Source organism: Brachionichthys hirsutus, chromosome 2 (genome assembly GCF_040956055.1).
Source record: "Brachionichthys hirsutus isolate HB-005 chromosome 2, CSIRO-AGI_Bhir_v1, whole genome shotgun sequence".
Taxonomy (NCBI): domain Eukaryota; kingdom Metazoa; phylum Chordata; class Actinopteri; order Lophiiformes; family Brachionichthyidae; genus Brachionichthys; species Brachionichthys hirsutus.
Window position 1 is genome coordinate 6,513,375 of NC_090898.1, and position 144,179 is coordinate 6,657,553.

General features: G+C 41.5%; 6 protein-coding genes across 7 annotated transcripts; 3 read left to right on the forward strand and 3 right to left on the reverse strand.

Moving 5' to 3' along the window:
- The first annotated feature begins 20,590 nt into the window (after positions 1 to 20,590).
- Positions 20,591 to 21,346, forward strand: wfdc2 (WAP four-disulfide core domain 2). Its single transcript, XM_068751974.1, has 4 exons — positions 20,591 to 20,690; positions 20,848 to 20,988; positions 21,112 to 21,233; positions 21,272 to 21,346. Exons 1-4 carry the CDS (start codon positions 20,591 to 20,593, stop codon positions 21,344 to 21,346), a joined length of 438 nt encoding a protein of 145 aa, XP_068608075.1.
- A 1,851-nt stretch (positions 21,347 to 23,197) lies between these two features.
- On the reverse strand, positions 23,198 to 30,253 carry pigt (phosphatidylinositol glycan anchor biosynthesis, class T). The gene is made up of 11 exons (XM_068751996.1): positions 29,896 to 30,253; positions 29,122 to 29,299; positions 28,271 to 28,398; positions 28,054 to 28,154; positions 27,691 to 27,865; positions 27,103 to 27,200; positions 26,856 to 27,012; positions 25,904 to 26,104; positions 24,687 to 24,852; positions 24,431 to 24,514; positions 23,198 to 24,309 (listed from the first exon to the last, which is right to left on the reverse strand). The coding sequence occupies exons 1-11, from the start codon at positions 30,251 to 30,253 to the stop codon at positions 24,060 to 24,062; spliced, it is 1,896 nt and encodes a 631-aa protein (XP_068608097.1). The 3' UTR covers positions 23,198 to 24,059.
- Positions 30,254 to 31,199: 946 nt separating this feature from the next.
- phactr3a (phosphatase and actin regulator 3a) lies at positions 31,200 to 56,575 on the forward strand. The gene is made up of 12 exons (XM_068752020.1): positions 31,200 to 31,302; positions 44,871 to 45,035; positions 45,816 to 45,983; positions 46,926 to 47,138; positions 47,380 to 47,608; positions 47,743 to 47,993; positions 49,052 to 49,205; positions 55,063 to 55,118; positions 55,494 to 55,555; positions 55,679 to 55,819; positions 56,022 to 56,098; positions 56,560 to 56,575. The coding sequence occupies exons 1-12, from the start codon at positions 31,200 to 31,202 to the stop codon at positions 56,573 to 56,575; spliced, it is 1,635 nt and encodes a 544-aa protein (XP_068608121.1).
- Positions 56,576 to 57,261: 686 nt separating this feature from the next.
- Positions 57,262 to 70,928, reverse strand: sycp2 (synaptonemal complex protein 2). The gene is made up of 40 exons (XM_068752042.1): positions 70,905 to 70,928; positions 70,665 to 70,805; positions 70,492 to 70,590; positions 70,293 to 70,397; positions 70,165 to 70,189; positions 69,662 to 69,747; positions 69,468 to 69,562; positions 69,341 to 69,375; positions 69,113 to 69,255; positions 68,919 to 68,971; positions 68,637 to 68,682; positions 68,361 to 68,465; positions 68,182 to 68,233; positions 67,954 to 68,102; positions 67,801 to 67,875; positions 66,940 to 67,045; positions 66,521 to 66,630; positions 66,361 to 66,429; positions 65,963 to 66,014; positions 65,158 to 65,522; positions 64,994 to 65,085; positions 64,545 to 64,605; positions 64,415 to 64,458; positions 64,247 to 64,307; positions 63,679 to 63,844; positions 63,510 to 63,574; positions 63,248 to 63,433; positions 62,878 to 63,045; positions 62,030 to 62,183; positions 61,466 to 61,746; positions 60,810 to 61,061; positions 60,657 to 60,673; positions 60,400 to 60,536; positions 59,295 to 59,485; positions 58,972 to 59,060; positions 58,709 to 58,808; positions 58,495 to 58,553; positions 58,075 to 58,153; positions 57,794 to 57,850; positions 57,262 to 57,693 (listed from the first exon to the last, which is right to left on the reverse strand). Exons 1-40 carry the CDS (start codon positions 70,926 to 70,928, stop codon positions 57,637 to 57,639), a joined length of 4,251 nt encoding a protein of 1,416 aa, XP_068608143.1. The 3' UTR covers positions 57,262 to 57,636.
- A 931-nt stretch (positions 70,929 to 71,859) lies between these two features.
- ppp1r3da (protein phosphatase 1, regulatory subunit 3Da) lies at positions 71,860 to 74,071 on the reverse strand. Of its 2 annotated transcripts, none has more exons than XM_068749603.1 (2): positions 73,938 to 74,071; positions 71,860 to 73,641 (listed from the first exon to the last, which is right to left on the reverse strand). In XM_068749603.1, exon 2 carries the CDS (start codon positions 73,624 to 73,626, stop codon positions 72,679 to 72,681), a length of 948 nt encoding a protein of 315 aa, XP_068605704.1. In that variant the 5' UTR covers positions 73,627 to 73,641; positions 73,938 to 74,071; the 3' UTR covers positions 71,860 to 72,678. The 2 variants fall into 2 exon arrangements, with proteins under 2 accessions (XP_068605704.1, XP_068605712.1); XM_068749611.1 differs by having other exon boundaries at positions 71,860 to 73,630; positions 73,938 to 74,029.
- A 5,543-nt stretch (positions 74,072 to 79,614) lies between these two features.
- On the forward strand, positions 79,615 to 82,046 carry LOC137904160 (tubulin alpha-1C chain-like). Its single transcript, XM_068748319.1, has 4 exons — positions 79,615 to 79,697; positions 80,416 to 80,638; positions 80,735 to 80,883; positions 80,972 to 82,046. The coding sequence occupies exons 1-4, from the start codon at positions 79,695 to 79,697 to the stop codon at positions 81,941 to 81,943; spliced, it is 1,347 nt and encodes a 448-aa protein (XP_068604420.1). The 5' UTR covers positions 79,615 to 79,694; the 3' UTR covers positions 81,944 to 82,046.
- The last annotated feature ends 62,133 nt before the right edge of the window (positions 82,047 to 144,179 follow it).

The following is a 144,179-nucleotide window of genomic DNA, read 5'->3' on the forward strand; positions in this document are numbered from 1 at the left end:
TTTAATGAGGGTAAGAAACTGTTCAGATCCAAAATAAACATTGATGTCTTTTATGTCCTTTATTTAGATTGCCCAATTATTTGTATTTTGACTCCCTCTGAATAGCTATTTTGACACAGAGACCCAGGTGTGAGTAGAGGAGGAACCTTTTCTCCCTTGTCCTTGTCACTGTTCTCATGTCATCTCTTTGACAAACACACCAAAAATGAGCTCCAGAAGGTTTACAGTTGATGCTACTTTGGCTTTAGTGATGCAGAGGAAGAGATTTCAGAGACCGGGGACAATGTTATTGATGATCCAGATTGTCAATTTTCCTCCAATGAGGAGGATTCAGAGGACGAGTCTGCCATTGCCTCTCCATCAGATGAAAACCAAGGAATGCAGCAATAATCATCCACAGAGGGGACATGGGCATCTAAAGTTGGTAATATAAAATGGTCAACAGCACCACACCAAAGCCGAGGTGGACTGTCATCTTCCAATGTCATCAAAAGGACTCCCGGTCCTACAAGATTTGCTGTCACACGAGTCGATGATATTCAATCAGCATTTCAGCTCTTCATATCCCCACCAATAGAGAAGATTATACTGGACATGACCAATTTGGAGGGAAGGTGTGTATTTCAAGAGAAATGGAAGCCACTGGATCAGACTGACTAGCATGCTTACATCGGAATTCTGGTATTAGCTGGAGTCTACAGGTCAAAGGGAGAAGCAACTGCAATTCTGTGGAATCAAGAGAATGGAAGGCCAATCCTTCGAGCAACAATGTCTCTGGAGACATTTCACATGATATCTCATGTGATCCGATTTGACAACCGCGACACCAGAGCTGTTGAACATTGAAAATCTGAGGAAATGGAGCAAGTCGAATGAAAAAAAAAAAGTGTTCATGAAGGGGAAAAAACTTCAAATAGTTCTTAAATATAGTGTTGGAATTAAAATGTATTTTATGTCTCTTTTCTAAATGTTCATATAATCTAAAATGAAGATGTTATTGGTTTAACGCGGGTTTTTTTTACTGTTTTGAGTGGATTTACACAGTGCGGGTCAAAATGACCCTAACATAAACAACGTAATTATTTTTCAACATAATACAAGGGTTAAAGGTACAAATATACAGACTCACATTTCAAGGGTGGAAGAATGTGATATTGCCATTACCAGTGAACACAGAGGCTAGGGGGAAGAGAAAAGGGAGGGGGGGGGGGGATGGGATAAAATCTATCCGATTTGATGGCATGGTGATGTAGATAATGTTTTCTCTATTTCAGCTCTGCTCAGAGAAAAGAAGGCAAAACACAACCACTTTCACTCTCTCACACCCTTCATTTTGAAAGAAAGGGGACACAATGTCTCCACTTTGTGTGTGTGTGTGGGGGTTTTTTTTGTGCATGAACACCACACTCATTTACCTATCTGAATGATTGTCCCACCATTCTGTGATTTAATGGTAAAACACACAAACTCTTAATCTGACTACACCACTCTGGCGGACAAACTAGGTTTATAATCTGTGTGGAGAAAAAACACAATTATCCTTTTTTTTTTGTCTGTTTGCTGCAAATACATTGGAAACCCCCTAAAGAAAAAAAATGCAATTCTACGGTAATTTGCCATGCAGAAACATTGGAAAACAAATGTGTTCAGGAAATGTAGATGGGTTTTTGAGGTCTGAAAGCCACAGCTGCTTGGCAAGCAGAAGCTGGCTCCTTTTGTCTTTTATCTTCTTGTGTAATGTGCACAGGTGCTGCTTAATTCAATTGGAGAACGTTGCCATGGTTTTACATTAATATATTTCCATGTTACCATTACGACTGTTGTCATGGAGATGATAGGACCTATTTGAACTGAAAGCAGAGATGGTTTTTATGGGGTATTGCTCTCTCTCTTTTTTTTGTTTGCAATCTCTCTCTCTCTCTCTCTGTCTCAGTTTTTTTTCTCTTTCTATCTCCCTCTTTCATTTGCTTGCTCAATGTCAAGTCACATGGTATGCAGCCAGATTTAAGGCATGACTCTTTTGTTTCTTTGTTTTTTTGCTGGTTCTAACTCAGTATATTTGGAACAGAATATGCAGATAAAATGTACCTGGCAAAGAATACATTCAGGGGAGAGAAAAAGGCCCAGTTTTTATTTGTTAATCACGGGGCTCTTTGTGCATGATGCACAAAACAAGACTCATTGAAATATATGACATTGAAAAGAACATTCACTAATGCCATTGACTTTTTTTTTTTTTTTACAGGTGATTAAATATCTTCTGAATCACCAGAGAAAATGTTTACATAGAAAATAAACAGACTGATCAGGAACAAAGGTTTGGTTGCACAGGAAATAGAATCAGCTCAAAACTACAACAACTGTAAAATAGCAAAAAGAAAAATAACATAGCCTACTTGAAAATATAATCGAGACGAGGTTATCCCAATTAAAGTAATTGCACACTTTCATAAAATCAATACCTTTCCCTGCTACCGTAATTGCTTCTTTCAATCAATTTGATGCATTTTCTAGAACAAAAGGCAAAGCAGGGGTATTTAATTTACTCAAGCATACCAAAGTTGATGGAATGCTTGTATTGGCTATTAAGCCATCGGTTGTTTTCCTCTTCTTAAGGATGCCAGTGGAATATCTTCAGAGGATATTTCAAAGTGACCTTGTTATCTCTAAATTTTGTCTTGGCTATCACTAGAACTCATCATATCTGCACACACCAGAGAAGAAATGTATTATTACCCAGGTACCGGTACCTTACTGAAATGAGATGCCAAAAGTATCACAATAAGCAGTAACGTTGTTGAAATCGACCTCAGCTTTGACTAATGAATGTGCTAACACAGAGACACAAACACACACATCTTGGTTGAATGTCCAAGCAAATGGACTTTTGAGAATCTGGGCTGTTCTGACAGCATTGATCCATCAGCAAATATAACGATGCAAAGCCAAGTAAAATGAATCCTACTTTTCCATGCAATAACTGCATTCCAAAGATTTCTAAATCTTCACACCTACTGTATTTTAGGCCACTCTCCCCTGAGCACTGTTATGATATTAGAAATGGGTTACGGTCTTCCGTCTTCTGACTCTATCTCAGTCACACATGTTCCGTAGTGCGACACACGAACGCATGTTCAAGCCACCTTCATTTGACCCTTTTTCCTATTTCATTTCTTTTTTTTTTATGATATGAAACTCTTGACTTTCAGTGTAGCGCCCAGTTTTCTGCTATTCCTATACAAACAGAAAGTGACAAGATGGTTACTCTCTCTGCACACTGACAGTTCATTATGGACTAGGAAAAATGTCAAAAATGTTTAGTCACAGCTGAGTGGACTTAATTACCGTCCTCTAGGCTCCCTCAGAACTCAGCGCCACTAATGGTCCCGAGCTACAGATAAAATTCCATTTACAAGAATGTTTCAGTCACATGATCCGATTTGGGCAATATGAAATATTTATGTTGATGTAATTATAGTGATAAAAGCTTATCACCCACCCTTGCACCGCAAAAAGGAATTGCCCTGTTTAGATTAAAAAATAATAATAATATAATAATGATCCTTGGTGTTTTGAATCCCGATGGAGCATTAATGTTGGTATTTACTGTGTATATAGATATTTGCAGAAATACAGAGCATGTCGTTTCTTCCATGGTTACATGCAGCAGGTAAACAGGTAAAGCTATGAGGCTTTTTAGGAACTGAACTAAAAGTAGTAAACAACAACACATTTAATTTATGCTTCAAATCTAAAGCACAGTGGAAAATTAAACAATTAAGTTATTTTGTCTTTTTGTGAGGTAGCTGGGCAAAATATAAATGAATGTTGTTGTTGTTGTTTTTCTAAATAACACTTGCAGATGTCAAATGTATTGTAAACGACAAACTAAGTGTTCAGAGTAAATTTTTAAAATCAATAATTGAGCTAAATAAATTATGAATGACAAAGGATATGTTACCTTAATATAGCACGTTTGCTCAATAAGTAGGATTAACTGGTAATAAATGTATAATAGAGGATATCTTGAAGTCTGAAAAACAACAACAAGGCTTAGCAATGAGTCAGTTAAACTTAGTATTTAGTCACATTTTCGACTGGTTTATTATGCTGCGTGTGTTAAACCTGTCGATCAACTGGAAACCATAGCAGTGATGATTGCTCTGCTTTCTAGTGCAAGGGTGGCCTTCAGATTCAGATCATGTATTGTACCCTGAAATAAAAAAAGATGTTTATGTGGCCAAAGAAAAACTGCAAATGTGGCTTCTTCTTGAAGTTTATTGTAATTAGATAATAGTCTTGTGGGGATGAAACATAAACAACAACAACAAAAATACTTTTTACAGGCATAACTTACCTCATATAGTTCTTGAATGAACATTATTTTTCAAGGCAATAACATCAAATTTACGCACCATTTGGTACAGCAGCATGTCGGAGAAGTCTTACTGACCCATCAGACATTGGGCATTCCAATGAAAGGAGCCATTTAAAAAGCTGATCCCATGTCTTCCTTTAAGTATTTGCTGCTTAAACTTTAGAGGGAGACCTTTGAAGTGTGTCTGCCTTGAGCAGCAGCAAGATAGATCCTTCGATGGAGTACAGACATTGGTGGTGGTGGCTGATGACTCTGCTGAGACTGATGACATGATGCGTTCGGTGAATCTGCAAAGACTGGGCGGTGATGGCGAAGTGGAGGGCAGGCATAACAACAGGATGAACTAGAGATACAGAGAGAATCATATTTAAAAAAGATAGCACCAACATGATAAGCTAATAATGAGGGTGCATCGCTGTGCTGATGGAAAGATGTGATCAGCTGATGCATCTGCTATCTCTACTGACAGCTCCAGACAATAACAGCAGGAAATTAAGACTGAGCATGCGTGAGAGGTGAGACGGACAGGAGAATAAACAATCGCCCAAGAGTCCAGCGTATTAGTGTTTCTGTCTGAGCCTTCGCTGCAGCTTTATTACAAGGAAAGTAATATAAAGCATTAGCCTTACAATGATGTAGTTTCCCTTCTTAATGAAAAACCATGAGGAAAGAACATCAAGTGCATGGAAATGGAATGAAAATAGCCCACGCCATCAGCCGACATCCACTATTAATAAATAATGTTTTTCTCCCTCTTAGCCTTTGCTTCTGCTAGTTCTAAATGATATACATTTTCATAAATGTCAGCGGGTTCTTCTTTATTATGCCATTCTGCATGTTAGGTGAGCCTGTCTCTCAGCTCTTAAGGCCATTACGCTCGCAGTGACGCATACAAACGTATTTTTAAATGATTAATGTGAAAGGTGGGAGAGAAACTTAATGACCTCCAGCAACAGGTCAACTACGGGTGAAAACAAAAGCTTAACGTGCGTTTCACCACGAAACATCCCATCACGCATGCATATATGTGCATCCTCTACTGGAAAGAGTTTTGATAATATGTTTGGATTGTTGTTTTTTTCCCTTGAAGTGTGTGATGTATGAACTTTTAACTAAGCTGTTAAACTGTTAAACATTGTTTTACAAAAGAAATTAAGTGTCTCCAAATTATAGATTTAAATATGTATTTGTGTTTCAGGACTGGACAAGTACCCTGACTACAAGAATCAAGTGAAGAAGAATTTCTGAGAGATGAATGATCATTTTGGAGAGCAATGGAAGCACTCTTCAGGGTTTGTTTGATTTTATGAGATATACATTACTCTAAAGACAGATTTAGAAACAAGTTGATTCTTGTAACTGCAGTGAGAAATATTGTTTTCTATATCTGCAAAACAAGAACCCGTGTCTTGCTGTTTTACAACCTATTCCTCCTCAGCCTGAGTTTTCCAGGTCCATATTTACCTCAGTGAGACTAACACACAAATGCCCCACTGTGTACTGTCTTCATCCCCCCCGCCCGCCCCCGCCGCCCCCCATCCCTTTCCCCTGCTCTCCCTTTCCCCTCATCTCCCTCAGACTGTAACCTGAATTCAGTTGCACAGTGGACCAATCGATCACAGGGAGTCCTTTTTTTTTATTCCGACAATTTTCTCCTGAGGAAAAGGGGAATCATGTGAGCTAACAGTGTGGAAAATCAATGCTCCACTGGCGCAGAATAACTTGCAGACTGGCTGGCCGAGCGCATTGGGCTCCATGAGGCCAGTTTAAGTGATAAAGCCGCCCCATGTCCCGTCTGTCATCCTGCATGATATGCAGCCACCCCTGTTGAGCCACACTCAGTCGCAACAGTGGGCTAATAGTTTTATTCACCAAATCCTGTGGATTCATAAGAAGCATGCTCAAGCTATGAGGCGCTTTGCGCTGCTGTCACTGCTGGATGCGTGATTGTGTACTGTATATTTCAGTTTTTGTAAATGTACTATATATACAGTATGTTTCCACCACAGGGGTGTACCGTATACTGAAAACATCTAATTTATTAAACCCTCTGTACACCCTGTGGTCTAGTTATTTAAAACGTACGATGTGCAGTCAATCGTTCAAAACCAGAGAACTTCATTTTAAATTCTACTTGTGAAAGATACAAAATAGGTCAGGCTGAATGTTGAGGTGCAAAATGTATGAATATTTACATTTGATGGAAGAGTTGAACATTAAAAAGGGAAAATCTACTGGGTAAAAGTTGATTTAAAAGATCCCAATGTGATTTATTGTTAATATATATTGTAATAATTCAACACAGTTGAATATATATATATAGTTACATGTATGTAACATGGCATGTAACTACCTCAGAGTCCACTATAAAGGGTCAGGAGTGAAACCTAGACATTGTTTCTCAGCAAGTAGTTAAGTGAGAGGGTGAGGTTGTGTATCTACGAGATTATTGCATGTGCAACACTGCAGGGAAACAGAGCTTCAGGTTTCATAATCAACAAGAAACTGGCTGACACACTGTCATCCTTCATAACAGTACTGCCATAGGTACACCACAAGTATGCTTGTCTGCAAGTTTGTGTGTGTATGTGTGTGTAGGTGTGTGTGCGTGTGTGTGTGTGTGTGTGTGTGTGTGTGTGTGTGTGCCCTTAATGGGATGTCATCCCTTCTTCAGCAACACCCACACTGACCCAGACAGTTGGTGGTTTCAGACAAGTTTCTTCTTACAGATCTACTCAGAGGGAGAAAAAGATGAAACCAGAGAGAGAGAGAGAGAGAGAGGGAGGGATGGTGGAATGGATAGATGATAGATAGATAGATAGATAGATAGATAGATAGATAGATAGATAGTCAGACCACTGGCCTCTTCATTAAGAACTCCTGCTGTAACAAAGCATGGATCCACTAGGGAGGCTGCACTCACATCCTGTCTTGCCAATTACACGTTCCCCGATTCCTCCCCCAAATTAGGATGCGCCAAGATGGAAAATGATTCTTGGCATGTCGTGGGCCCTAATTATCTATTGAACAAATGGAAATGTCATTGATGTTGCGTTCTTAATCCAGCCGTAGAAAGAGAGCAACAAAGCATGCAGACAGCTTTTTGGCTGGTGAAATAGAACTTGAGCGAACCCAACAGCATGTTGTCGTGATGAGCAGCCCGAGTACTTAAACGCATACCTGTTCATTAAAAGTTTATAGTGAATGCAGATCTCTAACTTTACCGCGTTGTTCTGATCAGATAACATGGAGTGTATCTAATGGATAACATGATGCAAAGACATTATAAGTGCTAAACTCCTCGGGGCTGGGGAGCGACAAACAGTGTGGGAAGTTTCCGATTGTGTTGTTGTCTTTGAGGAGCACAACACAAGAACGCACTCACAGTGAACGCAGGAAACATACAACTTCTCAAACACAGATTGGAGGCAGAAAATATCACCCATCCACTTTTCAAGCATCTCTTCCACACAGAGAGAGAGACAGAGAGATCTCAGCAGCTGCCTCCACACACTTTGCTTGTTATTCACAAATACGTACCACATCGAGACAAATATTGTTTTAAAAAGAATCTTTAGATACGTTGTGCATCTGCAAATTCTACTTTATAGGAATAGCAGTAAAATAGCATTACCATAAGATTGGTGCAATGCATGCATAATAGATTGTTGTTTTCACTCTGCATATGGTAGGAGCTGGATTCGCTTCAAAGTGCACCAAATTTGCATGATTCAATGTGAGGGATTCTGGGATTATAGAACACCCCCCCCCCCCCCCCACCCCTCTTTCACTCAGCTGTAGAAAGGTATCACATTCCCACAGATGGTGGGGAACAGTGTGAAAATATATCCATTAAAAACACAAACGAGTAGGTACAGGAAACTGAGGAGATAAACACAACAGCATTTTGTCTTTGTGTTCTTTGATTCAACAGTTTAATTCTGATACAGGCTTTTAATTAAATACAAATTATTATACTGAACACTAGAATTCCTGCCTCTTGTATTTCACACTGAAATACAGATTTTGCGATTATGTGGAAACACAACGACTCTTAAATGTGTCAGGACACAGCAGCATCAAAGACGACACACTTTCGCCCTGGCCCTCGCCGTTCTAAAGAAAGAGGAGAAATCCCGTTTGACTGTAGACTAACCCCAGAGGCTGTTAACCAAATGTTGTTCGACAAACAAGAACAAACTGATACAAACATATTAACACAGGTCAGAGCTGCAATATTAATGAGAGAATACAATCCTGCTTGATGAATAATCTTGAACCGCTGTCATCCTATCAGAGTTGGGCCCTCTGCATTCCTAGATCATGTGAATTGAAGACAGGCAATGGGTTTTTTTTATGCAAATTGCATGACCATCAAAGATAAACTGTTCATTTTCTCATTGGATAACCTGATTAGAATTTAGATCAGGTCATCCATCTGTTGGGTGAACGCCCACGTGCAGCATTGTGCATATAGAAGGAATCAAACCTCATGCTTTCCCCATTTGTTATTGCATCTTACACTAGAGCGTATGCATGCTAGCGTTGGCGAGTAATCCCGAGAGTGCAGGTGAGGTCGAATGAAATTATTATTTGGTATTTATTTACTGATAATAAAAAAAAAATAAGGTTAAGGGAACACAAATAATTCATCCTTAAGAGATCACAAATGTTGGAACTAAATTTTACGACACATTTCCCACTGAATCAAAGTAATAGCTCCATGTCATGTGCATGGCTAACGCAGACAGCACCCAGAGAGCACGTATCCCTCTGCTAAGGGAATGTGATGTGCTCCTCATGTTAGCACGTCAATGAAACAACTTCAATAGAATGGAAAATACCTGCAGGTATGAAGGAGAGAATATTTTTTTCATTTTTTAAGCAAAAGAAGCTTCATAAAGTGAATGCTTCTTCCTGCTCAGGAGACAGACAATCTTCATAGCGGTTATTAGGTGTACTCACACTTTGGATTAGAAATATTTTGTACAAATCCACAGGTGACAAATCTTCCATCTTTTGCACCGATGATATATCTCTGCAAAAATGATTTCCTCCATGTAGGTGAAACAGAGAAGCTGACAGAGAATGAGACGAGCTACTGATGTGTGTCTTTAAGATGATGGAGGATCAGGTCTTGTGATGTTCCTGACCCAATATGGCCAGGTCTGCACTATCAGCTGAGAATCAGGTGCTTGCTAAATATTTAGGAGGATGAGGACTTCCTGCAGGGCTGAGGAACTCATCATACGGCTCAGATCAAAGGCTGATGTCTTGCTGTAGTTGATGCAACTACATACTTTTACTTCACTGTGTATTCACTTGTTCTTGATCATTACTTCATTATTTACATTTTGTGGTATTTATTCATTTACTCCACGAGATTTTAGAAAGATTGTTAATATTAAGATGACAAGCTTAAATAAAGCATATTTTGAAAAAGTCAAATATGATGCACGGTTAAGGTTGAAATAGCCAAACATACATTATTTGATGTTGTTAAAATCAGCCTTGACAACATTTGATGTTTTTGTGCATAAATCAATGCATCAATAAAACAGTCAAATGTTGTGTTTAATAATCCATCCATCTATAAATACACATTCGTGTTTTTGGAGCTTCTCACGGCTGTTCCATCCTTTCCTACAAATAGTTTATATAGAAATTATTCGGTATCTTAAATGCTTCACTCGTGAGGCGTCTTGAACTTTTGCACATTTGCAAGTTTTTATTGGACAGCTGTTTCTTTACTTTCTGAGCTGATTGCTTTAGTTCACTTGTGTAAAGTCAGGAATTATGTGCTATGAACATAACTTTTAACCTTAGATTTACCGCTGATGAGACCTCGCCCGTGTTCATTGAATGCTTTGCTTCAAACAGTCTGCGCGGCGCACTGCTAAATCCTCACTGATTAAATTCCAACACCAATGATTATACTTAATGAAAAGCAAGCAATTAAAGTAAAAGCCTGATCAAATGGTGGCTGACAGTCAGGAATATGCTGACATGTAATTGAAAATGTCCCCCTTATTCATGCTCTCTGCTGTCCCTGTAATATGAATCCATTTTACACAGATCATGTTCCTGGAGAAAACAGAGGAGATGATACTTAATCAACTAATTGACACAACATAGACCTTTTTGAATGTGTGTGTGATCAGTAACAGCCCGGCCCTTCTCATGTTTAAAGCTGAATAATTCACCAGGATGGCATCTTTGGATCCAAATTTGCTGTGACTATATTACAGCCACTGGTGAAACACCCTGGGTGGCAAAAGTTTAAAGGTTCAATAAAGGTAAAGTGTCTTAAAGTAAATTAAGAACCTTATATCACAACCTCTCTTTGTCAATGCAACAACAAACAGAGTGAACTGGGAAAAGCATGCGTCAGTTTCATTGATCAGCCATAGCATTAAATGTTATTACTCGTCAGGCTTTTTAGATCAAAAGCAATTATTCATAATTCACCTTTTCAAAATCCCGTGGTGTCGTGCTGTACTACAAAAGCAACAGAGAGCATGGAATACAATTTAATGGATTATCATTTTTCCGTGCGCATTATGACACAATGACACAATTACCTCGAAGCTTATTTTCAAAGCGGAAAAAGGAGGATTGTGTGACAGAAAAATAAGGCGGATAATATGCTCTCTTGTGCTTAACTTTAACAAACTTACAGGCTCAAGGCGTGACCGCTTCCCAGTCTCTCCTGTCATGGTTCACAGAGTGGGAAGGGCCCAGCGTACTGTCGCTACAGGTCATTGTTACCATGCAGATGAACTAAGTGACAATAATTGAGTTAAGAGGGGTAACAAATAATGTCATGAGTGCATGAAGTGGAAAGAGTCGACTGATTTATTTTTTAAAACAATACATGCCAGACCAAATCAGTTTTATTGGGAGTTGTTGCGGGGCTGAGGAAGGAGTGGAGGTAAGGGCTCAAACTGCAGCAAACAGTGCCACAGAGGGCGTCAGCAAGTGATGGTGCAAGGATGCAGATGTGTTACTCGGGATAAGGACAGGCATCAATATGCTAATATATTCTCCTATATGTGTACTGCAAGGAGAAAAAAGTATGATACGTATACGTAAAGGTAACACATACATGTATGTTTGCATACTATGAATTTAAATAATCCACTATTTCTTCACAGTTTTTCAGATTATTTATTTCCCTCTAATAAAAAAGAGTAGCTGTCCCAGTTTTAGTCAAGACATGCTGAGACAGCTACGTCTGTAGGTGTGTGGTGAAGCTTGGGCTGTAGAAGCAGACTGTGACTCATAATCCAAGACGATGGGGCCCTGAAGTCGTACTGAGTTTTCTCAGTGTACCCTGGTTCTCATGCTTATACAGGACGGGCACAGTGTTGACACCATCCTCTTTTTTGTTCCACTTTTTTTTGGGGGGGTGGAAGGTGGTAGAAGTTCTTAAACTGTCCTCTAAACCGTCTCGGAAAAGCTCAATATGAATAACTCTGCAGGAGACACTTGAGAGCCTGTTAAATATGCACTTAACTACAGCAAGAAATACGCCCAGTGAAACGAGCCTGGAGGGATATGGTAGCTTAAGATATCACAACAAATGATGTGCTGTGAACATAGTCATTGCCCGGGGCCATCACAGTGACTAATACGTTTAGCTGTGATTAAACATTCTGCATATTTAATGTGAAAGCTGGTCATGTTTTATGAGAAAGAAAAGGTACTGCATCATACTTGTGTTGTTCAAGAAAATGGTTATAGTACCTAATATGAGCAGTCAGTATTTTTAATGTCCCTTTAGATTATTTTGTGCTTTCAGCAGAGGGCACTGCATGCACTAATTTGTAGATTATATTTATAGCACATTTATTTTTTTCCCCATTCAGTCGTTCAGCAGAACAAAAGGAAGCCTGCTGAAGGAGGTTGGAGCAAAAGGACATGTGTGGCAACTTTTGGAACTGAGGTTAGTGTTAGGGTCAGTGTGCTTCTCATCTTACATACAGACATTCATCTTCTCTTACAATTAAAATTAATGTAGCTACATAATGGTTAATTTTTTTTCCACTTCCCAGACTTTGGTTTCTGGGTCATAACATGGAAAAGAAAAGCCAAAGAAATGCTTTTAATGCACTTGACTTTCCTGCACTGCACGGACACATGCATTGTGTATTACACCTGATATTTCCATTCATCTATTGCCTGTCGCTGTTTTTCCTGTATGTGGTTACAAAGGAGCTGGAGCCCATCCCAGCTGGTTGAGAAGCAGGATGCACAAGTCAGCCGTTAAACAAAGATTTCAAGTAGAAAGAAAAACTTTTATACACAGTATTATTTCATTGTCACATTAGCTGTGCAACATGCTCTACGTTGATGACTCTGAGGTAGCAATCCTACATTCAAATGCATGGAAATCAAATCCTCATGCTGATAAACAGAAATGGCATGAGAGGCCAGCGTTGGCATTCACTCACTTATTGATGTTTGTAGGCAACATGCACAAGACAGACGCACACAATGTTAACACCACACTTGGAGGAGTTCATTCCCGCTGTCCTTTCAGGTCAGTGGTTTCATGAGCTGTAATGGGGGGGGGGTCTTAAATTATGAATGAAGAACCACTCTGTGGAAGATGTGGATGATGCAGATTATTCATCCCTGCTTCCTTCAAAGCAACTTCTCAGAAAAAGGATTTCACAGCAAAAGGATGAGCGCCGTATTACTTAGAAATGTAAAGTAGCTTACAGGCTGCAGCCAGCAACTGGTCTCTCCATCTGGATATTAGCCTGGATCACGGCCTTCAAGGTTTTTAATTCTGTGGGCTTCCGTATGGATATGGATCGTGTGGTAAAAATTGTATCTAAAATGAATTTTGCATTGTTGCAAATCCTATCCTTCAAATGTAATTGTGTTGCTTGAAAGGTTGGAAATAATGATCAAATATTTAAAATGGTTTTTTTTCCTCTCGCTTTTCATGAGAAGGATTTAAGCTCTTGAGACATTTCCCCTCAGACGTGTTCAGTGAATAGTTTAAACCTGTGTTGGTCAGTGTTTGCTGTTCATTGACACGATCCATCCTGGAGGATATCAGGATGATGATTGAACAACATGACAGTTGCTCAGGTGTGCTCACTATGAATGGCCACTCTACAATATCGATTTTACGGGGAGGGGAGACTTTTAAATGTCTCTCATCTCACATGACTGGGACAGATAAAGATACAGCTCCTTTTTTTTACAGTCAGATGAAGCAACGTGAGGGAGAGGAGCATGCAGGTGAGCAACAGCTAGACTGATGAACTACCAAAATGGAAAACGAATGACAAAAGGACTGCATACAACACTGATTCCCAAAAAAAGTTTAAATGTGCAAAAACGTAACTACAAGCAGTTTGCAACCATTTGCAAATAAGCTCTGATCAAATGGAGTCCAATATATTTCAAGTTCAATGTGAAGAGACGGGGGGGGGGAGCCTTTCATCCTCTGAATGTTCAAAAATGTGCTGATAAGCGCAAATTTCAAATTGGTTCTAGAACTCCTGATGCCCTGTTCAAAAACCATGCAGCATCTGTGATGTTATGGGGGACAACATATGCCTCCATTCAGATGCATTACTTTTCTGCAGGGTCATTCCTGTTTATTCCAGCAAAACAACATCAACGACAGCAACATCAAGGCACTTTCTAAGCAAGAGCCATTTGTTACTTGTAGTCGACGTTTGGGCCTGTTCCCCACTGAAAGTCACAGTATGAAGTACAAATTAGAATAACTGACACTCTGCATCTAAAAACAGATATCAAGCCAGGACAGGAAATATTTGCACTTCAAAACTTCAGCAATTCCATATTGCAATTGATAGAATTTCCCATTCGCTAAACGCTCAGTGTTGTCAAAAGAAAACGTGGTTTGACAGTGGCAAACATGCCCATCCTCAATAGTTACCAAAAATTACTTTGAAAGTGACAGTTACCTTACAGGATATAATAATTTTATGTATCTTCAACACAGGATCCAATTTGGAGTTTTTAATAACAGATGATGACAGTATGATATATTTACTCTCAGAATATGATTTTTTTTTAAAAAGATAAATTAAGATGTGCCTCCTTTTATGGAAGCCTTATTGTTCAAAGCATAGTGTAATTTCACTTGAGTGTGAATTACACTCAACATTAAATCTGCAAAAATATATAAATAACTAGTGATGATGATGGTGATGCGAGATGAAGAGCAGGTTGAGCAGCGATCATAATCAATCACCTCGAAATGAGAAAGCCAGAACTTAATCCTACACCCTCATTCCATTTGTTTGTCTTGCCGACAAGCAAGCTATTTAGCAGCAAAATAAAAAAATAGAAAAATCATTTTAAAACTGAGCCATGTCTGTGGGCCTGAGGTTAAACACCAGCAACATCAGGGGAGGGAAGACTGCTGATGACTTCATCGGAACAGATCAAGTTATGGGTGATTAATTTAGACACCGAATCAATGCGTGCCTTCGGCTTCATCGCAGTCCTGCAGACGTCAGAGGCCTTCATTAACCTGGTGTAAAAGTGGCATGTCTAAAAGACTCCCCTGCTTTTCCAATGGTTATTTCTTCAGGAGAAATAAAGATTCACTCTAATCATAATCTTTAAATCTCGCTCAAATCCCTGTTTATTCCCATTTCTACACTTGTTTCTATTCTACTTCCCTCGTGTCAGCCAATATTAAATCAGCGAGAAGCAGGTTAGTCAGTCTTTGCTCTTAACTTTTATAAAGAGGAAGAGAGGGGGGGAAAGAGGACGCGGATAGGATACGGAGGAAGGGGGTAGGTACTAAGAGAATGGGAGGAACAAGAAGAGAGAAAGGAGAGATAGGGAGGTAGCGAAAGGGTGCTGAGAGGGGTCTGACTCTGGCATAAAAGTAAATTCAAATGCATTATTCATGGTTCTGTGTGTCAAAATATCATTTACGTGTGCTGTGTTGACTCATGGCTCGTAAAATGAGAAGGACATGAAAGAGAGTAAGGATGGAGGAAATAAACAACTCAGAAGGCTTTCGCTATTCTTTGGCCAAAAATAAAAAAAATGGAGCCCCAGCGTGCTCCCTCTCAACTTATTAGGCATCAATTATTTATTGTATTCTCTGTTCACTATTCTTTATCTGCGTAATAAGCAGCCACCTTGTCAGAGAAAGTCTCAAATCCATCTTCAAAGTTTGCAGGGTTGAAAGGGATTTAAAAAGTGTATTTCATAATGGTAATACAAAAAGAAAAAAAAATCACCTCTTCTTACTGACCTCAAAACCTGAAGCTCCACGCGTATATGAGGATCATATATTTTTTTTTTAATCAAGCCCAATCATATATCAATAAATGACTGACTCTTCATGCTTCAAATCTAGGCCATGGCTTTTCCTTTTCCATTTTAATATTTTGGATTTTCTGTATAATGAGTGCTGCCACTAATGTACCTCCAGCAAGCCTGCTGTCTGTTTTCGACCACTGGCTTCATACAGTCAGTACATTGACACTACAGCGTCCCCTATAGGAGGAGGGAGGTAGTGCCACCAGCTTCAGTTTTTAATAGGGCAAACTAGGATTTTCTTTCCCCCCCAATTGGGGCCAGAATGTCACACAGACCTCTGGGAAAAATCTAAGGGACTCGGAAAAGGAAAGGGGAAAGATGTCACAAATGTTTGTCTTTTATTCAAATAAGTGAAATATCTTTACTCTTTCATAGTATACTAATATGTAAGGTGTATATATATATTGGAAACATTCCCTCATAAATTGAATTGATCAAAGATGTATGGAGCATAAACTATAGTAGCATCTGTTGTAAAATGTTATGCTTATATATTAAAGCATGTAAATGGATAATAGAGGGTACATACGTTTCATTCTTATCTTCCCTGCATTCATTTTCTTCTTCCCTCAATCCTGTATTAGCTTGCAGGTGTGTGTGTATATATATATATACATTGATATGTAGGTGTGTGTGCCACGTGAGGGTGTGGGCACATTTGACCTGCTCCAGTTTTATTTTGATTTATAAGGCTGGTGGAGAGCATCATCGCAGAATCGCTTCATCTTCTCTCCTTTATTACACCACATTTGTTTTCATTTTACTCCCAAGGACTGGCTGAATACATTACAGATTTCCCAAGGGGCCATGGGGGGGACCTCCTCCGCCGCTGGGGACAATGGGATGACTGGGAGGGATTTCTTAGCATGCTTCATCATTAGGAGTATTAGCATTATTACGTATTCAAAACATTATCATGGGATTATGATCATTTTCTGTATCAGCTGGTTAAGTAGGGGGAGCGCTGGTCAGGTGTATTCGGCCGTAATAGCAGACATAATTGCTGAGACCAGTAAGGCAATTAGCGACATTACAAGGGTCAGAGGGGACTTTGCAAAAGAGCCAAATGTTAATATAAAAACAAAATACACAGGAAAAATAAAACATGATATGGCAATTGGATTTAGCATGCAGAGGTCAATGGCAGGTTAATGCACAATACAATATATGATTGATAATGGGAGCCCAGTGGGGAGGAGCCTTGGGGGTTAAAGGGTGGTGTTGAATTGGTGTTGGTCATTCCAGAAACAATATGAGCACAAGGTGGGGAATTAAGCCCATTTATCTTGTTTGTCATGTAATTTTAGCACAGAGATTTATGTAATACACTGTAATTTGTTTCCAAACTTGATGTTTTCCACACATTTAATATCTCTCAAATATGTCTGCAGACACATTCTCATATCCTCAAAAAGAATAATTGCCTTTAATATTTGCTGTTATCTATAAGAGGTAGCTATTGAATTTTCCAGATCATGTCATGCTGGAAAAACTGCAGTCAAATATTAATATTTGCTGACACAACTTCATTTTAGTTCACGTCAGCCGTATTTTCCCTTTCCTCATGCAAGCATATCAGTTTGCTGTTCTTTATCTCCGTCTTCCATCCACTGGCTTACTGTGGAAACAATAGAAAAGGCACAGGCAGTCCACAACTCATCATCACCACATGTGCTCTAACTTTTACTTACAGTCATACTGAACCATCTTTCCTCCACCTCATTCACATGTTCAGCATTCACAGCCGGCAGTGAAACTGATAGCATCTACATCATTTCAAGGACACACAATAACACCCAGTAGCCCAGCCTTGTTGCATGAATACATAGAGGAAAGGTTTCCAGTAACATTATTCTATGATTGAATTCCCAAGGACATGAGGAGAAAAATGAGAAAACAGAAAGGGAGGGGAAAGGAGGTGTCTGTAAGGTTTATTGTGGCAGGACTGCATTATAAAATCACCAAACTATGAAAACACAGTAGCCGCTTTTACAACACACAAGTTCTGAACATACATGCTTATGGAAATATACAAGCATATGACAACCTTGAAAGTGATAGATATATCTGATAGTGTGTGAATGTAGCAGATATTTCATTAAACTTGATTAAAAACAAAATCTAATGAGATTTCTGTAAGGAAGCGGTTGGACATGTAAATTGAATGGCCTTTCCACTCCTGGGGTAAAATCACTTCCCACTGCTCACTTCACCCTGTATAATAACCCGCGGGATTCTCCCCATTAGAGTTTAGAGGATGGCTGTCAGTCACACCAAACCCAGACAGAATATATTGACCCAGCAATGCAAACACAGGAGATACATCAAAAAGGCATATTTCTGTAAAATGATCAGAATCAAACCAAATAATCTTTTGATATCATCCAATTCATGCATTTTGATTTTGAACAGACATAATATTGGATGGGATGTTGTTAGGAAGTAAACTGTATTGCTATAATCCTATTCTATAGTAGGATTTATTATACTTCACTAATAATGTTCAGATTGGTGGAATATAAAATGCAAAAACACAATGCCTCAGATTTTCAAGTAGACAGCCCCACCCAGAGGTTAGGGGTGGTACATCTCCTACAGCAGGGAGTGCCACTTTAAAATATACTCAAGCCCAGAGTGCAAACGCTTACTTTTTTAATAAAATAATTTGTAAATGATGTTTTTACAGTGTTTTGCAGTATTTAAACATGTTAACTTAACTACTAAGTGCTTAGTTGACCGTTATGCATAATAGTGTAACATATATGAATCAGTGTTGTGTCGGACACACAAAACTTACCGCAGTCAATAGGACAGCCTCCTTCATGTATTCTCCATCAGTGAAGGGTTTTCCTTGTTTCACTATGAGAAAACTGAGCTAAACATGGTGAGAGCAGTAAACTACGGTGTCCTACGAAGGACAAAACATATATTACTTGGCTCAGCAGAATAATATGTCATGTCAATGATTTATGTACTAAGGACTTTCAACGGAAACAAGACCGCAAGGGCTTTTTTGAAATGCTCCTCTTAGACAGGATGTTTGACTGTACTTGTACTGTAATACATACTACTGTTTGACTGTACTTGTAACTGCTCTAACATTCTATCTAATAAATATATTCATCATCATCATATGCAGTGCTACATCACCACCTAGCGGTGTGTTTTAGTTATTGCCATAACGTTTTCATTAAATACTATATTTTATGACTCTCCGCGTGTCAACATAAATACCCTCTGAGGTCATTTCTTAGGTTGCCGACCCCCGTCCTACGCTAACATCATACAAGACGGTATGGTCCAGAGACATGCTAATAAAACACATGAGCCTAATTACTGTGGTGCTTCACTTTATACTGATTTCTACTATAGAATGTATTTAATATGTTTATTCAAATACTACACTCATAAATCTCGAGTTATGTCACATTATGTTGAAGAGCATTTTTTATGTACCTCTTTGTTTCCACTCAAGTTAAAGTGTTAGTCCTTAAAAGTCAGTCCACATTCAGTGTCCTATACTTCTCTGCTCACTCCAAAATCAGCATTATGAGCAATCAGTGGAAATATTTCTAACTGAGTCAAAAGTGATGATAAAAACCTTTGCTGGATTCTTAATGAATTTGTTGTTCTATGCTGGTACACGATGACCCGGGGCATCAGATAACACGCACTGACACCAGTAAACTGGTCACAGTAAACTCGACATTTCTCCTCAGGTTAGCAGACGTGGCTCTTGTTCTATCAAGAGGCTGACTGAGACAGTTTTGTTGCCTAAAAGCATCAACAAGAGCAAGACAAAAATAATTTCATGACTTTTTTATTTCATGCAAAAACAAAATCCTGTAGTAATTCTGTAGTTATGACAATCATGAAGGGAGGAGAAGGAGTAGAATATGAGATTATATAAATAACAGTTTACCTTCTATGACTATACTGGCAGATATTTAAAGCTCCAGCACAAGAACATCTAAATCTGCCCTTTTATCTGGATTGACTCCCAAAGTTAATAAATTCTTCTTATGTGTACAATCCTCCCACGAAGGGCCGTAGTCAAGCTATAAACGAACAGAAAACTGAAATATTTTCCAACCTCCACCAAGGTGGCGCAATTCCTCCCGGATGTCAATAAATCTAAAATAAATACTTCATTGTGATTTAACCTGGATGTGATGACATTCCCCTATGATTTGAAACCACATGGGTATTATTATTATTAGTCTGATAATTCACTGAGCTCTAATCTAATTTAATCCAAGGGATTTTTGGAGATCCATCAAAATTGACTGCTATCAGTTTCAGCTACAAGTGCATGTTCGCTGTAAGTTTTGTAGAATTATTACTTCACATTCAAGATCACCACATCTGGAGTATTACTTGGGTCCAGATCAGGTTCAGATGTGGACATCATGCTGTAAACTATTTAGTAAACTTCAAGCTTTGTAGGCATCAAAGAATTTGGAATTTGGAACAATGAACGCTCTAAAGTGATTGTGGATCTGGAATGAATGAATAAATTATTGAGTGAATTTTATTTTGGTTCACTTTTTTATGAAACAGTACAGAAGCGTAGAAGTGCCAGTGTTTTGGCTAATACTACTAACAATAGTTTTGTTGTTTGAACAAAAGGTTGTCTCGTTTGAATGTAAATTGAAAATCAAAACACGAAATACATTTTTGTCATTATGTTCTAAGCAAACGTTCTGTCAAAGCAGCTCATGTGAAAAAGGTATCTGCTGTCAGTCCATCAGAAGGCTTGGGATGAGGGGGATGAAGTCGACGGGCCCCGGGACCCAGCCTCCTCTGACTGGGCGTTCAGCCTCCAGGTCCTGTGCTGCTATATTTATCCCAACAGGAGCACATTCTTGTGTGCGAGAAGTGAACATGGAGAAACACTGCTCTACTGTCTGTGCACTGATCACACTCAGCGTAATTGTGCACATCAACATAGTTTTACCTGTGGAAGCTGAATGTATTTTAATAGGTAAGGGGTTTTTTTTAGACTTTGTTTGATGTGTGATCTTCTAATTAGTGTTTATGCTGAAATTAGTGCAAGTTTGTTTGTTTCCTGACTCAACCAACCAGATGCTTTCATTTTTGTAATCATTTTCCCTTGTCTCCTTCGCTGCCTTCATTCTCAGGTAGTCTAGAAAGACCAGGCCACTGCCCACCTGTCCCGTGCGATGTCTCATCTGAGGGCTGCGTCTGCGATGCAGACTGTAAAGAAGACCACAAGTGCTGTGTCTTTAGCGGCAAAGCTGTCTGCGTCCCTCCTGATTTCTGTACGAGCCACAATCTTCTCAGAAACGTGCAGAAGATTTTAAATGTCACTTTTGTTTTTCATTAATTGTGTTAGTTCTTTGTACGTAATAATCGTGTGTGACTAATATCGATTGTTGTTTCAGCAAAGCCAGGAGAGTGTCCTGACAGGAGCTCGAACATAGGGCTTTGCGCTGAACTTTGCTCTAACGACAGCAAATGCCCCGGTGAGGAGAAGTGCTGCTTCAATGGATGTGGACATGACTGTGTTGCGGCGGCACAATGACATGGCGTGAGGTGAGATAGCTGTCGCCTCACAGCAAGAAGGTACCGGGTTTGAATCCTATCTGTGCAGAGGTTGCATGCTCTCCCCGTGCCTGAATGTTTGTCTGTCTCTGTGTGGCCCCATAACAAGCTGGCGACGCATTCGGGGTGTACCCCGCCTCTCACCCATAGCCAGGGCTCCAGCAACACCCGTGACCCGCAAAGCGGGAAAAGTGGCTGTTTATCTATAAGTGGATGGATGGATGGATGGATGGAGGGAGGGCTGGATGGAGGGATGGATGTTGCTCCATACTGTATCCAACAATATTGGATGTTTAATTTGTTTTCTCTCTGTATTAATCTTAGCATAATCAACTCAACCATGTAGCCAACATGTGCTATCTGTGTGACCTTGATGTGAACCACATTGGGAGTACAACTTGTGATAAGCAGGAGAACAGAATGTGAAGTTAGAGTTTTCCTTATATATCACAGTGTGGGGAAATGCGCGTCTTCTCGTCTTGTGCAGGACAAATCTTGTTAAAAGCCTTTTATACTGTGTTTTGTGGCTTTCTTTTCTAGCTGAGGAAGAGTCCAGATCCATTTCCGACTGTACGTGAGATCATTATTCAATAAATATTTGACTCTGAGACCAACTTGAGCGTTGTCTGGTTGTTCACTCGGAGCCGTCAGTAAAAGATCGGAAGAGGGCGAGGAGAAAAATGCCTTCCTTTAACAGTACAAAGATGTCAATCCCCACCAAACACTAAATCCAGCAGTGTCTGTGTGATTTATAACATCACATGCATTAGCTTTTTCCACCCATGTTTTTCTCATTGACAATCAGTGAGGTCAGGCCGCTGCCCTCTGCTCCAGGGAACGTCTATGCCGAGTTCTGATATCATGATGTCCAGTGCTCTCTGAGCAGCATAAGTGTTGCAAGACAACCTGCGTTCAGATTGGCCCAATATTTGGGCATCAATTTGCACAAAATCTAATCTTCAACGAAAGCAAAATGCTCTCCTTCTTGTAGTTAATCATTTATATTCTTCCACCTTAAGGAAATACAAAGATTTATTTGTTTAGTTTTTTTGTCCATGTTTTATGGACAGGAGAAAAATTGCTATTTGTGTGTGAAAAACCAGGATTATGTTTGTTTATGAGTGTGTGTGTACTTCAATAATGAAGTTCTACAAATTATACTTCATATTATAATTTATTTAAAAAAAATGTAGGCCATCTGATTTCATATGTCCATGTTATAAATTTTTTGAGGGAAAAGCTTGGATGACAAAACTAATTCTGAAATATGCCGACGAGCATGCAAAGTGCTTACAGGCAGAAAACGACTACAGGTTTCCCTAAGATCTTACACATGAAAGCCTTTTACATCTACAGTCGATGCCTCGTTAATCGCTAATATTAACTAGACAAAACAAGCTGAAGGCTGCTGATGGATGTGAAATGCAGACAGAAGGCCTGAGCCAGCAGAGCGATGGCACAGTGTGAACGGATTAGAACAGCATTTATGTGGAATGCTGCTTGTTCCCTTTGATTCTGTTCCATGCCGTTACCAAACATGTAGACTAGAGTGAAGAAGCGCCGACTGGCTAAATGCAGTTTGTCTTTGTTCTCCCTGCCTGCCAGAAATGGGTTTGTTGACAAAGTGTGAGCATGGAAGAGTTTTAGTGATATTTCTGGGTCCTCCTCAGGAACATTCTTAGTTTCATATCCCACCATCTCACCAAGGACAGATGCAGGAAATACACCCATATCGGACCTCCGCCGTGATTCCCATTGGCAGAGAGGCATTCTAGGAAGAATTCATCACCTGATCTATGAGCACAGCAATCTGGAGAAAATCATTTTCATATAAACTCTACTGAACAATTTAAGAAAAAAATGTTTTCTTTCCAAAATAAACTAAATAAAATTTTAAACACACTTAGACGGACACATATCAACGGTATTTCTTTTTATTGTCACACAATTTGCTTCTTTAAAACAATAACTGCACAAAAAGTAGAAATAGAAGTTACCTCATTTTTTCCTTTTTGCCATGGAGTGTACAGCTAACAAACATTCCCACTCACATCCAAGTGCGAACACAGTAAGTTGGAAACAAGGCATTTCATTCGTCATATTTACTTCCAACATTCAAAATTCTTTTTTTTATTAATGTTTTGGTAAATTTCTATATATTAGAAACATTAGAAATATATCAGATAACACAAATGAGTCAGAAAACAATAAATAAAGAGAAGAAGTTTGTTTCATAGTTAAAGTTCGATGCAGTGTTAATTTGGGGTTGGATGTGTAAAACTTGGAGGCTATAGTATCCTGCTATAACGGAGGTTTGAGGGAAAAGGATGTTCGTTTATGTCTCCTGGCAGGGAGATGGCTCTCAACAGGCAAGGAAGCTGGATGGATTTGAGCAATCCTCCTCCTTCCATCTTAGCTCTGAGGCTTTAGGACATCAAGTGAAGCCATCAGGCACAAATCTGTGGACGCTTTACCTCGGTTTCCTCCTCAACACCACAATACGTCAGGAAACCTAGGTCTTTATTATGATGGATTAGAGTCCTGGCCTAAAAACTAAAAACCAAACCAAACCAAACACATGCTGATGTAGTTACAAATACAGTGCATACAACATCCTGGGCCAGCAGGAACTCATCCTGAAGACAAGCCGAGGCACAAACCTTTAGGTTGCTCATTTTCAACATTCACACGGATGCTCGTTTCAAATTCTCCCTGAATATGTCACATGTCAGTGCCTTCCCCGAAAAGGAAACTTTCCTTTGTAAAAGTAGAACTAGCTTTTCCAGAATCACAGCGGCGGTACTCCCCTCATCTTTCGGATGACGTTGGCTATCCTTTTGGCCAACCCTTGGCTGGGCTCCTCTACCTGGAAACTCCGGGTGAGCAGGTTATAGAGGGAGCCGTATCCCACTGCCACCACAGTGCAGGTCAAGCAGATGACGTTATAAGGCATGCTGAAATCTGGAGTAGGCAGGTTTACCAGTAGAGGCTCCGTGTAGACGCGCACAAAGTAGCTGGACTCCTCTCTACAGGGGAAACTGAGGAAACATCCGACCGTTAGCCTTTACAGACAATATTTTGATGCTGGAGGTCAATGACCAAACGAGCAGGTGGCAACAACTAGCATCTTCCAAAGAAAAGAAGCGAGCCAATACTCACAAGTTGCTGAAAAGCGGGCGTTCCTCCGTGATGTTTGTATTCATGGCGACTACACTCGGCACGAGAGAGCTGATCACTGAGGATCTAAATGTTAACGAGATATATAGTTTTGAGTTTTGGAAAAAAAAAAAAGACTACAAATATTTTCATCTGCTGCCACGCCCCTCAATCTCATTCATCATCAAACAATTTTTGATCTGACAGGAGAAGCAACACGTGTGCAACTTCTCGTCTGAAAACAATCTGCAAAGCTTACCCGACATAGAAGCCATGGCTGGCGTCAGCGGGGTATTCGGTCCACTTGAGCAGAGCCCTCTCAAACTGAACGGTGACCTCTGTGACGGAGTTTGGAGGCAGCTGGATCAGCATTTCCAGCAGATGGGGCCTCAGGCGGTCCTTAGATGGCTGGTAGTGGATATAGCCTGGACAAAGAAGACAAAGGAATGATAAATGATCAAGAATTATAATATTTAGCCAAAGTTCTTTGCAGTTTTATCTTATTTTATTTACTTTCTTTAACCAGGAAGGTCAAATTGAGACAGACACAAGATGTCTTGTGCCAGAGTCTACGGTTAAAATGGCACCAGCTCGAATGCACAAAGCAAAAACAAACCAAGTTATGAACTATCACTCATCTGCGCCTCCTTGTGGTGAAAAGAAGAAATAGCATAAAAATACATGAAAATGAATCCTGAAGGAAAACTGGGAAAGCAAAATATATATTACTCATCAAATTAAAATAGCAATTTACATACACTACCAGACAAGATTGGACTCACCTTCTTATGTAATGGTTTTTCTTTATTTGTATTACTTTCCACGTCGTAGATACTTACTGAAGACATCAAAACTATAAAGATGCATCAACTGTCCAGCAACTACGTGAGTCAAGGCATTCAAATGTTCAAATAGCTGCTTAGAAAGCACTAAAAAGAAAAGGCCAAGCCTGACTTAAACCCAATCAAGATGGTTTAGGAAGAGAGAAACTGCAGAGTGAAGGGAAAAGGGCCAACAAGTGCTCGGACCATCTGGGAACTCCTTCAAGCTGTTGGAAAACCATTTCAGGTGACAACCTCGTCAAGCTCACTGCACTAAGACTGTGCAAAGCAGTAATCAAAGTAAAGGGTGAAGAATCTAAAATATGAAACGTGTTTGGAGTTAGGGTTAGATTTACATTTTCGTTTACTCCATAATTCCATGTGTTCATTCATAGTTTTGATATCTTCAGTGAGAATCAACAACGTAAACCAGTCATGAAAATAATGACAAGGCATTAAATGATTCGGCGTGTCCACAAACGTTTGACTGGTAGTGTATAAAAAGTATAATCAAGAAGTACAGTAGTAACCCTGCCTTTTCCTTAAAGCAAATATTATTTTTACATACAGGATCACTTTAAAGTTCAAATGTTAAAACAGAATCCTTTTTAGTGGCGCACATGCATCCCATCTCTGCTTTCCTGGAGCGACTCACTGGGCTTGTTGTCCTTTGCTTTGCTGGTGACGGTGAGGGTGTGAATGTAGAGACGAAGATACCAAGGCACCATTTCCAGCAGCAGCACCGGGAACGACCTGTAGGGGTGGTTGTTGAACATCAGTGTGTGGATCTCTCCGGTGTGCAGCCCATAGCCAGCCACATAACGCTCAGCGTGGAGCAGGGGCCGCAGCATGTCACCTGCAGGCGAGCGAGGAAAGAACCGTCTTTGCAAAGTAGAACTCCAGTCTGTTACTTCCTGTCTGGACTAAACAATCTATAGATTACAACAGGACAGGTAGCACAGAAACCAACAGTAGAACTATTGGCATAGAAAAGCACTCAGAGAGCCCAGACCTCATCACAAGGTTCTAAATTGTTCCTGGTATCTTTATACACCAACCATGAAAAGTAACAGTGAATCATAGTTGATTTTTTTAACTGATTTTGAATCCGTAAATGGAGTTTTCAATGTTACAATTTTATATTTTTTCCTAATCTCGTTCTGGATCCGATCCAGATTACATTTGGTGGTGAGATAGAGGCCCCCACCCTACATGAGTGTGCCAAATTCCACAAATATCAGTCAATAATCAAACAAAATATTGAGGAACAAATTTTGAAGCTCCATTGACTACGATGTTACCAAAAATCTGGATGATCACAAAAATTAAATCGTCTGTTCCTGGTAACATTCCCAACATTTCCTGAAAATGCCTTTAAGAACTGTCTGTAACTTTTTGGGTTATGGTTCTAAAAGACAGACAAATAGACAAACAAACCAACACCTGCGGTTACATAGCCCCCGTCTCGGCGGAGGTAATAATTTAAAGGGGCTCTTGAATTATGATTAAAAGGTAGAAACACTGAGAACACAAGAACAGCGGTTATAAGAGATACAAATAAATAAATAAGACAAACAGATGCAGCTGAAGCCTCTTTTTTTACTAACCTTCGTTGGACTTCCAGCGGATCAGCAGGTTGAGGGAGCGCAAGGTGCCGAAGGTGACCTGTTGGGTCAGATCGTAGACGGAAAAGGTTCTTCGGTCTCCGAGCACCACATTCTGACTCAGCAGAGGAGTGGCCGGGCTCACCTCAATCTGCTCCCCCTGAATGAATGAAAGAAAGAAAGTTGTGGTACCCACGTTACAAATACAACAACACAACGAGAGTGGGCCTTCGAACAGTAGAAATCACACCTCAGCGTTGCTGATGACGTCGACATAGATTTTACTGGAGGAGGCCAGAGGACAAGCTTCTGTGAGGGTCCGGGAAAACATCTTAAACAGAGACCACTCTGAAGAAACAAGCAGAACGTTTCCTCACACAACAAACCCGAACACTAAACTGAAATTCAGGATGAACGACAGCAAAAAAAAAGAAACAATAAAATGATACAGCAATTTACTGTGGGTGACATCCCTAAATTTTAGATTCATCAGTTATTCACTTTTATTGCGCTAATGGATGATGAGCGTTGTTGTTACTGACTTCAGTCCACTGTTTATGAGTGGGGAGCAGCTCTTCAAAAGCAAAATGAATGAATGAAACGCCTTTTTGTTTTTCTTTTTCCAGAAGTCATCCATCCTATTTTGTTCACAAGAAGCTTTGCTTTGTTATAGAAAATGCACAAGCACTTTGACAAACAAGCCAAAAGCTGAAGAATTCAACGAGACGGGCTGTTGCACTTTCAATATCGTATTCAATGTGCATTGTTGATTTCGTATCAAGATCCTTTTATTGCCCAGACCTTCGATGAATGCAGGAAGAGAGCACTTTTCGCTCACCGCGCTTTCCTTGTGCAGAGGTGTACATATCAAAGACCACGTTCAGCGTCTGCCTCAGCTCCCAAGATGGAGTTTTGCATTCTTGGTCCTGACACGTGGGTCTGATGTGAACTGCCTGGGAATGAAAACTGCTGTGGAAGAGTTTCTCTGACTTCAGCAAGACAGCAAGACCAGCCTGCAGGGGGCAAACATGGACACGGAAAGGAAGAGAAGGAGAACGAGGACTTGGTTGTGGTTACTAATCACCAAATAGCTGATGCGTGAGACCATACAGACTACATGCTCCCTTCCTTTACAGGTTCGATTTATTGTGTTTATCAAAAACAGAGCTGTAAACAAACAAACAAACTAACGGAGGCTCACCTTGGACCCACATGGCAGGAGTTTCTTCCAGGGTGTCAGATTCTCAGTGCAAACAATCTCCCGTGGGAGAGTGGCATAGCGGAGGAAGCGGTGGTCCGTGACTTCAAGAAACAAAAAAACAACAACCAATCAGTCCACATTTACTCAACAGCATATTTACATTTGCATCTATACAAGTTCATAAAAAGAGACGAGCAGGGCAGGCGCCTGGCCGCACCGTTGACGACCCCCAGTGGTTTGAACGATGCGCTGGGCTGCACCGTGTTGGTGGAGTCAATGAAGTTCAGCGAAGCACAGAAGATCCCTGATAACGCATTGGTCAGCTCCTTCCATGCGCCGTCCACACTGGAATAACAGTAGGACAGCGTGAGAAAATAATTTATTACAGTTATACTGTTTGAGACGGCAGAATAACAGAGGAAGTATTTCTGTCAGTTTCCATTGAGATGCGGATCAGAAATGTGTCAACCTAAAATATAATGATTAGGATTATTTTCTATTTGTAATGGAGACATAATCCAGAGCATCTCAAATCTTTTCCTCGTTATATACTTTCAAGCATATACATATGCTTGTATATAACGTTATATAAGTTAGCATATGTTGAGCTAATTGGATTGATATGACATTTTAAACACTCGCTCTTTTTATTTCGCTGACTGATTCATTTTGTCAGGGCAATTCTCCACCAAGAAAGTTCTTTACAGGGTGGAAACATTCAAGTTAAAAAAACTGCGTTATTATAAACGTGCAAACATTGCTTCTTTCTATGTGGATCAAACGGATTCACGTTAACAGAAAAGGAAAGACTTTGGTGATCATGATATTATGCTGCACATGTGCAGTGACTATAACGTTCAACCTAACCTAGCCTGTCTTTGTTTGATGGTGCAGACCGGTGTCCAAAAACGGAATTGATATTTACGCATGACTAACACAATGCCCTGACGACCACCTTTGACACCAGTTATACATTAAACTTTCTACAATCAATTTGACATAATCAATTTATGTAGAATATTAGCATCACGTGACCCTGTTTTTTGTTAGAACTCATGCTGTACTCACTCCGTCACAGAGTCCTGGAACCAGACCCACAGTTCCGCCCCAGGTGGGGATGGCTGATACGGCTGCCCCCACTGCATGGTCCTCCAGTAGCCCTGGGTGAAGGAGATGTGCAGCTCTCGCACCGAGAACTTGGAGATGACCTGGCCCAGAGACTTGGGAAAGAGCCGGTAGTGGGAAACTGAGAAACATAATAAGTGTACAAACAGAGTTTTGAGTGAACTTGAGCCAAACCATTGAATATTATAATATATTGCATATAATTTATTAACTTAATATTCAGTGACGCTTCAATAGTTTCTCACTGTTTACGAGTGACGGATCTAAAGCTGTTGGGACAACAACAAAAAAACAAAAAATAAAAGCTTTTCATTTCACATTGGAGCCTTGATTTACAAATGAAAGTTAAAATGTATTTCCCCCGGAAAAGAGGTTTTTGGACCGCTGAGCAGTGGTTCAGCTCTTCTCCTTAGCCAGGTAAGAAGCTTCGATCATCTCTGGTCCAGGAGTGGCAACTGGAAAGCGGCAACTGCGATATTTCCACACAAGGTGTTCCAAAATCCTTTACGAGCTCTGTTAAACTCGTGGTGTTACATATTGATCTCAATAGTTTTATTGCATCTTCATGTCCCTGTTGTGAGGCTATCAAAAAGTCCAATCTTTTGTTATTGCCAACACGATTTGATCACAAGTGTTCGAATATTTCACTGAGGGCTTGAAACTATATATTTAGATGATGAACATAAAACCTGCATGTCGTGCTAACAGTTAGCTTACCTTTGTTTCTGGTCATGAAGTCGCTTTCCCACAGAGTGCGGAAATGAAAGCTTGCATAGATATCTCCTGAGTGCAGCGGTCTGATGACCAACTCCTCCTGAAAGTCGTCTTTAGCCTGTGGTGCTAGTGGGGCTGCCCCGGCTCCCCGGGCTGAGGCGCCCTCCTTGTGGAGAGCCGCTCGTCGAGCCTCCGTTTCTTCCGCTGCTGCGGCTCCTTCGGTATCTTTGCCTGAATTATGAGCCGCTGCGACATTGTTAGCGTTAATTGGCGTCGTTTCTTGACTGTGTGCGACATTAACTACTGAAAAACTCAAAAGAATAAGAAACACAGTTGAAAAGCTACACCTGCGAGCTGCCATTTTCCGCTTCCGGTTAATTACTTCCGCATTTACGCGTCATACACGAAATCAGCAAATCGGCGGCTTCCAAATTAATAAACAAAATGTATTGATAATTGTTATCATATTTTACGAGTACGCACTTACGGGTACAGCACGGCCTTTATTTAAACTATCATTTTTTGCAACAATCCTTTTTTAAAGGGTTGAAATATTCGCATATCGTAGTAATGATTAAAATGTAAATTTATTATTTCTCGTTTTCACGCTGGGACAAATTTAGTCATTGATTAAGAAATAAAATAAACAGATTTGCGAACTCCTCTTAGACATAGTGCGCTTTGCAAAGACCTGGATCGAGATAAAGGGAAATAAACAATACTGAAATATATTCAAATATTCTCAATATTCATTGTAATTGTTGTTATTAATATGTCTATGGTTACATTAAAATCCATGAGCACAGTAGATTAATTTAATTTCCATGTAAATTGTAGATCGATTCGGTCCGTTGCTATTCACAGCTTTCACTGCTTAAGGAGCCATAATAAAATTACAGACCCTAAAATAAACGATCGCTGTGTATGAAGGCGGACCGTCGTGTTTCACACGAATAGAATCCGAATGTAACGTATGCAGCATTCTAGTGCTGAATATACGGTCGTGTTTCTGGACAAGGATGGGCATCATCGGGGGCATAACACCCCTCCCACGTTCACACATCATCACGCACACGACCCACACGCACACACATTCTCACACACACACACACGCGCACACACACACACACACACACACACACACACACACACACAGAAGACGCACACAGATTTTTTGCTCAGCCATGGCTCCATGCTAGATGCTGAAAGCGGCTGTTGTCAGAGCGCATTGAATCTGCTTTCTCCTGACCTTCCCTGCCTCGGTTGGGTTTTAGGTATTTTATTCCGGATTCCCGTGCACGCTCCCGATGGCTACATCGGATGCACTAGACGGCTGTCTGCACAGAGGCAGATCTCAAAGTGACCCGAACATACTGACCGAACCGGGTATCGATTTGGCTCACGACACAGGTAAGATAGAAGCGGCATTGTATTTGTTTTATTTTTTTCATATGGGCATTTGTATTTGATGTTTTACTGTTTTTATTGCTTCTCTGAAGACGAAGCGGGTTTCAAAAGGCATTGCTTTGCCCTGTGGGATGTGAGAACGCGGCGTAATTGGCGCATGTGGTTCCAACCTTGTATCACCAAATTGTGGAGCTGCACATTGAAAATGAATGTACCATATCGGTCTGTTGATGTTTGCACGCCTCTCTAGATTTACGAGTTGTAAAATAAATAAATAAAATAAATAAATAAAAAAGCCTGTAGCTCAATGGATGTCGCTATTATGGCTGCCGGTAAGATACTATTTAATAATCAGTGTGTAGGCCCTTTAAATCTTTTGCCGCCACAGTAATTACAATAAAATATTCAGTTTTGATATGACTTTTTTTTTAAAAGGTTGTAACTTAAAAATTGTTAGAGATAAAGCCATATACTGTAAATGAGAAAAATCATCAGTATATGAACCAAAGTTCAAAACCAAAAATATGGCGACAGCAGAGAAAGGCAAGAGAATCTTTTTATGCCTGATGTTACAAATGGGCCGGTCGGCTTCCTCTGGCCAATAAACATTTTGGCCCTCCAACAAGCAAGCCGGTCAGAGCGACCACCAGAGACAGGCCTGATGGACGAGACAAGACTTGTAGAATGTAGAGAGTGCGATCAGAGAAAAAAACATTGAGGCATCCCTCGATGTGAAAACAAAAAAAAAGCTATGTCATTGACTCTTTGTTAATTGTTAATTAACAAAGAGTTATTATTGTGAACTGATGTAATATGACTTTGAGGAGTGCTTTAATATGAATTTAACGTGTGCAGCAATTACAGTCCAGCCTGCTGCACCATGCCAGCCTCCCTATACTCATCAGATCTATGACGGGAGCCTGAATGCAACATATTTAGTTTGTTTGTTTTCTTCTGTAAGTCAAGGTGATAGTTTGAGGAGCAACAGCTTTGCATTAAGGCTATAGCTCTGACACTGCTTATTAGCAGCTCTGTGAATTCCCCTCTCTACCAATCGCCATCGTCTCCATACTGAACTGATCACTGTTGTAATCAATGTGTAGCCTGTTGGTGGAAATACTCCCCTGTTCAGCACAGCGGCGTTCTCACAATGGATTGATCCTGCTATTTATGGATGCTGCAGGTGCTCTTTGCAACATGGAGCCCTTGTTTATCTCTGACGTATTATATTAGTCGTCCCCATGCATGTGGAATAATTTGGTGATATCTGAAAAAACATCAACAGAAGTCAGTTTCAGCACTTCTCCAAGTAATTCCTGCAAAAGACGATTGTACTGTATATTTTATTTTTACTAAGGCTATTGGTGTGTTTGCTCTCAGGGCTGCTTTCATTTCAGTAACCGGTGTATTGGTAACTCAGGCTATTTATGGTTATGCTGTGTGGGCTTGGAAAGTCATTGCTTACCCCCCCATGTGTGCATGGTGAGTTTTACGCAAATGAAGAATGCCCAACTGAATGATTCAGGACTTATCAATTGAGCATATATTTTTAATGATCACGGCTGAACTCAGACCTCCAATGGATGATTTCACCCACTGATGAAGTGGATTGTAATGATGTCATACTGGGACTCTAACACATCTGAATCAACAGAATACCAGCCTGACTGGTCAGCCATGCTAGTAATGAGAGCTAAAGCCACTAAAGAGCATTCTTACTCGGGAAAATATACAACTGCATTTCAGTGTCATGTAAATATACTATGCATTTCAACGACACAATGTATACAGTGACTGCAGCACACAACATGGGGGGGGGGGGGGGGGGGGGGGGGGTGCACCCCTTCTGTCTGTTGATTATCACTGCACCAGCATCTGGGACGCCAGTCATTGCCAAAGAAGTACTTTTGCAGAGACAGACTTTTACCCTCAACACAGTGGCTCTTGCAGCTGTAGTGGCTGACACTGAATTTATCCACTCAACTCAACACAGTGGACGTGGAACAGTCGATACAGGCAGCAGTTACAGTCGGGCATAGATCCAGCACAAGGTTCTCTAGAATGAAGCTACATTAAGAGCATCTCAGAGAAGGACAGGTCAATGCAGAATTCAGTCCAATCCTATTAGTTATTCACTATGAAATATAAAAAATAAAACAAAATTGTGATTAGCATTTTTCTTTAAAAAAAAAAAAAACACAATTGAAATTATTTACTCTTGACTCTGATAATGTGTTCTCAAATTTTGATTTCATTCTTGTTCAGTTTTGAATGGAGGCATTGTGTTTGATCTGCTGATTTACATTTATATTTGAGTTTCTGGATACCTAAGTCAAGTCATGGAAGTATTGTTAGTGACTTTGTTCAGACAAGGCGTTTTTAGATTTGCCCCTTAATGAAATGTCACTTTCGCTCAAATTTCCACTTAGTCATTGCTGTGTCAACCAAGGTAATGTTGTGAAGAGGACACCTTGAAGCGCTGCAGACAGGGAGTGTGTCCAAAGCTGGGCTGTCTGTGTGTGTGGCTTCATTCCATAAAGCAATTCCTCTTCCCCCGGGGAGATCACAGCTAGACAAGCACAGGTGAGAAAGATTTGGGAAGGATGTTCATTCACATACTATCAGGACAGAGTACAAAAAAAAATCAGTACTAGTGATATCCACCAAGGAATTGTTTTGTTTTCATCTGTCTCTGTTTGTCACTTGGTTGGTTGTCAGCAGGATTATGTGAAAACTATTGATATGGTTTCCATGAAACCTGGTGATGGCGTCTCGGCTCAGAATACACCCCATAAATGTTGCTGTGGATCAAGGTGGAGGGACAGACAGAATGTAATTTTTTTTAAACAGTGACTTTGTCATAATTTCTCCCGTAATATGACGTAGATCATGCTGGAAGTAAGTGACTCATTCAGGGGATTAGTTCGTGCAGTTTGGTACCGATCCAAATAAAGACAGAAGCTACACTTGACAATCCAAGAAGAGCAAAACTGAGCAAAAATAAAAATGAAAAAAAGAATCAACTCTTCTCGCTTAAGTTTGATTGAAGATGTTTCATCGCTCATCCAAAAGGCTTCTTCAGTTCTAAATGACTGGTAGGGAGTCCAGGTACTTATACTCCCGTTGGAGCAGAAAACAAACGACTAAAACCACAGAGACAAAGAGGTCTTCTTAGGAGTCATTTATCATTTAATAATTCTGTATTTGGGAAAATGTTTGCCAAATGAGACATATTTTATTGTTCTTTCAGTTCACAAAATACCACAAAAAAAATTGTAAAAATAACTTCATAATTTACTAGAGCCAAAGGACAGTTCATGAAAATGCTTTTATATTTCAAAATGTCAAATTTGGCATTTGTGAATTAGAGAAAAGCAGGTCATTCCGTAGCTTGAGATGGAAGAACTGGCAAATGTCTTTGCACTGTTGTTTGTTCATTAAACTGATCAGTATGTTCTTTAGGTCTCGTCCTCTGCTATTGGTCACACTGATACTTGGATAATCCTCTCAGATCTAACATCAGAGGAATCTCTAAGGATTGCAGGTGCTCATGTAGCCCCCCCCCCCCCCCCCCAATCAACAAGACCCTGCGAAAACTGATATCAAGCCGCGACTATGACTCACCCCAAACCAGGGCAATGCCTTATACATTATACACAATACCTCCCTCTGGCCATGATGAGTAAATACGGGAAATTGTGAGTCAGTTCTTCTTGTGTAATGCAACCCCCCCCCCCCCCCCCTATTTAGCAAAATGACGAGGGAATAATTTACACAAAATGTATTAGGAGTGTTGGGTCCTGATTCTTATCTGTCAGAAGTTCCTGCTTCATGCAAAGATGATTTAAAAAAAAGTAAACCTCCAGCTCCAGTACCCTTCTTCTTTTTCTTATTGTTCACTAACTGTCATCAAGAACAGATCTCCTCACTCACACACACACACACATAATTAAGCTTTTACCTGAGTAACAGAGCTGCAGTTCACGCTATAGTCATGACTCATCCTTCATTGTGTTAAGGGACTGTCAAGACCGCCTGCTACTAGTAGCAACTGGAGAGCTATTCATTTCTCTCCTCCATAATGCTTAGAGGCTGAACGGAGGCCAAGGAGTCACAGGCAGCCATCTAGCAGCTAATAGTGAGTAATGAAGATGGTCTTGGTCAAACTTAGATTCCATTAAATTTTATGTTACAAATGATACAAAACAAATCTGGATTTTCTTAATTTACTATAATTTACTTATGAACTTATAACGGAGGCTTAAAAAAATAAGCAAACATGTCTTGTAAAATATGCTTTTAATTCACTCATCAAAAATCACAGTCGTAAAGGGGTCCGATATGCACTACCATGTAAAATGTGTTCTGGATCTGATCCATAATGAGGTCAGGAAAAAACATCAAACTTTGACATTGAAAACTCCATTTACTCAAGTACACATCAACTCTGATTCACTTTTTCTTTTAATGATTGGTGTATAAAGACACCAAGAACAATTTAGAAACTTTTGGTGATGATCCAGATCACCGTGTGGACAGTGTAAATCCAATTAGGAGGGGAATGAGCTGCTTGGCGGAGGTCTGCTCTCTCAGTGTGCTTTTCTATGGGCATGTAATTGGAAAATTATTTTAACAGTGAAAATAAAAAAATTGGGAAGGTGATATTTTAATCATAAGTGTAATTACTTAACATTTGAAGTTCTTCACCACATAAATAAGTAGATGCCATTACATGACCCAATTACACCATAGATATGAAAATGTATCACTACTGGATAAAACAAAATTACTTCACATATCCAGACACTCATTTATTTCAACTCATTTTTCAGTTTGTCACATGTCCTAAAATTTGAAAAGTATGATAGCCGTTGTCAAAATTTCATCAGAACAGAAAATTCATGTTTCTTAGTTCAACTCTTAAAAACCAAAGCAAGATAAAGTTACATTCAACAGTCTCATTCAAATGTTTGGGATTGGTTTTAATCTTTTCTTTCACTCTGAGTAGTGAATGGGTGCTCAGCTGCATCTGGAAGACTGCTGAGTTGTACCCTCTTTCACTGTCTTTCAGCTGTCTGTGAAAGTGGAGCACAAAAATGATGGCATCAACAAACCTGAAGATGGGGGGGGGGGCAGATTAGGCCTTCAACAGTGTTTGAGCCATGTGTTGCTGCTTGCATGTATACGTACACCTGTGTGCTTGCATGATTTTTGGCATGTGCATCCATGTATGCACTGATCTGCAGAAAAACCAGCAGGTTGGTGGAGACTAGCACAATAAAAGACTAACTCAAAATCACAGCAGGAATATGCTACAAGACAATCAGACCGATGAACAGAGAGCCCTGAGAGAACTGCGAATGAAGGCTTATTATCAGATTGAACAGGTCACATGTTTTCTAAGGGTCAGCTTGAAAATTAGGAGATCCATCTGAGACTGGTGTGCTGTAGAATAAACTGTATATGATTTATGCTACATGTGTTGGAACATGCTGAACCAGCATGCATTATCCTGTAAACCACTGTAAATCAGGAAGATTATTTAAGAGCAGCAGAAAGAAGCTGTGGACACAATACTGACATATTCAAATGAATTGCATTATTTTGACAGAGTCATATTTCACTTCATGCAAGCAATGTAGGTCAGATTTACTGTTTAATGGTCTCCAAAATCATCTGAGGAAATGTCTGGGGCTAGTAATTGCTGTTTGGTGTTTTGTGGGTCGCATACAGTGACTATGAGGAGAGTGAACCAAAGTAGAAATGTTTCAAGCTATGAAACCAAAACAATGAGCTGAAAAGTATTATAAATCCTCATTCATGGGATTGGTTCCCAAAAAGTATTGATTATTAAAGCTCCCACTGCAAAATCATGAACGTCCTTAACATCCATCGAGCAGTCAGTCTTCCAGCTCTCTTGCAGAGGCAATCTTAAATAGACGTGTTGTAGCCACGCTTCCCTCTCCTCCCAGCAAACCTGTCGGTTTCAGTCAGAGATGGAGGAAAAGGGAAAGAAGTGCAGATTAACACTCCAGTCGGGGAAGCAGAAACGCAGCAGACAGGCAAGAGGGAGGAGGTGAAATCGAAAGAAGGCTAATTTACCCACTGCAGGGCAGGCACGATGGGGCGGACTGACAGACTTTAAACCACGACAGAGATGAAAGTGGTTTGAGGCCCTGCGTAGAGTGACTGTTTGATAGGCACTTAAACTCCAGCATTATTGAGAATCTCCACTGGGGCCGCTCTGGAGATGCTAAATTAAATACATGGACAGATCAGATAACTGCACTAGACGGTATGCCATCACGAAAAGGAAATGAATAGAAGCTTTTCATTCTGTTGTTGGACTGACTGTGAGGTAAAGAGGATATGTGAATGAACAATATTTTCCTCACTTCAGAATCTCTTCATTCAATATTCCAAACATCACAAGTCCTAACAAGCTATCTATGTTTTTAAATGTTAGCGTCTAAGTACCATATCATTTAATGTTCCTCACGTCACCTGGCAATAGGTCCATGGACATAATGAGGGACAAGCCGAAAGAAGAAGAAGATTCAAGAAACACTTTGAAGACTTGGCATGTTGCTTTTTTTATTATTGTTTTATTTTTTTACTATTTCCAAAAGATTATTAAACTAAACGATTAATGGACTGATCAAGGAAATCAGACGATAATGAAAATCATTAAATGCGCCAATGCGTAAATGAGAGCTGTTTCTGAAAGCCTCATCATGTTGTAACGGAAGTGTATTTCAGTAAGGTGCATTGAGAGTGAGTTTGCTCTTGTGGAGCGGTGGGCTTCAGCACCATCTGCCTTTCAGCACCATGGACAGCACCGGCATCCGCCTTTCAGCACCATGGACAGCACCGGCATCCGCCTTTCAGCACCATGGACAGCACCAGCCGCTGCCTTTCAGCACCATGGACAGCACCAGCCGCTGCCTTTCAGCACCATGGACAGCACCAGCCGCTGCCTTTCAGCACCATGGACAGCACCGGCATCCGCCTTTCAGCACCATGGACAGCACCAGCCTCCGCCTTTCAGCACCATGGACAGCACCAGCCGCTGCCTTTCAGCACCATGGACAGCACCAGCCCCCGCCTTTCAGCACCATGGACAGCACCAGCCTCCGCCTTTCAGCACCATGGACAGCACCAGCCCCCGCCTTTCAGCACCATGGACAGCACCAGCACCCGCCTTTCAGCACCATGGACAGCACCAGACTCGGCCGCTCAGCACCATGGACAGCACCAGCCTCCGCCTTTCAGCACCATGGACAGCACCAACCTCTGCCTTTCAGCACCATGGACAGCACCAGCACCCGCCTTTCAGCACCATGGACAGCACCAGCCTCTGCCTTTCAGTTCAGTTTCGGGAAAGAGATACAGAATCCCTTTTCTTTCGTTACTCGAGATATAATTTTGGTATTTTTAAATTACATAATACTACAAACATCACTTTTCCAGTATCTCAATTCACCCAGCGGGCTGCATGTTTGTTTGACTCCTCCGTATATCTTGTATGAAATGTATGAAATAATTACAGAGACATTTATTACATGACAAATATGAGCAAGCATGTAACGCCTGGACTGTTTATGTCCAGGCATGACAAATTAAATTATTGCAGAGTGCACCAATGTGTCCATTCTGTCCTGCATCACAGAATGATCCACTGGCCATGATTCAACCCAGTGTCTCTCTGATGTCCAGCATGAAGGATGAACACAGCTTTTTTGTATTAAAATAAAATCAACCTTGGCTGAATTTTACTCTTTTAGTTCCATTGAAAAGTTCAAGCTTTAGCACACACTGCGACTCCATTTTCTACTGTGGTTGTATCGAGTTATTTTTACTCTTTCAATGCCTTTTGACGTCGATCTAAACCCCAAACATCCGCTGCCAATCCTGATATTGAATTCTGCCTCTCTTCAACGGCCAATAACTCCAGAACGAAAAATGTTAGGAACACGCTTTTTTTTCTTGATGACAGAAGAGAATATAATCTTTCATTTGGTAGGTTTGGTGTTTGTGTATAAATAGAGAAAAATAAGTGAAAACTGGGGAACTCAGCGTATAGCTGGAGCTGAAAATGGCTGGCACTGAAATAGTTAATTGGCTCAAACCATCCCATGTTTATATTAATGCACAATTGAGAGAATCAAAATGTGAATGACAGCTGTGTTTTGTGAAAATGTATGCAGATTAGTGCGCTAACAGCCGTGTTTTGTACTGTTGCTTTGTGCACCTCCCATTGTTTTCCCTGCCTGGAGACCATTGTGCAGTGTTCTCCCTGCAGAGCGATGGAAGCCCATTGGAACCCAGCTAGCAGGTTCTGTACCAAGTGTAGACACAAAAACATGTCCACAAACACTTGAGCAGTCGGTGAATATTTATTGAATATTTGCTCTCATAAGCTCTGCTTCTGTAAACCTTGTGTAAATGTTTCAGAGACTGATCTGAAGCAGCGGTAGAAGCTAGAACGAAAAATAAAACACACCCCGTTGCTCACCCTCCTGACTTCTGGTACTGGAATCTATTACCAGCCTCATTTACTGAGAACACCCACATGCTTTTTGAGGACACACAGCTATCTCACCTGTGCATACTACTTTAATAGTAGCAGCTGTGGATGCCTGCGTTGACTGTTATGTGGAGCAACTGAAAAATACTGAGTTAGAGGATGCTGTTCAAGGACCCTTTTAAAAATGCCAATATAAGTATTGGCTGCTGCAGGACTGAAGCTGTGACCTTTTTGTTGGCTGGTTTTTGTATAGAGAATCCCGCCCGCCACTTTCTAGACAACAGTGTAGTTTGATAATGAAGCCCCTTTCATGAAGACATACATTATTAATGCTCTTTGTCAGTCTTTTAGGTTAAAATAATTAGCCTCTAATGTGAATAGATCATGTGTGTGTGCTTGTTTATGATATTTGTGTGAAAAGAAATAACCTTTCATTTCTGGTAATATATAATCACCCCTCCATGAACAAAGTACACAGGCATGACATCTGTCTGGCATAACTCAAAAACTACGTTTTTTATATATAAAGACACTTGTCACACGTGAAAACATGCAGCTTCTCACCATAACCTGAGAATGAAATATGTGCTTCTCTTGATGTTGCAACAGCAGATTACATGTAAATGCCATTAGTTCACCTTTGTGATGGCAGAATCCCACATGCAGACGTTTCACACTTGGGCTGCATTTCTTTGATGAGATGGAGGCCTGACCTTTCCAGATCATTCTCCCCCTTTTTCATTCCCTAACATGTTAACAGTACACAAGATACAGTACATGGAAGAATAACTCATTCCTTTACACAAATTGTTTACTTTTCACGGTTACTACGGTGTGCTCTTGTTTTTTATTGGATATTTGATTAAGAGTAGGCTGTGAAATGAGATGCAGATTGGCCTTTTATTGGTGACACATCTATTCTTTCCCCTCATGAAGGACATTGTGGTCTGAGAAATGTAAATGAGCAAAGATGAAGAACATGAAAACAAGCCCATGACCCTGGTGTACACAGTCGTGGTTACAGTCCTCTGCTTAATGGATTTACAATGGCAGAATTGTACAAAATGCATTTACCTAATACAATTGTACGATAGAGAAAAAATATTTTTGGGGTTTTTTTAGTATTTTTTTCAAGTGGTACAATTTTGAATTTTAGTTTAAGGGGGCTGATTATCGTCAGGTATGAGGTTTGACGTCGAGAAAGAAGGAAGAATCTATTCTGAAAAGAGGTTGTCAGACATTAATAATGTCAGTGCTGAATAAACTTTGCTCCTTTCAGAGCCTGAACGGAGTGATCGTGGGTCAAAGTTCATTATTCTCCCTACTGTTCATTTAATAAATCACTCTATACTTAGCTTCTACCATGCTTCAGTCCAGACATTTGTTTCTTGTTTACTCTATTCTTATTTTACGTGCTCTTAGCTCTTGCGAGCCGCGCTCTTTCCCTGTGAGTCAGTGGAAGTGTGGCCGGACGGCAGCCATGCCCCCAGGGCAACAGGGCTACAAACAGATGGCAGCACAGTAGTCAAGCCAAGGGGGTAAAGTTATGAGGTTCACTGACATGGCAGCGGGTAAGTAGGGGGGGTCCATTCATTGTCAGCAGGACGGGTGTGAGGAGCAGGGAGGAGATGTATATGTATTTATATGGACCATGGAGGGCTAAGATAATACAGAATTATAGTAGCCCAGAGAGGACAAACAAAAATCAAAATCTCTGTAGAGCTGTTATTTAGCATTTTGGTCCATAGTTTAAGAATTTTGATATTGTCAAACGTAAACAAATAGAACAACAGAAATAAAACTGTACTGTAACTTGTTGTTTTCTATACTGTAAATGTTGTACTGTACTTGATTAGATAGTGTTTGAGAGGTTTCAGCACTTGCTTGTAAAACAGCGCGTTACATGTGCTGGTGAACTCGAGACAATGCTGGAGTGAAGTCAGGAAAGCCATGCTTTGTCTACTGCAGCCTCCTAGTGAAACTAATCATTGATATCCCAGCACTTAATGTGAAAATGTCAAAGGCTGACTTTGTTGTATTCATTGCTCGTTCACACTCACGGTCTTGCTTTGGTACATATTGTCTCAGCAAGCACGTCCTCCTTGACACAGCAGTCTTGTAAAAAAAAAAAGTAGCTTTTTCATTCTTAGACTTCTCTGACTTTAATTTATTCCTGCTGGCTCTTTCAGTTGGCTCTGATCTTGGGAAGGGGAATGTGAGGAGAGATCTTGATGCTCCTGAATTTGCTGACAAGGTGGCTCGTTGTGGGGTGTGGTTCCTGGTGGAGCAGCAACACATTTACTTTTCTGACATTTCACGTGATCACATTGCCCTCTTGATTTCACTCTTCTATAACTTTTGTGCGTAGCATCCAGAATTCATTGTTTCGATGCATTTGTGCGTTTAATGTTTTCTGTTGGAGCTGTGATGTCTCATCATGTGTAAAGCCGTGAGGCAACACCCCATTTGAGCCAAAATGATCTTGAATTTATCTTGCAGAGTACTATGGACAGGGTGCATGCTATTGGTCCGCTGCATCAGCATGATACGGGGATTTAGCAAATCCCATTTAGAACATGCATATTAATTAGAATCATATATCATCACCATATGGTGCTTGTCGTCCATTCACGCTTCTCTGACGCACATTTCGATACAGCCGCGTCCGACGGATGAAAGAAAGCTCCATGTGCATCCCTAACGTTCTCCCCGTTCCTGTGTTCTACCCAAACGCTGTCATTTCCTCTGAACAACCACCTCTTAGATGAAAAATGCAGAGTTACTTGATATGCATTAAAAATAGCTGCTTTGTGATTGGACAAAACCCGATTCGCCTGCATCCTCTTCCGTATAGCAACAGCCCCCTCCCAGTTCTCCTTCTTGTCTCTTCTCCCTGGAATCCCCCATCCCCCCCCCCCCCACCCCCCATTCCTATCTCCTTCCCTCTTTCAAAATGCAGACGGATTTTATCCTCCACGTGGCTTTGACTCCTTACCCACAATACACTTGGTGCTGCCACTGGCTTTAGATGTGGCAGACACTGTCTGTGCAAGGGGGGGGGGGGGGGGGGGGGGTCCTCTGTACTCGTCTCTCCTCTAAGCCACAGACCTACCCGCTCCTCCTGCTGGCTCCCACTGCTGCGGCAGCATCTGGATGTGGTCACCATGGCAACAGCAACGGGCCTGACCCCACCTCCTCTCCCCTTCTGTTTTCTCTCCGTACACTCACTCTCTCTCTCTCTCACTCACTCTCACACAGCATTGCTACCCCTCCTTCTCCTTCTCCTTCTCCTTCTCCCCCTCTCCTTCTCTTCAGCTTTTTTTTCTTCTCTCTGTGTGATTGGGAGCGTTTCCTTCAAGCTTGACCTGGATTCAGCATCCAGCGCCATGGCTGCTACAGTGCCATGTGTGACAGTAGTAATGATTACACGCTTAAGTGGATATTCACGGTCAACTGACCGGTTTCCTTGAACTTCCTTTACAAAGCAAAAAACTAAAAAATACCTCCATTGTTTTCATAATTGTCCTTTTCGTCTTGCATTCTTTTTCTTTCCTTTTTGCAAATACCTTTCCTGTTTCCGCTCCTCCTCTTCGGCCTTGAATCTTATTTCCTTGTTTCTCACTCCATTTTGTTTTTGCCCCACATCTTTGTTTATTCTTTCCTCTCCACGTTCTCCTTCTCTCATTATTTGCCCACTCATTTCCCGATTTATCCTCTCCTCCTCTCTGCTCGTCAATGCGCTTCTTCCGAAATCATTGCTACAGTTCTCTTTCCTCTCCCAAACTCACGTACCTGCATAAAAGATACAAGAGGCGGTTCTCCCTCCTCCGTCACTCGACTCATACATACTGAGCCACTCTGCAGCCCCTCCAAACCACTTCCATCACAGATCCTTGCCTCCTCAGATGAATATTTGAACAAACCGATCAGTCTCCTGAAGGAAGAGGTTGCTGTGTATTTGTCACGTTGACGTATGCAGCTCTTTAATATATGACATCTACTCTTTCTCAGGTCTTTCGTGCATCTGCAGTCCCACACTTTGATATGAGTCACAGTTGGCATTCATAGTAATACAAGTTTTGACAGGGGAGTAGAGGGAACTGCTTAGTTATTACTATAGACAAATAATAATTTAAAAAAAACATGATTTTACACTGAAATTGATACATATTTTTATGCTCTTTTACAGTTTTCTCAGTATTTGTGGCACTTCCACTCTTTTCTTCTGTGGACTGTATGGTTGTTTACTTTGGTCTTTTTTGTTTTTGTTTGTTTTTTTAATCTGACCTCTCCGAAATCACTGATCATTTTGCAAGTTGTATTTTATTTTATTTTTTTAACAAAAAACGTTACACTTTTACACAAACAAATCATCAACTTTGTTGGAGGAAATCAGAAATGTACACTTTTCTCATGCTCATGTTTGCCACCTGTTTTGTTTTGTAGCATCTTGCAATGATGCTAAACATTGGTTGCATAGATGGCCTTTAGTCAGCTCTGAAAGAGAGTACAATAATCTTGAAAATATAGTTGTGACCCTGTTTATCCAGGTAGTCCAGCAGAGAGCAGCTTCTGAGAAAGCAGTGAGGCTGGCCTCTGAGGAAATGCCTCGTCTGTAGTCTTGTGAGATCTGTTGTGTCTCTGCGCTCTTATGTATCCTCCATATTTGGTCAGAGAGAATTATTTATTTTGAAACGTGACGCACGGCTCATGGGAAGGGATTCACAGGGAAATAACAGCCATGAGGGAGTGTGGCTTCATCAGATTACTCTTTATAATTCAATCTGTTCACAGCAATTGGACTCCATCACGGTTTATTCAGTAAGGGGAGAGTACTAATTGTGCTCTGGTTTCTGTCTCTCGCTATTTCTCTGTCCCACCCCACCAACTTTAACACATTTTTCTTTGCTGCTCCACTTCCACCTTCATATTGCAACACACACTTTTCTTTACTTCCCTTCCTTCTCTTCCTCCCCTCTTCTTTATCTCATTTCACCTTCCTGTCTCAATTTTCTCTTTTTTGGGTTTTTACTTTTCACTGTAGTGGAGTTGGTGGACCAGCAGAGGGTGCTGAGGACTGGTTGCCTGGTTACCGGGGTCCACACTCCACCCATCCGACGTAACAGCAAGCTGGCCAGCTTAGGGCGCATCTTCAAGCCCTGGAAGTGGAGGAAAAAGAAAAATGATAAGCTCAAGCAGAGTTCCACAGGTATGCTGCCAGATGGGTGGGTAAGTGGAGGGTGAGAAGATGGTGTGTGTGTGGGGGGGGGTTACAGTAGATCAGTTCCCATCCATATACAGAAGTACACACATTCAAATGCTTGCATTTCTCTTCATCTCTAAATCACACTCCAATGCAATTCATCCATTTATAATATGACTGAGGAGAGTTGTATTTTTTTTACATTGCTAAAGTCATGACACATCTACAACTTTAAACAACCAAGAGGAAATAAGCTGCGTTGCCTTAGCAACATCCCTCACAAATTGCACAAGGTATGTTCCATCCAGAAGGTCAGATATGACATACACCGTGCTGCATTTGTTCAACCCATTACAAATTGGATGGCATTATTCTGCATTAAATTACAGAAGCCAATAAAGAAACACTAACAGCAACAAATGGAAAATGCTTTAAAATTGGTTGAGATACAGATTTGCACAACATATTACTTTTGGCTCAGGTGTCATGGGTGAATTTATTTACTAGCAAGAGACGAAGAAAAAAATCTCATTTTGAGCAGTAAACAGAAGTTTTCTTTTCGTCCGGATCCAGCCTCTAATATTGTCCGAAATTGCCTCCAAAACAACAGGAAGTGTTGTTAACTGGCATTCTGAGGGTTTTTCGAACGTTCCTGGCTCAGCTCCATCGCTCACTGGTAACACAGGAGAGCTTCTTGAGATGTGTAAATCAACAGCTCTATCATTCCCTTTTTCAATCCCACCTCAATCCCAGTTTTGTTTTCCTCTACTTCTCATCCTCTCACAGATGTAGCATTATCCAGCAGCCTTCTATGCCACGACTCAAGCTCCCCCATCCAGGGCTGCTGTTCAGATGGAACAGTTCTGATTGGAGGATTCGGGGGACCTTTAAACCCACACCTCACAGTCAGCAGTGTGGAATACCTTGGTCCCGATGAGGAGCATCCCTCTGCAAGTAGGAAAACTGTCCTCAGCTACAGGAAGTGTTTTCACTTTATAGTAGATCAAACTAAAAGTCTGTCAAATGTGATCAAAATCAAACAAACCTGAATGGAGAGAGAACAAAAGTTTAATTGATTTATTTAAAGGTCCCATATTATGAAAAACTCACTTTTCCCATGTTTCTACACTATTGGGTCACTACCAACCCAAAAACAGCAAAATAAACCATCAAGTGAATCCTGCATAGCTCTGTAATCACCTCCTGAAATGTGATGTCACAGAGGGCGAACGTGCACAAGATGTGCGTGCACATGCATGCAATGAACTTTCAGAGGCTTTTCTGACAGAGCTGTTTGAGACAGAAAAGAAGGGTGCTTTCCTGCAGCATCTGTTTGCTGTTTTGACAAAAACCTTTACAGATATTTCATATAATTGTCTGGGAACTGCGATACCTTGTGGGAAAAGAGTATAATAGTGATCTTTAATTATATGATTTAATTAGTAAAGAGGGATATGGACTTCTTCTTTTTTCACACAGTCAATAAAGATGAGACGGAAAAAAGAAAAGAAAATGTGTGTAAATCGATCCCCAGCTCATGAACCATTAGAGGGCAGCAAAGACAACTTAGTGATGTATTCAGTTTTACAGCGCCGAACTGTAAGCAGGAATCCAATACAACATCCATAGTATTTACACAGTACTGGTGTAGTTGATCGTTATAAAAGCTCAGTATTACGTCACAAAGTGTACTTGATTTCAAAGTTATCTGTAATTTTAGCGAACGATACCCAAACATTTGTATCTCACGTGTCAATCATCACCAGCAGTGATCAACAACGGACAGTGGACTGCGATGCAGGACAACACCCCGAATCTTCAGAACATTGTTTTATGGGCCGTTTTTATCAGCTTTTATCCTAACGTTAGTGTACAATCATTTGTGTCTCCCTTTAGCTGCCCCTCTCCAGGACTGTGATCGGCTGGAGAACAATGTCCCGCTACCAGAGGAGGTTGGAAGTGAGGAGGCGCACGCTACCGGGGATTTACCTGAGGGACTGCAAGATCCGGGAGAGCAGATGCAGGACCGATCAGAAGAGGATATTCCCCTAGCAACATCTCCACCTCAAGTACCTCTGAAACCTTTGCCCCAACTGAGCCCTGGAGATGGTGAGTAATATTCAGCAACTGCATTCCCATGGTGTCTGCGTCAAGCTGCTTCCGCTCGTGTTTTGACGTGTGCTTGAAAAGCGGAACGCTCGGCTCTCTCGTTTGCACTTCTTTGCTGCTTCCCTTGCATCTGACTTCGCGCCCAGGGTCATTGTCCTCATTGGACCAGCTGTGAATCCTGCTGTGTCTGGCGCCAATCTGCTGCATGTCTATTCTTCTGCTCACGCCTCCTCCCTTCCAGATTCAGGCCCTGTGTCACTCCCTGCTCACCTGACCAACTCCTACCTCCCCAAGGAGCCTCCTCCCAGAGCCACGGATAGCCTATCCTCTTTGACGCTGCCGCTTCGAGGTCTGCTGGCCAACTCGTCAGGGTCTCCGCATCTTGGAAATATGATGCACCCACCCATGCCACCTAGCTGCATTATGGAGGAACTACAGAGAGCCTTTGCATCAAAGAATAGACAGGAGAGGTGAGTCCTCAGGCTACCCTCTGAATAGTTTAATTCATTGCTTATGGAATAACATTCATATTTAAATTCCATATATTCTCTTCATCTCTTCTCAGTGCTGTTAACATTAATTCCTCCTCCCGATGTCCCCTCAGCGTCCACGAGGGGTGTGAGCAGGGCTCGCCCCCGCGGCCGTGGTGTACCGACATCAGGCTCTCTCGCTCCTGCAGCTCAGAAAACCAACGCTCATCATCGTTGGGGGTCAGCTTTGTGGGAGGTGGAGGGTCCGACTGGCCCAAGAAGGAGGCAGAGGAGAATAAGGAGAACGTGCGGCTGGACCAGTGCTTCTCCAACACCTCCGGACTTCCGAACGATTTAGACGGCTGGAATGATTCCGTCATCTCTGGTGGGCTGAAGAGATATTAGGAATTGCTGAATTGACGATTTCTTGCTGTTGTGTGAATTAGTTTGGGATATTTGGGTGAAATTATTAGCACTACAAAAGAAATACATTTCTTGTACCGATGGACACCCAGCTGTGGCCTGCAGCTCATTCAGTGTCTTTGGGAACATTGTTCTGCGCGGTAGCTTGTTATTTTCTTAACATAATCTCGGTTCAATCTTACTGCCTCTGCTTGCGTCACTTCCAAGCAGAATTTAGTTGTCACCAAAAGAAAGCTCTGACAAGAGCTACATATTTCCCTCAGGACCTGAAATTAGAGCAAATACACACGACTCCAGGTTCAATTTTGCCTTAATTCCAAATCTGGTTTTGCTCTTTGAGTATTCTATAGATAATTAAGATAATTAACAAATACAGCAAAGTGGAACAGTTCAGTAATTAAACAGATAAAAAAAAAAGGTCACTGTCATCGGTAACCGATTATACATTATGACAATCTATACGCAACAGATCTAGCTGCGCAGTTCATACTATTTAGTGTGTGCTTCTTTTAGTGATATTCTCTGTAAAGGAGGTTTTTCTTTGCCCAGAATTGTGGCATTCCCTACATTTGCACAAAAATGATCTGTCCAGTCGAGTAGAAATCACAATTGGAGAGTGTCCAATTGGATTGGAGAGTGTTCTTTGATTCAATTATGTTACTTTATGCAAACTGTGTGTGTGTGTGTATGTGTGTGTTTTGTATCATCTCCAAATAGTGTGTCCATGCGCTCATCCAAAGCATGATGCATATCATTGATAAATACTGAGAATAGAAACCTCCTAAGGCGCGTTCTGCACCCTAAGCAATGAGAAATGACCATTATAAGAAACCACAGACTGCGTCCTCCCAGAGAAACAATTCTTTATCCTGTTTATTGCCATCAAACTACATGTTTGATCTAGTTTGTAATATGTAATACGCAATGCTGTTGAGAGCGTCTACACTGGATGATATAATGTGCAACACTGATGCTTCTGTAATATTTGCACTGGGTTAAAGATTGCATTCATGCTTGCAGGCACACTTCCTCGCAGGCTAAGGAAGGAGTTGCTGGCGGTGAAATTACGAAACAGGCCAAGCAAGCAGGACTTGGAGGATAGGAATATCTTCCCAGTAAGGAGCGACCAGGAACGCCAGGAAATTCGCCAGCAGATTGAAATGAAACTGGCCAAGTAAGAAACAAACTCAATGTCTTCATTATTATCAGTCTGCTTTTCTGGAGTATTAGTAATGTGTAAGTAAGTAGAACGAACGAAAGCCACCGCCTCAGGCTTGTTGAGGCAACACGCACAAACTCTTCCTTCTCCTAATGGAATGGAAGCCTTACTCTTCAATCAGGTCCATAAATACTGGAGAAACCGCATTATTTAAGTTCCCCAGGCAGTTTCACTGCCATGCATTTTGAACAGCAGGTGGCGATGACCTCACAGGAGGATAAATACCTGTCAGTTGGATCCGATGGGCCCTTTTCAATGAGAAGTGAAATATCATCAACCTTAACATTAAGACTACGTGCTTCTATTTAACCCGCCTGTGTTTGCTGTGACCTGGACTAATGAGGATCTGCACAGAGATCTTCAGTCAGACCTGATCCCATTGGCTGCTGAGTCTGAGAGGATGTCCACACTGTCGCACTCACCTGCTCACCTAACCCCACAGGTTTAGCCCAGGGCTCAGCATCAATTAAATAGCTTTGCCACATATAAGATTGCTAAGGGTGCAGTGGTTGATTGGAACCCGGTGCTACGGTGTAGTGGGGAGCTCTGCTGATCCGGCTCCTGGTTTATGACGTGCTCAGCCAGGGTGCAGGAGAGATCATTTGGATGGAAGATTAGAATTGTAAAGTGTGGCTATAGTTTTCTAGACATTGACAGCTAGACTAGTCAGAAAAATCTGTCAAACATGACCCAATTCTTGCATTTCGAGAATTTTCACAGAACCTTTCCTACATAAAGATGCACAAGATATTTAAAGCTAGAGAAAAGCGTTCCTCGAACTGGGCAAAAGAGGAAACCACCACCCGGTGGATAATATAGGTAGTGTATGGTTGAGTCACTATGAAGTAAGATATGATGTAACACAAGAACATTTGTATTTATGTGCAGCTCGTCACGCTGAATATGTACAGAAAAAGAGAGAGAAGGGTAGAAGTATTTCTTGTCCTGCTGGGCAGACTCATCCCAAATATAATCGCCTGTCCCCACATGCCCAACTCTTTATTTTGAGTTAAATGTCTGCAGCCATTTCCTAATGACTGATTAAACAAAGAGTAAAATATCATACCCACCCTTTTGTTAAGTGGTTCTATCTATCTATCTATCTATCTATCTATCTATCTATCTATCTATCTATCTATCTGTCTATCTATCTATCTATCTATGATAGGTAATTGGAAGATAATTGTGGCTAGTTTTTAGACATATCTATCTATAATGATAGGAAGGATATTCCATAATTTCCTTTAATAATTATCCATGAAATAGTTTCTGCTCAGTACACATATGAGTAATGGATGCCCTCCATGTTTACAGTAATAACAGTAGGAGATGAGCTTAAAACCACATCAAGAGGCTACTGTATTTTGGTAATGGTAAGCCTCTCTGCCAGGGGTCGGGAACCTTTTTGGCTGAGAGAACCATGAACACCACATATTTTTACATGTAATTCCGTGGGAGCCGTACAATATGTTTAAAAGTAAATACAAGTAAATGTGTGCATTTTATGTAATAACACTTTTAAAGTACAATAAGTCTATGAATTATTTATTTGTAATAACATTGCTATGCTGTTGCTATGATGGATATGTCTTACCATTAATGCGGCTTCTGGTGCTGCACGGTTTTGCTGATGGCTTTGTGACTACAAAGTGAAAAGTACGATACTCCTCGTACTCCAGCCATCTTCTAAAATTAGCTCGCTGACAACGAGCAATTAAAACGAGGGAAGTTTACTTCCTGATCTCACAACAGGGAACCCCACTTGAACAGTGTCTCTGCCTCATCTGCGTTGCCTAGGCGATAGATAGATAGATCGGTGACCGTCGCCGGTTCGCGCATGCGCAAAGGAGTGTGACAAAACTATTTTCTTTTTGTAATTAAAGATTTGTCTGCGAGCCAGATGCAGCCATCAAAAGAGCCACATCGGTTCCAGACCCCTGCTCTTATATGCTATATTCAAAGCTGAGACATCTTTTGGCACAATAAATATTAATTTCTTGTGCCAATATTAAATTCATTCTTTGATGCATTCAAAAGCGCTATCAGTTTGTTAGAGTGCAACAACAAGTGCAGACAGACGTTGCTTTAACATTCATTCATTCCATTTAGCAGGTTGCGGGCCAAGCTGGATCTTACGTCAGCAGTCAATGGGCGAGAGGCGGGGTACACCCTGGACCAGCCGCCAGTTCATCACACACAGACAATCATTCACACACACTCACACCGATGGGCAAATCAGTGTCACCAATCCACCTGAGCTGCATGTTTATGATTCAAGATTCAAGATACTTTATTGTCATTATGCGAGCATAATAAAATCGTGAGAAGGCCCACGGCTTAAGGCACACATCATAACATAAACTAAACTCTATCTCTTAAGAAACAATATATATACACACAGAGAGAGTGAGAATCACAGGCAGTAGTGCAAAATAGCAACAGCAGCAACAGGGCCGGCATAAAGTGTCCCAGATTGCTACAAGGGAACGACTGCTTTCACAGCTCGGGGGAAGAAGCTGTTCCTGAGCCTCGTAGTGCTGTTTCTTATTGTCCTGAACTGCTTCCCTGATGGAAGCGGGACAAACAGTCTCCGCTTCCATCAGTGGTGGGAGGAAGCCGGAGAACCCGGGGAGAACATGCAAACTCCTCACGGAAAGGCCGTAAGTCGGATTCAAACCTGCGACCTCCTTGCTATAAGGCGACAGCGCTTACCACTGCGCCACCAGGCCGCCTTGCTTGAACAGTAATGGAGCAATCCTTCTTTTCTAATACTGCGAAACGTAATGCCCAAATGCCGACAGCAACAGTCACAACTGAGTCTAGTTTTCAAACACTATGAAACACCAGAGCAATTACACAACCGGCAGTGCAAAAAAACACAGCCAAGAACAAAGTACCACCCACACGCTCTCGTGATCAAGCGGCTATGGTCTGTCTGTGATACAGCTAAGAATATCGCTTTCAAGATCTATTCAAAGCTTTACTGGAAGGATAAGGCGCATTTGAGGAACGATGTAGTGCTGAACACTAGTTCACCTTCGTGTGCAGGTGATGCTGGAGCGTGTCTGACGCCTGCATGAGAGCCAGCGGGCTCCGCGTCTGAAAGGTTCTCCTCGAGGCACAGCAAAGAGAGCGGCTGCGTGTTTTGATCCAGTGTTAGACTAACACCGTGTCCAAGTGATTTTACTCCTTAAGAATGTCTCTGAAGTTAGATTCAATGATTTTGTGCAACCGCTTGACATAATGTAATCAAAGCAATTCAGCGAAGCCTTTTTGTCATTATAGCCGTTTAGATTTTGTTGCAAGTTCATGACAAATTGATCATATCAGGAGGATCCTTGAAGCAGCTTTATTTCTATTTATTTTAATTCATGCTGCTGGAACACACACTACCCGAGAAATGATTTGAAAAGCTTCACAAAAAGGCAACGGTTAAATTTGCTGTTTGTTTGTCTGCAGTTATTATCACTGCCAGCCGTATTTCTACACTCTCTCAACACGTATGTTCATGAACATGCATCTTCATCCTATGGTACACTATGTGCATAAATTGAAGACACACTGCACCATTTTGAAAGGAAACCCCAGCTAAATATAGCTCAGAATGAGTAAGAGGAGGGGGGGTGGGATGCAAATTTCCCCTGGGAACTCTGATTGAAACAATCTATCACACACTCCTCGTTTAGATGGATGGATCTCTGCTGGTAGATTCAATCTGCCCCCCCCATTTATCTGCAGCTCTATTTGGAACCCTACGGTTGCATGTGCAGCAGCTCAAGCAGAAACCAATACTGTTCAATTATGTATCTCCTCTTCTCTCCACAAGTTTGTTGTGAGGAGTTATATCAGCAGGATTAATAAGGTGGGCGTGGGGGATCCACTAATGTATTCAAAACAGAGAGAGAGAGAGAGCTTGGAATGGCCAGTAATTTTGTGTCCTTCTACACTTGGAGGCTTACGTAAAGTAAAGTGTTAAAGCTTCTGTCACCTCGCTTGTTATTGATATATTGTTATTGTTTGGATTTTTATTTATATATTTTTTGTTCCTAACTGATTTTATTACAGAATGTAAGAAACCCTCGTACTAACAGCTATTTGTGGCCAGTTACCTTGAATTAGTGAGGGAAGAAGTACTCACATCCATAACATACTTCAAAATAACAACTCTACTATGTGAAAATACTACATTGCATCATATTCTGCACGATCATCTTCTGTTTTGTAGTGCGGTCATACATCACATATGCTGCTCTGTCACCAATAACACACTATTTTCCTTTAGTTAGAGTCTCCTCATCCCATAAAAAGCAACAACACGAATATCCAGAATCCGTAGCTTACTAAAGTAAAAAAAAAAAAGAAAAGGCAGTCTGTTTCTAAAAATAGCCACTGCTTCTCTCTGAAGAGCCGTGTGGAAGTGAAATCCACGGCAGGGTGTTGCTAGGCAGACTTGAGAATTTCCGAAAGAGGATTCTATTGTATCAAAGATACCAAGTGTTGTTGCAAAGCAACTCTGAGACGCGGTCAATCAAAACGATGGGAAATCGTGTTCATCGGGGCTCTGGAGTGATTTATCTGTTTCATCATTATGTTACAGCGCTGGGAACATTTTGTCTCCGTGTGTTTATAAAGCACCGTTAAAGCAAATTGTGGTTATAGATGTGTTTGGAGAGAAACTGATCATACTGCTACATATGTGCAACATCAGAGAAACTGTTCCTGATTGCTCAGCTAATAAAACCAGGTGTCGGATTATCCCTCTTGGTATTATTATTATTGGATGTTAGGCTGTGTTAGAATTGAGTTGGACTTTTCTCTGCGATTAGAGGCATTCATTTTGACACTGATTTGGTTTCATCGTGAGCCTGATATTAAGTTTAAAAGATGAGATGCTCTTTGTGAGCTATTATGCCATCGACACTCATGGCTGCCGGCTGTGCATCTGTCCCTCATGGTCTCAACGCGTGTGACCTACCTTTGATGCCCTACACAGGACAGGACTATAAAGTGTCCAGGGGCTAAAGTGTCCTGCAGAATAGTGCCGTTCTGTCCTCTCTGTCCTTTCTACCTCCGGAGGCGTGCTGCGCCGCATGCTGTCCCAAGCTGAGCCCTGTTGTGCAGCTCACATTTATTATTTACTTGCAACAGTTCAGATGACCCCAGCGACCTTTTAGATGCTTTGATGATGAAACACCTGCAATCATATTATATCTAATACTTATATTAGATCACATACTTTGAATCCATCCATTATTTTATTGTTTGTTGGAAAATTGTCTCCTTTTTTAAAAAGAAAAAAGAAAGAGAAATCAAAAAGATGTCTTGTATACGTGACTAAAAATAAAATGTGCTGGTTCCACAGCGTGTCAGTAGGAGGAGGATGGGGATGCCGTGAGTGGTAGCCCGTTAAGCTCCGCCCACTGAACATTATGCATGCAGTTACCAGGGAAACTCCGGGAGTCGAGCCTCAGTGGTCCATCACGACGCACTTCAGACGCGCCGTGGCGTCCCTCCGTATAGTACGGAGAGTTTCCAGGCTGGTTCCAGGCTGCCTCGGTGTCAACGCAACGCGACCGCTGCAGAGATGGGAAAAATAATTTGAGAACTCGCTAGCAGGGGGGGGGGATTGGTCTTCTGGTATTTCCAGATGTGGGGCGCGCCTCTGCCAAAGCACCACAGCCGCGGTTTGGATGCGAGATGGAGACATAAGGGGGATTCCGCACGAGAACGCGCACAGTCAAGAAGCTACAGCCGCTTTAGAGGCGCTTTAAATCACAATGGTTCAAAACGTGGTTTTGGTGTTTCTCCGCAGGAGGCTGAGCCAGAGGCCGAACGTGGAGGAGCTGGAAAGTCGGAACATCTTGAAACGTAAGTTAAAAAATAGTTCCACTCATTTTTAACATTACAGGTAAATTGTATGTGTCAAAGCTCTGAACCAAAGTACTGAATTAGTAATGGCACAGATCTCCATTATTCAGTAACCAAAGGACGCATGAGTGCTTCTTCTTTCTCTTCATCTTCTTCAATTTAAACCCTGTTCAACCTAGTGGAAAGGGAATTCATAGATTTAAAACATGACAAACCTGCCATGAGTCACGCATTTGGATTTTTAAATCATTTTTATTACATGATCAATTGTAATTCATGCTAATTGGTAAAAATAAAAAAAATAAAAAAATATTATTTTTATTATTTTATGTTGCATTGGAGTTTGAATTGATTTGACTGTTTTCTATTTTGCAGAGAGAAATGATCAGACAGAGCAAGAAGAGAGGAGGGAGATCAAACAGCGATTAAACAGAAAGGTACATTTACACAGATTTGGAAGCATTTGTTTTATAGCCTAAAACAATACGTACCAAATAGACATGCTGCAGGTAATTGCTTTTATCCACAACAAATAACAGCCATTTCCTCACGCGTTCCAGCTCAACCAGCGGCCCACAGTCGATGAATTACGGGACAGAAAGATTCTGATCCGTTTCAGTGACTATGTGGAGGTTGCCAAAGCTCAGGACTATGACAGGAGAGCAGACAAACCCTGGACTCGCCTGTCAGCGGCAGATAAGGTGTGTGAGGGACAAATAAAGTGTGATGTTAAAGAAACATTTACGCCAACCATTCTCCCTCCACTCCTCAAAATCAAGAACCTGTTGCTCACGAAAAGCTATAAATGGATTTTAAAACAATTATCCACTAGGATGTTACAGCATCCTAGTGGATCAGGATGTACTTATTGAAGCACTAATGCTGCCCCCCCCCACCCCACAGGCTGCAATCCGAAAAGAGCTGAATGAGTTTAAAAGCACCGAGATGGAAGTCCACGCCTCGAGCAAACATCTAACGAGGTCAGTGCTGTGTGTGTGTGGGGGGGCTGGGAATTCGTGTTCACTCTATTCTGGGCTGCAGAAGTCTAAATATAGCTCTCCTTTCTCATCCACGGATGGACCAAGGAGCTAAAGATAGATGGGAGTGCTGCCAAATGGGGGGAGGGATGAACAATACGCAAGGTGTCCTCCAGAGAGCTTTGACTGCCGAGCAGAGAAATGATTAAATGCTGCGGCGACCTTGGATAAGCTTGCATGGGAAGCGGCGGTCATTGTTGTGGGGATGCATAACCCACAGGGAGGATGGGATGTGTTCAGCGACTCAGTGCATCCAATAGCTGGGCTAAAAATAGCCCCGCGGAACTGATTAATAGCTGCGATCGAAGCTGGGTTCAATGACAAAGCCCCCCCCCCCCCCCCCCCTCTGCTCACAGTTTAAACTTCTCCCCTTCACCCAAAGCCCGTGCGATTTGTCTCTCCAGGTTCCACCGGCCATGAAAACAGGGAGTTTCTTCTGTGAAGAAAAGCTGAGAGAAATTTTCTGAAGCCGCTACAAGCCGCTCAGCGATGACGGTCCAAAGCGCCTGGAGCCTCCTCGTCTTCGGCGTCTTTAACATTCTTCCAGCACCCTTGATGGTCGTACCGCCGGTGGAAGGATGCGGGGTGTGTGGGAGAGGATTGTAGTATTTGTGGCGGTGCGTCCCGGAGACTGCTGAGCATCGCCACGCTGACGCAAGCCCGGTGGGAGAGTTTTGGTGGAGCCCCTTCCTCTCAAAATGAGAGCACAGGGAATTTAAAAAAAAACAACAATCTTGTCATTCAGTCTGTTTGTTTTTTAAACTATTTCATGGACTCCTCTGACAAGGCGGTGTGAAAATGTGTCGTGGGAGGAAGACGTGCATGTGACCAGCTTCACCTTGAACTGATGAATAATGTCACGCTGCTGTTGTGTCTGTCCAGCAGTCTGGGGAGGCGTTACTTGGGGATGAATTTGATATTAACTGTACATACAGTCTGTTGATCTGATTTAGACCATCGTCGAAATGACGAATACCTTTGTAAGCACCACTTGTCTTCAAAATACAAGGTCTTTTCTATGAACCCACTCTTCTCATTTTTCAAACCATTTTATTTTCGAACGAGAAACAGATTGTAGAGGGACTTACAAACAATTGATTGGTGTATTTAACTTATTCAAGTCTTAGTGTTTTAGTTCCTAACAACAATACTTAAACAAATCATCAAGTTCAATCTTAAATAAATAAATTAGTGTTAAAATATTACAGAGCAGAGAAAGTTAAAGACATAGAAGAACATCTGTGCCTGCTCTTAAAAAACACTTAAAAATAGTTGAATTAATAAAATTCAGCAGATAACAGTCTGTGTAATGCATATAAATATAAAACCAACAACAAATCCAATTCAATAAAAGTAGAACCTGGAAAATTCAACATCCGAACAGCTGAAGTACGCAAACACTGAGTCTCTGCTCAAATACACAACCTTGTTTATACTGTAGACATCTCTGGCAAGACTGATGAAATGAAAACTGGACCCCATCAGGGAAAAAACAAAGCATGCAGGCCTCTCTTCACACTCTGGATCTGCTCCTCTTGCTACAAAAGTTACATAAACACAAAGAGGCATTTAGAAAAGAAAACATCTGCATCCTACAGTTTCTCTCTTCTCCATAAATAAAATATATTGTCTTCTCACCATCTGACTGACCAGTCGGTCCTGGACAGACTTCATGTCTTTTTTTATCAGACACATCTGGAAACAGCAGGAAGAGCAGCAGGTTTTTTTTTTTAATGGTAAAATAGAATCCATGACACGGGCAGGAGAGAATGATTTCACATGAGAGGTAATGAGAAGGAAATATGTTGTGAAGGCCACTGAGCGAAAACGACCGGACATGCTGACAATTAGAAGCCCAACACTTGGACAACAACTTGAAGCACATAATAGATGTCAGTTGTGAAGTGCGGGGATCAGACCTGGGATGTGAACGCCTTCTTCTCATGCTCCAAACTCTGACGCACATTATTCTGGAAGGCGTTTCTCATGCTCTCATTTCTGCAGGGAGAAAACATGAAACCGTCGAGCAACAAGGCAGAAGGACGCAGACAATAAAGGAACAAGAGAAAGCAAGACAAGCAATTATTTTTAAAAGGTGCACCCCACGTGATAAAGGCTTTCTGGTTGATTGCACAGTAAGTAAGAACGGCTAAATGCTGTGGATTTACTCGTGGTGTCATTTGATTTACTCAATGCGATCTTCACGAAGTATCTCCAATTTGAAAGTTCATCACTGGCCATGTGGTAACGGCATTAATCACAGGGTGGACGAAACGCGGCACCAAACAACAAATGTGGCTCCTTCAACGCTCACACTAACAAACGTGTGTAAACGTCACCTCCTGCCGTCCTGCTCCTTGAAAGAACAGAATGCCGCGGCCTGCGTTTTCCAGAACAACTGCGAGAGGACAAAGAAAAAACACCGATCAAATGCTGGTCAACAATCAGCAAATCAGGTTTCGTGACAGTCCCACATAACACAATTTTGTGTAATGGAATATTTTGTTATTTAGGACACATTCCACGAAACTGATACAAGCAACAGAGACATACAGCCAGGTCCTTGTCCATGCTGTTTAGCACAGTGTCATTCTGCTCCAGTTTGCTGATCTCCTCCAGGAGAAACTCCTGGAGTTTTTGCTGCCTCTGGGTCCTGAACAGAGGAGAGAGAGAGCGTAGGAAAATGTTGCAGCTGAATGTGACTCTGTGCAGGGGATGAGGATGTATCTTGATGCCTATTTGCCGGTTCATCACCAGCGATGGGAAACATTAGCTCTGCTCTGTAACAATACCGTACTAGCTAGATGCTAACTGACCTGTCTGAGGCCACTTGCATATTTAGGGAGGAGACGTGATGCTGGATGGTCTTCAGAGACTGCTTATCGTAAATCATCTTATAACGGCTCTGAAAGAAAACACATTTAACAGAGGATAACTTATTACAGCATCTGCGTCACTCAACAGAAATTGTGAGAATACAAAATAATCTTGCATTATTCTGCATTTGCTAACACCCATATTATTTTCAGTGGTGTTGCGTGTCTGTCAAACTGCTTCAGACAGGAGGAGGCCTTGGAAACGTTGTGCATCAGTACCTTAATGCCCTACTGACTATTTAAATATGTGTTGTGGGCCTCACCTCAAACTTCTCCCTGAGCTCTGGGCTGAATTTCTGGCAGAGATTACTTCGGTTTACTTTGACTTTTGGCAACGCAAGGTCCTCATCCATGTCCACGTCTCCGTATCCCTCTTCAGCCTCCCAGTGCCCGGAACTCATCGTGTGGGATGAAGACATCAACTGGCTGATCTCATTTGGAGGCGCCTCGGCAACTGAGGGCAGAAAAATACACTGATCTGTTACACTGTAAAAAATAACTTGAGTGTGTTATTGTGGTTGAATGGCAAACAGTAAAGGCATTGATGAAATAAAGCACAAACTACTACTATTATTGGACTTTCGGCTTCTCCCGTGAGTGTTCTCCACTTCACCCTGTCCTTTGCATCATCCTCCTCAACACCAGCCACTCTCATGTCCTCCCTCACTACATCCATGTATCTTCTCCTGGGTCGACCTCTAGCCCTGTTCCCTGGCAGTTCCATCCTCAGCATCCTTCTACCGATATAGTCCCTGTCTCTCCTCTGGACATGTCCAAACCATCAAAGTCTGGTCTATTTGACCTTGTCTCCAAAACGTCTAACCCTCACTGTCCCTCTTACTGTCTCATTTCTAATCCTATCCAACCTGGTCACTCCCAAGGAGAACCTCAGCATCTTCCTCTCCTCCACTTCTAGCTCCGCCTCCTGTCTGCATCATGGCTGTCCTCACCACCGTCTTGTAGACCTTTCCTTTCATCCTCGCTGACTCTCCTATCACAGAGCACACCTGATACTTTCCTCCACCTGTTCCAGCCGGCCTGCACACGATTCTTAACTTCCTTTCCACATTCTCAATCACTCTGCACTGTTGACCCTCGGTACCTGAAATCCTCTACCTTCTTTACAAAACACAAAGATTTCCTTTAAAAACACATCAACCCATGGTTTCACACAATACATACATTTCTGTAGAAATGTGTGGCATTTTCTGAAGAGGCCACACCCTCTCGTTTAAAGGTTTCTGCATTGGGTTCATTTCAAGCGACGGGTGATTAATTAATCTTTTAAGGATCGCAAGACAAACAGATTTTTTAACGTAGGTTATTCTGACAGATTATTTGAGATTTAGTCCAAGTAACACATCTTACAAGATTCAAACAATTTCCTTGGTTTAATTCGAGGGGAACGCTGCCCTCTCATCTTGCTTTTCTTTATCTCTTCCTTCTCAGCTTCCTCAGTATTTATAGATGAAATGTGGCGCTTGCGACTGGGTCCTGTAACAAGAGACAAAAGCCCAATTTAAAGGAATAAACTACAACGAATACCGCAAAACGTATTCAGTAATCAGTTCAACACAACACGCCTCTCACCTGAGATAAGAAACTGTACAAGGTTTAGGTCTTGTTTCGAAGATGGTGATTTCTAGAATTTCAAGAATGCGTTAGTGCGGTTGGAGCCATTCAAAAATCATAATTCATTAAATCACCATCAGCCCATTCATCTCTCAATAAAACCATATTTATTGAATCATAAAGCAGAGAGTGTGATAAAGCCCTACCTCTGTTGTGAGCTCAAGGGCAGCAGTGGGACTGTCATTAATGCGCACTGATGACTGAGTGGACGACAGGCTCAGAGAAATCTGGGATAGTGGAGACACTTTATTAAAACCACAATGGGAGCCACGGTTGACAGTGTCTTTGGGGAATGGTGAATGAGGAGAAGACAGTGATGGCTTCTTCAGATCAAGGAGTGTGGATGTCAACTGGGGAGATGGGAGAGGTGAGGTTTGGAGGTGGTGGACTGGATTCATCTGGAAACGTTAAAAAAAATGGAGGGACAGAAATTTATGAGAAAATGATGGACAAGAAGAAATATGATGGCTCATAACAAAATTATCAGCAATAAATTAAATGATCTCTTTACGGTTCTCAAACATTCAGATGATCTTATGCGATATAATAATATTATATCCATGACATAAGATTATGTACTATATCAAGGAAAGCTAATGGAGGGTTGAAAAGTTTGCGAGTCTGTTTTCTAACTAGCTTAAGAGAACATCTCCAACACTAAAGATGACAGCTGACGGAGAGAATGATGTCTTCACTTTCTCTGCCCTCATAATAAACCCAGAGAACACTTTTAAGCTAATGCTACATATATGTATCTGAAAGTGTTTCCAACCTTTGACACGGACTCTGTAAACTGCATGACAATGAGACTTATGTCAGAGAGGTTCTGTTTTACCTCTGCTGCATTGGGTCCAGATGCAGTCTGGTCCGCGGGGGGAGACTGCAGGAATTGAGTCTTAAGCGTCTTTTCGGTACTGTTGTAGCGAAAGGGCTTGATGTTTCCTTTACTGCTGACTGTATAGCAAGGCTTGGAAAGCAGCAGGATTGGCGAGGGGGTGTCCTGACAGGACGCGTTAATGGAGGCGGGGAGTGGGGATCCCCGCAGGGTGAAGGGAGAGAAGGTTGGGTCTGACCTCTCAGCGGCTGTGAGCACAAAAACAAGCACAGGTGTTCAAACCTATGTCCTAAAGATTTGGACACATTCAAATGAAAACCTTACGACAGAATCTACCGGTACTCTATTTGAGAAGAACCCAAGTAAAATATATGTTTGTCAATGAGGACTCAGATATCAGAGGGGCTATTTAGTCATGTAAGAGAACACTGTGGCAGAATGAACGATCAAGCTATTTCATCAACCATGAAATATTTCAGACTTCAGCTGATGATCTCAGACAGAGGGGGGGGGGGGGCTTTTCAGTCTTACATCGCATCACTTCGATTAAAGGAGCAGATGGACTAGAAGGGGTCTGGCATGCAGCCCTGGAATATGTCAACTCCTTCTTCTGTTCCCGGGCAGGAGAGACAATTCTCTTTTTTAACTTTGATGTTTCTGCAATGACATTCTCAGGCCTCTGCTGCTGAAAAACAAAGTGTCTCTATTATATCATGATCAACAAGCATTCCAAGTTTCATTACAAATTGCATTAGATAAACTTTGAATGTGCAATGAATGGAATAGATTAGTTTTATTTTTGCTGAAACGGCTGTAGGAATGTTCTTTATTTAGGAATAATAATCTTTAACCAAAAAGAACAGCAATTTATAAATGGCATAACAGTGCTGTAGTTCTAGGAGTGCATTTCAACTATCCATGTTGGTGTGAATTCTTACACTTTTGCACATTTTATTCTTTGCAAAATTACAATCTCGCAAATGGGATCATAAACATCGATCATCTTGTGTCATCAGATGTGCTCGTTTCAGCTGCACTGACCCGAACAGAAGGCCGGGCTCCCACCTTCAGACCAGACGGCCTTTTCAAGTGTGACAGATCGATGCTGCTCCCTTTCCTGTAGGTATCTCTGTTTCGTTCCGAGGAGGTGCTTGTTCTCTTCTTTACCTCTGAAGCAGTCTCTTCATTTTTGCTACGTTGACCCTTGAAATATTCCTGTTGGCACACCAAATGAAAGTGAAATGGTACATTGCAGGAACTATTAGAACCGTGACCAGAACTATTCCCAAAGGGGCACATTTCTAATGAGGTTGAGTGAGGTATGGACATGTGGTGATATGGACAGGTGTCCTAACAGGGACATGAACTCACTGACCTACCTTGGAATGCAGTGGCTGCTCTGACACCACCTTTGAATTCCTACTATGGTTGCCGTTTTCCATCTTTTTGTAGCTTATTGAAAGTCTCTTTGTGCCAGTCTTTCTCTTGGTATCTTCAGCAGACTCGTGTGTCGTGTCCGCATTCTCCACATAATTACTGGACGAGGACTATTATCGGTGGACAAAGAGAGTATAATTTAAACTCATTTCTATCAGTACTAAAAACATACAGAATTCTTGTACGATATGGTCAACTATGTCTGCAACTTAAACACGGAGAGGTATCAGAAACAGGATTTCATTGTCGCATTAGCAAGGACTAGTGGATACACAATTATTAAGCAGCAAAAGATAAAGGGGGATATTTTGCCTTTGCAACAGAAGGTGTGTCTGGCTCTGAGTGGCTGCCATCGGTGTCTTGTTCCTTGTAGCTTTTGGTACAGGTGGCTGCAGCTCTCTGGGGCCTCCCGCTTGCTACGCGGGGCCGGGTGGGTGCTGCTGCCATCTGCACCGTCTTCTTTGGCTGCCTCACTCTCATTTTCGCAACAGGCTTGTTCTGATTTAACAAATACAAATTGTTGTATAGTACATCATAGTACATGATTCACAAAGGAATTGCAATGCTGTCTCACCTTCCTGGGCTGGATGTTGCCTTTTGAACGTTTTCCAGAGGAGAGGGCTAAATCTGGGGATTCAGCTACAATGACAGAATTATATATTCTATTAATGAAAATAATACTAATGTTAACTTTACGAACATGCCATCGTTCATGCCAGACTGTGAGCAGCATAATGACCTACATGAAGCAGGGGCAGACAGAACTACATGCTTGTCGGGTATTTGTCTGGAGTATTTAGCAATTTTGGGTTTGGATTTCCTGCTCGACTCCCTCAGCCAGCTGACCTCCGTCGTGGCGTAATCTGTGTCTGTGTCGCTAAACAGATGCTTCTTTACGTGCCGCTTCTTCTGCAACACATCAAGTAGTGGAAAGCAATAAAGAAATGATTCACCTTTTTTCAAACCCAACTTGCAAAGACCCGTAAACCCGTGGATATGATGAACTGTTAAATCTGGGTTAATGTTCCCCGTCATCTTCTTTGAAGTCGAGATGTGTCCAAATGACAGCTACGTCACTCATTTTGAGTTTAAGCTCCTCTGGTGGGGATGGATTCCTTTTTGAGGACTAAGGGTTTTAAGTCAGTGAGTTTTAACCCAGCAAAGAGCACACAGTGTACTTCAATTTGTTCTGTGTAATTTACATTTTTTTAAGCATTCAGAACTTGTGTAGCCATCTTCCCTTTTCCTGCGCACATTCAAAAGGTATACACGCACACTACCATAATACAATAAAACACAATAAAAGTATACTTTTGCCACAGGCGGCTTTTTCTTGGTTGAACTGTGAACTGCTGAAGAATGATGGATGCCACTGTCAAATATAAGGAACAAGGAATTAGACAGCTGTTACACAAACTCTTAACAAAATGCTATTCTTTAAACACTGCGCTATTTGTTTTAGTTCATTCTCAATGGTACCTGCTCAAAGTGGCTGAGTTGTCAGGGAGAGTGTTTTCCTTTCCCTAAAGAGCAATAAAACACACTTTAATCACTTTTGGCTTACCAAGTACCAAGATATGATTTACCCCCCAAAAATGAAATAACTCACATCAGCGATATTTTTCTCAGTATTTGATGGTGAAACAGGGTTGAATGTAAAAATATCTTCTCTGTGCAAAAGAAAAAAAGTCATTAAAACACCCAAAATTTTACTCCATTCAAAAAGCAACCAAATATCAGAACAATGTATTCAAATTATATTACTTCCGTTTCGTGGAGTCTTTCACAAGTTTGTTGTGGAATCTCATTTGCCCTCTAGGTACGTCTCTCTACAAGAGATAAAGATCATCTTTGGTAAATCAAGCTGAGAAAAATTACTGAAGGTCACACATTAATATTCCCTTACTGTAGTGGTTGATAACCAGGTCATGTTGAAGTTGGGCCTACAAAACAACAGTCAATAAACAGTGAATAAGTGGCAGTTTTATGCTAGGTGTGGTATTTGTAGTGTCACTACGGCGCGAGGAAAAGTAGCCCTGAAATCATCACCGTATTCACCTCTTCGGCACATCTTTGGCAACATCTTTTGGTTTAGTCTCATAACGACTTGAGATTGACTTCACAACGTTACCCACAAGCTCTGCACCGCTCTGAGAAGAGATGGAAGGGGTGAGAACAACAATAAAGCGTACAACTTTAATAACCAGGAATTGGACATTAACCTTCTCTTTTTTTGAAGGAGCCTTTTTAGTTTCAGCCTTAACGGAAACTGATCGTCTCTCCAGAGCCCTGGTTGTGGAGGCCTCGGCTGGAGCTTTGATGAGAGAAGCATCTACTTTTGGTGGCGCCTGGCCTTTGCTCTTCCCACTGCTCAGCCCGGCTGTCTGGGCCTCTTGCTCTTGGGGATTACAGCTTCTGTCTTTACAGTTTGCTCTGAGGTTGGACAGTTTTTTCTGGGGTTCAACTGGTTCCCGAGGAGCGAGACTTTGGTTCCTCTCACCGACAAGCATCTTCAGACGTTGAAAGACCTCTCTATGGAGTTTCTTTGGGCTGATGGGGCCGGGAACAGGAAGTCGTGAAGAAGATTCTAAAGGAAAGAGAGATGTCTTTTTAACATTTAAAGTCATCTTAGAAAGAACAATGATATTTTATAGCTACTTCACTCACCAGATTTGGGCAAGGAATGTACTTTCTGTGTAGACAACGTTACCATTTCAGAAACAGAGAGCTTGCTCCAACTGGCACATCTGCAATTTAAATAAACCTTTTTGGAATGAGTCTGGATTGACACCACGAAAACCCACAACATCAAAACAGACTGTTGATCATTCTGATAGAAGTCAATTTGCAAGCAGTGCAGAGGTTTTCTTGTGGCTTACGAATTCCTCCCACTTGTGAGTTGGGTGTCAGGAACATAACTGGGTTCTGTAAGTAAAGAATCAGTGGACGTTGAAGGCTCTCAAAAGAAACCCAATGCAGCAATATTTCTGGGAACAACAAAAGTAAATAATTATTGCTTTATGATACCCATGGACTGTTCGTCTTTCTGTCCAGCTGGAACAAAGTCTTCTGGTATGTTCTGAAAAAAACCAAAACGAATACTTTGTGTAAAATAACTTTCCTCCTACTGAAATCGCAAAATACATTCAAGATTGTCAGGGAGGTTTACAGTATACCAGATTCCTGACAGCTGGAAGGGAAGCCCTGTTTTGTGGCGGGGGGGCGGGGGGGGTAATATATAGCCTGGCAAATTTACCGGATCTGTGGTTCATAAATTTCATGCCGATAACTGATTTATGTAATAACTCAGAAGATGTGTGCGCAATAAATTTGTTTTCATACTTCCGTCGTATTATAAAGAGAAAAGAGTTTACAAAAAGCCTGCAACAGTGCACAATACAAATGAAAAGATTTCAGAACTATACCTTTTTGTTTTTGCCGACCTTTTTGTTACCAGCCTGTTTGGAAGCGGTCTTCTCTTGAGGTGCGTCACTCTGAGAACGACACCAAGACATTTAAGCTGTATTCTAAAGAACACACGTGAATTCTATCTCACAGTTTCACCTGATTCAGTTTGTATCTCACCTGCTCCCTTGTGCCACCTGTGACTTTACCATAGCTGCAGATCTTAGGAGTTGCTTTTACACTATCACATGAGCGAACCATCTCCAGAGATGGCTTCCTTTTACCCTTGGCTCGAGTGTATAAAAGAACGAAGAAGAATATCAAACTCTTATTGACACGCATTGCCTGAAATGGTTTGTCTAAAATACTGAAGATGAACAGCATCAACAAGGCAAGACTCTTGCATGTTAAAATGACATGCTTCCTTGAGATTAAACAGACCTAGGATGTGAGGTAATAAAAGGCCATAAGACATAACAGTTTAGTTATACACGTCTAATGCAAGATACGTTTGCATATAATAATCGCATCCCTGTGTTTATTCGAGATAGTAAAATAACACTGGTATGAGAATCATTTTTATTTATGATGTCACCTACTTGAATGCAGATTACACAACGAACTGGAACCAGTCACACTTCCTCCTGTGCTGTTTCTGAAGACTACGGAAGATTCAGATATCTTCATCCTGGCAGGGGACACCATCTGGATGGAAAATCAGGAATCAAAAGTTCAAAATTAAATCTGATACTCAAATTACCTCAATCGACAAGTCGGACGAGGCTATGTCATCATCCACCTATCTTCTTCTTGTTTGTTTCAATGAGTTGATTACATTTTTTTTCGGTGAAGCTTGGCCAATTTTTGAGAACTGTCACTTTCTCAAATAATGTCAGATGGAGATTATTTCAATGTTTAGCAATATCATGATATATAATTTTAACAACCATCTAAATCAAGATAAGAATAATGGTGTTGCCAGTGGAAGGACTTTGATTCCTTTGCGCTCGCCGCCCCCTACTGGCCATGATGGTCAGTTTCAAGGTGCCTCAGATTGTGAGGTGGATTGTTTAAGCCCTCCCACTGGCACAAATTCACAACATAAAACAATTCAAAGTTCTTTTGTCCTTTTCACCATGGGACACCTGACTCTCTGGAACAAAACCACACAGAAATTGATAGTTTATAACGAACACACTCATGCTTCACCACCTGTAATGCCAGTTGGTGCTCAAAGTGTTTTATTAGATGCACTTCTGATACAACAGATTGACATTAATGTAAACCTAATTTTGAATCCCAAATGCCAGCCTCGACATTTTTGTCGTTTGCCATATCCTATTTGCTCAACAGAACTTACATGTCGAATCTTTTTCTATGGTTGAACATATATATGTTATCTTTTGTATCTGTTCTTAAGCAATTTTAAATTGTGACAACATTAGCAGACCATCGTTTACCTGTGAGCCGTTCTCGTCCATTGTAATTTTAACTGTAGTTTTCACTACAGATGTGCTTGTCTTTCCCAGAAAGCCCTGAAAGGAACAGAGGTTTAAGATTAAAAACTACCAAATAAAAACTGGTCAGTAAGAGGTGAATAACTCATGGCCTACTTTGTTTTTGACATGTCCATAAACACTACGAGTCGCATGCAGGATGTCCAGGGAGGAGCTGAAGTGGATGGTAAAACTCGACCCTTCCACGCCACCCACGACCAGCACCTCCGACAGGTTGATCCGCAAGATGAACCTCTTGCCTTCCTCTGGAAATAAGGAACACCCATTGCAGCATGAAATGTGAGCGAGTGAATTAAAGTGCTGAAGCCTTTGTACTATGATTACCTGTTATCGTGTAGCTTTTGACTTCGTTCTCTGTGATGCAGATCGTTTCCCACTGGACAACATTCATGAAAGGGAGAAAATACCACGTGTTAGGTGCCAAAGGATACACTCTACACCTTCTGCTAATCAAGCAGATGTTACACTTCAAGATTTTCACTTTTATCATGATCTTGAGGCACCTCTGGTTCTCCATCAGCCAAGGAGAAGTAAAAGGAAATGCTGTGACTGCCAAGGTTGAAATCGATCCAAAATTCTTCCAGCTTCTCATCAGCTGGCATCAGCAGCTGTCAATATACCCAGAATCCTCTAATTTATTTATTACATGTTATATACGTATCACCTAACATAATGTAATGTTACATTCCATTTGCACAGTTTGCATAGAAGTTATTAAGAGGACAATGACTTCTGGATTGCAATTCCAAAAACAATTACCGGGTATTCTAGACACTGACCTCGTACTTGTCCAGGTATGCTTCCAAACAGGGGTAGGAATACACTCTACAGAACACAGGGAACATGGTTAGTTCAAATATGTAGTGTCATCAGCCCTGATTGTGTCCCTGCATGTGTCCAATCAAGGGTCTAAATGTTCTGGATGCATTTAGAGAATTTAATGATTGAAAGTTCTCTTTCTCATACAGATGTGTAGTACGGTATCAGTGGTGTAACAGGACACCCTAACAACCTATCTACTTCCAAGGAACATGCCTCAAAGGAGTGCCAAATTTGTGTACCTTCTCCCGTCGCCCCGCATTCCATTTACCAAATTCAGAAACTTGCGACAATCCTGAAATCAAACACATTTACATTTATTTTGGTGGAGATGTGCTCCGGCTGAAAGGGCATCACAGCTTATGACTTTGGTGCAACTGAATTTAAAACCAAATGAAACAAAAGGTAACACACTTCAATAAATTCTGTGTTTTACCGTCTCAAACTCAGAATCACGGATCTTGACAAAAGCACTGGCCACATGCTCCATCTCGAACCATCGATCCGCCAAATCTTTCCTTCGGCTAGGGGTGGCCATTCTGCATAATGCCTCCAGCAGGGCTATCTGAAAGTCAAAATCTGACACAACCACCCTAACTGCACATTTTCTGCATCTTCATCTGGTTCTCGGTGAAGAGGTTGTAATAATCATGAATAAACTTACCACCACCGTCCAGTATTTGAACAGCTATCTTGATCCTGTAGAAATGTGATAAACAGACAAACGTTAATGGCCACAATAATAATCTAAAAAGAGTAATAATCATTTCGAAGAAAATATCATCACATACATGATATCTGAGGCCTCTTGCGATGATAGGATATTCATCTTTTTCTCAAGCGCTCCTGGGATTTGGCCAAGGATCAAGTTGAATTTACGAATCGCCTGTTACAAAATTATTTGCAAGTAAATTTATTAGCAGACACCAAATGCAACGAATTTAACAGTCCCTGTAAAAACACAAAAAAGCAGATTATTTCAAACCTCTTTTTGGATTAAGATGTAGATTCTTGGGTCTACTGTCAACTGGCCAACGGGATACAGGAACAACTCTGTGATTTGGTATGTTCCTGCAAAAAAACATGTTCTGGGCAATGTTGTAGACACAGACTAAGATATTTCTTATGAAAGACAAAAGTGAGATTTAAGCTTTACAAGAACCGAATCACTTGCTATAAAACCTTTTAGCTTATAAATTAGCAATTTACAATGCTAAGCAAAACAATGCTAAAAGCATCTGACTTATTGTGCGCATAAGTGAGGAAGAATTTTACAATAAGTAATAATACAATTATTATTATGAAGCAATTAACACTGTTCTATTAGTGGAATAAATGTGATTTTTAAATTAGATTATTGTAGATATTTCAAATTTAATATAATTTAGCTATTCAATATAAAGCCATATTTATTTTAATTTTCATTTGTTGCCTTCAATATATGAATATGCATCGTGAAATACAAAATAAGAAACATCAAATGTGTACCCTCTTCACAGGAGTCATGAACCACCTGGAACAGAAAGAGAAAAATATTCTCTATTGAGCACACTAATGTGAATAACGAGACCAGCTTTATTATACGAACTCTATTTTGCTGTTTAACATTTGCTCACCATTAAGGCATCGAAGAAGTCCTCAGAGAGGTTGAACAACGCCTCATCCCACTGCGGGCCACGCTGGATCCACAGCTGTCTGCATTTCCCAAACCACTGCACCAAGTGCACAAAACCTGGTTCAATTACAATCTGACCCAGTAGTTATTTATATCAAACCTATGTACTTGCTGTGCCTGTAATGTATGTGTATACTCATCATTTTATGCAGGCCTTTAGCCATTATTCCTCGCCGCCCATGCGTGTGGAGGACAGCAAGACCCAAACTGGCTGATTTGAAATGTTTTTCATCTAAACTCTACATGAAGAATAAAGACATGGTTTCACTAAACTACAGTGCAAGAAACAACATTGTGATGGGCAACATCTTACCCAACTGACGAGTTTATCCAATTTGGTGAGAAACTGTTGTGAACAGTTTATGGAGCTCCCATCATGGATGTCAGACTGCAAGAACGCATCCAGTGCTTTGACATCCCCACCTTTTAACACCTCGTCGATGATCTTCTCCAACTGCACATGAAAGCTGATGTTAACATTGGACCAACACAATTAATAGTTGCTGTAAGTTAAAGTGACAGCAATGATTGAAGGTTTTTTTTGCTTTCAAACCTGTTTCTCCTGCGCTGGAGACATTCTTAGTTACTTTTTTTTTTAGACTTCACCTCCACTTGGAATCAAGTCTTCAAAATGCCTGTAAGAAGATTTGCGCAAACCTGTCAGTCTTGCCGTAACATTACTTGAACATTACCTTCGAATGAAAAACGTAAATGTTATTTGTTACACTGTCTCCAGTTGATTTCGTGACGTGGCAAACCCACTCACAGCTGGACATTGTTACAAATGTGCGTCACCATGCTGCGCCATCTCTATGATAACAATCACTGTTTCGTGCGGCTCACCAACTCAAAGCAAGGCATTTACGTGGAAGGTGGACACTCTACTTGAGTCAATTTTACGTTTTTTTAAAGTCTAGTTGAGTTTTACCTACTCCATTCAGATTTACTGACGTGTATCATCAAAGGCTTAGATGGTGGCTAGCTTAGATTCTAAGATAGCCTAGCTTGCTAGCTTAGATTCTAAGATAGCCACCTTAAAATCCACGCCCTCATCGCCTTACTTTTCCAAACTACGGCGATGAGAACTAAAGTTGCTGACATAGTTGATAATAAAATGCTATTTTAAAAAAACATTTTGTTAATATACTTACCGTAATGATGACTGTCATGTCCATATCCTGATCTCTAACTAGCCTCACAACAGGTTGTTTCACTGCAAAAGCGCGGTCATTCGCTGACCTGGCGCGTGACCCGTCTATGGGTCTCGCGACAACAAAGATGTCTCCCACTGTTGGGGTCACAGGGTCACAGGAAGAAAACAATTTTATTTTTTTACATTACGAGATTAAAATCGCAATACGTATTATGATTAAAGTCGTAATATTAAAAGAATAAAGTCATAATATTACGAGAAAAAAAAAATCATAATATTACTTTTTTATTATTATTATTTTTCTACTCCACAGTTAACATACAACATAGACAAACAAAAAGTGACAAATACACAGTGTTCTGAAAAGAAAGTGCATTGGAATTTATTTGTACTCCTTGATTCTATCCCTTTCATCCAACCATAACCAAGAGTTGTCCCAATACAAGTCGTAATATTAGGAGAATAACATTGAAGAAAGAGAGTCTGCAGCCGCTGCGTCAAAATGAGCAATGATGACTGAACATTTTGTGAAGCTTTAGTTCGGTGAAGTTGGAAAGATATTCACAGATTCGGACTTCCGGCATCAATAACTCATTGGTGATAAACGATGCATCTTTCCCATCGTTGTAAGGTAGACAATGTGCTCATCAAAGATCAGTTTTATCACAAATAGCTGTCTTTCAAACTGCAGAAATAACATTGGTGTCTACGTGCAGCCGGCTGTGAGACGAGTGCAGAGACACGACACAGATATTCAATAATTTCACTTTTAGACACTCTAGTGTCACCAAAATCGCTACAGCCTTTAACAAGAATGAACACAGCTAAATATGTTTTGAATTGTCTAAAATAATTTTCTGAACATCTTGAACATGCATTAATTTCAGTTTTGCTGAATATTGATTTCCAAAATTGTCCCAAAAGAAGTGCTAATTTTCTATAACATTTACTCAAAAGTTTATTTCAAATCATAAAAGATGAAAGAAATAATCACATTAGTGCACACATTTTTATTCATTTCATATATTGTGTTCAGTTTTCCTTGTGCAAAGAAACACCCATGTTTGTACTGTTCAAACAAAGCTAACAATGTTACAACGCAGTAATACATTATGTGCATGTCTTGCTGATAACCATCACAATGTGCTCTCGGTAGATTATATTACTCAGTGTCCTATATGAAGTGTACCATACTATCCTCACATTCTTTTGGTACAGTGAGCTTGTAGTTATGACAAACTAACTTATAATTCTCACCATAATTGTTGTCCCAGTATTCAACACCACAGACTTTATACTTGATGGCAAACTGCAACGTTGCTCCTGGCTGCAAGAATGGAGGAATAGGCAGGTGAAAACGAAATATATCACAACTAAATTGGCCTCCCCCTCCTTCCCAGGTCTTAGTGGAAGTGGACACCCAAGAAGCCTTCATTTCTGTGCAGCTCTTCCACTCTGTAAATGAATATCGAGCAGTGACATCCTTCTCGAAGTCCAAATTAAGGACTTGGGTGATTCCAATGACACCCAGTTCAAAACACAAGATTCTCTCCAGGCAGACTTTTTGCTCATGAAGACGATGCAGGAATTCCGGTTGGTCTCCAGGTTGCTGGGCAAAAACCGGTTTAAGGTATGGCAAAGATATCTCCAGATGCCTTCCATCCGCCAACTCTGCACCCATCAACAGTCTAAATGTAACATGATGAGGAACAAATGGATCATCTCCAGACTTGAAAAGCTTGATGTCTTCTAGATCAACCCCCAAAGAGTCAACAAACCTAACACCCACATTTCTGCTGTGCTTCTTCTTCTCTGTGGCGGAGGGCAAAGAGCGTGAACGTTGTCGTATGATGGGCTTAGGGGTGGGTTCAAGGGGGAGACTGTGGTGGAACTCTTTTCCTCTTTGCAGGGAGACTCTGGGGCTTGGGGGGCGGATTGGAATTGGTTTCCTTATTGCAATAGGTTTGTCAGATTGTAGCATTTCAGTTAGATTGATCGTCACACAATGCTTTGAGGCGCCGCAGGAAGAGCGGGACAAATCGTCTTCAGATTTGGTTTGGGGAATCCTCTCAAGTCCAATGAACCATCCTCTATCCATCTTGTGTTTGATTTGGTTTTGCATTCACCTGTAGAGAAACTGTAATAAGTCCATTAGAAATTGGATGGATGGATAGAAATCAGGCAGTCATATTGCACTCTGTCTAACTCTAACTGGATGCACGGTGATGTACTGTAGCTTTAACAAGGACGACAATTATAGCGGCGTTATATATGGCGTTAATGTGATTAAAATAGAAGCAGTTACAACAGGAATAATGTGTTTGATCTTTCGGGAATACGTGCACGAATACACGCGCGTTATCCTTCTCTCACTAACTATTTGCATGTTCTCTTACTGAGGAATCGTTAAGTGCGATGTTGAGAGTAACTCACCAAACGAAACCAAGTTGCTGCTCAACGCTTCCCGACTGCTCCTCCATTTAGTGTTGTATGTTTTGGGTGCTGCGCGTCTCCGTGAGTCAGACGCGACTGAGGGACGACGTCCATTGAAATCTGCTCAAGCGCCGTACCGACCAGAATATGACTCGCAGTGTATATTGGGAGATGGAGTTTTCTTTTTTCCCGATCGATAGATTATTTGTTTGAATTAAATATGACGTTCATTCTCAAATATAATGTTTAGAAGGTTCTTTATTTGTAGTTTCTTTCTGTGAGGGATTTATATGCATTAGGGGATAATTTGAGTGAATTATTTGAAAGAGCAACTTGAGTAGTTACTTCAATACCCACAATGCATCGCAAACGCCCACTTCGACGCAAACGCCGGACCCAGTCAGCAGCAGGTAAACAAACCAAACCTGGCCCAACCCTGCGGGGGGGGGGTTATTATAGGGAAATAATGTCATGATGAAAAACGGACTCGTCTATCGGCAGAAGCTCTTTAGAATAATTTAATTGTTGGTCGACAGGGAGGCGAAAGAAACTCCCGACGCCATCTGCGTATGACGCGCTGCAGCGTCTTTGAGGAAATGGGTGTTTCGGGCTTCATTCTCAGAATGGAGCATCAGGTCCGTGATGTCGGCTGGCTTCTTTAGCTAGTGTTTCATTCCACCCTGCGGGACTCGGGACTGCAACATGGGACCCATCATGCAGGAACGCGCAGCATCCACGGCCCCGAAACGCGTCATCTCCAAAGACAAGATTCGGTTAAAAAATGCTGAAAATAGCGGGCCAATAACGAGGTACGTCTATATATACATTATTAATGTATACGAAAACATATATAGTCTGACAAACGTTTCCGCAGCGCAAAGAAGAGTAGCAAGATGAAGAAAACAGTGGGCCAAATCAAAAATGGTCAGGAGGACACGCTGACGGCAGTGCACAGCGTGAGTGAATGTCACAATGTTAAACTGATATATTCCTGTCATTTGTTTTGATGGTCTGAAGGCAAAGACAATAAATGCAATAATCAAACCATATCTTTCACTGTTGGATCACAGGGTGCACAGTTAATGTGTGGCGGGGTGAAATCTGGCACTGCGCGAAATACCAGCAAACTCTCCAGGTCTGCGCGGAGAGGTTTACCGCCGTACTACTTTATTTCAGTTATAGAAAATCCATCAATCCCCAGAGAGCTTTTACATGCATTTTTTCCCTTCTGTCATTTGTGTTTACAGCCCAGAGGAAGATTTGAAACCTCAACTTCACAAACACACACCTGTGAGCAGGAAAGAGGACAAACGTGAAAATCAACGGGTGCCAAAAGGCAGCAGTGAGCTCCACCAGATTCGAGGAGGCATGGGGAGAAATCGGCAAGCTCTCTCCCTGCCTCTCTCTCCGATATCGGGACTGCGACACATGACTCTACTCCCTGCAACACATTCCCCAGCCCCCACCTCAGTTGCACTACAGCAGCACTTCGACCAGAAAGATATTGATGATAGTGCTAGTGATTTGTCGGACTCTGAGAGGCTGCCTGTATTGCCCTCTCCCTGCACTCCCTGTACCCCACCACACCTTAATCTCCGGGCCGAGATCTTCACCAGTAATGATTTGCCCCCAGACTTCCCAGGACCCTGTGGGATTGTAGGTGATGAAGATGAAAATGAAAAGCCCAGCTACGGTTATCCTGACTTTCTGCCTCCCCCCTTCAATAGCTGGAGCCTGAGGCAGCTAGCGTTGTTTCTTCATACAGAGGGTCGTGGTGCTCCCCGGCCCAAGCCTGTTGGGCCTTTAGAGAAGTACCTGGAGAGGCTGCTGCAACTGGAGTGGCTCCAGATCCAAACGGTACAAGCAGAAAGCAGCCGTCTGCCAGGCAGCCGTTCAAAGCCACAGGGATTCTCCACCGCTCACCCACCAAGGCCTCACACTGCTCCATCATCCCGGCTCAACTCTCCAAAAGGGATGTGGCACAGTCAACGCGGCTTCCCACTCACGTCTGTTAATAACCCCCCATCACCTGCCTCCACTCAGCAGCAGTACTCCCGCTTCCCAGTTTGCCCTCACTGTCACACTCGCTACCCATTGTGCAGCGGAAGCTGTTCTGCCTATGCCTACCAGAGCCACTCGAGGCTTAGCCCTCTGCTTGAGCGCAGAGCCAGACCTGGACCAGGGAAGAGGAGCAGCAGTGAGACACGAGCAACCTCCCCAGAGGGTAGGAGCCAAGGAGCACAAGGCAGCGGAGGAGGCAGAGGAGCCCAGACCCCGGTTAGTCCTTCAGGTGGAAGGAGTCATCTCAGGCACATGCAGGCTGCAGGAAATGCCCGTAAACAAAGCCAGGAATCTGGAACCAATCCAAACAACAGAGGTCAGATGAAGAAAAGCCGCGTGAGAGCTAACTCTGAAACAGATGTTAAGGAGTCTGGTGGCAGTAAAGCAGCTGGCGCAGAGAAGCGTGCAGTGGCTGCGAGTAAGAAAGAGGCGCTCACTTCCAAGAGAGTAGAAAAGGACCGGCAGAGAACGGAGACGGGGTCTCAGACCTCTAAAACCGTCATGAAAAGAGTTGCTAAAGAGCCACAGTCTGTCTCTAAGACACCGATTAGTAATAAGCAGAATGGCAAAACAAGAAATGTGCACTTTGTTGCAAAGTAACAAATATAAAGCTATAACATATCATAAGATGCTGCAGGAGCTTGAACCTACTGTACGCTTGCTTTTTGTGTAATCTGTGTAATACTAAATAGCGGTAACTGTATACTGTACTGTAAGCAGTCAAAGTCACGCTGGTGTACAGCCTTCACAAAGTAAACGGTACAAAGTTAACGAGCAATGACTCAAAAATAAAGAACATATATGCAGAGATGTAATGTTGGGTGTGTTTTGACAGATTGCTCATTATGACCCACAGTCCCTAGAAGATTTAGAGAAACTCTCCTTAATTTACATAAAGGCTTGCACTGCACACTTTCTCATTGTGCTGCTAACATTAAAAAAAAGGATCTGCTGAACCACTGGGCAACTTTCAGCATACGTTTACATACTGTGAAGTTAAACTGATCATTACAACCCAAATTCCAGAAAATTAGCAGTACAAAATGTAAGGTTAAAAAAGAAAATGTTTTACTCATCAACATTATAGTTTTTGTTGTTGTAAATAAATGATTATTCTGACTTTTATGGTAGCAATATGTTTTAAGGAGCAAAAGGAGATTTGGAAAGTAAAGTTAAAGGTAGTTCAGTCATTTACCAGTGTGGGCGAGGTTCGCCACTTGAAATATGACAGGTTAAAAGGTCAGTACAACAGCTTGGGAATACGTTTTGAAACCATTATAGTGGCAGTTTTAAATGATGGCATCTTGTTTTCATCATTTTACATAGTAACCCAGTTCTGTTGGATTCAAGGTTGTGTGTTCATCATCAAATACAACCACAAATATTAATTGTTAGGTTTTTGATGTTGGAATGTATTTGTTTACATTGCTTTTTACTTTACTTGATATTGCTTTTTTGTCTTCTCTTCAGTGCCTCATTCTTTAAAACTTGGTTCTGTTGAAGCATCTTTGGCTGAAATGAAGGAGGCACACTAAGCACTAAGTGGTGTGAAGCAGTAATGTAATTTGTTACAGATTTATTTGTGCAATGGTATTACCTTTTGTTACAAGGGCTTTTCATGTTTGAACAGCTTGATTTGTAGTCTATGATAAAGTATTTTGCATAGAGCTGAGCTATTTCTGTCTTTGAAGACAGTGGAACATTTGCTACGAATGTAAATTCATATTTTTCCAAATTTTCTACACCATAGTTATATTTATGAAAAGTTTTGTGGTTGACTTGTATTCATCATCACTACTATCCTTTTCTTTATGTTATCATTCTCAGAGAGAAAATGTTTAATGAAAATGTGGTGAATGTACCTTAATGTCTACTATACCATTTCTGGCATTCAATGAAATTTCAAGACATCAAAGCTATTCACATAATGTGGCAATTTTACACACACATATTGCACAATTTTTTACATTAGTGTTTTATCTGCTTCTTGTGATCCACCATGTGTATTTATGGGAACACGACATTAATGTAGATAATGCAATTCTGTATTTATTCTGGTTGCACTTCGTAATATTCATGTCAAGCCATAGAGAAGGGACATGCCACTACAGGGGTGTACAATATGTCAATGTTGAAAGCAAGTATTTGTAATGCATAGTAATAAATGTTTTGCACTCAAGGGACATAGATCCATTTCTGTGGAGCTCATGAAGTAATTCTACACAGTTCATCACTGCCTTTATTAGACTTAGTAGATCCCTCTATGTTATGAAATTTAACTTGTAAATCATCATGCTAATTACCTCATTCATGAGAAAACCACGTCATGGCTTGTGCACTTGTCTTTGAACTCTGCAAGTGACATTTTTGACAAAATGTGTTGTAGTTTCTCAATAATATGTGGTTTTCATTCATCTGAATATTCAGATTTCTATCTATGTGCTTGGAATTTGCTATTATCATCACAGAAAGATAGTTTTGTCTGAAAGATTTCTCATGGTTTATACTTATTTGTATTTATTGGAGTTTGTCTTCTTCTAGGAACAAATCAAATACTCTAGTCTGTTACATCTTCGTCTGGCCTGGACATTGTATTAGAAGCTGGCGCAGTTGTTTTTCTCTGTCATTCATGAAGCAAAGAACTGATCGGTGATTGCAGTAATCAGTCATAGCTTTGCCACATGATAAAATATCGTCAAAAATGCTCGCTGGGCAGTGAAAAGTTGCAATGAAAAAATAATCATATTTGGACAACTTCATTCGGCCAACATCCCTCAACAGATTTCTCTGGTATCTTTTGAGATTTTTCACTGCGATTTTTGTGAGACAGCTAAAATATTAAATACAAAATCATATTTACAACACAACGTCTACATACATTTTTTTTTATTGATGCATTATTTTACATATATCTTACTAGTGCAAAGAGTTCATATATATGTACTTGATGGATGGATGACCAAAACAATATACTTTACCAGTATACAGCACACAACTACAAATATATACAGTGAGATTTTATCCCATTTATTTAACACTGTAAATGGGAAATATACTTCATAGTCCGGAAGAGAAGAGAATTAAATATATATATATATATATATATATTATTGTAAGAAAAGGGGTCGATTCCAAATAAGCATTTGCTTCAGTCTCCCCCCTTTCGATTCATCTTTGTTGAATGAATTGTCTCATTGAAAACTGAACCGGAATAAAATTCCTTCATTCATTCAAATAACCAAGGTGCCATTTAGTGACTCGGGCCATTCCGTTTTTCTTCTCTTTGGCAGGCTAAACATATCACGGATGAGCTCTCTGAAGAGCGTGTGGCGCAAACGAAACGACTGTTAAACGTTATTCACTTCAGAGAAATGAATGTTTTGTGTCATATCGAAGAACTGTGAGTTTTGTTAATAAAGTACAACAAAAACAAAAAAACTTTATTCACTTCCGGAACGTCGGAGACAGACAGAATCCTGTTGGTACAGGCCCAATCAACGACTTGTCCGATTTTAATTTTTAACCAATAAGAATTCCCCATGTGACCTCACAGTAACCAATCGGATACCGGGAAGAGAGTTTTAAGGGCGTCGCCGCCGCCCGCCAGTAACTTTAGGCAGTAGCGTTGCTGACAGGTCGCGTTGCAGGGCCGTCGTGAGCGAACGAGTCACTTTTCGAACTAATTATTCTGCAGTCATGGTGAGTAAGGCCATGAATGTTTGATCTTGCCTTGTTGCGTTGCTCAACCTTTACCCCTGACGGGGCAAGTCGAAGGAGGAAGTAGGGGATTAAAGTCATTCGTATTTCTGAAGCGTGTCATGGAGTAGCAGACAGTTTTTATGTTTAATAATTATCAACTAAAATTAGAGGCTTCAATAGTTTAAGTTTAGGTGGCGAGTTTACCGAAACGTGAAGATGGAGGGCGTTTAGCCAAGCTGCGTCAGCACTCGGTCGACAGGCCGCAGCCCAAAATCCGGCTCGACGTGGTTTCTCTGTTCCTGTTAAACAAAAGGCCAGACGTAGATGACGAGTTCGCTTTTATTTTATTGCATTTTGATTTTTTACACTGATTAATCAAACTTGACGCGTGTTTCCTTTGTTTGAAACTTTTCGCAGCAGCTGCGTTTAATTACTTCCCCATTGTGCACCACGTGCGTCTCTTCCCTGATATTACGTCACGTTTGCATGACCAACCTATGATTCCTCTAGCTGGGGGGGGGGGGGGGGGTGTTTTTTCGGTTTGAGGGTAAATAAAATGATGATGCAAAATGTGGTCAGTTGACTTGGTTCGCTTTGCTCAGATCTGAGATCAGTTGGTGCTCGTCACTAATTTTCTTGTGGTTCTCTGTTGCGTTACCAGTTTCCCAATATTAAGAGTACATTACGATAAACCATCTTTTCTTCCCCCTTCCCCCAGCGTGAGTGTATCTCAGTGCACGTCGGTCAGGCCGGTGTTCAGATCGGTAATGCATGCTGGGAGCTGTACTGTCTGGAACACGGGATTCAGCCTGACGGACAGATGCCCAGCGACAAGACCGTCGGAGGAGGAGATGATTCCTTCAACACCTTCTTCAGTGAGACCGGGTCTGGGAAGCACGTCCCCAGGGCTGTTCTAGTCGACCTGGAGCCCACCGTCATTGGTAAACTCATTAGACACCTGAGGATAGGTGGTGGTTCCTTCCTGTGTGAGGGTCTGTTTATTTATCCGCTTTCATTTGTGGCGGTTCCTTTTTTAGATGAGGTGCGCACGGGAACCTACCGCCAGCTGTTCCACCCTGAACAGCTGATCACTGGCAAGGAGGACGCCGCCAATAACTACGCCCGTGGGCACTACACCATCGGGAAAGAGCACATCGATATTGTGCTGGACAAGCTCCGCAAACTGGTTTGTCAACTTGATTTTCGACCTTCGATTGGCTCCGGAATATGAAATGATGCGACGTGTCCCGTTTGTGGTCTCCCTCCGTCCTCAGGCTGACCAGTGCACCGGTCTTCAGGGCTTCCTGATCTTCCACAGCTTTGGAGGCGGCACCGGTTCTGGCTTTACTTCTCTTCTGATGGAGCGTCTGTCTGTCGACTACGGCAAGAAGTCCAAGCTGGAGTTCTCGGTGTACCCGGCCCCCCAGGTGTCCACCGCCGTGGTGGAGCCCTACAACTCCATCCTGACCACCCACACCACCCTGGAGCACTCTGACTGTGCGTTCATGGTTGATAATGAGGCCATCTACGATATCTGCCGTAGGAACCTTGATATCGACTGTCCCAGCTACACCAACCTGAACAGGTTGATCAGCCAGATCGTGTCCTCCATCACCGCTTCGCTTCGTTTCGATGGCGCCCTCAATGTTGATCTGACGGAGTTTCAGACCAACCTGGTGCCGTACCCCCGTATCCACTTCCCGCTGGCGACCTACGCCCCGGTGATTTCTGCTGAGAAGGCTTACCACGAGCAGTTAACGGTGGCAGAGATCACCAACGCCTGCTTCGAGCCGGCCAATCAGATGGTGAAGTGTGACCCTCGCCATGGCAAGTACATGGCTTGCTGCCTTCTGTATCGTGGGGATGTGGTGCCCAAAGACGTAAACGCTGCCATTGCTGCCATTAAGACCAAGCGCTCCATCCAGTTTGTGGACTGGTGCCCCACCGGTTTCAAGGTGGGCATCAACTACCAGCCCCCCACTGCAGTCCCCGGCGGCGACCTGGCCAAGGTCCAGAGGGCCGTGTGCATGCTGAGCAACACCACTGCTATTGCCGAGGCCTGGGCTCGCCTGGATCACAAGTTTGACCTGATGTACGCCAAGCGTGCCTTCGTCCACTGGTATGTGGGCGAGGGTATGGAGGAGGGGGAGTTCTCTGAGGCCAGGGAGGATATGGCGGCTCTGGAGAAGGATTACGAAGAGGTTGGTGCCGATAGTCAGGATGATCATGATGACGAAGAATATTAAGTGGCATTAAACTTGTGTTCTGATCTGTGCCTTTGTTGAAATTGAATGCTGGATAGTTTGTTTTCTGTTCACTTCAAATGTTGAAATAAATTGTTCACTTGCAGCAGCCTTTGTTTTCAATACATTCTTCACAAGTACTGTTTGAGACGATTGGTAATACAACACACAAAAGATTCAAATGGGTAGTATTAAACTGGTTTCAAGGACAGAAACGCAATCTGGAACACTTCCATAATAGTCCTGCAAATTGGATCATCGACTTGCGGTCTTGGGAAGGACAGACGCTTATATGGCATGTGGTGATTTTAACATGTAAACAAAAATAGAAAAAAAGGGCCCAAAATAAAATTCATTCACTCATAATCACTTGTTGGAGTTCTGAGACCAAATCTCAGTTAAAGGGAGGATGTTTCATGCATAGGGTTTTGGTCTCTGGGCTTGACCAGGTAGGTGTAGGGAGGTCAGGGTCCAACTATTAAGGGGGGGTCAGACTGGTTTACGGGACCAATAATTCCCAGGCAGGTAGACCAAATTATAGTTTGATCGATGTAATCATCTTCACACGCAGTAGCGCATTTCTCAACAGCGCAGAGTTCACACTTCCACAGAGGAGACGGGTCAAGTGGACAGGGAGGACAGGAGATGCATGTTACAACTCTGAACGCGTTATGACAGGACAGAAAACTGTCACATGCTTCCGGCAATTTTATGTCCACCACAGGTGAACCCCTAAGACAGAGGTGATTGGGTAAAGGTGCAGAAACAGAGAGCATGGTGGGATTTGGAGTTTACAGTAGGTTAAAATAGATGCAGACATTGACCATGTGTCAGGAACCTCATTACAGGAGACATCGATCTGAGAAAATTAATGATCCATTAAGTTATCACTGGTGTCACCCTCAGACGATGGGCATTTTTAAATATTTATGTGTGCTTGATGTGTGTGTGAAATAAAATGTCGGGAATAGGAAAGATAGTGGAATCCCTTAGGGATGTGATTAGAATCCCGAGCGGTGTCTCAGGCGACTTAATTAAAATTAAGATAAACTAAATTAGCTGACAATTATAGAAGGTTCAAATAAAATTTGATTTGGATAACCCCACAATATGATCAGTCATTTACATGACACTTTTCAGAGGTTGACCTAATTCCGTGCTTCAGATTAAAAAGAGAAAAACTGTGTCTTATATTTTCAATATATGATCATCACGAAACATGTAATGATTACAAATTGACACATTAGTATTAATTCTGTTTCAGCCTTAGTCTGATGCATTTTCAGCAGGAAAGTGCTGAAAGGAGAATACAAATCTGTTGTTTTACTTGTTCCTACTGCCACCTAGTGACCACTGGCTACATTGCAACCGACAAAAATCATATCGCCTACTAAAATCAATCAATGAATCAAGACTTTTCATAGCATCACAATGTAACATAAATTACTTTATTCATTAAAAACAATACTAATCACCAATATCAAACACACCCATCAATATCTAAAAGGAACTGGGGAATAATCTACAATAAACAAAACATATAAACACATGTTTAAATAACTAAAGTTCAAGTCACAATTAAAAGTCATGTTCAAACAGTAGCTTTTTGAATTCTGTTTGGAAATAATGTCAGCATGCCTTGTGGCTGTCGGGTCTTTAGGAGAGCCGTTCCAGAGACGCGGACTGTTCTAATAAAACATTGCCTCATGATGAGTTTTTGTTCTGACTTTAGGGATAAATAAAAGGCCACTATCAGAAGACCACAGGGTTCTGGAGGGTTCAGAGGCTTTATAGACCAATAAAAACATATTAAAATGACTTGTGGAGCAGCCACTTTAATATTGGTGTAATGTGTGCTCTCTTTCCTGACCTCGTCAACACACGCACACCTGAGAAGGAAGGCACTGCTATTGTACCTGAGCTACATTTGTTTTTTATGGAGGAGTGCAGGTTTCTCATGCAAGATTCAAACTAAATCCCAAAATTAGAGACAACTTAAAGATGTTTAGATGGGTTTGGTGCCAGGGTTAATAATTTCTCTCTGAACTTCAGTGTCAGAGGAAACTGAAATTGTGTTTTTGCCCCCTACAAACGGTGTAAAACATCTAAAGCAGGCTTGTCTTGCAGGCAAACGCAGAGAGCAAACAATCCCTGCTGCTGTTCTTCAGGCTGGATGTTGTGCTCACCTTCAAAAAGACAAATGACAAAATGCACTGGACCATGGAGAAACTGCCACGAGGAGGTGAACGTGCTGCTGATGAACACAGTAAAATTAAAGTGCTGATTAATTATGGGATGGTACTTTGACCGCTAGCCATTTTATTGTAGTTTCACCAGGCACTTACTTTTGTTTGTTGCTGATGGCGATTATTTAACTTTATGTAACAGCATTCACGCGAGATTGTTAAAACACAAGGGACTGACGAAGAAACCAGATTCAAGAAATCGAAAGGAATCAAAGGAAAATATGTTTTAAAAATGGTATAATGCCACATTTGAGTAGACTGAAAATAGAAGACCAATCCGAATCTTATTTATGTTAGAATGTTAATATAATGAATGGTATAATATACTTATACCAGCCCATGTGGCTCATTTGTTAAATGCAACCTAATGGTCGTGGGTTCGAGGCTGCGTTGTTCTATTTATTTCCCCAGATTGGACACTAACACGAGGCTTCTCTAGTAATGCCCAACAGTTTAAGGTTATGAAGTCTCGGTGGAAAGAAGTGCTGATTGGGAGTTATTCGATTCCGATCGAGTCTGCAAGCACGCGATCGGGCCTGATTTCTGATCACGTGATTGGATGGGGACAGGACATCCCTAATTAGTAGTAGTATCAGTACAGTAGTATCAGTAATAGTAGTATGAGTAGTAGTAGTGGTATCAGTAGCACAAATATATTTCTTATTTTATTTTATAAATACTAAAAGAACAGAAAGAAGACGGTACTGCAAGTAGTAGTATCAGTACAGTAGTATCAGTAATAGTAGTATGAGTAGTAATAGTAGTATTAGTATTAGTAGTATCAGTAGCACAAATACAAATATATTTTTTATTTTATTTTATAATTACTAAAAGAACAGAAAGAACAGGGTACTGCAGGTTCGCTTTACTGCGGTACCCTGAAACGAACAGAAGAGGGCACCATTGAATGGGGTTTCAGTGAGTTCACCAAATGGCTCTGCAGCCTGCAGATCTGACACTCCTGCCCAAATCAAACAGTTTTAAATATTTTGTAGTAGATACATGTCTAATTTCAAGTTACTTTATTCAATCTTAACCCCATACGAGTCATATTACACATTACATTATTCTAATATTTACCGATTGATGTTTAATATAATCAAATGGGAAATGTATTTTCTGAAATCATTTTCAGCATTTTTCAATAAGCCAGATTTAAATATATTCCCTAAAAACCAAAATCACAGCTACAATCCTTTTTTAAATTAAAATGATTACTGTTTCACTTTTGTTTCCACCTTTCTTTCGATACCTTTGTTATTGTGACCTCCTGGCACGCACCAAAGCATCTGTAAATGATAACAGTGCAGTGTTACGCAGTTACATGCATCATATACAACAGGCTGTGGGGCAGAAAATCTAAACTTCCTTGTGCGTTTGGTCCCCATCTGCTCGGTGAACTTATGAGCAGGAAATTGAATAAGTGGTGCAAAAAGCACGCAAACATCCCCGGCTCTTTCATGTGGCCGCTCTCGGTCATTACCCTATCTGTACCGACTGCTAACTGTCTTTACAAAGTTAAAAATCCCTTTCAAGTTTCTTTTTTGTCTTAATTTCAGTCAGACCATATGGTTTGCACATCTGGGAGATGCGAAGCATGGTGGCACCCAACCCCCAAACACACTGCTTCTGTGAAGTCGTCCATATATGGTCTTCTTTGTTATTGCTCATAATCACTCAGCATCATTCCAAACAAGTCCTGTCTTGATTTTCTGCTGCGAGTTTGCAGCGTAAAGATGCTAAACTTTCAGGATTTCAAACAAATATCAGATCTTTGTGGAAAAGGGGTTACATTTTGCTTGTGTAAATCAGAGCTCTAAAATGTTATGAAGTGCTAATTGTCCCTCTGCCCTGCAGTATGCCATCTGTGAATAATCCAAGTCCATTTGCATGATCACAATCAGGATAATGTCTTCATGTGATCAGATCTCTGTGAACTTATCTGAAGAAAGCATTATGATGTTGCATTAATATAATATACTTCTAGTCAGGCCTGCTAAAGTGCTGCAGCAACAACAACAACGTATCAGCGTCTGCCATGGTGACCTTAAATAAACAATCAGCTCCAAAGTGAACATTTGATAAGTGTGTCTCATCTCAGCTCATTTGAGAAATAACCACATTTGATTCTGCATAATAGAAAGAGAGCGTTATTAACGGACTGCCGATCTAATGACACCAAAATGAAGTCAAAATTACTTAATGTGGACAACTTCAGGTTATTAAATGCCACTTCAGCTTCCACAGCTTTACCAGCGCTCCCTGCTCTGTGTTTTGGTGAAGCAGACGGGATTTCATGCCACTGGAGAGACCCGAGGAAGAGGAGGAGGAGGAGGGGGGGCTTTGTGTGGCTTTGAGAGGTTTGCCGGGCCTCTTCATCTCGCTTGGCTCGTAATTACAGAATCATGGGTCAACCACGCATGTAACCACGGTTTGCGTTGCACAGTAGCAGATGTGCTCATGACATTATCCAGCACCAGAGAAAAAGGTAAATAAAAGCAGATGCAGCTGGTTGCTGCCCGACCCTCGCCAAACTTGCGTATACCCCTAATTGTTCCCATGTGGGCCTGCTGAGCCGGAGTCGTGAAAGGGGGTGGGGTATGCCCTTTTAAAATACGCCCATGTTTGTCAACGGGAGAAATTTATGAATGGTGCTCTGAGCCTGTGATGGTGGCTTTGCTGGTGTGCGTTTATGCATGTGCTCGCGTGTAGGCGTTCGATTTCCGCCATCCTCTCATCATTTTCTTCTTTCTTCCGAGGACAAGTCACTCCAGTCCTCCAGACCTTCACCGAGCATCCGGTCTTCCTTCAAGGCGTACTGGCGCTGTCTACACAATGCCAGCGAGGTTCCCCGGGCGGCAGGCTGCTGCAGGCCAGAGGAGAGATTGAGGAAGAGGCTCAATTTCACTGACAACCTGTTTGTGCTTGACGTCTTATCGGTGAGATATAGGGCATATTAGTATTATAGTACTAATAATCTGATTGAGTCAGTGTTTGAGATGCTTCCATTGAGCCTCACACATACACACACACACACACACACACACAGTCTCAGACGACGAAGCTCGCTGCCAACAGTGCGTGCCTCCTCTCCCTCTCTCATTAACCGCAACTGTCAGATCCTCCAGATGAGGAGCAATTAAACCAGATAATAAACACTCGCCATCAATTCCTGTTTGTTGCCGCTGTTGTTGTTGTTGTTGTTGTTGATGTTGACGAGCCAGGAGCTCCACTCCTGCCACCTTACTGCTAACTAGTACTTGAGTAACACATAAGAGCAGCGAGGGGAGAGCCCCTCATAGCACCGAGGAGGCCTCCACATGCAGCATGTACGGTATGCACACCAGGACGGATAATAAAAAGGCCCAGTGAATGTTAACAATTAGATCCTAATCAGACACAGCTCACAGAGGCTCCTCTTTTATCCCCAGGCTTCACAGAAAAGGCAAACAAAGCGCAGCAAACTGTCAAGATAACACTCTACTTGGGATCGGTCATGTCTGTAGGCTTCTTGAAGGGCAGTAATCTCGCCTTGTGCTCTTTCTGAGATGACGTGCTGTAAAGACTCCTGTGTTTGCTCTTGTATTGCAGCGATAAGGTGGCTCCTCATCACGCCTTCATTCTGCTGAGGCCCCCCCCCCCGGCGACCAGAAGATGAGAGAGCCCTGGAGGGGTTATCTTTTACACTATAGAATAGACAACAGGATGAGGAACTTTCAAAACTTTCCTGTTTTCACAGTGAAAGTGCCAAACTGATTCAGCAGTGCATGACAACTCACAAAGCCTTTAAAAAAAAAGGGATCTAAACCTGTGTCATCAATATCATTCTTCTTTGTCAAAACGTGATGCCTACATTACCCACAATGCAGCTATGTCTGTGTTTTGGCTAAAGATTCAGCTGTCTGATGCCGATCGCTCACAATCTTTGTAAGAGGGTTTTTGTTTTCATTGCAAATCTCTTCAGCCTCAGTTATAATGACTCAAGTGACTTCCATGTGGAAGATGTAACGCTACAACTGCTGTATGTTATATTTATAATACATAAATATCATTCTTTTGAAGTACCTCTCTACAAGACCCTTTCATTCATTTACTGTTGTTTGTGAAGAAAAGCTGTCGAAAGGTTGAACTTGGATTTGTTGTATTGATATAAACTCTACCTGACCTCGCGCATGAATGCGTGCACGTTCACTCTTGATTGTTTACTGTGTTTAAAAAAAAGGGCCTGGGATGGTTTTCCACTTAAATTTGAGGGCTGGGCCGAGTATTCTTAGGAATTTCAAGACAATACCCTTTCTTTCTAAGGCCATGAAAACATGTATACAGCTGTACAAGGAGTTTCCTGACCCAAAGGCAAAATATGGTGTCAGATATTCCTACTACAAATCCGGATGGCGTGGCTTGGAAAGAAGTGCACAAGACGAAACTGTGGCCTGTTGAGGAAAAAGCTGAAAAAAGTGATCCGATTTCCCTTTGCCTGTGGAAAAATGGATGTGGCCTCTTGTTTTGAAACCATATTTCCCATAAAAACACTCTGAAAACTAAACAAAATTGACAGAGGTGGATTTATTGTCTTCAACTCTTTTGTCTTCAGCGGCCACTGTTTGTGCCTTTGCCATGGAAACGCCGAGGTTATTTATCTTCACAGCCCTTGTACAATAACGTCCTTTTCCTGACCAAACAACAGAGGAAATATCAGGTCAAGCCTCTTCCCCCCCGTCCTCTAATGAGCAGGTCAATTCAGCCCCAGCCCTTCAGACAGCTTGTGCACATTCACACGTGTGGCCATGTGCAACAATGCTGCCGATGAGAACCATGCAGTTTGTGAAGACGATATCCATCCTCTTCATCAGAGTGTTTGAACTTTCAGTGAAGGAAAAGGGAGGCGATGGTTTCCTGTCCATGCTCTTGATGTGCTCTGGCGGAAACACTAGGTGGCGACAGAGAAAACCGACTGACATCAGTTTGAGATGGGCTCTGAAACATTAGAAGTACACTGGCAAAGAAAAAGGGCGCTGGATAGATCATCTCCATTTAGAAACATGGTGCACATGTTTATGTGCCTTCCTCATGTTTCTCGCAGGTACTTCGGGGTCGAGCGTCTCTCGTGCTGAAATTTGGAAAACCTACTGAATTTTGTTCGCTCCGAGAGCCATATTTTTCCTCTTCGCAGGATAATCTAATAATGCACATTTCCCAGATAAAATGCGCTCTGTGCAGTCATCTGCAATCGTCTTGCACATCCATGCGACTTCAGTACACTCTAGCTGTCTGGTGCTGTCCCCTTTCCTAGGATGGAGGAGAGGAGCAATTACTCCTTTTAAGGAGCTGCCCTCATGGAAGTTGCCGAGACTCTGTGCGTGCTGCTCTCCCCAATCCGCATAAACAGAGCAGATAACAGAAGAAACTGACAGTTTAGATGAGGAGGAATAGGCATGAAAGCATGAGGTGCGCAGAAAGTGCATGTCACAATTAAATTACTTAATGGGCGAGAGTCCCACCACGGATCACATGCAATTTACATCAAGACTCACTGTAATAAAGACTTTGTAAAACTTACACTGAAATTCAATTAGAGTGTTGAATGCATAACCAAAGCCGTGAAAAATGAACTCACTGGGGGTCCCTTTTCATTACTGCCCCGGGGCAAAAGGGACCATTAATTTAATACATTCCATGATTTTTTTTTCACATGAGCATTTTTAAGTTAGTGCACATTTCCAGTCCTAATGTATCTAATACAAAGAGAGCGGCTGCCAAAGACTGCATTACACAAGCAGCAAAGAACCGCCCTCTCACTATCCCTCTCCAGTTGTTACCTTGAGTAGTCTGACCACTTTCAATCAGTCAGGCTTGAAAAACGACCCGGCCCTATAAAAACAAAACAACAAAAGAAGAAATTATGATATTGTTTTTTTATTTGATTCATCGCACGGCGAATCGGGCGCTGCACCGCGGCACAGAGGTGCATGCAGTGCCGCTGAGAGTCGGGGCTGCTCTACTGTTAGACAAGCACATCTTAATTAAAACGGTGCCGGTTTATCTTGGAACGGCGGATCTACACGTTTCAGTCAACCACAAAGCCAAAGCAAAGCAGGGACCCCTTCGCATGGTCCACCCGTAAGAGGGATCCTAATTAAAAGACTATTTCATTAACTGTTCCAGCTTGGTAAATATAAGTTTATTAGGGGTCAATAGACTTTACAACACATAATGATTTGGAATATAATTACTGCGCAAAGGGAGCCGTGAAAACGCTGTCAAAAATAAAGCAAAGCTGTTTTTTTTGGGTCCAACAATGAGGAACAGTCAGTCAGGATTACACAGTTCAGAGGGCAGGTCTTGTTAGCAAGTACCAACTTGATGCACCAACAGTTTATCAACCTCCTTTACACCTTTATGGCTGCACTACACACAGCTGCTGTTTGGCGAGTGCCTGGGGAGCTACAGTAAAGAACAGACTCTAATGCTTTTTTTCAATCTTGCAAACAGGTGAGATCATTACAAGCCAGTTAATATTATCCATAAAGCTGTTCTTCTTCCGTGACTTAAATGTTGAAATCCCTTTTAAATATCATTCAGTCTGCAATCCTGACAGTGCAAAGTTGAAAAGATCTAACTCTCCCCCTGCATTTATTTATATCTTAAAAAAATAATTGATTTCTCAATATATAACTTGGTTTCCATTGTCCATGCTATCGTCTTGCAAAATAATTTTTTTCTTCCTCTTGGTTTTTACGCTTCCGTACACCCAGACTGCTTAATGCAATCAGCCCATGGAGCGATGCTTCATGCAGTCAACAATTCCTTTAGTGAGTGGCTGCAAACAGCAGAACTCTATGTGATAATTCACAAATACATATCCTTTAGGATGAAGATGAGGGTGATGCTGGAGCAAGTCTCTGTGAAACAGTGAAAAAAAAGCATCTATTATTCATTGAAAAACTGTGAATGTTAGTGCGTCTTTTCCTTGTTTCAGCATGCATTTTTCCATTTGTCTTGTGATGCTAAATCTTTTACGGTTTCCCCGCATTGCGTTGACGTTGCATGTAATTAGTGACTTCACAGCAAAATCCTATCTGACACCACCGTGTTTGCAAATTAAAACCCTTCAGATAGTGGAAACTCAGCTGGGAGAATGGGGTGAGCAGAAGGATGAGAGGAGCCTAAATATTAGATGCACTGCCCTGGAAAAAAGTGACAAAATCATTTGAATTAACAGAAAAGATGAGAAAGCTAATTGAATTCTCTTGCTTTATTTATATAGCTTGTGATGCTTTCAGGAGCAGGATGGGCCCTCCGCAAACACTACACCGTATCCTACGTGGAAAAAGGCAGGAAATGCTGAAGTGCATATTTGATTTATTTATTTTCACCCAGACGGATACTCAGGGCTTTATACAGATTTTGCCATTTGGAGGTTGAAATAATGGATGGGGCGCTCATCCATTTTTAATTCCTCCATGTTGTGTGAAGGGTAAACATGCTGTTTGAGATGTCTTTTCTCTGCTGAACTGTGTTTTCTCATTATGAGCCTGTGTACAGGGAGCAAAAAGTAGTCATGAAAGTGCTTAAAGTGTATCGCAACAAGTTTTTGATGGTGCCTTTCCAATAATGCTTATTCCCAAAAGCCACTCCTTTCTGTGGAGCAAAGAACAAAAAACAAAAAACAAACTCAGGTTCCATAGGTGCTGCTTGTCGCATTACATACATGAGTCCAAATTTAACGATGGTTGTGATTTCCCCTTTTATTAATTTGCAGTGTTCAGTGATCTGAGCAAAGTGATCTTTGTTGACAGACCAGCTACTCATGGGAAGCCATTCTACAAATAATGCAGCGCAACAGCTCAGTTTGGACCCAGACACCAGCCCACAGATCCACCGATAATTTGGAATCATTTTTAATAAGTAGTAATTACACAGAGGGTCTGATCGCACGCTGCAGCTCTTGAAAATGAAATATGTTACATTGGGGCCTGATGGTAAAGGATATTGCTTGCCGTTCATACATAATTGAGTGATCTTGAATGTCAAACCAGTGGGAGAAAATGCAACAGAAGCAACAGTACACCTCACCACAAAGCTACACGGCATCCTCTCCACTTTGAGCCAGCCAGCACAGAGGAACATGTGTTATGTGGTGTACCAAAGTGCCCGAAGGAGGTGTACATTGACAGGTTTTGTATCTGAGAGTGCTTTCCCGAATTGCCACTCTTTAAGTATCTCATGCGTTTAATCTTCACGTATCATAAAAAGACAAAAAACCTTCTTTTTAGGACTAAGCCATGTTTAAATTAGTTTTTTTCTTTGCCTTTAAGAACCTATTAAATGGGCTGAAAAATTATGTATTTCACATCTGAATATAAGAGGAGACTTAAACGATGATAGATGTAAAAGCCTAATGTCTTTCGTCTTGCTCTTCCGGTCGGCTTCTCTCCGATGGAGGGTGGAGCTCTGGCAGGAGGAGGAAAGAGTTGCGCGCAAGCAGATAACCTGACTTTGTTAGTGAATTAAATACAAATGGAGCTTGAGGATGGAAGCTTTTTTATTTCCTCATCCTTTTTATAGATAAATGATTTGCTGTCTCCTCAGCACAGGACCATCTTTATATTTTTGATGTTTTCATGTTTAATTTGTTGCATAGCTCATACGGCCCCATCTTTATGTTCCGCCTTTTTCCATTTTCTTTTAAAGCTCAAATGCAGTTATTGATGCTCTGCCTCTGGTACATTATGCATTATTTGTTAGTAAGTACCGTTTTTGCATATTGACGGTAACAAGAAAATGCACGTATGGAAATCCTAATATAAATTGACTTATATGTATAGGTTTAGACTCTGCTCACTAAGCTCTTCTGCAAATCATATATAGTTGTTCTTGATGCTAATCCTGAGCAACAGTCTGAAAGACCGCTGCCTCGAAGGAGAAGTGAAAAAAAAGCAACCCAGTCCTTTAGCGTTTAAACGCTTTTATCTTATACCACACGAATGACAGATTGAGTCTCTTTCTAAGGCTTTTATGCTTTGTTTCAAGAAGAGGGGGAAGAGCCGCATGCACGAGGAGACGAAGGGTGATATTGATAAGGATGGAAGGTGCAGAGGAGGGCACTCCGCTGTAATGCAGCTTTATGATGCCCTTTTTCATTTAGCATGAATGGTTTTTATGATTCCATTTCTTGGGTGAACAGGAATGAAAGAGGACTAAGAGGTTGAAACAGACACACAGGACACATCATTGAAAAACTTTGCCATCCTCATTGACAACGCAGCAAAACCGCAATATAACGTCAATCATGCAGAGTTTCAAATGCATGTTCATTTGTCCTCTTCAAGCAAAAGTCTAATTTATTTTGCGGCAACAAAGAAACAGATTCTTTTCATTCGACCTGACTGATAATGAGCTGCGACAGCTGCTCTTTTCACCCCTCATTAACTATTTCCACTTTTTGGCTCAACTACACAGTGGTGACCTTATTATCAGATTTTATTGATCAAGGGAAAAAAATAAAATCCTTTTTTGGATTTCAACACACCAGGTTCATGTTCTAAATCTTTGACAATGTTTTATTGTCCTCTGAGGAGTAATGCTATCTTTCTAATTCCTTTTAAAGTAAATGCTCAAGAAAGAAAGAAAGAAAGAAAGACAGACAGACAGACAGACAGACAGATCTATGCTTTTCCATGCATTAACTTCTCTTGTCTTCCAGATTCTCGTCCTGCAATCAGCTCATTCCGGTCACCTGTGCTCCTAAACTCACCTGCAGCTAATCCGTCATCAGCCCGGACACTACATATACTCAGCTCAGACAGCACACCCTTGCCAGATTGTTAGTGACAGCACTCTTCCTGAATCTGCCTGTTTTGTGGATTCCACCTGACCCATCCGATTCGTCTGCCCGGTTGATCTGGTTTGCATGGTTTCTGAATGCTGCCTGTTTTTTGGACCGTCCCTTTGCCTGCCCCTTTGGATCTGCCTGCTGGTCTACAGACTACCTGAAATGATTAATAAAGAACAGTTTCTGGATTCCTCTTCTTCTGTTATGCTTTTGGGTCCTCCCTGTCTGTGCGCTGTCTGTGCGCTGACAGACAAAATGAAAGAAAGTCACCCTTGCATCGCGGGGCTGCATAGAGACAGACAAACATTCACACACCCACACTCGCACCCACGGACAACTTAAAGTCATCACTGGGAGACAGTGGGAGTGGCTCGGTTGGTTGGGTGTTGGGTTGGGAAGCTCGTGTCCACAAGCTCACTGGTTTGAGTCCCAGTCCAGACATAATATGGAGTGTGTTCCGGTGGCTGGAGAGGGGCCAGTTTACCCAGCGGTGCCTTCACCCCATGACCCTCTCCGCATACTATGGGGTCCCTATGCATGTGTGTGATTGTTTCAAGGGGCCCCTTGTACTAGGGTGTAGATCAAATCTCGTTTGATGTGTTTATAGTGGCCAACATTGAATGACAAAAATTAAAACATATTATTATTATTTGAACCCTGTACCTTCTACTGTGAGGCGACAGCACTAACCACTATGCCACCATGCTGCCCAGAAGAGAAACAATTTCAAATCAAAGGTCCCATGTCTTATTTTTAAACTCAGTTTATTTCTTTACAATCTTTCTGCCCATTTTATGAGACATCTGTCCATCTAATGTTTGTGCAGATAATTCACAGTCTTCCTCAATTTCCTGTCGACCCACAGATCTGTAAAGTGTGCTGGGGTTTCCTCTTCCTCTACACATTTGCTTGGTGTTAGCTCTCTGACACGAACATTTCCAGTGTCTCCCCATTGCAGGCCACGTTTCTGAAGCGCTTGTTCGTTTGTGAACTTCTATGAGCTGATTTCCGGTGTGAACATGAGTTGATTAAATACAGATTAAAGTATAGGCTGTATAAAACCATATCTAATGAGCACATGTGTGTGTGTGTGTGTGTGTTTGTGACCGGACAGCAGCTTCTGGCTTTCAATGATTGATACACACTGTCACATCATTACCCACCTCATCCACTGGCATTGACGTTAAGCAGAACCGTTGATGTTTCTAATGCGGAAATTGTAATATTGCACTCAGGATCGGATGAAGTCCTTTAACTCTGAACGTAAGCAGACCTCCTCCAGAAACAGAGACCTGCAGAGCCTCTTAAAACGTATTACAGGAACGCTTTGGATGGACGACTTCCTTGATCCTTACTTACTCATCTCCGCCCTGTGATCCCAATACCGATACTGGCATTTAAAGCATCCACTTCCTGTGAGGAGGGCATCGTCTTTCTGTCTCTCAATAAGGTTTGTGGCTTTATTCTCTGTGTCTAAAGCACATAAAGCCTTTATAAGGGTACTTACAGACAGACCTGAGCAGAATCAGGCTTTTCAAATCTGTTTAAATTATTTTTAAAGGCGGGGCAGAAGGCTATGATTCTCTGATTTATTGCTTCCCCCTTGTACTTTAGATTGATGTTGTGCTTTTCTATGCCTTCCTGCTTTTATGGCGTCATCTTGTGTCCAGATATGTGGCTCCGCCAATAAAGAGCCTTTTAACTTTGCTCACATTTCAATAATAAAAAAAACAAAGGGACAAGGGAAATCCATTATAATTTAACAGTATTCATGCACATGTGAATGTGTGATGTGAATAAGAAAATGTGACATTTCTGTACTCTCAGTGACACAAATCCTTCAAAAAGAAAAAAAGAAATTGGTATTTTATTACGGTCAGTATATTTATAATTCTCCTTGAGGCTTCAGCAAGGGACAGCCAATCGCATGTTATTGTGTGCTGCAGCATTAAGACAAGAAAACCCTCTGAACCACTGCATCCTCATGTCATAAGTGTCACATCGGACTGTTGACTAAACAAAGACATGGCCTGGAAAGACGAAGAAGTTAGAAGGACAGGTTAGGCACAACGAGAGACATGAATTTTAATTAAATGTTACACAGTCCCACTCCCAGGCCTTAATCCAAGTCGGCTTACTGCGAAGATCTCATTTAGGACAAACAAGATGACTGCATCGTTCTCCAACTATCACCCACAGCCAAGGAGCGCCCTGTGATACGCGGCTGCAAAATGACTGATGTTTGTAAAAAGTGACATTTCTGCCTGGTAAGCACTTCTGGAGGGCCGGCGAGTTTTCATGTGCGGGTTTATAAACTCCCAGACTAATGCACCCTGACACACTGTTTTGATATCATTACAGCATCATGCTCATCCTTTTTTGAGTGAAAAAATGCAAGTACTTAGAAAGTCGAAATTCATAAATAAATTTATGTCAAACTGCACTTAATATTGATTTTGTTAGTGTACAGATTCAATAATAAGGTAGCGAGTGCATGAATATTTAAATATAATCTTCATTTCTGCATCTCCTAATGGCCTTTTCTCCTCTACACTCAATTTAAACACAATTTGGAAACTATAATGTATTGAAAATGATTGGAATCCAGCAGTAAATCATTGCTAGGATACTCTGCCTTTTATAAGATAGTCCAATATTCGTCTCCTGGGGGCATCCGCCACAATTAGATTTCTGTTTTTTTGTTTTAACCCGAGCAATTGACATTTCAACTGTCGTTTCATCAGAAATTGTTGTCTCCCCTTTTCCAATTTCCATGCACAAATGGAGGAGAGCCCAAATGGACTGTAGGCTAACCCGGAGGTCAAATTACATGCAGTGAGTAAAACCACAAAAGGATGCAAATGATCTCCACAATCTAACTTTGTTTTCACTGTTTGCTGGAAACTCAGCAACCTGAAGAAAGTCAGTTATTGTTAACAACTAATGGATAAAAGCAAAGGAAGAGTGATGCGCTGTTTGAGGCAGCCGTCCAAGCCAGCGTAAATGAATGAACAAAACCCTCTAATAGGCATGTGGAGCCACAGCGTGCGATCCATATGATGGCTATCAATAATTCATTCTTGGCTTTGGCCTTTTGGGAGACATTAATGTAATATGAAGAGCAGTCAGGCCAAATGGCTTTCAAATCCTTTTTAAGGAGCATACGTGGTATCATTTACCTTATTTCTGCACAAGTAGCAACTTTATAGTGAGTCTAACTGTTTTAGATAAGCACAAAGAAAGGCAATCATGTTCCACTTTGTTTGAAGGATGAGAGGCTGGATAGTGTATCAAAACAATTCTGCAAATTCTAACAGTCCTTTTAATGGGTGTAATGTGACAAAAAAAATCAAATGGGTCATTAAAAATAATTAAGTATCAAAGAATAATAAAACAAAACGAAACATAAAGCAACAGCACGTATGCAATTTAAAAATATAAATAATAGTAATGAACTGGAGAATTTTTAGCATGAAATGTATTTATAAAGCCGGCTGGAATGTAATGTTCCTCCTATGGGCTTCACACACTCCTATTTACAGCTGCTAACAGTGGAAACCTCCCCAGGAAGTGTCGTTGCCCCAGAAAGTGTGGTTCTCACTCACACTTTGCTGAGCTTTGGCATTAATAATTTTGATTCGTCCCCATATTTGAAGGAGCATATGGGTGTGATTTGTTTGGCTTACTTTCAAACAGAGAAACACAAACAGCCAATTAATCCAATATGCTTTAAGTCAACTGAGGATGAGGAGACTTTCATCATGAGCCAAGTGGAAAGATTGTGTTGGGGGGGCTGCTTTCTCCACAAAACTGTTGTCTGGGTGGCATCGGCACGGCAAGCTTTTCCAACCAAACAGGACGTCGGTGCAGAGTTTATACACACACAGTGGACTTAAAGCAAATCGAGTCCTCTGCTCAGTGATTAGGCCACACACACACCATATTATGTAAAGGTGGCCCAGCATCGAAGGCTAATGGCGTCGCTGTCTCTGTAAGTTATGGATGTAGCCTTTCGTGCAGCAGGGTCGCACATAAAGGCCCCTCTTTTTAATTCACAGTCACCCATGGTCAGGCTAAATGGCCGACAGTGGAATTGGAGGCCCACCTTTATTCCAGTACACACACACGCCTTGTTTCAAAAAATGGCTACTGACATTTACTAAAGTGCTTTTTCCGCAAGGTTTATACAAATACAAATAAAGTATTTAAGGATCTGATATTTGCTTGCGCAAAAAAAAAAAAAGTATATAAGAGAGTAATAGTGAACATTTTCTGAAAAATGTGTTTCAGAATCCTGAGAATCAGGGCAAAACTATAAAGGTACGGCTGTTGTTGCGCAGGTTAAAGCGCTTTTCACAGCAGTCTTGGCGGCAACTCTGTTTGAGCTTGTATTTCTCTGCTCTGTATGGTTTTCATTTGCTTTCAAATTAAAGATGGGTACATTAAACTTTACGGCTGCTCGGATGCATTACAGGAAGATTTAAAAGATATCTGCAGTAAATTAGGCAAGTTTGTGTTGGTTATAGAAACAAAAAACACACCAATAACATGGACGAATCCGCCTGTTTCGGAACGCGCAGCGCAAAGTGGTGCGACACGTAAATCTGACAAGTAATATCTCTAATTCAGTTCTCATAACCGTGAAGCTATAAAAGCGTGGCCTGGCAGCCTCTCATGTTAATTGTGTCTGTGCTTTAAAGCAAAGCTTGTTTTCTGCAGCCTAACACTGATTATAAAATGTTGCAGAATCCTGATCTGTGCATTTCTGAGCAGCACTTCATTTTTTTCTCCCCCCCGACTGAGTAGATTATTAAAAATTTATTATTCTTTGTAATAGCTTCATTTCTGTCGGATTTCATATTTTAATCCTGTTTTGAAGAAAACACGATACATTAATCAACTATGACAGAACATACTCTTAATGTAATCATGCAAGGAAATATGAATTGCAAATGGCCCGGCTCCCCTCCACTCCAACTGCCATTAATGTTACAAAATAAAATAATCATGACCATTTTAAATAGAAATCAACGACATGGAATAAGACGGAATATTTTGGGTTTGTGTGAAATGGCAAAAGGCAGAGGCTTTACATCAAAGCCCGCAGCAGTGATGATGTGAACAAGCGCCGGCGCCTTGGGACAGCGACTCAAGACAAATGTGAGGCGACGCATGCTTCGCCAGGCCCCATTTCCTCGCTGATCGAGAAGGAACACAAGTTTTCCATGTCAAGAACAAAGATTCTTCTGAGCCGAGATGATTCTTGACGAATGGTACATCATCACTTGCTCCATCCTTGCTGACCGGATTGACAGCTTGAACGCTGGAGCTCTGCTTGTGCTGGGATGAACTGCAGTGATTGTGTCTCTGAGCTCACAATGTGTGTTTAAGAAATGTAAGATGAAGACATAAGATTTAAAAAATAACAAAAATACTTCAATGCCAACCCCCCCCTCAGCAACAACAACAACAACCAGGACCTTTGAATCGCTGAGAGCTGGAAATTAGTGTTATGATGACATCCGGCGATTAATGTAATACATTATGAACTAGGCGCCACTATAGATCTGTCCAGGATTGCATTTATGGACTAAAATATCTCATCAGCATTTAGAGTTAGAAGTTTTCCTTAAAGAGATTGGGACTGCGCATTCCAGAGACATTCGCTTGAAATGGAGAGGCACCTTTCAAAACAAGTCAATATTCAGCACAGAAGAAAGAGGTCCTAATTAGATTCATTTGCCTCCTGGATCAATGCTTTCCTAGGGATGTGAGTTATAAAGTCAGAGTGGAGCATAAATAATCAAAAACAAATAAAGATGTGTGTTTGGAGAAATATGGCTGATAGTGCCCATAAAATTTCAGCCGGCATGGAAAAGCAGAATGAATATTTAAAGATGGGGAGGAAAGAAAATTGCTCAGGTAGAAAAAAAAAGAAAACAGTCCGTTTCTAAAAAGGTCTGACCTTGGCCGGCCGAGTGGAGGAATCCTTTAGAGGGTACCTTGGCCATACTTAGGGAAAAGTAGATAATTTGTTAATGTCACGCACTTGTTGGAAATGGCAGATAAATGGATTTCAGCCATTATTTTCCAGCCTAAGTGAAGTGAAGGAGGAAACGTTGCGGAGAGGACAAACCCAGTTATGACTGATAAGTGTCTAAAAGCTAATGAAGGCTGGCTAGGCCAAGGTCAATGGCTGCTGGTGAGATGCTATGTGCTGCTCCGTTGTCCTGCCGCTTAAATATAGAGGAAATATACATTGAGCTTTTAACACCTTGAAACATAGAAGAGACTAGTATATGAAATATGGGCATGTAATGGCTTTTTAATGACGGCCTCCCAGCCCACTATTCTGGCCTGAGATTGGAAATCGGAGGTGAACCTTGATATCACTGTGCTAAGTGCTTGTAATGCACCGTAACTTCTGGCCGTCCCGTTGAGTGAGACAGTTCAGGCCAGGAGATAAATGCCCCCCCCCCCCCCCCCCCATGCTGGACCGGGCCTCTGCTGGTGGTAGGATCGCTGCACTCCCTGTGATCCCGGCTGGAGTCGCTCCCCGGTTGAACACAGTGACGACACATTCAGCGCAGATTGTTAGGATTTTTAAGACATATCTAGACCTTCCAACGGAGCAGCTTTATTTAGTTTTAATAGTGCCTAATTATAATGATCTTTATATAGCTTTATTTGGATTCTATTGAAACAAAAAAATGTAGTTAAAAAAATTGACACAATATTGTTCAGTTTCGCACACGACTATAAAAGTCGCATTGTTGCACATGTTGGAAAATGTGCTTTAAAAAAATAGTCATTCCACTTTTTCCACATGAACTTTACACTTTAAAGACCATTTATTTTACTGAATATTCCACCATCCTTAAATCTACAAACATGTTTTGTTTTCGGACTTTATTTGCTGCAGCTGCCTCCGTCATCACCAAACAGGGTTCCGACTTCTCCATCACACTGTAGTCGTTTGCGTAATAAGTTAGGTATATGAAGATTGTTGTGCAAAATGTCAGCTTTAAAAAAAGTAAAGATCAGTTCACCCATGTCCATAAGTCGGATCATGTTTTGTTATTTGATGTCTCAAACTTGAGATTGTGAAAAGCTGCCTGAATCATCACCAATCGGCACGATAATAAAAAAACGGCTGTGCAGGTGGACTAAAATGTTCATCACTATTCACTACTCAATGTCATGTTTATTTTTCTTGTCCTTTGAGTGGCATCCCCCCCACATTTGACAGAAAAAAACAGTAGGCCGAGAGAAAGTGGAGGCTGCTTTGAATGCTGCTGGTGCACTTTGGGTTTGAGCTCACCTTTGGCTGGACTCTCAGTTTTGACTCCCATAATCCAATCAGCTGGGTGAATAATTACAAAATCATAACACCGGTGGAACATCATCTTGGCTCCATCCTGCAGAGTGGCTTCCCTTCCGCCACTTGTGTGCTTAATGTCCTCTAAAGACCCATATTACACCCCAATTAGATGGCACTCTTGTTTCCTTACATCAAGGGCTTGACTCTACTGGCTTGTCACCCTCCCTCGGCCTAATCAATTTCATTACTCCAGTTACAGCCCCGGCCCCGGGAAAGCTGTGCCCTTAAACTTCAACTCCTGCTTCGATCGATCAATAGCCTGCGTCCCAGCCAAGGTTCCATTTAAAGTTCATTTATTTCAAGCCGTCATATAAAACAAGACAGAGCATTGATGCAGCCCCACTTTGTTTTATTTGACTGAGGATTTCCACCATGACACTCAAATCTGCTCCATCTTATTCCCAAAGCTGTTCTGGGAACTGGGAGCAGGAAATGAAACCACTGAGCTTCTTCCTCCCGGTCTTTTCCACCGTGTGCAAATCTGTTCTGAAGCGCCATACTGACATATGAGCCGAAGCTGTAGCATGACACATATGCATATTTCCTATATGGAAATCATGCTCTGTTCAGAAGTTGTGTTTTCATCGTGTTTTCGTCACGTCGGAACAGAAATAATTGTGCACGTGTGAGTTTACATTCATAACTGCACGTAATAGTTAACAGAATCTCCCGTCCACAGATTTTCTTATTCACAGTTTCCCAGGGATCCTGCAAGTGTCGCATATTTTATTATCACCAGCTAATTAATGTCAATGATTAACGGCGTAAAGCTATAGGTCGGGCTCCTCCATTACATGCTGTATTTGTAAATTCTGTAGCAATGCTGATATTTGTTGCACAATTATACAGAATTAAGTACCCTAAATATTCATAAGAGCCATATAGAAGATTATCATCATTGTGCAAGGCTGTATCTTCAGGCCTTCATTAACCAGACAACTTCATTATCACATCACAGCTTGACAAATCAGTGGTCTCCTTCTAGAAATCTAATGAATATAATTTGCTATTGATATTGTGAATGAGGTCCCAATTTACATGAAAGTACCCCCGACATTCTCTGAAGTGGGGGTGTTTTACTTATTTTAATGCTCGCCATGTTTCACCGTGTTTCACTGCGTATAGTATGAAGGACTGAGTGTGTGTGCTCCAGAAATTTACTTTGAACTTCACACAAATTAGGATCTCAAGTTTTGTGGTGGTGCCACAATAAAACTCAAATGTCTCTTCACATTGTTGATCTGTGCAGCTTGCGAGTGGAAGCTGCACAGATCAGCCGGAGATGGGAAAGAGAGAGCGCCTCCTTTGACCGATCTGCCTGCTGGACCGGGTGGGAGCGATTTGTTCTTGGTTCTTCAGTGCCCTGCCTCGCTCCTGAGGCAGCGTAAACCTTAAATTGTTATAATTGTGTTGTTCCTTTGATGACGAAATCAGTCAGCGACGGGGTCTTCGGAACATGAATCCGTCTTTAAGCGAGGACCACCTCTACAACATACTGAAACACCTAATCATTAATGTCAAAGCACGGCGAGGAAAACAGGCCGTATCGAAGGGGTGTCCCGATCCTAAATTAATGTTGTTGTTTTTTTGTGAGAGTGCTTACTCGGCCAGATCTGACCTCATCCGGGTAGACTTATAGAGTCATCCATAGACAGTTATTAAATAAGTATTAAATTAAAGGGTTCCAAGTGAAAAAGCATAGACGTGACCTGGGTGGGGTTTTAATAACAACTCGCTGAGTTTTTAGAGCGATGTTTCACGTTGACTGGCAGTAGATTTACACTGTGGTCGTTCTGACCACTTTGATGGAGCAGGCTTAATTCAGTAGCACATTTGGGTTTAAAAAAAAGGTACAATGAGCATGAGGGCTTTGCCACACATGGCAAACCCTACCGGAGTAGGTCTTGGCAGAGAGAGGCCCATCTCTGGGACTTATTTCTTCCAAAGCTGGCCCAAATGAAAGCATCTTGTTTTAATCAGGGGGTTCTGGCTGCGATAACTGCAGTGGGAGCTGTGAGGACTTGGCAGTTGGTTGCAATTCAGACTGTGGCACTTGTGCAAAATACACAAATATTTCCACGGTAATTATGTGTCAAGTTAAACAAGCAATTGAGGGCTCAGGCTGAATGTGTTGGGAAGGAGTACTAAGTGAACGAGCACAGTTTGTTACTTGGATGCAGGGGATTGAGTGAGACCCCCAACAAAACAAATTAGGCCATCAGACTTGAAAGGCTTTCGGGTATTTTTTTTTGGCAAACACAGAAAACCACTTTGTAATTTTAACTACTTAGTGGACCAAGGAATATCATGTGGTGTTGCCACATCTCGTTCCAGCTACGGGGAAAGCGCTTTCACAGGATCGGCTTCCATCGCTGAGCGCATGGCCAACGGGATTAAGTGACTGTGAGATCATTGACTCTGTTTTTTTCTTTTTTTTGTGGTTACTGGTTTCTGCAATTCTACATTGACATCAGTGATTAAAAAGTGAAATATGATCACTGTCGGCTGGAAAAGGTGAACATTTAGATTGCAGGTTTGTCAGCTCATACAGGAGAAGAAAGCCGGGCGGCTTCTGTTTCAGCTCTACGAGCCTGTAGGTTTAAGACTAGTGTGCAGGTAGATCCTATTTTCCTTTTTTATTTCAAAACAATTAAAGGAAAATAGCAAAAATATTGAATATATCACATTTCTCATGCAAATGGTCATTTTTACTTCATGCATTCTGAAAGCAAACTATTTTTTTAAACTTTCTACACACTCAGAGAATCCCAGAAACTGAAAACTGGTTGAGCTGAACAGGAAACTCATTTTCACTTCATTCAGCAAAAGGAAAATCCACCTCGTCCCAGTGCCATCCTGAATAGCAATAATTCACCAACAGTAATTGTTTTGATATATATATATATGATATATATCATATGATAGGAAACTGAAAAAAACAGAAACTGGAATCCTATTTGGAATTTATGTTCTATGAATATTTGATTGTCATCAAAATAGCTGCTGATTTCCCCCCCCCACAAGGATAAATTACTTGAGTCATCCTTTTGGATTTAAATTGCTTTTAAAACACTTTTTAACTTAAGTGGCAATATCCAAATATATGGAAGCCCAAAGTGGTAAGAGACACAACTGCATTTTAGTTAATATTTGTTCGGGAACAGTTTTCTCATCTTTTGGTAGGTGGTTTTTGCTTTTCTACTTTTCTTACTCCATGAACACAAGCAATATGGAATATTTCTTGTATGTTTCCAATTCTTGTAGATTTTATATATCAATAAATCTATATTAAGCAGTGCTAATGTGATCCCAGCTTCTAGCCTGCAAGATAACGAGTGAAAAGCAGCATATTGTTCATCGGAATCCGACAGTTACAATCGTAGAAAAATATCTGTAACTGAAATGCCATTAAGCCGAAACAAGTAGAAGATTGTGGGTTTCCCCCTCAAGCTAGATGTAGTGTAAAGACATAAAAAAATTAAGATGTCGAGTAAAGGTAAGAAAGCAGTGGTGGAAACATTTGTGTAGCGCTCCCGCCCGGCCTCTGCTCCCGTAGCCGGCATGACGCTCTTCTTGTTGAACACAATTCAAAACCAGATATAACTTAAAATAAATATTTATGAAGACCGTCTTGCTACAACACGACCTCCGCCGCTCAGGCCTCGACGCGCCTGAGTTCATCCGATGAGCTTCTCACGCCGGTACGGCTGCAACACTCTCATTACGGCCAATCCAATATCAGCCTCCTCGTTTCTCTCCTCGCTGTACAGAACCACGCTCGCCGAAATGACACCGCGTCTCTGAAAGAATACTCTCATTAGCAAAAGCTAGCTAACACTAGCTCTCCACATGTCTGTTATTGCCACGTTCACCTCTGCCGGGACACGGGTTCATCACAAGTACCAGCTTCGACTGGAATCCATCAGTTTTCTGATGCTGTTGCTCCTTGCTGAGCCATCTTAGGCCACAGCGTTAACATCTGTTTTAAAGAGGGTGAATATGAGGAGAGGTTGATAATTATCACACAGAGAACACCTCAACGTGTTGCTCCTGCTTTTGAAGTTTTTCCTGTGGGTCACTTTCTTATTCACAAATGGAGAAATGCAATTGTTTCAGGTTTTCTACTGTTTTCTGCGCTTCGCGCGTGAACCGGTGTGGGAATTCAGGAATGAAGTAAACAGTTGGGCTCAGATTCCATTGCTTATTTAAATGCTCACATTGTCTGTGCCAAAAACTGTGATTTCCCTCCTCACGCTGCTGCACACAAAGCCCTTCCCAGATGCCTCCTACAGATGGTGATAAAAGGTATTTGCTTTTTTGAAGGTGCTTTCTTTTTTTTCTCTTTTTTTTTGTATTTCCATTATTTACAATGTCCTTGGGTGTATGTCTATTGTTGTGAATTTTTTGAGAAAACTTCCTGGTTCCTGGTGGTGTGGCACACGAAGGGTGTGCCCCCTGGATAGCTCATCTGTGCAAGGCAAAATCAAAAGTTCTGATGAAAAGTGAGGTGAGAATGAGAACAGCAGACCTGTCCTTTTCATTCCCTGCAGGTTTGCACCTCAGCCAAACACTGCAGCTGCTTATGGGCTGATTGACGCACGGCTAACCAAAAAGTGGGATTATTTCCCACAGTCAGACAGTATTTGGTGTGAACTTAGCCTCACAGATACAGCGGTACATTGCTGCCACGCAGATCTTGAAAACCTGGTGACTTATTTTCAAACTTGTCATGCCGTTTGATCTCGGAGCGGCGCCTTCGTCACATCATCTGTCTCCCATATTTCCTTCCTCTGGTTTTGCTGCAAAGTTGCCAGTAAAACCCAAATGTGTTTAAACACAACAATGAAACAAAAATGCTGCACAACAAAGCAGTTAGGAAACAGGAGGGGGGGGGGGGGGGGGGGTCTTATTTATAAGGTCTTAATTTTGAAACAAAAGTCTCTATTGAACACCATGAAGGTCTAAATCGTGTCTTCAGGCCTGACTGACCGAGTCACAGGTTACACTCACTGTTTTTTTGAGCGAGGACGGTTGATTTAACAAATGAAGTGGAATTAAAGGGACATTTCATTAATTATTTACGGAACGTGTGCTTCCACGTGATGTCCTGAGGAAAAAAAGATTCTATAAATCCTGTGGAGAAACGTTCTCCTCCCTCTGTCCACAGCTCCAGTCTCACCCCTATGTGTCCGGCACTGTTTTAACGCTACAGCCTTAAACACCATCTCTCCCCGTAATAATAATAATAATAATAATAATAATAATAATATAATGCAGGCTGAGCCGTGCAGGGTTCTGGTTCTGACATGCGCCAGTGGGAGGCGCTTTAGCCGTGTTGTATTCAGGCTCCCTGTTTGCAGGCGGCGCGTTCGCCTCAAACGGAGAAAACTTTCTTGTTGTGCACTTATTTTATTTGTATGCTTTTATTTTATTTATTTTACACCTAACCGTAAAGAAGTTACACATTTTCGCTCCATTACTTTGGATGCAGCTAAAGATAAAAACACAACAGGACATTTTCATGAAGTCATTGCGCACATCTATTATCTTTAATGCGCACATCATTAGGAGATGTCCAAAGGGCTAAAAGTAACGCGTGAATCAGAGCTTTAAATAATTGAAGCATTTTTAATCGTGCACATTTCTGTTTTCCACCACTCTCACTGTGACAGAAAAAGCTACGTAAATATATTGTAAAGGTAAATAAACATAAAATAAATAAATACAAAATCACGAAGGCATGATTTAAGACCCAAACGTCCCATTTGTCCAATGAAAAGAGTCCTTTCAGCTGCTGATGGAATGGCAGCGCGTCACGGGGCTGTTTCTCAGATTTCAGGTTGAACGACGACAATCAGGCGCCTCGATCCACCCGCTCGTCAATACCGTTAATAACAAAGGACAATATCCTCGTTTAGCATCGACCTGAAGTCGGATATTTCCCCGGATATGCTCAGTTCTGGAAAAGCAAACGCAGAAATGCAAAGTCTGGCCCGGTGGGCTGAGGGAGGATCAGGGACCACTCGCACCAAAAGGAGACTCTCTCTCTGGGCTCCTGTCATTGAGCCCCCATCACTGCAGGGAGCCGCTGCAAACAGAAGGGAGGAGAGAAAAATCACTGGATGCAAACGATCTGCTGCTCTCTTCTTGTTGGGTATTAAACTCTTTATAGAAAATTAAACCTTTCACAGGTAGCAGTAAAAGACCCGGGTGCGTCTGTCTTTTCCCGGCTTTAATAAGGCATTGGTATCCAAACAATGCCCGGATAATGCATTTAAATACAAGTCCTATTATTTTTTATTGTTATTTTGCATTTTCTCATTTCCTGCTTCGCATCTTTGGCTACCAGATGTGTCTCCACGTTGAAGAATTATTTCTCCTCCCCAGAGTCAAATAAATGCAATCAATATGAGTATTGCTCTCAGGCCTTGAAATATTACATTAATGTTCCATGTGGTGACATTTTAGCCGGAATTTTCAAATACATCATGAAGGCTCAAATTAATATTTATCAGCAAGAGGCTTTTATGCTTTGCAAAGCAGCGTTAGCGTGAACGCCAATAATCTTGTCTTCTAAGAAGGGAAATGGTGCAGAGGCAGACAGATTTGAGATTCAATAAGGCAACCAGATGTCTCATTTTTCTCTAATTTCAGATGATCCCCCCCCCCCAGAAAAAAATAAAAATAATAAAGTGAATCTCTGGATTATTATAAATTGTAAATTGCCAGCAGTAAATATCTTGAGACTCACTAGTAAATATTTTAATTTCACAGACTTTTTTTCTCCTTGCTTTTTCCACATTTTATTCCCTGGAGACAGTTAAAGTCAGCCTCATTTGATTTAAGTTGGGGGGGTGCAGGGGGTTGCATTGATATTATTATTTATTCAGGCATGTTAAACAATTTGTCCTTCCTATCTGATCTGCTGATCAGAGCAAAAAAAAAAAGGCTAAGAAATTCAGAAAAGATCGATTTCTCACTATGTACTTGAACTCAACACGTAAGGGTAGCGAGTCACCTAACAGGAACAGTTTGTGTTTACGCACGCACACACGCCTAATATAAAGGTGTGTGCTGTTGTTTTTTATCCACAATCACATGCATGAGTTGCAAGTAAATCCAGTCTGTCTAGAAAATTGCTGTGTATCTATCGCCAAAGGGAACAGCATTCTATCACTTATAGATCAGTTTTAAATTATTCTTGTCATTGAGCCCCAAATTTATGCCACCATTGATCCAGGAAGGAAAATATGAAACGAATTGAGGCTGTTATTTGATGACCCAAAGGTCAAGGAGATTTTAACATTGGTATTATTGAGCGTGGCATCTGTCGTTTTTCACCTGGGCCGCTGCCCTCTTCACTTTGCCTGCTCATCACTTGCCAGAATGAAAAAAACAAACCAACAAAAAACACCTTTCACTTCAGATCCTGGGCTAAAATCTAAAGCTTTCTGTAATTGAGTAAACTTAAGTAAAAAAAAAAAAGAAGCAATCTCACTTTATTTTAATTCAAAACTGAATAGTGGTACAAACGCTTTATGATACATCAATAGGCCATGAGGGGCGATTGATCAGTTCATGAGCTAAGGTAGAAATAGCTCAGATAAATCCACATTATTGAATGGCAGCCTTTGCCACTAAGGGCACATGGGCTGGAGTGTCGTCCTGGTGAAGACACCCACGTCCTGTCCTCCCTGGTGTTCTCCTGTCACTGTCCCAGGAGATCAGCGTCTCCGCTGTTTAGGCCTCCGCATGAGCCGCATCCCGGGGAAAGGAGACCAACTCCTGCAGATCGCATCAATTTGACTTTCTTAGTATTGCAATTCTGGATGTTTCCACTCATTTGTTCAGTCTGCTGTCTCTGGCAGGAAGTTGTTTTGAATTGCCGCATGAATCTTTTAAATCACGAGCCTCTTGACATGTTGCGATGAGGCCATTTGTCATCAAGCCCCAAACGGTTTTTAGAACCCAGAGAACTGACTCTTGTCATTAAGAGTTTGCTGTGGACTTCATGGAAAAGTCTAACTTGTTGGAAATGTGCTGCTTTTGATCTGTCAAAATCTTTGCATGAATCTCTGCACCATATTTTATTCATTCAGGATTGTTTTATTCAGCGAGGACCACCCAGGATTAGTGTTGTCATCCTGTCCCTGTGGTGCTCCTTTGCCACATATTTGTAATTTCATTTTCACTCTGTCTTCAACATTGTGATAAAACAATCTTTTTTTTTTATTGCCTGACTCATAAAGAATAAACAGGCCACACTAAATAACAATACACACATATATATAGAGTATGCAGCAGGTAGGTACACAATCAAAGTATGGAAACACCAACATGTGTAGACAACAGATTATTACTGCATTATCTGAGTATTGCTAAGTTTGCCATAAAATAGACCCGCGATGATCTGGCGACGCCATCATGGTGACATCACTGTAGTGTGCACTATGCCCAGGCTAGAATGAAGCAGCAATCAATGATCATTAGTGGCGGTTTGTGCTCTCCGAGAGTCTATTAACTTTTATTTTACTGAAACAGACTCAAAAAAGTCATTAACTTCTAACTTTCCCTGTAATCAAACCTTCAAACGGTGATATTTACCTGACCCACACAGCAAATGTATTGTATTATTAATAGAACAGATTGTTGATCAAGTGTTCACACATGTGACACAGTCCTTGTGAGCAGCGGATCCAGCGCTGTCCTAGAGCGCTGTGATTCTCAGTCAAATAGCCAGACTGTGAGCATCGCCGCTCTGCCTCCGAGCTCACAGCAGAATGAGCCAGGTGTTGCGGTAACTGACTTCCCCTGTGGCCCACTGATGAAGAACATCTGGAGTGCTTCTGTTCCGCCACTTCTTTCCTGTCCCCAATATGACCAGGCGATGTAGCTAACAGTGCGATACATGTCAACACATGGCTCCAAGGTCCCCAGATAGGGTATGAGATGCTGCGATATGCAGACCTGACAGGGCTGCCCCATTGACATGCTGTGCACTTTTCCATATGTGTGACTTGTGCTGGTTTGAAAAGGGTTCTGAACCCTGTCAGGGTTCATGTCTTTAACTGCTCCTGTAAGTCCTGCAGGCCTGAGAGCTGACAGACAATAATAATATAAGAGGAGAAGCAAGAGAAGAATTCTTGAAGTTGCTCACACTAACATAAAATACATGAAGCTTTAGCTTGGTTCTAGTTTGACATTTATTGATTTATACATATTTATACATATGTTCTGGTGCATTTTAAATGACCTGTTGCATATTTGATTTAACATCTCTAATGCTTGACCATCGGTAATCCTGAGAGGTTGCCTGCAGTTACGATTTTCGACTGTGATTGAATTGCGACAAACTCTACGGTCGCTTCACTCGCTGTACTTTCAAAAGATTGTCACCATATCCATTTTGACTGCCTACATTTACAGCATGATTCATGGCCAGGAATAAAAGCGTAAAGCAAACAAAGTAACGCTGTCAAGCAGCTTTCCTTTTACAATGCTGCAGTCCAGTGTGACTGCATGGACCTTAAATCATCGGGAGACTTCTCTGGACCTTACTGCCAGGGTACTGCTTGGCCATTTAAAATGCAGACGCGGACTATACGGAACACCTGCGGCAGAAATCTGAAATCCTAGTTTTACCAGTTTTAACACAAATTACAGCTTTTTGTAACCATGAAAAGGTGATCATTTTTTTTCAAACATGATTTAATGTGTTAAGTTATTTATATTCGTGGCTCCTTTTAGTTCCTGGTACTCAGATGTACGCATGTTCAAGTCCCATACTTCATTTGCAGAGACGATGAGCTCTCGGGTTGTTTTTTTGTCCTTCTCTGCACTTGACAGCTGTAGCTATAAAAGAGTTAAATCTGCTGGAACCTTGCCTCGCTGGCCAATTGAACGGCAAGCACAGTGACCCGAAACAGCCTCTGCAGAAATAAAACAATATATAGAAATGTGCAATACAGGGATTTAATTTTCCCACCACCATCCATTTATATAATACGTGAAATGAACCTCAAATTAATTTGCGCCGAGGCTCTAAAGTAACAATGTAATCTCAGTGTTATAGCACAGTTGCAAATGGATTTCTGTCTCCTGTAATTTCACAAGAAGCGCTCTGAGGGTCACCTTAAAAGATGTCGCTATTTTTTTTAAAGGCCTAAACTATCCCGTGGCCTGTCAGCAAAGGGAATCTCTACAATGCAATCTGTTTCGTGCCATCGATTTGTCTGGTATTGCACCTTGTCACGCGGTTTGCCTGTTCGGTTTGCTGGTGTGGGCAGAGGTGACTAATATTATACCCAGATGCCTGTAATAAAGTGGAGTATCTGCTCACTTGTGCGCATTCTAGTATACTTACAGCTTTGTGACCGGCGCAGAATGACTTGAGCCCTGTTAAAAGGAACAACATTACAACACACGGCGGCTCAGGAATAATGGAGAAACGGGCTCAGCAGAATACGACGATCCTTCCAGTAGCACCCGTCCAGTAAAGAGTCCGAAACCGATTTCTGCAGGAGTTTCGCTCGGCCGTAACAACTCTGACACTGAATTAATATTTATATTTATCCCCTTTATCGGGTATAAACTATAAGCAAAGGTTTAAAAGCCTATTCTAAGAGGTTAAACGTTCAAACCCACCTCTTAATTTCTAACGAAGGACAGAAATGTTGTCTCCTTTCATGTTTCAAAAGGGCACATCTGACACTTCTCAAGCGGCACCTGTCATGTAATCGGCCTCTTCAGCGCTCTCCCCCCCCCCCCCCTCACAGCACATAATCTATTCCCCTTTAAACTTCAAATCCATTCAGTGTTTCCAGAACTTTTTCAAACGTCACATGAGCCCACCCAGATATCTCCTGCAGCATAGCTCAGCACCTAAATTTAGGTGATGTATTAGGACGCCTCCCATCTGGGCCCCGGTGATGACTTTTGCCTTTTTTTGGGAGCAAAGCGTAGCATTTGGCGGAGGACGTCCTTATGTAGTGTTTAGTTTCAAAACGACCACAAAAAGCAGCGAAGGTCGCCCAGGACACACAGTGTGACATGATTTAAGGAGTGTAATTAACAGGCGCAGCAAGTTTGAGTGCAATGCTGCCAGGAAATACAGTTGAGCCACACAGACGGAGGAAATACAGTATTTTTAATATATGATTTAATTTTACTGTTAAACGTTATTGCTTGCATTGCAGACCTCATTAACGTTGCGATAACGACGCTATAAATAACACATTTAGATTCTCCGCTGCCATGAAATGATTTATTTTTTTTGTCCTTTGACCTAAACGACCTACAAGTCCTCCGATCAGATGGCCTGTTAATCTCCTCATTTCAGAGTTATATGGATTTTCCAGTTGCTGCTGTGTTCATAAACAAGCATTTCATATGACCCTGCCTCACGCTTTGTGCTCAGCGTTTTCTCTGAAGGAGGAATTTAGAGCTCAGAAAGTTTATAAATACGCCTTCTATCAAGTTCCACAACAGGTGTGACCCCAATTTCCTAAAACTGGACACTTTCAGGCGACACGCCGCTCCGAACGGATGATCGTACTGAATACTCACCTCTGCCTCTGATAGGGAAACGGCATTCCCTCTCTCTTTTTTTAAGGGCTTTCTAAATTATGACAAACTGATAGATGAAACCGGTTTAACAGAAGCAGCTGTAGCGAGGACAGACATGCCAAGTTCCGTCCCTGTCAGGGGAGTTTGAGGTATTCAATGAAGCTTTCAAGGATAAACACCATATCAGGTAATATAGTGTGTACCAATGGCGCTCAGCATGACATACTAAAAAGAATGCAGCTAGCCCCCCTTCAGTGATTCAACTAAACGCAACAGGAGGAGGACTGAAGGGGTTTCCATTGCTGTGAAGGACCAACACATCACCTTCGAGTTAAGCAAGCGCTTTGCTTACAGTTGCAACAGATCCCACGGTTTCTCAAGCTGTAAGCAGGCAAGAGACTTTACAAATGGAATTCAGATTGCATTTGGGGAAGAATTATTAAAATCAAGCAGGTAAAGTGATAGTCTTTGTGCCATAACGCCAGTACATGCTGCACTGGTAGGAAAGCACAGCAAAAAGGCAAGTGGAGCACAGGTGTGCCTGAACGTACCTGTTAATGGCACGAGGACAAACGGGAGAGCACAAACAAACAGACACTCAACTGTCGAGAATTTTGTCCAACATTTCTCAAACTTGGATTTGAATATCAGGAGGAAAATGGAAAAAATAAAATAAAAAGAATTTGGAAGGAGACCCCAGATCTCCAGGGAATAATGACAGTCAATCCTCAAAGTTTATCACAGAGCGAGACAGAGCGACATTCAGAGGCCATTGCTCAAATACAATCTAAAAAAAGACACTCCGTCATGTGCGACCGATGCGCTTTACTCTTTAAACCGCTAAAGGTTATCAGCTACATGCTTAATAGGGAGGCACCATGGCAACACATGGCATCACAACATTTGAATTGAGGCGTGATGTTCAGCGAGGAGGAAACAGGCTGTGCTGTGCGTTCAGCGCCGCAGCAACTATAAAACCAACGTTTCAACGCCGCTACCTCTGAAACATCTCCATGGAAGCAAGCCACGCTCACGTTTACACCAATTTAAAATTATATTGAGTATGCAAAAAACGCTCAGCTCAGGATGGGTGTAAGAACAGTGGAGAAATACGAGACGATGGGTTAATGGTGGGCAAAATGTGCTCCTCCATGTCACCGCTATGTCCTTAGATGTCCCACGCCGCCCCCCTGTCAACTGAGAGCAGTCTCAGAATTAGGAGCAGGTGAGCCAAGAATGAAAGCAGGCTGGATTACTTTACATTATTTCAATCAATTATTCAAATGTCCCCGCTAGCTTCACGATGGCTTGACGAGGCGAGTCCAATAATGGTCCTTTCCCTGTACGCACATGCTCGCCAACCTACTCATTTACAAATTCTCAGCTGAGCATGAAAACGTCAGACGCACACAGGCTCACAACAAAACGACAAAATGTCAGTTTTCGGGTGCGGTGGATTGGCCCCAGCTGTCGAACTGGAGTGAGGTGAGCACCAGTTTATTCAAACAGGAGGAACAGGGTACCCTTTGTCCCAGACTGACTTTAAAGAGTGTCAAAAGCTACTAAATATTTTAGGATTCGGCGCGTGATAGGGGCAGGCCCACTCTACCCGGCATCTGCTCCGCGTGCTCTCCCAGGGAAACAGGTGTAGCCACATGAAGGAGAATTTCATTTCAAAAATAGCATTTAACATTTTACCCCTCCTGGAGGCCTTCTCTGAGAGAAATTCTCATGTAATCACACACCACGGTTACCAAAAACTTCTGAAGTTGATCCGCTAAGACATATGGCGTCTCAGGGAGAGGAGGAGCCACGGGCGCCCGGGGGACGGAAATAGGACGTTTCAGTGTTTGTGAATATTTGCAGCATGAAATGACATGTTTAGCTGTTTCATAACGTAAGGTCTACCAAATAAGACGCTAGAAACATTTCCCATTACTTTTAAAAACAGAGCCGTTTAGTATGACGCATCTGCAGTACAAATACTCGGAAATCGGCGAGCAGAAAGAGAAAGAAAAAAAAAATCAAAGCCTTACAATGTCCTTTACTCAGGATCTTTGATTACAATATCCTAACATCGTGGACATCCTCCTGCGGTGGCTTTGTGGAGAGCGAGCCTGTTTATTTTCATCATTAGGGGAGTGTGCTGTCTTCTGAGCATCCAGGTCGAGCTCACACTCCCTCCGAGCCCTTGCATCTTATTTTTTTGAGTTCTTCCATTCGCGTCTTCAAATGCTGCCTGCAACATAATGAGAGATGTGGCAATTAATTTTCTTTTAATCAAGGTCGAAATGAAGTAAATTGGCGCAGCTTGGCGAGCCCTCATTTTCTATTTTTTGCAGTGATGCAAAACAAATACGATAAAATGGTGGCCCTCCTCACCTTTTGTAATTAGAAAGCATGAATGATCAGAGGCAGATGATATGTGCTATACAGTCCCTCTGACTGTGCTTCTCCCCAGAGATCAGATTTCAGCTCTTTTGAAACAGATGACCATGTTTCCGTTGCAGTGTGGTCGGTATTTTTCTCTTCTGTCCTCTCTCTGCTGGCGTTACAGTGAACGCGGCTCAGCAGGACATTGAATGCAGCCTTGCTGTATACCTCTCAAATCTTATTCAAGACCTCGCTGGCTCGCATTTCCGTTAAATGCGTTTGTTTCAGTATCCCATCAAGTGGATTACGACATTATTGAAATGAGATTTTACCCGTGCATCTTATCATCGCCATCTGGTCTGGTGACCGCTTTGTTTTTAGTTTAGACATAAATTCGGCTTCTGTCATGATTTTTCTGTCGACAGCTCCTTTCTGTTGTCATTTCACACGGAAAACGTTGAGCATGGGGCCACTTCTCATGACTATTTGAGATTTGTTTTTTTTTATGTCTCACCTCAGAACATATAGTTTATCTTGGGAACATTTAAACATTTTAAACAATTTAAACTACAGTTTTCATTAAGGAGCCACGCCTGAATTTCCAGCTGAAGATGCATTTTTGTGCTACCTAAGTAAATGACGACTGTACATAGAAGGAAATCTGACAAAAGACTCATCCCCCGTCCGAAGCGGTTCGGCTCCTGCCCGTTGCTGCTCGTGTGCTGCGTACATCTGTCACACCAAATGTGTCTCTGCAAGGCCTCAAACACAACGTGTACACAGTGTAGAAATACACTGGAAAAATATACACAGAGGCTCGAATGAGCCCCAGCTCTAAGTCAGCACAGTGAGGTTGGTATGGCGACAGCTGTCAAATACCCCCCCCCCCTCCTCCCCCCTCAACAGCCACCATCACTTTTCAAAAATGCTCCATGTTTACCATACATAGGCAGCTGCCAACACTGTTAACTTCCATAAGACAGCCACCTGCTCAAGGACATTTGTACATGTCTTTATTTAATTAAGGTGAATGCCAGTTCGTTGGCCCACTCATGCAATGTGACTGAAAATATGTCAGCCTTGATAAGACTCCTGCCAGTGGACGGTTTGGAAGCCAGTGGAAAGTGTGCGTTTTCTTTCTGATTGTAATGGTTGATGATCAAACACATGTAAATGGTGTAAATGAGACAAAACTGTGACAAAAATGCCATAAATCAGAAAAACGTTCGACTCACTAAGTCTCAGTGTGAAACTGGAGCGTGTTTTGATGATCACGTACATGTAACAGGTGCTTTTGGACAAACGGTGCTGCCGTGCCTGTTTCCATTTGGGGCAGACGAGCAAACACAGAGATCTTTGTTCATTTCTTTTTCTGTTTCTGTCTTATTATTATTAGTTCTTGAAAAAAAAGCGTGCTCATAATTAAATTGCTATCTTAAAAAAAAAAACTGCACAAAACTAGAGTGAAGAGCACCCCTTGTCAACTTTCAGAAGTCAGATGAGACTTTTTCCCCAAAACAAAGCTTGACATATTGGAAGATGTCCTTTCTGGAATCAGATGACAAGCGTTATCACACATAGAGCATAAAAGTCAGGCCAGGACATGTTTAGACTAGCTACTGTGTGTGTGTGGCCCCCTAAATTCCATATAAAACTCCATTATCTGTTAAATCTATTTTCCAAATTAGGACAAAGAAGAAAATAAATAGTAGCATTGTGCTTTTAGTTATGTGTCTGAGCTATTTTTTGGTCAACACCTGCTGCTGCCTGCTGTGCATAACACCCCAAAAATAATGAAAACAAAAACAAAACCCCATCTTCTTCAAGTGGGGTGGTTGTCCTGGGGATTTGCTTGTAACAAGACAAATCATACGAATAACACAACTTTTACATATCTTTTTTTTTTTTTTTTAAACACAGGGCAAGTAGTTTCTCCTCTCTAGACTTGGTTGTGCTAAAAATTATGCTGACCTTCTATTTTCACTGTCGGTATATATATCTAAAAAAAAAAGAACTGCTGCTTTCAAGGACAGAGCAACGGATCCAGTCGACCGTATCATGTGTGGCCTTTATGTCGCGAATACTGTTATATTCTTCCAGTATAAATACACTGCACGTTACAAACTTCTGTGGCAGTGAATCGTAGTTCTCTCGGGATTCAATGAACCCTTTCGTTTAACCAAACTGTACATCTTTTCTAACCTTGGACAGCCATGTGATTAGCTTTTAATGTTTTATAATTAGTAGCATCAATGGCAAGGGAGTCGGCAGGGCAGAGGTGGGGTGGCTACGCCCTTGAGAGCAGGCCTTATGAATCAACGGCTGGCGATAAATGGACTGGATCATTACTGAATCAAGTGATCTGCCGAATAATCTATTGATTTTCTAGTCTTTCTTACTTCTTTATTATTCTGTATCACAGTATTGCAACATCAGGAGGAACCCACTGATGGATGGGATGCTTGGACCTCTGCAGTGACCGTGGGGGGGGGGGGGTGGGGGTTGCTCCTGATTATAGCACAACATATTCCCGGGTATTGGGCATAAAATACACATGCAGTTGCATGCCTCATAAGGTTTACTTTTTTAAATGTATTTACCACTGACTTCATATATAGGATTAATGTTTTTGAGTGAACCAATATTTTAAGTGGCGGGACACTGTTGGGCCTCATCATTATTTAATATATATACAGTCTAACAAATAGCCACGGATATGAAGTGATCGCTAAGAACTGCGAACAAGCCCACTAACACCAACAGTTGTATTTTTTTTATTAAAAGTTCATTATTAAGGATCTAATAGTAACTGGCATTAAAGGACACACACTGACAGAATAGTCAAAATGCCATTTAAAAGTTCTCTCTATTAAGGATCAAATTTACTGTGCAGAATAATGCAGGCTATCCCAGATTTTCAGTTAACTGGTCAAAATCCTTGAATCCTAAACCACACAAGGAAGCGATTAAAGTACTATCTACCTTGTTAGTTGACTTTGCTATCGATCCTCTTGATTCTTTGTTATGTACAACAGGACACACCGCAAAACTGCTAATTGGCAATAATCTGTTTGTCAATAGTTTAGAAGACTGCAGAATTTAGATAAGCAAAGTTCAAGTTTAAAATACATTATCACAGCTCCTCTATTCCGATGGGTCCTGCTCCTGGGATACGTTCAAGGAGTCTCATGCTCAGAATATTTTACAGTAAATTATTGATGTATCGTACCTGGGAGGTGAGTCAGAAGGAAAACAAAGACAAGATGTGACATTAGGGTTCTGTCAATAGGAAGGTAAGCTTTAAATTGACTCTGGAACACAATGCAAAAAGTTATTAATCATCAGACTTAAACCATACAATTGTAGAACTGAAAATGTCCAAGATTTTATACATGCTTTGCCTTTAAAACTTCCATTGATACTGATGATTAACCCGATAGTAGACCTTACTATGAATATTTTGTAATAATAAATAATCCACTAATATTCCTTGGCTATGACTGTGGGTCTAAACCCGTTCCGAGTGAAGCATTGAGCTCCACTCGGGAGCTGACGGAGACCAAATCAGAGCTAAAAGGAGGAACATAGCCTTAATAAAACGTAGCAACGCTTTGCTCTCATACCGACACCTATCCTCCAGATCGCTGCACATTGTGTCAACACTGCTGAAAACGTCTGCTGAAAACCACATCTTTTTGGTATCGGCGAACACCCATGCTTTGTATTTCTTTTAAGCAATGGCAAATGTCTTGTTTGGATGCCGGATACAGCGATGCCGCTTCAGTGGCATGGGATCATTTTTATATGTGGACAGCTGCCCTTAAAATGGCTTAAATCCCTGCTGAAAAAGCCAAGCTGACGCCTCCTTGCATTTATGTATTTGTTCTTTTATTTAGTGATGGAGCCTTTGAACAGCAACATGTGGAAAGCAGAACTTATTCCTGCTAAAATAGTTAACCAATGGCAGGCTCAAACAAATAGTGTAATTTCTGTGAGTCAGACTGTGACATAAAGCCAATGGTTGGTTGATACAGATTTATTTTTACACAAATATAAGACTGACCTTTTCATCTGAAATCAAAAATGGCTCCTTGTTAGGTTAAAGTTCTGCTACTTTTACTTCCTATCACTGAAAATCATGACTGCTTTATTTTTTTCTATTTCATGTCATGAATTCATAAGTGTATTTTTATTTTGACTTCTCATACTGTATACATACACAATACATACACCACTCTATTCTGCTGTTTGTGTATGATGTGTGTGTTTTGTCAACTTGTTTTGTAGTATTTTGCTATGAGGGAATAAAAACATAAACCACATTCAACACAGCGCTTCTCATTTCTTAATCTCGTTGCTTTGGTTATGCAGTGCAGAACACTAAAGGAAAAACAATTCATGCACCATTTCACACCTGCCCACTAATCTGAAAAGCTGTAAAAACTACTTGATGAAGGTAAAAAAAAATTATAATAAATGATGTAAATAATATAATAGATGGTCAGTCAGCTGCAGGGACCTTACTAGACCTGTTTCATTGGGAATGTGCTCCAGTATTGTTCTGCTGTGGACCAGTAAAGGCTCATATTGTTCCATAATGTCAGAGCACCCCAAACACAACGACTGCGGCACACAGCTTGCAGTCTGGATCTGAGCACCACTGCACATTTAGCAATCCATGTATCTATGAGAAACAACAATCAGGGCTGAGGCCTAATACCACAATGGGACTTTATAAGTTATGTTTTCTGATAAAAATATATATGCTAACGAGAAATGCGAACATATTTGCAGGCCTGGTGTACATTCACAACATATTATATCAACATGCAGAGGTCATGCACTTAAAAATAGAAAAGCACAACAAAAATGTGTTGTGCTGTGTAAATCCATCCATCCATCCATCATTTTCCACTTTTCCACTTTCCGAGTCACAGGAGCTGCTGGAGCCTATCCCAGCCTGCTATGAGTGTACACCTAGGACATGTCGCCAGCACATCGCAGGTGCTGTGTAAGTGTTAAAGCTAATAGCAGTACATAATAACTTCACTGTCCTCAAAGATTTATGGTTTATTGTTCCATTTTGTCCGGTCTTTCCATATCTGTAGCTTTAAAATGTGCATAAATGCAGATGAAAAGCACACGGGAAGTCCATCCTTATCTATCAGTATTTGCATACATATATCTTTAAAGCTGATAATAAATGCTCTTTTGTGTAAAGCACGTGATTTCATGCTTTTTGGGTTCATTCTATGCCGGAATTAACTTGTGATTAAAGGCAATAGTGGCGTTGCGTAACTTCGTTTAATACGAAACACATAAAGTAGCGTTTCGGGGAAAAGAGAGAAAGACTACAAACTGTGCAAACTCGTTGTCAGCTGAGATAAAGTCGACCATCGTAATCCGGTCCACGTTTTCCCGAACACCTGCGCACCGATAAATTCAATTAAGCGCTCCTCTTCCCACTTGGAGCTGGTCTCCAGGGCAGATCTTCCGGACGACTTTAAGAAATTAGAAAATGCTACAATAAAACGCGAAAAACTGAAAAAAAAAAAAAAAAATGTGGCCACTTTAATGAGGAAAGCTGTCACGCTGCTCGCCGTAAACAGCCTTCCTTTAGTTGGAAGTCAGCGAAACGCAGCCAAGTACCGCAGGTAAGACTTTCCCCTCTCAAGTATACTCTGCTACTTATTCCATTTCCAGTCAAAGCGGCCGCAAAGTGTCGGCCGCTGCAGCGGCGACGCAAACCGGGCATCGCCAGGCAAGTCTAAGCAGCAGAGACATGACAAGAGACTTTATATGTGAGGACTTGTCGGGTGAGCGCGGCGGGTCTCCGCGCTCCGACGCAGCGCCAGCAGCACCGGCTGCGCGTCTGGAGCGGCTCAAGCAGTGTGTTTGGGGGGGGATGCCGACGAGGAGCAAGTCGTGACTGAAACTTTGAAAATGTGTACAACATTCAAATGATCAGAAAGCAGAGACTGACTTAAAAGTCCAGACGGCCGAGCGCAACGCGCCGCCGCAAAGTTGAGTCCGATGGGCGCAACTTTTCCTCTGCTCGTGCGTAATATCGTAGTCGGGGGGGGGGGGGGGGGACAGGGACATAGAATAGGCCTGCAAGAATCTCCCTAAACATAAAGCATAGAAGTGACAACAGTGGTGTTGGGATAGTGATTATAAATGCCCAGCAGCTCGGAGCTGCGCCGTGCGTCATAACTGTCTGATAATAGGTCTCCAAAATTGCCACAGGGGCGCAACGACGCGACTTCTGGGAAGCACTTTAGCGCGTAAAGTCCCGGGTTTCATCTCGAAAACTTGGTGAAAGTCCTTTCTGGTTCCGCCTGACGGGTAGCAGTGCCCCGTCAGCAGCAGCGGTTCACCCGAGATAGAGGAACCGACACAAATCAAACGATGTGATCTCCAAATGCGGAAGTTGTGCTGTTGAAGATGGTTGTAAATTATTTTTGGTGGCATTTTCTTTGCTTATCTTTTTTTTATTTTTTATTTATTTTTTTTACTAATAATTTCTAACTAATTATTCTTATTTTATTTTGTTTTAATCTGAACGTTTGGTAGCCTTTCAATGACTAGCAGGTTATACACCTGTGCCCCCCCCCCCCCCCCCCCCATAGACACACACACACACACACACACAATTTATTTTCTATGGTAAATATGGATTTTCGTCAGTTCCTGCTGACAGTGGTAAGAGGCAGGCAGACTGTCTAACAAACACTGTGCATATTCTGCTTGTTTGGTCAGTTCTGATCTCTACAAAACAGCACTCTGATGTAAGATTAGATTAAAGCATGCTTTCCTGAAGGGTCACTGTTCTGCCTGTCTGTGTTTGCTGTTATTCTCAGGGATGAAGACGAGGACAGGAATAGATCACTGGCCCTTTAAGCCTGGAGTTCTCATATTCTCGCAGGATCTTTCTCCTTTGCTAATTATTGTGTTGTTTTCAGAGCAAATATGTCATATCCATGGCGACCAGGCAGGTTTATTGTCTCTCCCATGCAATAGCTCACAAAAGTAATTAATTATCCTTTTTTTCTCTCTCTCTCTCTCTCTCTCTCGCTCCTGTCTTTGGTTAAACAGATCATTCACGGAAAGCCATCTCCTATATTAAAAATGCCACCGCTCATACAACACAAGGTAAACAAGAGGGCTTTTTTATTTTACAGGCTTGAAGTCCTTTTTTTGTCCTTTGATTTTTTTCCCTCCCTTTGTCATACAAATCAATCGTAGATTAAATCATTTTATAATGTAAATAGAAGCATTATGCGCAGTCTGTGTGCTTTTTTGAGGTATTTTCCATAATAACCTCATAATGCAGCAGCTGTGCAGCCAAACTGTTGCAGATGTATTCATGCATGCAAAGTGAGCACACACTTGACACTTAAATAGACAGGCTTAAAAAACACATGTTTAGACATAAAATTAGCTTTAATTTTGTGTCATTTGACTAGCACGCGTTAGCCAGACTGACACCAACTTTACTTTTGTGGCTTCTCTCATTTTACGAGGTCAGCGGCAGTAATAATCAACGGGAGGTGACAGTAAAGGATGTAATAGTTCCTCTTGAGTTTATTTTTTTACATTTCCTTTCCTTCAATCTAAAGAGAGATGATACAGGGATGAGATGATGCAGCTTCCAGCTCTTCTTCCTCTGTGGCTGCTTTGGTGTGTCTGTGGAACCTGACGGCATCACTAGCCGGACGCCGCTCAGACTTCACTGGCAGCGCATGGCTCCTGGTCTCTCCTCAGCATTGATGAGACACTGTAATAGCCATCTGTCAAAAACTACGGCCATTCGTTCTCCACCTCTCTTTTGCTTGCTGTCTTTAGTTTCCCTGTCCTTTATTCTTTTCTAATATTTCATTATCATTACAGGTGAAAGTGGAGCATGATAAATCTCCCGAACTCCCCATGCTTTACTCAGAATCTGTTTTGTGTGTGTGTTCTGTGTGTGTGTTTCAGTCTGTATGTTTGTGGTTTGCTCCCGCCTGTCTTGTGATGCCTCACTCTCTAAAATGGCACTTGAAATGTTGGCTGTAATGCTGTGCGCGATGGTTCGCGCTACTCGTTGAGATTCTCATTGGTTAATCAGTGTGCGACGTCTCCAACATTCTTATTTCCTGTTGCCCTATCAGTCAGTGAAATGCTTCATGTCTCAAGCACCCATCAGTATCTGTCAAGGGATGCGTTGTATTAAATCTATGTGTATTCCTTTTTTGTCTGACCTTGGCTGCATAACTCAGATCTTTGACGTTAAAGCGTCAGTAATCCCGGACGGCATTTGACAGGCTTCAGGAGCCATTTGCTTTTGTTTCCTAGCACATGAGCGTTATCAATTGCCTGCAGTGTAATTATTCTGTATACATATTCACGTTACCGCAACAGTCCTGTGTTGCTTTGTAAAAAAATATACTGCCCTCAATATGTATTGTTATACCAGCGCAAATAGCACACGTGTTTTCTTTTTTAATCATCATCATGGTTTTATTTTAGTGCTAAGGAAATGTCCTTTTTGCATGCTTGATCAGTCAGTAGAGAAATCCAATATAATGGAGGTTCAAGGTGAATTGCATCCTGTGCATTTCCCCCGTCCACTGGAGGAATATTCCAGAGCAAAATAAACAAATCACACAGACAACAGTAATATAGGGTTGATTTTGAAGGCATGAAATAAGTATCGATTAAATCCCACGGTTCATAGATGAAAATGGCCTTTTTGGTAATTTGTCCTGGGTCCTTGCAATATGATGGAGAAAGAGAGATAGATGGACCCGAGGAAGGGAAGGGAGGGGCGGGAGGGGGGAGAGAGAGGCGGCAGAAAAGGAATAAGTGCACAGTGAGAAAGAGAGGACAGTGTTCGCAGAGTTGAGGGAGGAACATGCTGCCCCTCTCCGAGCTCATTATCATTCTTAATAAGTCTTAAGGAAAGAAGGAGCATTTAGTGTAAATGCATGGTAATCCTTACAATGGTCAAGGTTAGCAGGGACGCCTGCACGTGTACAACGTTCCCAGCTGGCCACTTTGGGACAGGGAGGGGACCAGAGGTAAGCTAAGGATAGATGTTCAAGGGGAAAGTCAGGACGTTAGACAGCGTGCACCGGCGAGGCCTCGGAGCTCTATAGAGCCTGCACCACCTGGTGTCTAGCGAGCAAACAGTCCTGCATCAGACTCAAAACGATCACGCCTGGCTGGGAAACCCTCTAATAATTCAGAAGAATAATTAGGAATAAAGCGTTTGAGGAGCATAAGACTCGATTAAAACTCTAAATTGGGCAGTTGTGACTTTGGCATCATTCACCACTCGGGGATTCTGTCCTGTACTCAAAGTAACTGTTTGGCTGCAGAGCATGACTAATTCGCTGTTCTTTGGGTGTGGTCCAGAAACAAGCATTAAGATGAATTGGATGAACTGGTGACCAATTAACTTATTTGACAAATTGCCAGCTACTCATGAGGATTGATCAACCATCGGATCTCCAGCATGTGTACACAGTGTATAATAGTATGTGTACAATTCAGTGAATTCTACTGCGTTAGTAATATTACAGTGGTCTGGTTCATTAATCAAATCATACATAAGACGAGCCTGATCCATTAATCGTAGTAGATTGAGTAGCTTGTGCTTTTATATTGTCATTTTATATTCCCCATGTAGCTCTGCACTCCCTAGTCAGTGATAAGGATCTGCTCTGTCCACATCCTCTAAAACCCTAAAGCCAATCTTATTACCACTCTGCAGTTTTTTTTCCCAGCAGCAGAGGCATCCATTTCTTTGGACATGCATGTAGTCAAGCGTTGTTTTAAAAATTCTCACATTGCAGTCTCAACACCAATCATGTATAAATACATGTTTCAACACAATATTTCTACATGTAAAGATTTATTTTTTACATAAAAGTCATTTTGAAAGTTAGATAATTGTGTTTTTACACTAAAGTATTCTGTATAGTCATACCAACTTCTACAAATGTGGTAAAATTTAGAGTTTTCCTGAAGTACAGACTGTAAAATAAAACTGAAGCCTTGTCACTCGTCACGGGTACATCTTGCTTTCTCACGAGTGATAGTTCATCAGGGGTTAGAATCATTAGTCATAATTTGATTAAAATTAAAATGTTTATATTCGAGTTTAAATCTGGAGGAATTCTTGATTTTAAAATGCTTTTCTTTCTTGGTCAGTAAAAGGAAAGAATGACCCATTTTTTTTGTCTTTTACTTCAGGTCACTGGTTCAAAACTAGTCCACTGAAATGACTTGAATGTATTTAGAGGTCAAAACCTACTTTCTTTTACCTCAACACACTCAATACTTAAATAAACCATGCACCGGTCTCCCTATAAATAGAGAGATTCCAGCTCATTTAAATGAATGCAACTGGGTTTTTAACCAGAGCTATGGAACGAGAGAGCAGATCGGTGCAGTTTTTACTGCTTCTCCATAGATAGAAAGTCATAGGACTGGCTTAAATAAAGGATTCTATCATTTTCTCTGTCATGTCCACAATGTGCAAAACTGAGTTCTTAGAATCTGCAGCTGTACTTTGAAGCGTAGAAGACTTATCCAGACTTAATTTCAGCTGTTTGGAATGTAGTTTAAAATGATCAAGTCAAGAGTCGGCGACTTAGAGACAGTTACGTGGTGACATGGTTTTTGAGCAGAAAAAAAAAACATGGCAAAAGTTACAGCAGCATGGGTGTTTGTCATTTGTTGTGATACAGATTTGTAATATTAGATGTTTCTTTGTTTTAAGATCCACCAACATTGTTGTTTGAAGAAAATGTCTTTAAAGTTCTTGTCTCCAGGTTTATATTACCAATAATAACATGTACGCTTAATATTTTGGGATGGAGACGACAGTCAAAATCATTTACGGGTGATTTACCCGGATGGATGCTCGCAGACCTTTGCCGGTGAACCTGGAGCGTGTGGCGTCAGAGGTTCTTTGTGACATGCCAGCCATGTGTCCGTCGGTACGTTCTCTTTGACGAGTTTAGATCCTTGCGCTGGACTCATGTCTGACTAGAGTGAAGCGGTTGTCATTGGTTTCTCGTGGAAGACCCTTTTCATAATGTTTTCACAATTACTCATAGAATTCTAGTTGTGACTTTAATGGTATCCTGCAGCATCCCTTCCCACCCACCACCACCAAACCTCCAAGCCCCTCCAGGGAGCCTTGGGAGGCAGAGAGGCATCACCATGGTGATCAGAACACAGGTTCCACACACAGTGTTCCACTGTGACTGGGCTGGTTGAGGTGAGAGAGAACAAAATGTCACAGCAACAGCTTTATTTTTTTTTTTGGTGTGTTTTTGTTTTTGCTTCAGATCCCTGTGGAATATTGCTCAGATGTGCTCAGTTACACCGGTACACCGGAGGGAATACTGGAGCAAGCGCTGGACTTTGGGAAACAACCCGATTTGAATATGAGTACTAAGAAAATAGACGGTAGATATGATATGAGTCTGCCACGCCCCCCCCCCTTTTTAAACGCTGTGTCTGTGTTTAGCAGTGCCTCATTTTGTCTAATGTATATGACAAATTAAGCTTTTATCTCTGATACTAAGAATGTATAATTCATAATGCTTGCATGTATGTGTGTGTGTGTGTGTGTATGTGTGTGTTTACACAAATAGCTCCTTGGACTGTAGGGCTGGGTGGTAACCGGAAATATTAAGAAATTGATATTTAGAGCACGTTTCCAGCTCATTCAGTGTTACTTCACTTTGTGCCGTACTTTTGTCCACGCACAAACTGAAAAAATACGTGCTCCTGCCCCGTTCAACTAATTTTAGTCTTTGTTCACTTAAAAATGCAGTTGTATGGGGAAACACCATGTCAAACTCAGTGGCCAAAAAAGAATGGCTTATTTAAGCTTCGGTGAAAACGACACAAAAAAAAAAAGGAAAGAACAACCCCGGTTTTAATCGTTCAGCCTTATTTACAGTACACACCTTTTCAGGGGACATTGTCAGCAGATTAAAGAGAGCGTAAAATAATTCATGTTAAAATGATATTGATATGAGGTCATGCCACCAACTCTACTGGCCCACTATCAGCCAAGGAAGAAGAAAAACATATTTAGAATATGGTCTTAATACAGGGTGGCCCGGTGGTGCAGTGGTAAGCGCTGTTGCCTCACAGCGAGGAGGTCGCAGGTTTGAATCCGACTTGTGGCCGTTCTGTGAGGAGTTTGCATGTTCTCCCCGTGTCTGCGTGGGTTCCCTCCGGGTTCTCCGGCTTCCTCCCACCACCAAAAACATGCAGCTTAGGCTGACTGGTGACGCTAAATTGTCCGTAGGTGTGAGTGTGTGTGTGTGGCTGATTGTCTGTCTCTGTGTTGCCCTGCGATGGACTGGCGGCTTGTCCAGGGTGTACCCCGCCTCTCGCCCATTGACTGCTGAGATTGGCTCCGGCTTGGCCCGCGACCCGATGCCGGAATAAGCGGTTGGAAAATGAATGAATGAATGAGTTTTAATACACATTTGATTCTCATCAGCTTTGCGGTGTTCATTACTGTGCTCATTATTCTGGAGGGTCTTAATAGTACTTGGTCTGCAGTCCCTCGTGATTCATTTCAGGTAGTACCCCTCATGCTTTCTGTTCATGCTAACCTTTGACCTGTCTGGACTTAGATAACATGGCATTGAGGAGGTGGAGCAGATGTTGCCTTCCAACCCTGCAGAAGATGTAGTCTGTGTTTTAATGGCAGGCCCAGGGTTTGCCCTCAGCCCCCAAGTGGGAGAGGGGGGGTCATCTTATCTCAGAGGGCACCAGGATGGTTTCAAACACACAACCCTGACGTCTGGTCTCATGTCCGGCCCGCCTGCTCCGTGTGGGATACCGGCCCATGGCAGGTAGCTTCAGAGGGCATTGTGTCGCTTTAGCTCATTACTTCAACACAAACATTTAGAACATGCAAACATTTGTGTTTTGCTTTGGAGGCAGTTATGTGTTGTGTATACTGCATAAATATGCGTTGAGTCCCACTATAACCTGTTTTATTATGCAAGAAGCAGAAGTCTCATTAATATTTGTTGATGTGTAGCTGTAGCAGTCAGGTCTTTATGTGCCAAGTCTGTAAGTGTCTCTGTTCCCCCGAGCAGATGCAAAGGTGCAGTTCCTGAGAGATCCTTTTACGTTTGGAGACCTCTCCTTGCTCCTCTTGACTGCAACCTCAGCCGCAACACAGCTCTGTCTCAATCAGCTCTCTGCTGTAATCCCACTTCACAATTCCTCTTGGCAAAGGGAGTAAATAAATGTTTCAGCGTTTATTAGAATACAACCTGCCAGACGGGACTCCTCGTTCCTCTCCTATATGGCTGCTCCAGTAATTAGCAAATTGATTAGGAGAACTTGAAGACACCTCCTTAGCCCTTATCTCCTCATTCTAGGACAATATTGCTGTGCCATGGGACAGCGTAAATATTTTAAGGGAAGCCCTCAGTAAACCTCAATAAATGGCTGTGGGGCAGAGCAGATGTCTCCTGCTGAAGGTTCCAGCCAATTTTCTAAACTATGATTAAAGAAAAGTTTTGGATTATTTAAACATGTTGGGTCCTGTGGGTTTTTTCAGTGCCACGGACGACCTCTGTGATTCCCCCCCCCCTGTGCCAGAACTCCTCCTCTCCCTTTGGATCTATTAGTTTGAAATCATTTGGATGATGACTCTTTGAAAGTGGTGGTCATTCTGGAATGCCGTGTTCAAAACGCAACAAAGGCCTCTCTTTTATGCACAAATGCTAATTAAAATCTTTACCCCCCCTATCCCCAAGCTGCAGAGGGAAAGACTTGGTGGCAATTTGGCAGATAATCAAATTGCATTTTAAATGGAGCCATTTAAAGACGACTGTGGTCTGCTCACAGGAAGACACTGTGGTACAAATTAAGATCGCGCAAGTTGCAATATGCAGCGGAGCAGTGCAACAAAGAAGGAGGAGCTGCATTTATGTAAATGTGCAGCATTCAGTGGCTGATTTATGCTTTTTAATTAAAGCGAACTCAGGTATGCAGTCTGAAATCTTTTCTCCAAATCCATGTATGCAGTCGTCGTGTTTTTCCTTTAATCTCAATTTCCTTTTTGCAAAGTGTCATTTTTTTTATGTAAAGTGTCCTCACAATTGTTTCAGCTGAGGTAAAATGCTAATAGAACATGATGAGTTTACCTAATAAAAAAAAAAGTGTACCTATTTTAGATCCTTAGCTGACAGAAATGGCAAACAGCGTGCAAAACGCTGTCAACTGTTATGTTTATCTAAAAATCTGCACCGAGAAGCTGTCCCCCCACATTTTGTATACACCATTAAGTTCCTCGTTCCTCATTAAGTTCCACAGCATTCTAGTCCATATTAGTGACATCTCGTTAGCAGAAAACAGATACTGACAGAAAAATGTGGGAAACGGGCCTGAATTGTTGAAGTGGTAAATGATAGAAGCGGATCAAACAGGCAGCTCTAAAGAGGCTCTTATCCTCCCTCTCTGTGTCCCTAAAAAAAGTGAATGCACTAAATGATCGGTTAACTTTGTTGCAGGCCTCAATTGCTTTAAAGTTTAACATTCATCACAAGACCAATACAGCCATCAGAACGGCTTCCTGTCCATAAACCCCCATTATGGTCAGCACAACAAGTGATGCTTGACTTGTAGGTTTAAAGGCTTCTTAATTGGCTGTGATTTGTTAGCTGCATGGCAGTGAATGTGGACGTGCCATAATGATTCTCCCTGGATGATGATGCATTTGTTTTCTGGCAACTTGATGTACTTTAATGTTGCCGTGGATCTGTCCTCTGCTGAAGTGTTTCTTTAGCGGACTGATGCAGCAATGATTTTTGACCTGTGCAACACAGGTTACACGTGATTAGCTGCAATGTTAACCTCCCTCAACCTTCTTCACAGACACTTGCGTCCAGAGGCTGTCCCTCGGGGTCTGTTACAACCAGCCACCGGGGCAGTTTACCCGTTTTCACTTTAGATTTGTGGTTGAAGGCAGCAGAATACATTTAGATAAACGTGCAGCTCCAAAGCCGCTCTGCCGTCCAGCATCTGATGCTCCTCACTAATTCATTTATCAGCACAGCAGGACAGGAACAATGACACAAAACAGGCATTTAAAGACATTGCAGGATCTATTCCCTTATTCTCATTATTGTTATTTCCTTAAAATGGCTTTTTTGAATGCCCGTTAGTTTTAGTTGAGAAGTAAATAATTCGATGGAATATGTATTTAATGCCCGAACATGATCCTATTCTGAATATCTTATTTTCTTGTGCTGCATTGTATTTTATTTTAAGAAGACATCTTAATTGGAGCTACACTCCGTGTCTTATGCCAGATGACAAATACTGCTGCAATGGTAATGACACAAGAGGGATTAGATTGATCAAGTGTGTGACTGATCATAAAACTGCAGTTGATATTTGACTGTAGTTTAATTTCTCCTCTGAACAACAGCGTGCTAGGATTTCTGTCTGTTTAGACATATCACTGGAAAAACATATATTTACCCTGCTTTCTCTCCTGAGGATGATGATGATACTTCCTTCATCTGACATGCAGTAAAAAACAGTCTCATGATGCTAAAAAGTTCTGTATTACTCAATTATTTTATGGCGCAAAGGGTATTAGTTAAAGCTGACCAATTTTAGTGTATTTGGGATGAAAAATGCCCTCTAATTACTGTGCCGTATGGATCTTTTGGTCCCAGCCCCTCTGCTGCAAATGATGGTATTAAGAAGTCTTTTATTTATCGAAATAACATTTTAGCTTCATAGACAATAGGCTAGTTCTGTTTTTACAGTACAATACTTTATCTTTTTAATAAAAATTCCTGACTTGGTGAAAGTTTAATTAATAAGGGACTTAAAGCTGGGGGAATGAGCAAGGGAGTTGGGTCTTTAAAGGGGTACTTATTTTTCCATCTGGGCTATCCTCCAAAAAAAAGAGAACTGTCAATTAGTGTCTTAAGCTGAAGAGACAAAAATGTCATTAGTTCTTAGAATAATGGCTTTTAAAGGTTTTGCTTTAGAGGCAGACCAAAAGCATGAGAGTGACTCTTTTTCATTCATTTTCTGCTCTTAATGTTATATTATTATTAAAGTTCAAGGCAAGGCTTTATGAACAGTTCACAATTGAGGATGCATACGTAGCCTTTCTATGTATTGTGATTGTTTATTTGCATTTTGTGGCGTGTATCACCCTGTGCGAATGTGTGTGTGTGTGTGTGTGGCGCACTGGCTTACATGGACTTTTTAATTTAATTTATAGGTAACACAAATTTACCCTTTTCTTTGTGGTAAAAAATGCAAGTACCGGTAGTTGTTTTGTACAGCTCAAACATTTGTTCAGATTGATGAGACATGACATCAACTGTCTAGAGAAGTGGCCTCTTTTATCATTTTGGTTTTCCCGGGAACATTTATTCATACAATGTTAAAGTGCTGAAAGATGAATCCCAATTTGCTTCGGAGGTCTGACTGATCCAAAGTGAGCTTCATCAACCATTCGGAGCATTAAGAGTAATATGTATTTCACCTTTAATCCGCAGCGGCTGTTATGAGGTAACCTGTAAATGAGGGGGGGGGGGGGGGGGGTGTCCTTTGCATGTTGCCATGTGCCATTTTTACGTGGGTGACGCTGATGTGTAGATTTTAGGCTCGGGGAAGGTCCAAGAGGTTTCAGGCACGGAGCCCAAAATATGACACGGACTTGTGTCGCACACAACAGGAGTTGGCTTTTGCAGCGCAATGCGAGTGCTAGTAAATGATTGGTTACAGGAGATCCTCCAATAAATTAATTGTTTCCACTTCGTGGTTAAGTATGTGCTACTCCTCCAAATCGAGTGCTGGTACTTGGTTATTACACTTTAATAGCTCGCTTGCCAAACTAACAATATATTACTCCACGTGCTGGCTCAGATCAGAGAAGATGAATTGGCTATTAATTAGAGTTGCACTGAGAGGGCACAGGGGAGAGACTACTCATAGGCTCGCAATCAGTGTCGACGGGGGCCCTTTTCTGACTAGGACAGCCGGGGCAGACCCGGGTCACTGAGTCTTATCGTGAACGCCATTGAATCTGGTGCCAGTAGCGGCATCGAACATGGCCACATCTTGTTGAGTCAAACAAAGGAACAATGCACAGCTGCATGTTTGTCTGATGATTTTAGTTAGGGGTGCGGCCGGACGGAATGGCGGAGATGCGTGGGAGGTTATTTGGCTCCATGAGGTTCCTTAACAAAAGCCTCACGTCTGAAGGACTTTGAATTAGAAAGTTATGGAGGAAATATTTGACGGGCAGAGATGATTTGTGGGGATTATTATTGTTTGGCTCTCTTTTCTCGTGCAGCCTCTGAATTAGCCCTTTTATCACAATTAATTAAGCTTGCCTATAGGAGATGTTCCATCTTGAGCTCATCTACACAGGATAAATAAGTCAAAGCAGCAGGATATATGTCCTTTTATTAGCTGACTTGATCTCTGAAGCATCTGTGGTGGTGGTGGGGCGGGGGGGTGCTGTCTCTGCGGTGCGACTTTGTGGAAGAGTCTTCGCCATCACTCACTTTGAATGCTTCTTTTATGACTCGTTTTGTTAAAAACTCCTTTTTTTAATGCAAGGTATCAGGAGTTATGGCCTGTCTATGCAAATTAGGGGATTTTGACAGTTTGTTATTCATGTCATCACCTTTTTAAACACTTAAAGGCAATAAATTTCGATGTGACAGGCTGCCCTGAAATTGCCACTAAATATTATTAAATATTTTAACAAGTTCCTTGTAAATATGCCTTAAATGTTTGAACAAGGGCAGGAAGAAAAATGGCTTTGCATCAACTTATTACAGGCGATAAAAATTGGCAGTGATTTATCGCGGACGGTGAGCAACTCAGGCCATCTTTCTTTTTGTTTTTCCTGTTCTGCGAGCTTGCTTTGTCCTCATATGCACATTAAAGGAGATGTTTAAAAGCCTGCAATATCGCCAGTCATGAAAATGTTCGTAGCGCCCGTGGTCCTTGAGCGACAGCGGCCGATATATGGCAGCAGCGTTTTAAAGTTTTAAAGCCTCTCATAGCCGTTTACTGGTTCACATTTGGTGATATCGCTGGCTGTAACGGAAGCACATTTATCGTGGAATCAGGTCGATTTGATGGCGTGTTTCTTGAGGTAAACACAAAAAGTTAACGCAGGCAGCTTTGAGCTGTAGTTTTACTCAAGTTATTTGCAGCAACAATTAACCAAAAATCCTCATATCTTGTGATTCCTGATAGGGAGAGTTTTTGTGCAGTAATCTGTCACTGCCTGTGAAGTCATCTCTCACACTGTAGCTCCAGTCAGTTCAGTGATCAGTCGGGGGCGTGAATTTCTTCAGTATCCTCCAGTTTCCGCTCTGCTGCATTACTGCTCGTGAGATTGATGCCTTTAGGTGATCAAAAACAAAGTTCTTGCTGTTGGTATGTTTTTCTTCTAGAGGTGTGTGTTAATTAATACTTTTCTCTAGCAATCTTATAATGAGGATGGAAAGTTTCACGACTCTTGAATCAATGCAAAGCTGAGCTGTTTATAAATAGGTTGAGATGTGACACATGATCACACAGCGTGATTTGGTTCACACTTTTCCATTGGCTAGTAGTGCGTGGAATTCAGCATCGCATCAGTCGTGTAGAGTAACATGACTGCAGTTTTACCTGGGCAATTCTGCCAGGATAAAAAAAAGAGCTTTTAAATTCAGAAGTCAACTTTTCTTCCTTCCTCGTCAAAAGTAGGGTCTTAATTTATCGCACTTCATTCTACAATGACATCAAAGGAATCGCAAATTATAAGACAATATTGAATGGAAGCACTGCATATTTGCAGTCGTCTTCTACTCCAGTAATCCATTCAGAGCGCTGATGTTTGTTCTTCAGTGCATTATTTAAACACTCCTCTACGTATTCACACATTTTCTGAAGACCTTTCACTTTGCGTGTGTGAGATCAGCCTCCCGTCCTCCTTTGCACAGCAAACAGAGATGAAAAGTGCAGCTTCGTCTCCAATCCTAACATTTGTTTTTCATGCTTTTACCTGCTCAGCATCATTTTCATTTGGAATCTGATGAACACCAGCGTTTAGATCAACACAGACGTAATAAATCATCTCCCTGGTTTTGTAGGCTTCATCATCACTTTGTTTAAAAATAAATTGGTTTGCTTTTCATTATGACACTTTATTTTTTCCCGTCTTTATCCTTTAATGTTCCATCTAAGATTTAGGTACAGTTTGGGCTATCATGGCTCAAGGAAGCCACAAGCGATCTCTGTTTAGGATAGAAGCCGCTGCGGCTTTCTAAAGATCTTGCTGCTGTCGATGCACATCACTCGAACCTGCTAGTGTGACATGGTGGCTGCCGTGTCAGCAACGACACGCATCTCTGTTTTCCCTCTCCGGAGCCCTCTGTGTGGTTTCCCTGGGGTTGGCAGAATACGAGTGCCTCTTGTCTAACCTTGCCACCAGCTCGAGTGTGTGCATGCAGATTTTTTCCCCCCAACTCTAAAGACTTGAACTATGATGACTCAATGCGTGCAGAGTGCACCTCAGGGATGATACAGTGAAAATAAAAATGACAAGTGGGGTTTTCGACTGAAGTCAGATCTGAGGAGAGGCACACTCGCACTGGGCTAAAAGCCTGATCAGATCCTGGCCCCCACCAGTTCATTAGATTAGGCTGTCTTGCGTTCAGGAAGTGCTGAGAGCCACTCCAGATTGTATCTGTATGAAATGTCTTTACGTCCAGAGACAGCTGCCAGTCCCAATGTTTGAAATTCCAAAGTAGTTCTCAATTTGGTCAAGGCCTAATATTGTGGTTGTCGGTTTGGGGGGGGGGGGGCTCCTCCTCCGGGTTGTTATTAGACGGGTTAAGTATGAGGATGCTTGTGTTGGTTGCTACTCTGAATTTCTCTACATTGTTTATGTACTTATTTATTTACAGCACCATGTAGTGTTTTAACCTGTTTGTCTTGGCGCACACTGAAAACGTAATCCCGCATTTCTTCTCGCGTGTATTCACGGGGCCCTCATCAAAGAATGCATGTTTTCTCCTAATTCTTTTGTTGGGAGGGCTTTGTTGATGCAATTCTGCGCAATTCCTTTCAAGACTTCTCTTCTCATCTGTTCCAGAACAAAGGCATCACAAAACATAATTGGGCCAAAATGCGGAGATGCTTCACGGAGATGCTTAGAGACAGCTGTCGCCGCTGTGCAGTTGATGGGGCAACTGAACGAGAAGCTTAAAGGACCCTGGAAAAATGGGGTCCTGATATTCTTTGAAATGCCACAATTAATTGCCGTGCGTTGTCCCCAATGCATGGATGATTAAATGCGCTCCTAAAACTGCCCTGATTTGTGGGGGCACCTTGCCGATTTTATTTGCCACTGTTAACATTTTCCTTCCTGCATTATGCATGGTGCTGTGGGGGCAAGGAAGTGCTGCAAACAAATGCCCTGCAGGATCGGCGTAAACACAGCACGCCATAAGGGCGGAAGACTAACAGTCCGGCGTTGCCTCCCGTCCGCCAGTCTTCACTGACAGACTAGAAAGCTCTGCATCTTGCTTTAACGGACTGAAGCAGTGTGTTTGAACTGTTGCTAATGCTGGTAGCTGTATACAGAGAAAGTAAGAGCAGGGTTACGGTTTGATCAAATGGAATATGCTAATCTCCGTCTTGAGCAATCAACAGTGAATACGTGTCTGATAGAATGTTTCTGTCTAACTAATTGAATATGATATCTCCCCCTGCATATATAGGCTGAGGTCACTTTCAGTAGTTCAATCTGACAGCCAAAGCAATGTGGTACTGGTTCCTTTGTGTTTAGGGATTTTACTTCCTCATTGCAATAATCAGTGAGTGATGGAAGCCCTAGCGTTTCATGAAGGAACGCCAAATGACATGCGCTCCCTTTTGAACATGAAACGCTGCGAGTAGAAATACGCACTTTCACATTAGAGACATGCTAACTCTCTGATTAGGACTTACTTGATCTTAGCTGATGCTAGAAATGAAACGCTGCCCACACGATCTGCTGGAGTCGTCCGCTGCCGTAGCATCGGCCCCAGAGCCTTATACTTGGCGGGTCTCCACCCTCTCGCCTCCGGCTGACAATGCAGAGACAGGCACACAATGAGTCGCTGGATGCACCCGTGTAATTCCATATGGAAAAGCAAACTTGAGTCTGGTGTGCATTCATCAACAAAATGACTGCCCTTTTTCAAATGGTTGTTTGCCGTTTTGAAAGTGGAATCACTTCTTCATTTTTAAGTAATAAACTAGTCCATGCGCTCAAGTTCCCACTAGAATGCAGAATGGTTTTTTTTTTACTCAGGCTCCTGACAGCATGATGCTCTGCATGGCATTAACAGTAACTAATGCACCAAGCAGTGAAAAGAGAGCAGATATTGTTTTTTATGGCCTGACCTTTGAGACATTATTATTATTTTTTTGATGAATAACTGTTTACTTTGAATGTGGGCATTAAGCAAGTTTCCTTACGGTTTGCAGTCATTGCTCCTGACACAAATTGGCAAAACAAAAACACCTCATCCTGTTTGCCGGCAAAGCGAAGCTCGTTTTCATTGCATATGGAAAGTCTGTTCCAGTGGACTGGGGGAACCATGTTTAAAGAGGTGGCAACCGCTTCATTGGGATGCCTTTCAGAGCATGAAAAATGACCTTTTCTCTTGTAATTGTAGTCTGAGTTCACAGATAGTTGACTGGAACCACAGCATACTGTATATTGACAAGGATCACTGCAAGCAATTAGCATGACATCACATCATTCAGTCTGCAAGCGGTTCTCATTGACCAGCTCTTTACACGTCCTGCTTTAACGCCACTCTGATCTGATTATGCCGGACAGGTAAGATAGACAAATAAGACACACGAGATTTATCGTTACATTTTATCTGATGAGAATCTCATTCTCGTAGAGTCCTTGATGTTCCGCTCTGTAAGTTGTTTGCATACATTTTTTTTTTAGACAAGCCACAGAGATGATTTATTACATAATGCTAGTCTCATGATGTGGAAACATTTAAATCTATTTTGAAGCCCCGACATAAATAGACTTCATACGACCAGCCAGCACATACAACATGTCCGTTGATTCCAATTCGATAAATGTAAAGCGGCGACTAATGATCCAAATATCATCAAACGGGAAGAGTCAAAGCACATCGCATTGATTCACCATATTGATTGAGACATTTTTAATAAAAAGACCGAAACCGGTCAAGTTGTATTACAAGCAGTTTGTTGGCGATTTCCTTCCTACTGTATTGCATGAGGTGAATTTGGTGGAACAGAGAAAATATTTAAGATATCTGCAAATGTGAATCCCATCTGTCCCACAGGCCAGGGGTGAAAACCAACACATACCAAGGCAACAAATGCTGATCCTGGACTTCTCTGCGGCAAAATGAAATATAGCTCAAGTTTTCATTAAGGTGCTATTGATTAGCTTTTCCTGGCAATGAATTATGGACAACATTAAATAAAAGGGAAAATATTTTTTATGGCCTTGCTTAAGCCACGCCAGAGTCCTCCTTTGCCTCTTGTATGCTCGCCCTGACATGCATTTTGTTCTCTCTCAAATTCCTGTGGCTTTTGTGAAACTTGCGTAGTTAAAAATAAATAAATGAATAAATGATACTTTGACTGATTTTCTCATTTTTAGAAATGGGACCATGTGATTAGAAATACAGACTATCCGGATAAGTCAAACGTACTGTATCTATTAAAAGAAATCTTACACCGTCGAAGGAATACTTAAGATGATCAGACACGCCCTCCTCCTTTAACACTGACGTCTTCAAAATGTCAAAGCATCCATAACATTTGCAGCATCAAGTCGGGCTCTTCCTTTTTATGCCTCGTCTACTGCAACTATATGCATACTTTTGGTCACTTATCCTCTTAAGACCTTTTCAGCTCAAATCAGATGTGCTGGCAAAAATGCCAGACCTCCCAGTCCTAGAATGTGGTTGTGTGTTTAGCCTGAGTGGGTGTGGGCTTTGACACAGATCACACAGATCTGAAGGAACACATCTTCACGTCTTGTTGTTTTCAACACCCGGCAGTCAGACTGGCAAGCCGACAGTGTTATTGTTCAAGCACTTGAAACATTTGAGAGCAACATTTTTTTTTTAGGTGCTACCCAGAGGACAATGGTGGCTTTCCCAGGTGTGTCCTCTTTCCTTCCTCACCGCAGCAATGCTTCACTTGGTCTGGATGAGGTCTAAAGCTTCTCTCTGTATCCTGAGATTTTGGATCTTAGTAACCATGAAGTCACAATTGCGTTAATTTTAGTAATCTAGAGATCCTTGAAGACAATGTGTGCAGTCCTTCACGCCACAAGTTCTGCTCTTACCGAAGTCGACGCCCTCAGCAATCGCATTAACCAGCACTCAGCTTTTTTGCAAATGAACCACATCCCTTCACCGCAAAGTTGATAAATATTAAACATTTACTGAAACAAATAGACTTATTTAAAACCATAGATTCTGTATGACTGTTTCTCTGAATGTAGAAAAAGAAGTGAAAGAACAAAATGTCATCTCCTCTCTGTCAAGTATGTGAACAGCACTATTCCTATTCTCTCAGCGTACATGATCCGAGTTTGGCTCATTGTAGGTGTCGGATGAACTGTTTGTTGGTGATCAATCCATTTATTTGAAAATAATTACATCTCTCTGCAATAAGTCATAGTTGAACCAGTCTGTCCTGTTTTGTGCTCTTAGAACATTTTATTTTCATCTGTCTCACGGCAAGTTTTAGCCACATTGGTTTTTTTTTCTTTTTTCCCTGTTTCTTCTTTTATTCTTAATTATGAAGTGTTAAGTGTAATGTAGCAAGTACTAATTTACATTGTTATAGAATAGAATAGAATAGAAAGCTTTTATTGTCCTTGCATAGTGGCTACACAATAAGTCTAAATGTGTTGACATAAATGGAGTTTGTCAAGACTTTGCAAAATGACTGTTATCATTTCTACGCTGGTTTTATAATATAAACCAAGCGTGGTTTAATGTTTCTGAGAGATATTTCATATGCACTAGTGCTAAACATCTATTTACTCCACCTGAGTATGACCAGGGCAGCGTGGCGGTGCAGTGGGCGAGACTGTCGCCTCACAACAACACGGTTCTTGCTTCCTCCCACAGACAAAAACATGCAGGTGAAATGGTGACAGTAAATTGACTGTAGCTGTGAGTGTGAATGCTTGTTTGTCTTTATATCAGGCCTTGTGGTGAACTTGCAACCTATTTAAGGTGTACCTTACCTCCTGCCCAAAGTTTGCTGGGATAGACTCCCCTCCCCCTGACCCAACCCAGGATAACTGGTTACACAAAATTAATGAATATGACCCAGATGTTTTGGCCAGACAAACTCTGTGGCCTGTTCACTCTATTTTGCAGCAGTTATTAAAGTCATAGTAAACAATATCACTCTAATTACTTGAGCTTTTTTGGGTATATCTGTAAATATTGTCAGCCAAATAACAATGGTAGATGGTAGAACCTCACATTGCCATGACAACGCAGTTTCTGGAGGAGCCATACGCATGGACATCCATGAAAACCATGAAAAGAAAATAGATAACTTTAGCTGGCTGGGAACTGTAATGTCACACAGCGCAGCGAAGCTACTGCTAGGTAGCATGTGATGGTTTGCCAAAGCTATTTTACTGTTTTTTTGGACAGCATGTTCTTTTAATGTACAACAGTAGATCCAGAAACTTCACTTCATTTAAAGTCATTTCTGATTGACGGACAGCAAAACAATTCCAATACGATCTGTCAATTCATATAGTTCAGTTTAGATGGTGACACGTTCAGTGAAACTTCCTATACAAGACCCCATTCATGAAGAAAAACGTCGGTTTAACAATGGGCTAATTATTGTAACCCATTTTCAGCTCAAACATACCCAGCAAACAAATAGCTTTTTGGAATTACATTTAACGCAGCTTGCTGGTCATTGTCTGAACTGTCTTAGAATCGACAAAGTAAAACGTATATAAATCTTACTTTTCATGATTTATTATTCTCACATAATGGCAAGCAAGAAGAGACAAGTCTGATATAAAGTTAATAGGACATATTTGAGATGTGACAGCACCTAAAGAATCCCTTGACTGCCAGCAGCTCTTCAGCAGAAACTGAGTTGCACCAGGTGTTTTTCACAAGATTTTTCCACAAGACAAATGGAAACGTGCCATAACCTTTAAACATCTCATTAATATGTCTTAAAAGACTCACCACTACTCAGCACAAAAAGCTCCGTGTTATTCCGTTTTTTTATTTTTTTCTTTGTCAGACATAGCTTCCAGTTTACGTTTTCAGGTAATTATAGCACTGTGCATGCCAGAGTGGCACAAATTAGCACTTTGGGAGAAGAATCAGTTGGCTGTGTGCCCATCGTTGCCATGTATGGCCTGGACATGATAAGCACAAGAACACAAATGCCTGGAAAATGCACCCAGAGTGTGTGTCAGCCTTTACTGGGGGATGTGTCTCGACTGTGCACGGAATAAAAGAACAACAACAAAACAACCCAGAAGTCAGCATTGCAGAATAGTGTTTATTTTAGGTGTCTGTACCATTTACACTTTATTTTGTGCGATTAAACTAGGTAATGTGCTTTTTTTTTTTTTAAGGTGAATGCCACAATCTATTTATTAAAATAGGTCATTATGGAGGCACGTGCGAGGTTATAGCCAGAAAACCTAAACGGGTGGCTGGCTGGTTATATCAGCTATTAGACATCAAAAAACATATTTTATTTCATTCTTTATTTACTCTGAAGGTAATTGAGAGGAGCTATTTGGGGACAGACTCTTAAAATACCAGCTAACCCAGTAAAACAAGGAGACCAGTAACAGCAGAGCGCCTGGAACAAATGGCAAGATGAGTCAGAGGATCATCACTTTTGGTGCGCCTCATTTTACTGTGGAGCAATTGAGCACGCTTTAGTTCTGTGAAAGAGAAACTTGAGTTGTTTCAGGGAAACAAGTTTAATAATAGTTGTTGACATTTTTTTTAATACATCTTGTTTCTATAATAAATGAGACTTAAAATAAGTAACACGACATGTGACCTGCAAGACAGATAAAGCGGCTGTGGACGAGATGATCGAGGTCGTCTCGTCTACAAGTTGATGGATGGATGTTTCTGTCTATTATTCACTACCTTAATTCAGGAACAGAGTGTGCAGCGTTCATGTTTCAGAATTTATAGCTTCTTTTCAGCAACATTTATATATTGTACGAGTTTGTACAGGCAGGCATGTAAACTATAACTTGACTTGACAAGAGGAATATAACGGATGCAGTGGTTCCAGTTTTGGATATATGACCTTGCACAGAAATAAAACCAGATTAGCCCTACAGTAAATGATGAATTACGAGGATATCTTCTGAAATACAGAGAACAGAGTTTGGACCATGCCTGTGTGCATGATGTGCAGGGGATCATGTGCGAGGACTGATGTGGTCTGCAGAGTTTGTCATGAAAGGGAACTTAAAGCTGCGCTGAAGGCCTCGACAGCTGAGACTCATGGTCGAAACTACAGGATACAGAGCAGTGATTCCCGCTTATTGCATGTGGAATGTCCTCCCAGCTGATTGAAGTATCAGCATATTGCCACCATATTCCTCTCCACAAGGTCTCAGAGTTATAGTCATTTGCAGAATGAAAATGGCAAATGAGAGGTCATCAAAGCAACTTGCATTAGTTGAAGATCTGAAACCCTGGAATTTGCTCCCGTTTCTTTAATAAACACTCTTAAAACAGGTCTTCCCAATAAAAGAGCAGCATTGAACACATTCAGTCCCAATCAGACTTTCTGTACGTTGTTTACCTGCTCTGTATGTGCTGTGCGTAGACAGTAATCAATACTTGCCAAGAAATACTAAAGTATGTGTACATTGTTTACATTATGATCATGCAGAGGAAAAATAACAATAAGTAATCTCATGTCATTTAGCTGTTCTATGCAAAGTTAATGCAATCCTCTAATGTTTAGTGTAACGCATCAATCATGCAAAAATCTATTGTTGCATTAGCCTTGAAAGAACAATAATAATAAAAATGCTATAATGGTTTTGGCTTCCTTTCCATAAATCACACTTGGAGGCTGGGGAGGGGGGCATCTAAACTTGCCACTTCAGCTCATCTGAGCTGTTGCAGGGATGCTGAATACTGATCTGATATTGAACAGGAAGCGGAGCTGCAGTTGGTCACTTTCGTGCAAAGTGGTTTGAAATATTGCGCGACGCAGTCCGTTGCAGCTTCTACCAGAAGTTGACCCCAATGCCTTCCGCAACGACATAAAGCAGGATTCTGTCCGATAGCCACTCAACAAGGGACTGTAAATCACCAGCAAATGCTGAAAAAGAGAGCATACTGCAAGATTTATTATGAGGCGGCAAACCCTTCAAACAGATATTAAAATAAGAACCAAATCAGCAGGAATGCCGTTTAGCAGGTCACTCGGTTTTGGTTTTGAGCTGGGGTGGAATAACTGACAATAGCTGTTGGAATTTATATTTAATGAACTCCCAAGACGGGTATACCCTAAGCAGCCATGTCTGCGATGTACTCTATAAATACAATGCAAATAGGATCAACATGTGATTGGAACACATTGTTCGTTGCAATGGTTAAACACAATATACAGTATGTATGAAAGTGAAAGTACAACAGCCTCTTCAATAATGTATCGTCATGTCAAACACATAGAGAGAATTGCTGAAGAGCCATGCTTTCGGATTTGAAAAGCGGAAGAACACTTCTGCCAACCTGAGACCTTCACAAGTGTTTCCTAAAGCAGCGCTTTGAGTACTGCTTTGAAGAGACGTTTTGATTTCACAGAGAATACAGGGAAGTGGGTGGAAAATAATTCTCCTTTGGAGGAAGAAGAACCCCCCCCCCCCCCCCAGAGAACTAATAAACCTTTTTCATCAACGTAATCATTCATTTTGAACTTAAACTGAACAGAGTAACAAAACAAATCATTTTTGGGGAAAGAATACATGTATTTTAATACCCTCAAGCAAAACTAATTAAAGACGACACCTCATTTGCATAAATAAGCATTATAATTTGCATGCATCCACGAGGGAATAGAGGCAGAAAAGAAAGCAATGCTTTGCAGCCTGCTAATTTCATTTTATTCAGGATTTCATCTTAATAAAGATTCATTTTGGAGTGGAAGGGAAAATAATCAAAGGGAAATTTGAACTATCTCCAAAGATGCAGCAGCCTTCAATTGAAAGGGCCCTTTCTGAGTCACCAGATGACTCCTAATCTGGAGTGGCATATCCTGGCATAGCTCCAACACCAACTCCTTGAAAGGTAAAAAGAAAAAGAAAAGCAAAAAGATTTTTAGAGCCCAATTTATTAGTATGCAGTTCTGGCATCGGGTAGAGAATTAATGGCGGTGACTGATAATGACTGTAATCGTGGCACAAATGGGGTGTTGAAATAGCAAACAACGGGCACAAGGCATGTAATGGGGATTTTATTAATTACCCGAGGTCCCTAGCATGAGCAGTCTCCAGGATTTACTGAGGCCATGCCAGTCGGTCGAGTAGGGGTCGGCTCGCCTGCTCTGACAACGAAAGGGTCACTGCCGAGCCTGCGGTGTGAGCAAAAGGAGCAACATGACACGTTAGGGCAATTACATCAAACCGCTTTATAATAGAAAATGAGAAGGGTTCCACCGATTTCATTTATTTATTGGGGTTTGAAAGTATAGCACTTCTCAGTTAATAGGTTACAAAGATTTGAAACGGATCAAAAA

Excerpts from the sequence above, each read along its gene's own strand:
- wfdc2 (XM_068751974.1), top strand. The coding sequence starts at position 20,591 with ATGGAGAAACACTGCTCTACTGTCTGTGCACTGATCACACTCAGCGTA. Across the intron at positions 20,989-21,111 it reads CTGCGTCCCTCCTGATTTCT|CAAAGCCAGGAGAGTGTCCT; the intron begins GTACGAGCCACA and ends TTGTTGTTTCAG. Across the intron at positions 21,234-21,271 it reads ATGGATGTGGACATGACTGT|CTGTCGCCTCACAGCAAGAA; the intron begins GTTGCGGCGGCA and ends GAGGTGAGATAG.
- sycp2 (XM_068752042.1), bottom strand. The coding sequence starts at position 70,928 with ATGTCTCCAGCGCAGGAGAAACAG. Across the intron at positions 70,190-70,292 it reads ACTTCTTCGATGCCTTAATG|GTGGTTCATGACTCCTGTGA; the intron begins GTGAGCAAATGT and ends TTTCTGTTCCAG. Across the intron at positions 65,086-65,157 it reads CTCCTTCAAAAAAAGAGAAG|AGCGGTGCAGAGCTTGTGGG; the intron begins GTTAATGTCCAA and ends ATCTCTTCTCAG.
- phactr3a (XM_068752020.1), top strand. The coding sequence starts at position 31,200 with ATGGCTACATCGGATGCACTAGACGGCTGTCTGCACAGAGGCAGATCT. Across the intron at positions 47,994-49,051 it reads GAATGATTCCGTCATCTCTG|GCACACTTCCTCGCAGGCTA; the intron begins GTGGGCTGAAGA and ends TCATGCTTGCAG. Across the intron at positions 49,206-55,062 it reads ATTGAAATGAAACTGGCCAA|GAGGCTGAGCCAGAGGCCGA; the intron begins GTAAGAAACAAA and ends GTTTCTCCGCAG.
- LOC137904160 (XM_068748319.1), top strand. Across the intron at positions 80,639-80,734 it reads CCTGGAGCCCACCGTCATTG|ATGAGGTGCGCACGGGAACC; the intron begins GTAAACTCATTA and ends TTCCTTTTTTAG. Across the intron at positions 80,884-80,971 it reads TGGACAAGCTCCGCAAACTG|GCTGACCAGTGCACCGGTCT; the intron begins GTTTGTCAACTT and ends CTCCGTCCTCAG.
- pigt (XM_068751996.1), bottom strand. The coding sequence starts at position 30,253 with ATGGCAGCTCGCAGGTGTAGCTTTTCAACTGTGTTTCTTATTCTTTTG. Across the intron at positions 26,105-26,855 it reads CCGCTGGAAGTCCAACGAAG|GTGACATGCTGCGGCCCCTG; the intron begins GTTAGTAAAAAA and ends GCTCGCCTGCAG. Across the intron at positions 24,310-24,430 it reads CGCCCGCTTTTCAGCAACTT|TTTCCCCTGTAGAGAGGAGT; the intron begins GTGAGTATTGGC and ends ATGTTTCCTCAG.
- ppp1r3da (XM_068749603.1), bottom strand. The coding sequence starts at position 73,626 with ATGCAAAACCAAATCAAACACAAGATGGATAGAGGATGGTTCATTGGA.